The sequence below is a fragment of the Onychostoma macrolepis genome, chromosome 22 (assembly GCF_012432095.1).
Source record: "Onychostoma macrolepis isolate SWU-2019 chromosome 22, ASM1243209v1, whole genome shotgun sequence".
NCBI classification, from domain to species: Eukaryota; Metazoa; Chordata; class Actinopteri; order Cypriniformes; family Cyprinidae; genus Onychostoma; species Onychostoma macrolepis.
In genome coordinates, this window is record NC_081176.1 from 1,213,294 (window position 1) to 1,357,472 (window position 144,179).

Genomic DNA, 144,179 nt, shown 5'->3' on the forward strand with positions numbered 1-144,179 from the left:
TTCTAGTGCACAGAGATCTGTAGCGTCTGCCTGAAGGGAGAAGTGCAAACAGGTTGTGTCCGGGGTGAGAGGGGTCTTTGATGATGTTACCTGCCCGTTTCTTCACTCTGGAGTTGTACAAGTCCTGAAGGCTGGGCAGGTGCACACCAATGATCTTTTCTGCTGTCCTAACAGTCCGTTGAAGTCTTCTTAGATCTGATTTGCTGGCTGACCCAAACCAGACAGTTATGGAGGAGCACAGAACCGACTCAATAACAGCTGAATAAAACTGTTTCAGCAGCTCCTGTGGCAGGTTGAACTTTTCAGCTGACGAAGGAAGTACAACCTCTGCTGGGCCTTTTTCACGATGGAGTCAATGTGATTGTCCCACTTCAGGTCCTGAGAGATGGTGGTGCCCAGGAACCTGAATGACTCCACTGCAGCCACAGTGCTGTTCATGATGGTGAGTGGGGGGAGAGGAGGGGGGTTTCTCCTGAAGTCCACTATCATCTCCACAGTTTTGAGCGTGTTCAGCTCCAGGTTGTTGTGACTGCACCAGACAGCCAGCTGCTCAACCTCTTGTCTGTAAGCAGACTCGTCGCCGTCGTGGATGAGGCCGATGACTGTGGTGTCGTCTGCAAACTTCAGGAGTTTGACAGAGGGGTCTTTAGATGTGCAGTCATTTGTGTAGAGGGAGAAGAGTAGTGGGGAGAGAATGCAGCCCTGAGGAGCTCCAGTGCTGATGGTGCGGGTGCTGGATGTGTGTTTTCCCAGCCTCACTAGCTGCTGCCTGTCTGTCAGGAAGCTGGTGATCCACTGACAGATGGAGGTGGGTACAGAGAGCTGAGTCAGTTTGTTCTGAAAGGTGTCCGAGATGATGGTGTTGAAAGCGGAGCTGAAGTCCACAAACAAGATCCTTGCATAAGTCCCTTGCATAAGTGTAGATCTCGTGATTAATCTCCCGATTAAATCTTTTTTTTTGTTTGTTTGTTTATTCGATTATCGATTTATGCATAGCTACTCACAATTAACACTTGCCATCTGTTGCTTGGATGGGCTGAGGGAGAATCTTTAGATTCGTCTTGGAATGTGGTGATTCAAAAGTTTATTTGTGTCTGAGGCCTAGGCCGGCGCTTCGAGCCTCTTGCGGGAGCGAGGCGCCCCCCGTGTTCCAGCTGGCCCCTGATATCGTCCAGGGAGGGCCGATAAAGCGGCCCTGACACAGGCAACCCGGAGATGTGGAAAGCTGCTCGATCTCAGGAGATGGCGAGGACAGCGCCGCTCCTTTCCCCGAAGGCTCGCAGACTGACAGCGTGCGACGCACTGCCTCCTCACTCTCACCTGCGATGCCCCCTCTTTCCAGCAGCCAAGAGATTGCGGTTGGGAGACGCAATGCCTCTCCACGCATCTCTGGCCAGTCACCCCGGGGACCTGGGAAGTTCGGAGGGGATGTGTCAGAACACAACACCTTCTGTACCATCCAGCTCTGCTCCCCTCCGCTGCACCACCGCGGGTATGTCGATTGTCCCTTTGGTGCCACTTGCACGGAGTTTGGGGGCGTGGCTTGCGCTGCCCAACCCGTCCTGCTGGCTCATTCGCACAATCCGACTCGGCTATGCGATTCAGTTCGCCAGGCGACCCCCCCAAGCTCAGCGGCGCTCTCAAGACTTCGGTGGCAGTCTGAGTCGCACTTGTCTTGTGTGAGGAGATTGCTGTCCTCCTGGCAAAGGATGCAATCAAGCCGGTCCCTCCTCCGACTCTTTTGAGTTGATTCTATTCAAGGCCTTGAACAAACAAGCCTGCAAAATGGTCTGAATTGATTTGTGAATCACTTTGATTGGTTTGTTCAGTTCCCTGAAGCGGTTTCTGATTCATACCGGGAAATTTAAAGGGATCATTGGATACCCATTTTACACAAGTTGATATGATTCCTTAGGGTCTTAACAAAAAGTCTATAACATACTTTGGTTAAATTTCTCAATGCTAGTGTAAAAAACACCTTCTTTATCCTGTCAAAATCAGCTCTGTTTTCAGCACGCTGATCTAGTCCATGTGACTTTAAATGCTAGTGAGCTCTGCTGACTCCGCCCCTCTCTTCCGTGGAGTGACGAGCAGACCATAGATATGTGTAAATTCCCTATTCGACCGCTCCAGATACGTTGACGTGTCAGCTATCTCGCATTCACCATAATAATCAATGAATATTCAAAGATATACAAGCGTATAACTTGCTGTTGTAGACACACACAGTCAATGTGCTCAAAGGTTCACAGACCGTTCCAAAAATAGTGGATGGCTTACGTATCGCGGCCCATAGAAACAGTCCATAATGCATCTAGGTATATATATCTATGGAGCATACAAAACTTCAGCTGGCTAACTAACACATTATTAAGAAAGGTGATTTGCAAAGATTCATAAAAACCCTTATACTCACTTCCAGAAGACCTGCAATTTAGACCCAGATCTGTATGGACGAGTTTTATGATACTTTTATGGTGGCCTTCATCATTTTTGGAGAATGAGGGTGAAAATCAGTGTCAGCTTTGATTTAATGAAAAAGAGCATCTTTCATTAAAGACCAATAAATACAGAACTATACAAATATAGTTATATACGAATAATTTCCATATGTTGCTTCAGAATTATATTCATTGTGAAATGTGCTTTACAGATAAATCTGAATTTAATGTTTTATTTTAATGCTGTTTTATTTGTATTATTTTATTTTATTTTAATGTGGGTAGAAAATAAACTTAATATGATATAATATTTCCAGATAAAATATTGTTACATTTCTTCATATTAAATATTCTTGAATTTGCTTTGGCTTTACGGTTGCTTAAAAAAAAAAAAAAGTTAAATTATTACATAATTAAAAAAATAATAATTTATGTTTATACTCATAAGATGATGCCTAATATTTTTTTACACAACATAAGTTGGTCTTTCGATACATGTAAAAATATAGCTGATTTTATAACTTAGGAAGAGAATTATTTCTCCTGAATTATTATATTTGGGGGTATTTCTCATCAGACAGTTTGAATAAACACTGATCTGCATCGTGTTCTGTCTCTCACACACAATGAGACATTTAAACACAAGCAACTTTATCAATAAAACAGTTTTGGGAAAGCCACACATATGCGAGTAATTTCCTACTGGGAATAATTATTATTTTCATTTTTGTGTGAACTTATACTTTAACTGTTACAAACTGAATATTACAACTAATAAATGTTTAACAAATCTTAATATTGTTGCCAGTGCATTCATTTACTTACTGTCAGGACGAACAAGATCTGGGCTGTGTCTACCTGCTGCTGCTGGAGAAGAAAAATCACACACACACACATATACACAGAGAGAACAGATGGTTTAGCCGTTATAAATTATTTATAAAAGCCTATGTGATACACAGATCAACACTATATTTGATTGGTGAAATTAGCTATATTTTTCTTGTCCTCAGATCATCTACAGTGTGTCAAAATTACACTTCAACTCATAATGATCTATAGCCTACATAAAATAATATGAATAAATAGGCTATTGCCACTAATCAAAGAAGTTTGAAGAATCCCAGACTGTTTAGTTTCTTCCTGGTGTTCATATGCCACGATTAAACATAAATGAAAAAGCACAGTGAAGTATAATTTAATAAACTAAACTAAACTAAACAGAGCAAACAAATGTATACTGTTGGGTAATATTTCATAAATACTTCATAAATCATTAAGGAAACGTTGCTGCATTTATTTATATCCAATTTATTTCTTAATAAATTGGAAAAGAAAAACACTGATAGAGATCTGACCAGCGCCCGCCCGCAGAGGAGGGGAAAAAAAGATTTTATATTTACTAATTTACTAATTCCATGCGTCCATTTATTTTCCTTTTGAAACCATAAACCAAATACGGAAGATGCTCAATTCAATTCAACGATACAACGATATTTAAGATACAAATCGTTGCAAAGCAGCTTTACAGGAAATTAAGTTTCTACAATCTATTTATATATTGTAGAAACTTAATATATATAGATGTGGTTTCTTTAATTATTCTTATGAATACAATAAGCAGATACAAATTTATAAAAATTATTTTTAATATATCAGCTCCTGGGCATTAATTTAGATGAGGCAGATTCAGACGCGCTTTCGTTTCTTTGCATGTTTCAGCCAGAAGGTGGCGCTCTAACAATAGGATCTAAGTACACACAGAGAATGGTATCTTATTGTTTTCTGTCTTGTCTATAGTCTGTGGAGAAGCATTAAGGACAAATTGTCACTGTATTTTGCTCAGATACTGTGCAGATCTTAAATAAACAATGTCAAGATATGATATAGTCCATTATAAATGAAGTAGATTTAATATGATGTTCATTGTGTTATAAATAATCATACTCTTAAAAGTTATAAGCACAAATACGTAAGTATTATAATGTACTATAATTGTTGTTATAATATGTTGTATCATCTCATGAATAATCATAAGTTGTTTTTATATATACAGTATATATATATATATTGTATTATGCATTCATTATAATGCCTTAAGAATACCCTTATAATGTATTATAAACACAGGCTTCATAGAAAGTGTCACCGGAAACATTAATACAGGCCTCTACACGCCTCAGTTTCTCCAGAAGAAGACCAAGTAAACTCACATGTGTTTCAATTAGAGTTTCAAAAGAGTTATTTTGCTCAGATTCACCAAGATACCAGAATCTGTGATCAATATGATGCCTAATCACCTCATTATGAACTCAAACATTTCTCATCAACACCAAATCTTGACAGCTCACAACATTAAATACCGATATCTGATCCAACATTATGCAACATTTCATTCACGCAGAGCCAGTTCACTTTAAAATGTCAGATGAGCAAAAATGTCTTCATTTTCATGACTTCCTCTGAGAAAGGAAACTGTGTCAAGAGTCTGAATCCTGTCGAGAGAAGATTCAACAGATAAATATCAGTTCAGTCGAGAGTGCTTTCAGTCATTTTCAGCATCTCTATCGTGGGCTTTTCAGTGAACCGATGAAGAAAATGTTTCTCACATTACTTTTGTTCTGTTTGTGTTTGTGGTGTCTGGTTGGTGAGTTTGAAATGTGTTTTTAAAACTTTTAAACTTTTAGTGTATTTAAAGTTTTAATCTTGATTACCTCCATGTCCCCAGGTGTATTTCATGTGAATCAGTTCTAACAATGCCAGTGAAGAAGGGAGATTCAGTCACGCTACCTTCTGGTCTCACTGAAATGAAGGATGGTGATCAGATTCGGTGGATGTTTTGGTTTAAACGTATTTTATTAGCTGAAATCAATAAACAGTCCAACAACATGACTGTATATGATGATGTTCTTGACGGGAGATTCAGAGACAGACTGAAGCTGGACAATCAAACTGGATCTCTGACCATCACAGACACCACAACTGAACATAAAGGATTTTATAGCCTACTGACCAAACAAGACGCCATAGGTTTCATTCTCATTGTCTATGGTGAGTAAAACATTTTGTTTAATCTGTTGTATTTTTCAGTCATCAGAAATATTATTATTCAACACACCATTTTGCTTCTGCTGTTATATATTTTTATTTGAAATGTTAACTACTAACTGCTTACTGTAATAAAGTTTGAAAGTCTGTGACAAACCCTGCTTCTGTTTGTTCTCTGTGTGTTTGGTGATACAGAAGAAATATCAGTGACGGAGGGAGATTCAGTCACTCTCAACTTTAATCACACTGAAACAAGAAGACCTTATTCGCCAGTTTTTATAGCTTTCAAGCACGGTGCGTTTGTGAAATTAAGAGACACACTGAAATATCGGTACAAGCTGGACAAACAGACTGGATCTCTGACCATCACAAACATCACAACTGAACACGCTGGAGTTTATTATCTAGGTGGTATATATATAGGTTGGGAGCCATCAAAAGCATTCAGAGTTTGTGTGTACGGTGAGTAGAGATCATTTGTCCTGTGTTTCAAATATTCACTTTTGAATCATTTTAAATTTTGAGATGACAGACTGTATAAACAATCACTGAAAACAACTGAACCATCTTCAGCTCGTCTGCCGGTTCCTGTCATCATCAGTAACTCTTCAAACTGCTCTTCATCATCATCTTCATCATATTGTTCACTGGTGTGTTCGGTGGTGAATGTGAGTCATGTGACTCTCTCCTGGTTCAAAGGACACAGTTTATTGTCCAGCATCAGTGCGTCTGATCTCAGCATCAGTCTCTCTCTACCTCTGGAGGTGGAATATCAGGATAAAAACACCTACAGCTGTGTGCTCAACAATCCCATCAGCAACCAGACTCAACATCTGGACATCAGTCGACTCTGTCACACATGTTCAGGTACAGCGGCGCTGATATTAGAGCTGATATTAGTGTTTATTGACTGAGCTGATCTCAGTCTGATGTGTTTATTCCTCAGAATCTGTCCACTGCTGTGGTTCTACTGAAGCTGTGATCCGATTGGTCCTCTCTGCTCTGGTGGGCGTGGCTACTGTCCTTCTTCTGGTTTATGACATCAGATCCAGAAGAGCTGAACAAGATCAAACACTCATCAGGTACATGATTGATGATGTTCTCAAAAACATGTACAAATATTTTCTGATAATTATTTATGGCTTTATATGTTCATCTTTTTCAGAAATGATTGAAATCTAAAGCAGATGCTGAACTTTAAAGGTTCTTCAAGTGTGTGTGTGTGTGTGTGTGTGTTTGTTCTTCTAGTGTTTTTGTCACAAGTATTGATGATTATTTGAGCTTGCATCTCTTTCAGTGTCAGATTTTTTTTTTTTTTTAAGTTTGAAAGGCTTTATTGTTTATATTTCCCTCAGATTCATAACACAAATAAATAGACACACATATCTCAGTTTACTGCCGCTGTCCGTTTGCAATCTGTTTGCTTTTATCAATAAAGTTTTCTAACTTTGAGGTTCAAGAGTCTGTTTATGTTTTATTGCATTTATTATGTCCAGCGCCCTCTGGAGGAATACAAGGTTCAGCAGACCACAGCTTATACAGTTTTACATTATTTGGAAATATTTACATCATTATTAAGCGTCTTATACCAATAGAATTTTTTTTTCTTCATGTACACGTTATGTGTATGCCTACAAAATTTTAAAGAGAAGACCACATATACACTGTAAAAAATTAATCATGGGTCTTGTAATTTTCATTAAAAAAAAATGAAGGTGATAATTAAAAATAGTGTGTATATTTTATTAAATAAATTGTGATTCAGTGTTGTATAGAAAATATTGAGAACATTTCACCAATAAAACCAAGAGATATGTTTTCCTCATTTTTATTAAGGAAACTTAAGGAGTTTTGAGGCTTGAATTGAGGAACTGATTAAACAAAAAAAAAAAAGGCTACCTATTAATTTGAAGAGAATTAGCTTAATTTACAGTTTAATTAGTTCCCAGTTTGCTTTGCATATGGCTGGATATGGAGAGTAAATATTGAAATGAAGTGCTATTTTATGTGTTTTTGAGTGAAGGGAAACATCTATTAATGTTTAATATTCAGTTATGTTTGACATTTGAAAGAGTTTGTCACATTGAGTAGAGCTGATGGTTCTGGATAACTGCATGTATATCACTGTGAGGCATGAGGCTTTGCTCAATGAGCAGCATCTTCCAGTATTTATCAAGTATTGTCCTACTTCAGCTGTCTGGCTGGCGGCACACTTTTAAGTCAAATACAAACCGGCCTTCCTCAAAATGCACAGACTTTTGAGAATCAACTTAAAATAAATGAGTATATTTCACTAATTATATTAAATTCATTGCGTCATATATTAAATAATTTAGGAGATATTACACAATTTATTCAGGTAGATTCCACTGAAAAGTCAAGTGTTAAAAACTACTCAAAAATATTATGTGTAATATTGTTACCATATATATATATATATATATATATATATTTTTTTTTTTTTTTTTTCATGAAGATAGCTCATACCATTTTTTTAAGTGTACAGATAAAACATTATCTTTCATTACCTTTTTATATTAAAATACTAAATATTATGTACCTCAATAGGCTATATCATCAGAACTCAGGTATTAATTTTGTATTCTTATATGCTTTTTTTACTTGCATCTTATGAATCACAAAGGACCGGTTTCAGCCAAAAATGTTCTTTACTCTTCTACTGAAGAAAATATTTAAGTGACCTACATCTTGGATGGCCTTCATTTTTGGGTGAACTGTCCCTTTAAGATGGAAAAAAGTGGTTTTACAAATGCCAGAAATGTGGCTTTCTTAAGAAAATCTCTATCAAAGAGCAATCTCTGATAGCACGACTACACTTCGGTAGCGAATCTACACTTAAAAAAAAACAAAAACAACAATAAGTATGTTTTTATTAACGTTCTCTCATAAATTTAGTTGTGGCAACACAGGCAAACGATATTTATGTAATTCACTGGATTTTGAGACAAAATGTGTCCTTCTTTGTTTTATCTGTACAAACATCAGTGTGTCTGGTTTGATCTGTCGGTGGATAAACAGCTTCTGCTGGATGTTTGTGGTCACTGCGTGGGTCTAGTTTGTGAGTGGAACATTTCTCTCTCCTGCTAATATGAACCTCACAATCTTCTTTTTAACTCAAAACATCTTTACACTGAAATAAAGTGAATCCATCAGCAGTCACAGCTTAAATATGATTGACAGCCCAAAACACTATCTAGCACACCAGTAGATGACTAATCCAACACTCGTGCAACATTTCTTCTTTAAAATGGAAGATCAGCAGAAGCTTGTGAGCGGAAACTAACTTGAAGGAGGACTCAGCCAGATAAATATCACAGTTCAGGCCTGTTTCAGATCAAGCTGAATGTTTTTAAGGGTTGTTATTGTGGGCTTTTGAGAAAATGTTTCTCAAATTAGTTTTGTTCTGCTTGTGTTTGTGGCATGTGAGTTTGAAACGTGTTTTTATGGCTTCGGTTGCTTTTGTTCTGGTACCATATAATAAATTACTTATTAAATTAGTCCGAGCAAAACTGGTTAAAGTTGTCCTGGTTATGCTCAAATGTGGGAAATTACAGATGTGGTGATTGCAGTCATTGTGAGAATATGGTTAAGACAAATATATTTAACGCAACACATCGGTGCACAAATGTGCTGTTTTTAAATTCTAAAGCCTTGTGAATAAAGGCAGAATTTTAACTTATTTAATTTAGTATACCATTATGAAAACTATTTAACAGTGTTAAAATGTCACAATTGTTCTTCATGTGTTTGATGATCAGAGGCGGACAAAGTACACAACTCCATTACTTAAGTAAAAGTACAGAAGTATTTGCTTTTAAAAGTACTTAAGTACCAAAAGTAGATTTCCTTTTTAATGTCAATGGATAGTTTTATTATTGTTGTATTTAATACTTGCAATACCTCTGAAGCAACGTACAATACATTACACCGGGTCGGTGTTGTCTTTTCCTTTCTTTAACAGAACACAAACATTGGCCTCATGTAATGAATTGGGCAGCCTGCCAGTTTTATGAGTCATTAATCATCCTCAAGAAGTAAGGGGCTAGTTTTAAAGGGAAGGCTTTATCAAATTCACATCCAAAGCCATCTGGATCTGGTGCTCTGCCAGACGGAAAAGACCTGATGGCGTCTAAGATGCCTGCTTCAGAAAATGAGCCTTCGAGGTCCTCTTTTGCAATTTCATTAGAGAAGGTTGCATTTTGAGGAATAAAGATCAGAATAAAAATCCCTAAAAGATTCATAATTTTTTTCAGGACTGGTTACAGTTTCAGCTGTTTTTGATTTAATTTGGTGAATGGTTTGCTTTTTTTGCTCAACCCTTAATTGTCTCGCTAATAAAGTTTCTGGCTTTTCACCCAATTTAAAGTGTTTTTGTTTCAATTTAACTATTTTGCCTAGAACAGAATTATATTACATATTTTAAATCTTATTGTAATCTTGTTGTAATCCAGATTTTCTATATTCCCTCTAATGTTGTAAATACATTTTCAATTATTAAAAGCCTACTATTACTATTTTTCTTATTGGCAGTTTCATAAGCAATAATATGAGCCCTCAAGACTGCCTTAAGGATATCCCATAAAACTGAATCTGACCAATAATAGTTTTGTCGTAGCAGAATATTGTTAAACTCAAGTTAAATGGGACTATGGTCTGATATCAACATGTTATGGTACTGTGTCCCAGTTACTCTGTGTATCAGTTCAGAAGTAACCAAAAACTGTCGATCCTAGTATAAGATTTATGAACGTGTGAGTAAAATGAGTTCTCCCTATCTGCAGGGTGTTACAACCTCTGAATATCTACCATGTTCCTGTCTTCAATCAAACTATTGAGGATCTGTGCTGAGGTTATGTTAGGAGGTGACTGAAGATGATCAGTCTAAAATGGACATAAATAACAACTGAAATCAACACCTATAACAACATTTGCACCCAGATGGGTTTAAATCAAACATTTTCTTAAAAAATTGAGGGTAATAAATTAAACTAACACTTCCAACTAAAGTAAGTAAAATGAGATTGAAAATAGTATGTAAAAGAAAAATACAACTCCACAACCAAGTCTTATTCAAAAAAGAAAAGACAAAAAAAAACATAATATCCACTTACAGTTCCTACATTTATTCTTGACCCGTCCCAGCAACTTTCCTGAGATCTTTGTCTATACAGTATATAGCTTTGCGCCCGTGGGACATGTAGACATTGTTGTATTTCCATTATGGGTGAAGCAAAGCTTGGTGGGGAAGCACAGAACGTGACACACTTTAGGCTCTCTTAACATTTGCAACACCTCGCTGAAGCTCTGACGTTGTTCCATTATCTCCGGCGTATAATCTGGAAAGAACAGCACCTTACACCCCTGATATTCAATCTGTCGTCCCAGTCTAAGGCGTAGAATGCACTCTTGTCCAGGAAATAATGGATGTGTGCGATTATTGTGCATTATTTAGCTCCTCCCAGGGGCTATGGATGCAGCACTCTGTGTGTGCTCTCTGCCACGTCCATGTAACAGTCTCTGTCCGGCTCTAATGGCCACAGATTCCAATTGTGTGACAATTTTCAAGAGATTTTGAGCATGTTAAGGGCCCCAAAAGCCACAATGTTACGCCCAAGGCTATAACATAATGAGGGACAACACAACAAGGCTCGATTCATAGGGAACTTTATTTAAAATAATACGAAAATAGGAACCACGAATGGGAGGAACTAGTCAGGAGAGCAAAAGTAGAAAGGAGAACACATCTCCTCGTCTGGACGGCCACTCAAGTCCCGCCCCCAAATGCAGCTGCGTGGCTTCTTTTCAACACGCGCTGATGATCCACCGCTGTAGGTAATCTGCTCAATCACAAACATAGATAACAAGTTTCCAGCCCCCTAGCGGACAGACAAAAAATAACAAAAATACATGCACATGTAACACCCAAAAACCTTGAAAAAATAATGAGAAGAGTCTTAAGGAAATCAATAGGGCCTTTTGCCCCATGGGCTTGGGCACTAATTATAATCCTCAGGAGAACAATAGGGCCCTGCACCTTAGTGGCTTGGGCCCTAAAAACAATAGGGTGCTTCGCCCCTTGGGGCTTGGATCCTAATTAAAAACAATATATTGAATTTCAAGTAATTATGATGAATTATGAAGATCATCATAGAATAGAATATAATTCATACTGTGTATAATCTGTGTATCATTTATACTGAAGCGTCATGTGCTAATCATTTTGTTTGCATATAATGTTATTTTTATCACACATGCCTGTGTAGACTTTAACCATCATGAAAAGTGTTTAATCTCTGCAGATCATTACCTTGTGACTAAAAAACGTCTCTAATGAATAGATTTTCCTCTTCATTTCTTAAAATGTCATCAGTTTCTCCATCTGTGCCTCCATCAATGTCTCTGTGGAGAAACAATCACCACTGTTTTCCTCAACCATCTGCTCCAGTTTCTCCATCAACACAGACACTTGTGTGTTCAGGTCAATGAACTGATGTCGTCCTCCAAATCTCTGAATGACAGACTGTGTTTCTTCATTTAGTTCTGCTGTCTGATGCTCTGGATTCTGCTTTATGAGGATCATGATGTGTTTGTTGATTCTTGAGCTGAATATCTTCTGGATCTTCTCTGTTTCTGCTTTATCTTCATCAGTCAGTTGAGCATCAGGAATGATGAAGATGAAAACATGAACTCCAGGATGACAGAGAGACACACAGCGGTGAGTCTGACGCATCACTTCCTCCTCTGAGAGCTGAGTGTTGAACAGAGCTGGAAGCTCCAGCAGACTGATCAGACGTCCATCAAGCTCCACGTCTCTCCTCACACACTCTGAGCTGAGCTCTGATCTTCTCTCGCTCTGCTTCAGGATCAGGTTTGAGATGAAGGATTTTAATCCTCCGTTACTCCCACACACAACCAGATTCAGCTTCACACCTCTGGATCTGTCAAAAGAATAAACTGAAGGTAAAAAGAAAAATGCAGGAGCAAATACTGGCAGTAGAAATAAAAGACTGGGTAAAAATCTGTTGTGTAGAGTTTTCCAGTCTTCAGGGTCTTCAGTGTTAACAATTTTACTCACAAAAAAGGTGTAAAATTATATTATTGAGTCTATTTTTCCCCTATCAAATAGGTAACTTATGTATAAAATGGTATTTATTCATGCATGGTTTAGCCAGTATAGATGTACTGAACTGTAAAAAAACCTGTAAACTAACAGATTATTTTATCCTCCCGAACATTCTTTATTCAGAACAATAAATGAATCACTCACCCAGTGTCTGGATCTTCTCCTCTTTGATTTCATTGTCTCTCACTCTCAGTTTCTCCTGTAGATCATGTCTGACTCTCTTCTCTGGAGCTCTCAAATACATCTGAAGAGAATAGGGTTCAGTCTTCATGCTGTCTATAACATCTAGAATCTTTAAGATCTGTTGAGAGTTTCTCTGGTCCTTTAACCCCGTCACACTGCACCAGCTCCCATAGAGACTCACAATCCTCTGAGATTCTGTGGATTCTACAAAATCTGACACACTTTGGTCAACAGTGAGTTCAGTAATGAAAAGCACCATGAAGTGCTCTTGTGAGTTAAATATTCCTTTAATCTTCTCCATTTCTGCTCTGTCTTCATTAGTAAGTGGAGTAACAGGAGTAACGAGGATGAACTGATGAACTCCAGGATCACAGAGAGACACACAGCGGAGAGTCTCCCGCATCACTTCCTCCTCTGAGAGACGAGAGAGAGCTGGAAGCTGTATTACACTGATCTGACGACCATCTATATTCTCCTCTCTCTTCACACACTCTTTCTCCTCTCTTTCTGAGGTTTACTCGTTACCCCTATAAATATTCTAGACACTGAGTTCTTGAGTGTTGGATTATTTCCACACAGCACAATGTTCAGCTTTGGTTTCCCAGTAGTCCTCACTGAAAACATTCATTAGAATATAATTAGATTGCAGTACATTCTTTTATAAACTGAAGGTTTGGGTGAATCCACTCTCTGTGTCTGGATCTATAACAACATACAGACTGTCTGCACTCACGCTACAGCCTTAAGAGGAACATTTCACACAAAATGAACAATTATATTATCATTTACCCACTTCCAAAGTGGAAAGATGAATTCACCATCGAAGAAAAAAAAAGGAAAAAAACCCCAAATGAACCCTACAAAACTTTGTTTTTCTGTCAAATGTCTTTTCAAAAATATTTGCATTTTTGTTTTCAACCAAAGCAAAACAGATCAGTAAAAATAAATACTAGTTTAAGTCACACAGTAGTGCTCCTTATTTTTCTCCATGTCATTTTTTTTTTCTCTAAGACAACGTAACTATAAAAGAACAAAACAGTAATTTATGATCATATTCTTAGAAGTATTACCCGCAAAGAAAATATTTGACAAACCTCCTCCGTCACTTGCTGTTTTGTGCTCTCTTTGAGGCCAGAATCCTTCTCCTCTTCGTCGTCGTCTCTGACTGAAGCTCCAGATCTGCTCTGATCTTCATCCTCTGATGTTTCTTCACCTTCATCCTCAAACATGTTACAGATGAGACATTCTTTACATTCTTTCTTGAGTATCTCTTCTGTCTTTCTGAACATCTCAGAGCGCCATCCTGTGCTTACTGTATTAAACTTCAGATGTCCTCCTCCACACTCCTTTATTAAACCATGAATAGTGTTATTCCTAGAAGCTAATATTGATCTGCGTGTCTCTTCATCAGTAGTCAGCACTATAGTGTGTTTCATGGCCTGCTTACTGAAGAGGTTCAGCACATATTTCACTCTGTGTCTGTCGTTCTCATTGAAGTCCTTATTCTGCAGTACGAGTACAAACACATGAGGTCCTGGAGCAGACAGAGACACACACTCTCTCACTCCCTCTATTATCACTCCCTGTGGGAAATGTGTCTGGAGCAGATGAGGATTGAAGACTGTGATCTTTTTCTCCTCCACCTCTTCACTGATTCTGTCACTGGACTGCTGTAAATAATATGGAGCGTCACTGTCAAGCGCTGCTCTACCCAGTATAGTGTTTGCCACTCGTCTGTTTTCTGATCCATTCTTACCTATCAGCACAATCCTCAGATCACTCACTGAAAAACAGCACAAACGCACAAACAAAATGCAATAACAAACACTGCACAAGAATTTCATATTAAATATTCAACAGAACAAACAGATTTAACACGAGCACTGATGGTAAAATATCAAGTAAACCTTTCATGAGGATTTTGTCACTCTTTGCAAATCTTGATGTTTTCTTGTTTGAATAACACAAAACACAGAAACAGCTTCAACTGCAACATGCTGAGATCATGTTTTCTCTGGGCCTCTGTATTAAGAGTCCTGTATGGTGTCTGACATCACTGTTGTGACGTATAAATAAGCTCAAACGAGATCTCAGCTATTACGGACTGTAATATTTTTCAATCCATGACAATTTACGCCAATCTGTTCTTCAAAGTTGACGGATATTGCAACTTACGCCAATCTGTTCCTCAAACAAAGTTGCTGTAGTTGCTTTAAACAAAGTTCCTTGTTCAGGCCCAGATCTGTCTGGAAGAGTTTTATGGTAGTTTTATCCCAGATAGCAAAATTCCTGAGGCCCAGATCAGACCCACACCTGACTCTTTCATCTGGCCAACATACCACGTGGAATGATGTAGGGTGACCATATGTGCCATTTTTCCTGGCCAGGATTTCTATATTGCCTAAAATATCTAGGTTTTGGCTTTGTTTGCGTGTGCAGACCGATTGGTGTGACCATACCATACAGACGGTTCATTATGCTTTCAAAACGCTCTCGAGGTACTTTGATGTCAAACACTGATCGGTCTGAGCCGCGCTGCTTTTAAAGGTGGGGTATGCATTTTGTTATTGGTCAAACTACTTCTCGATCATTACCTTCAGCAAGCATGAAAACAGGAAAACAAAGCCAAAACAAATCCTGGCAAGGACATGTCTGGGAAAAATAGCACATATGGTCCCCCTAAATGATGGCACTTGGGCGGTCCGCTCCTGTTTGCCAGATTTGGGCCACAAGCAAGCCAAAGGAAGGCCCAATGTCAGCCATGAAAATAAATAAATAAATACATAAAGCAAGCAACGTACGTTGCTAACTCAGTTAGCTGGATTTGACAGTTGATGATTTCCCTTGATCTCGTGTTCTCGACTTTCCTACAACATGCATATGTGCATAAATATTTCCAGATAAAATTTAATTAGGCTTTACAGTGGCAGCATATAAGCTAATTATTTAAATACATTATAGTCATACTTACAATATGATAATAGCTTCTCACACAGTATAAGTGGGTCATTATTCATGTAAAAATATAGCTGATTTTATTTAGGAAGGTAATTGTATCTCCTGCAAGGGAATTATTATATTTGGGTTTCTTTTTTGGGTCTCTCTCACACAAAGAGACATTTAAACACACAAGACTTTATCAATTTATCAATCAACAGTTTCAGGAGTTATTCACATCCACATTTTTTATTTAACAATATAAATTGAAAATTAAATCTGGACAAAATATTTTCATTTTGGTGTGAACAAATACTTTTAACTGTTAAAAACTGAAAATTGTGTAATGATAATATTTTTCACAGACATTTTATCATTTTAGAGATTTACCCATATTGTTTCATATAAAAGCAAACACATACATGTTTGTGCTTTAATTTACTTACTGTCAGGACGATCAAATAATGGACTACGTCTACCTGCTGCTGCTAGAGAGAGAAATCACAGACAGACAGAGAGAGAGAGAGAGAGAACATTGTTTAGCAATTATAAATTATTTATAAAAGCATTTGTTATAATTAATTGAGTACAGAACAGTGTGCTGATGATAAGCAGTTCCCCTATCAAAAGCTACTCTCGATGCTGCGCTGAAAGCGCTATGGGAAAACATTCTTTGTTCGACCGGTTGTGAAGCACGTGTGTCAAACACGCCAAGAATTGGCCTAAATAACCTCGGTTGGTGACGTCATGATCACATGCACCTGCGAGGTTATAAATAGACGTGACACGGAAACATCCTCAGGTTTGTTGTGTGAGAGAAAGAAAAAAAAAAAAGGATATATAATATATAAGATATATATATTAGTAAGATGGCAGAGTCTGTTAAGAGATGCGTGCCTCCGTGTCAGAGGCTCATCTCGGAGGACGATCCTCACAGATTCTGTTTTGAGTGTTTGGGGGAAGAGCACGCTGCCCTCGGGCTCGAGGGAGAATGCGAGCACTGCGATGTTCTGCCTATCAAAGTGCTTCGCGCGCGGCTCGCTTTTTTTCAAAGACGAGCGAGCCGCCGCTCCCTCGGGAAAATCCTGGGGGTCGCGTGTTGATCTGGCTGAGGCGCGTGAGACGGGTCCCCCCCTTTCTCTCGCGCTCTCGCCGGATCACGAGGTCCTCGCGTCCGCTTCTGAAGCGCGCTTCGGCGCTTCTTCTGAACGGGCCAAGGATTCTCATCTCATGCTTCTGTGGAGATGGAGAGTGCCACCTCAGAGCGCTCCTCTCGCGATGATAAAGCGTATGAGGAGTTACTCGAGGTGGTAACTCGAGCAGTCGATCGTTTACAACTAGACTGGCCACAGGAGCACGAGACCCCCAAGCGCTCAAAATTAGATGACAGGTTTCTGTCAGGTGGTCGGGGGGAGAGGCCTCAGCGACGGTCTCTCCCTTCTTTGGCGATCTCCATGATGAGCTAGTTCGGTCATGGAGTAAGCCCTATTCGCCCGTGTTCGTGCCATCGACGTCGATTTATTCGACTATCGTGGATGCAAAGGCACGGGCTACAGCATGATGCCCCAGATGGAAGAGACGCCAGGGCTATCTCTCCTGGGACTTCATCCTCCTGAAAAGCCTATGCTCCCCACCAAGCCTTGTAGAATGACATCCTCGCTGGTGGGGAAAGCTTTTCAGGCAGCGGGTCAGGCTGGTGCTGCCCTGCACACCATGGCGGTTCTGCAGGCGTACCAGGCTGACCTGCTCAAAGACTTGAGCACAGGCGGCACCATCGATGAGGAGGCATTTTCAGAGCTTGGCGGGCCACAGATCTGTCTCTCCGTGCGACCAAGCAGACGGCCCGTGCCATCGGCCGTTCTATGGCTGCCATGGTTTCCACGGAGAGACATCTGTGGCTTAACCTCACGGGCATCAAGGAGAGGGATCGATCTTTCCTTCTTGATGCCCCCGTCTCGCCTTCCGGCCTATTTGGCGAGGCTGTCAACACGGTCGCCACTAGGTTTCGGGAGGCGAAGCGCTACGAAGAAGCGTTTGTGAGGTTCCTCCCGCCGTGCTCAGCGTCGGGACTGTCGGCCACCCAGTCCCGACCAGGTCCGGTTCTTCTGAGGCGAGAAGCCCAGAAGGAGAGTGTGGCGGTCGTGCGCCTCGTAGAGACTGGGAGCGGCTCGCCGCACTTCTCAATCTGCCTCGAAGAGACCGGACCTGCGGAGCATCATCTCCGCCAAAAAGAAGTCCTGAGGCTGGTGCGCCCAGGACCGTGGGGGTGTGTCCCCCCAGGGAGGGGCGCGTACAATTCCAACAGAGAATAGAGGCTCCTTCCTGGCACCCTCAGGGGGCCGCTGTACAATCTCCGCCGCCACTGGCGTTTGGGACCAGCGGTCTCCAGCGAAATGTTAGGTGTTCGGTTTCCTCCTGCCACATTTCAGGATGCCAGACATCTAACATCCCCCCATCAAAGCGAAGTGTCAAAACTAGTGCCCCTTTCAGAGAAGCTGGCAGCGTGGAAGCTACTGCCAAATATCTCTCCGTGGGTAGAAAGGACTGTAGAGAGAGGCTACAGGGTTCAGTTTACATATCGTCCTCCACGTTTCAACGGCGTGGTCTCCACTTCCGTGAAACCGGAACGAGCGCATTTGTTGACACAGGAGTTGCAAACTCTGCTGGACAAAGGGGCCATAGAACGTGTTCCCCTGCCAGACAGACAGTCAGGCTATTACAGCGGTATTTTCTTGTTCCCAAGAAAGATGGGGGTTGCATCCGATTTTAGATCTTTGCGGGTTGAACCGCTACCTCAGAACATACAAGTTCAAAATGCTGACAATCAAGATGATTGTTTCTCACATCAATCAGAGGATTGGTTTGTGACTATCGATCTAAAGGACGCTTATTTTCATATAGAAATATTGCCACAACACAGGAAGTTCCTGAGGTTCGCCGGGGCGAAGCCTACCAGTATCGGGTTCTTCCGCTCGGCCTAGCCTTGTCACCTCAAGACTTACACCAAATGCATGGATGCAGCTCTGGCTCCTCGACTCCAGGGCATCCGCATTTTAAACTACATAGACGACTGGCTGATTCTGGCTCAGTCTCAGGAGCTAGCGCCGACATCGGGATGTCGCCCTAGCTCATCTCGAATCTCTGGGGTTGAGACTCAACGCCAAGAAAAGCGTTCTCTCTCCTGCTCAGAGGACAACGTATTTGGGGGTCGTATGGGATTCGATCACGATGCGGGCACAGCTGTCTCCTGCACGCGTCGAATCCATTCTAAACGCCCTAAAGAACATCAAGCTAGGCCAGAAGATTACTGTTCATTACCTTCAGAGGGTTCTAGGTCTCATGGCAGCTGCATCCACGGTGATACCCTTGGGTCTCCTGCACATGAGATCGTTTCAGTTGTGGCTCAGAGCCAGGGGATTTCATCCAAGGGCCAATCCCCAGAGGCAAATAAGGGTTACGCGCCAGGGCTTCGTACCCTTTCTATGTGGTTCAGACCCGGTTTCTGACTTTGGGTCCCACTCTAGGTCCGTGCTGTCGCCGCAAGATGCTAACGACAGACGATCCCTCACGGGCTGGGAGCGGTCTTAGATGGCCGTCCAGCCCAAGGGATCTGGAGAGGTCATCTTCTCGAATGGCACATCAATTGCCTCGAAATGAAGGCTGTATTTCTGGCCCTGAAATACTTCCTCCAGCAGTTAAGAGGCTACCATGTCCTAGTGCGGGTGGACAACACGGCGGTAGTCTCACATAAATCGTCAGGGTGGACTGCGGTCGCGCCGCTTGAACGAGCTAGCGCACCAGGTTCTGCTTTGGGCACAGGACAAGTTCCTGTCCCTCAGGGCGATTTACATCCCCGGACATATGAATGTGGGAGCAGACTTGCTGTCCAGACAAGCTGTGATACACGGGGAATGGAAACTCCACCCTGAAGTAGTCAGTCAAATCTGGGAAAGATTTTACGAAGCAGAGGTGGACCTCTTTGCTTCACAGGAGACAGCACAATGTCCCCTCTACTTCTCTCTGACTCATCCAGCTCCCCTGGGTCTGGACGCGATGGCCCACGTGTGGCCCAGACTGCGTCTTTACGCATTTCCCCCGGTCGCTCTGCTCCCAGGAGTCCTGGCCAAGGTCCGTCAAGAGGGGTCTCGCCTCTTACTGATAGTGCCCCGTTGGCCGACCAGGATATGGTTCTCAGATCTAATATCTCTCCGGTGAGGAGGGACCTTCTCTCTCAGGCACAGGGGACAATATTTCATCCCCGGCCCGAGCTCTGGAACCTTCATGTCTGGCCCCTGAGGGGGACCAACTGAGACATGCTGGCCTTCCAGCCGATGTAATAGAGACTATTCTGAGCGCTAGGGCTCCCTCCACTAGAAGAACTTATGCCAGTAAATGGCGCGTTTTCGAAAGTTGGTGTACGACACACCATGCAGACCCAGCTCACTGCCAGATTGTTTCAGTACTGGAGTTTCTGCAAGAGAAACTGTCCTCAGGAACATGTCCTAATACTCTCAGAACTTACGTGGCCGCCATCTCGGCTTGCCATGCTCTGATTGATGGGGTTTCGTGGGAAACACCCTCTAGTTGCCCGCTTCATTCGAGGAGCTAAGCGGTTGAGGCCGCCCACTAGGCGACAGTTCCTTCATGGGACCTAGCTATAGTGCTTGAGGGCTTAGTGGACACCCTTCGAACCACTAGAGTCAGCGCCTGTCAGGCTTCTGACCCTAAAGATGGTTTTTCTAACAGCTATTACTTCTCTGAAGAGAATTGGGGATTTGCAGGCTCTGTCAGTCTCGTCATCCTGCCTAGATTTTGCCCCTGGGCTGGTCAAAGCTATTTTGCATCCTCACCCTAGTTATCTTCCGAAGGTTCCATTCTCGACCATAAATCCGGTCGTTCTCGAAGCCTTCTGCCCTCCGCCGTTCACGACACCGGAGCAGGAGAAACTTCACTTACTGTGTCCAGTACGTGCTCTCCAGATTTACGCCCACCGCACTAGCCAGTGGCGTAAGTCGGAGCAGCGTATGTTTTGGAGGCCGCAACCGGGGCGGCTGCCACTCGACAGACTATGTCACATTGGGTGAGGGATGCTATTGCCCCAGCCTATGAGGCGCGTGGTCAAGCTTCGCCTCTGGGTGTAAGGGCCCATTCAACCAGGGGATTGCATCTTCCATGGCTTTGGCAAGAGGTGTCCCCTTGCAGCAAGTTTGTGATGCGGCAGGTTGGTCCTCTCCGCACACATTTGTTAGATTCTATAGTTTGGATGTTCATGTTACTCCGGGCTCGCATGTCCTTGAGTCGACATCCCAGAGTCATGTCTGAGACCTCTTTCATGTTTGTGCGCACACACTACACAACGTTGGGGGTCCAGACACTTCCAGTGCGGCGGCGTGGGTATTCTCGTTCCCATAGCGCTTTCAGCGCAGCATCGAGTAGCTTTTGATAGGGGAACGTCCCGGTTACTTGACTGTAACCCTGTTCCCGAAAAGCGGAACGAGATGCTGCGCCTCAATGCCGCACTGTAGTCGTGCCTGGACGTCCTTTCAGACAAAGGTATAACCTGAGGATGTTTCCGTGTCACGTCTATTTATACCGCAGGTGCATGTGATCATGACGTCACCAACCGAGGTTATTTAGGCCAATTCTTGGCGTGTTTGACACACGTGCTTCACAACCGGTCGAACAAAGAATGTTCCCATAGCGCTTTCAGCGCAGCATCTCGCTCCCGCTGGGGAACAGGGTTACAGTCAAGTAACCCGGGACGATCAACACTAATTTAATTGGTGAAATTATAATTTTCCTTATACTCAGTGTCAACATTACACTTCAACTCATCCTTATTGACCTATAGCCTCCATAGAAATATTAATAAACAGCCTATTGCCACAAATCAACAAAGTGCAAAGAATCACAGAAGTTTAGTTTCTTCCTGGTGTTGAATGCCACGATTAAACAAATGTAAAAGCGCAGTGAAAAATTATTTAACAAACTAAATGAAGAAAGCAATTGCGAAATGTTTGCTAATATTTCATGAACACTTCATAAATCATTGAGGAAACCTTATATGTGTACATATACATGTATCCACTTTGAATCTTACCTGTCGCCATTTTAACAATAACAGCTTTAAATCTAAATCGACAGAAAAACGCCTGAAGAGTTTGCGGGAAATGGACTTAAATTAAGCGCGAGCTAGCAGTAGAGCTGTGCGACCAATCAGACTTTAGTTTCGGTTTCGAGTTGGCTTCCAACCATTATGACAATGAGACAAACATGATCAAGCGATCATTGAGCAGCATGCTGTTGCTTTCCTTCACTGGCCGCGCTTTCGACCCTCATTTAAAGTCTGAACTTAATGTCTAAACGTAATGCTTTATGAGACTGGGTTGGTATAGCAGATAGATATCAGTAAGATTATAGACATGCGGCCTCTAGTGGTTAAATATCAAATGCGACTAAAGGGAAAGACTTTCCTACAACGTGCATAACTTTGCATAAATATTTCCATATAAAATTTACTTAAATCTGCTTAGGCTTTACAGTGGCAACATATAAAATATTTAAATAATTAGCTTATATTTATACTTATAATATGATAATAGCTTCTCACACAGTACACAGTAAAATCTCCAGTGTTGAAATCCCAGTGTTAAGGACTTTTAGAGTAAAGAGTTAAAGTTGTGGTGTTGAATTTTAAAGGATTAACACTAGCTAGTGTAAACAGCACCCTCTGGCCGGTGTTAATACGGAGAATTACCCTCATTAACACTGTTGAGAGTTATTAGTGACATCCGGGACATTTTCTCGTGCGAGCCTAATCCGTCTGAAATATTTTTCACAGACGCCATTTTCTTTGTTTCGCGATGCGGAGCATATTAGGACGGAAAACGGCGATATAAAGTGTTTAATCCTACTCACAAAGTGTGTTTTGTAATATCATATCGTTTTATAATTATTTCAATGTGTTGGGTGCGCCTAAAACGTTTATCAGTGGCATTTCCTTTCACTCGCGATGCGGAACAGACGAGGACTTTTCTAAAAGGGAATATCCGAAAGTAAGTGTTTTAATCTCATTTAAAATATGTATTTTATAACATCATATTAATTTATAGCCATACTTATGTGTTGTGCTCTCCTAAATGTTTTTTAGAGAGATATTTTCTTTCTCGTGCGAGCAGACGGGGAAGTTGGTTTTAACAAGGAAAACACTGAAAAGTAAGTGTTTTACCTCATTTACTATATGTATTTTATAACATCATATTGATTTGTAGTGATATTCATCTGCTGTGCACTCTTAAACTTTTTCTCAGAGAGATATTTTCGTTCACTAGTGATGCTCCGGAGCAGATGAGGAAGTTGGTTTTAACGAGGAAAACGCCAAAAGTAAGTGTTTTAACGTTACTTCATTTACGATATGCATTTTATAAAATAATATTACTTTATGACAATATCTATAGATGTGCGCGCCTAAACGATCCGAAACGTTTCTCACAGATGACATTTGAATTTGAAGGGAAGTGTTTTACCTCATTTATGTATATTGCAACGTCATATTGTCAAATCAAACCACTGTAAACTAACGTTACCCAAATCTAAATGACAATATAAGTAATTTGTTCTTGTGTTAAGGACAATTTTTGTGATTGAAGAATGAAGATACATTTTTCTCAAGTTATTTGTAGTTTTTTTTTCTTCTATATTTTTGCTGTCACACCATAGGACACAGTCCAATTTTTATTTTATTCGAATATTTGATTAAAAGCTCAGGGTTTCATAAACACGAGCTCAATCTAGAGTTAGCCTACCTGAAAACTGCTAAGATGCTAACAGACTTTTTCGAAGACACTAAACAATTTCTATAAAATAAATATGTCGTGAACCGACTCAGGGCCGACGACTGATGAGCTGGAAAACAGAGCACTGACCGAATTATATCGGCCTACGCCTGGCCGATGTTTATTAGATGTTTCAGGTAGTGAGGCCGACGGTTCGATATTGGGCCAACGTCGGCCAGACGTACGTGTGCTGTCTGGGATACTATTTAAATACAAATAAGCCTTTATCAGTGTTTTTTTTATTATTAAATGTGACTCATTATAACATTGTGACTATACAGTAAAAAAAGCTTTTACTGTTCTAAAAACAGATTTGTGGGCAGTATTTTTTATTATTATTATTATACAAAAATTATACAAAGGTTTGTAAAAGCATACAACTCACAAGTACAAAAACAAATAAACATTCATAAGAATATGTAAAGTGAAACAATTCATGCCAGGGGTAAAATTACAACAATTTAAAGTAACAAAAAGCTTCATAGGTCTTTCTTGCTTTTTTGTTCTTAATTTTATCTAATGTAGTAACATTTGTTTAATCTCTTTTTATAAAATGTTCAAAGTTTGGCTTAGCTTTTGTGATATTTTCGTAGTAAAATAATATTTGTGAGCTGTATTGGAATTGAAGATGTTAGAAACACACGTCATTGTTGTCATGTGGTGAATTTGGCCAATCGTGAAACAGCTGTGTCGTCATCAGCGCTCCCGCAGTCGCTCTGGAGAAACTGCGGCGGCTGAGTCAGCCGGCTGCTCTCGAAACGCTCTCGCAGTACTTTGATGCCACACGTGACAGTGACGTGACGTCGGCGCCGGTTCAAGTCGGACAAATTTTCTAACCAGCATGCACTTCTTCAAGTCAGCCGCCGATCGGTTTTCATGGCGCCGCATGAAGTCCAGCACACCTTTTATCTCGATGCTGCGCGGATGCGCCTGGAAAAAATAATTCCATTATGAGCGCGCATACAGCGCATACCGCGCGTCTACATTTGAAATAATGTAGCTCCACAAGACAAGCTCCAAAAGACAAAACCAAAGTAGCGGGATCGTCAAAGTTCAAACGGCAGTTTGAATTTCCCCGCCAGACTGTTTTGGCAAATATGAGTGGCTGTAGTGATGGGTCGTTCTTGAACGATTCGTTCATTTTGAACGAATCTTTAATGTGACTCGGGAAGAACGAGTCGTCTCAGAGAGTGATTCGTTCAGTCGCGCATGCGCAGCATCCTATAGGTTCTGCACTGAATTAGTTCACCTGTTTCGAGTCTTCGGTTTTGAGTCGTTCGTTCATCACGTGACAGCCCCATACGCGTAACCTATTCAGTCTGAGGGAAAAATACTTAATAATAATAATAATAATAACCAACTCTTTAGTTCATTACCTTTGTTACCACATTCAGTGTTATGGAAAAGAACCATCATGACAGAAATTCACACATTTATAAACTAAGAAATAAAAAGCTACAATTTGAGACCAGACACGCATCATGTAACTGTAAGAGTAAATAATAATAATAATAACTATGCACCCGTTTGTAAGCAAGGTTGTAAATTAACTAATTTCTCTATCCAATGCTGTCACGTCATGTGACAAAAGAACGAACGACTCGAAAGACTCGAGATGAACTAATCAATTCTCTTTCCGGCTCTGACTGCATTGGTTAAGTTTATGGAGTTATAACGTGATGAATGAGCGACTCAAACCCGAAGACTTGTCAGATAACAGGTGAGGTGAGCTAAAGACCCACGTAAACAATTAATAAATCTTTTTCTGTTTCTTATACCATTATAGTTTTGTATTGTTTGTAGTGTGATCAACGTTTGCATAAGTAGTAGATGTGTTAGGGAAGTAGCACGTAACATTTTAATTATATTTTGCTTAAATGAACGAAATGACTCTAAAAAAAGATTTGTTCTTTTTGCTGAACGAGACTCAAAGGTCTTTTTCTTTTTTTGTATAAAAAGCACAATCGTGTTTTATTTCTCAGTCGATTTCAATGGTTTACGTGGAGTACATAAACGTTTCATTAATTAATTATAATCTGCATCATTGTTACAAGAAATTGTGAAAACTCTGGTCATGCATTGTTTTGGCTTATTTACTGGTTGACCAAAAACTGTCAATGTATTACAACCTAGATGGAAGTGCACAAATAATTATTATTATAGGTGTTGTTAACACTAAAGTCGTTAATGTTATTTTCACCTGAAGTCATAAATCTATGTTAGCCTATTAAAAACCCAAGATTACTTAAGAAAGGCTATTAAAAGGACAAGTAAAATCCACCCAAAAAATGTACCCATGCAGACTGAAACATTTGTTTCTTTGTCTTCAATCATCAAAATAATTTTGTCAACTGAATAATCATTTTTCTTTAAATACACTTTTATTACTGCCTCCTTATGATTAATTACTTTTTTTTTTATTAACAAACACATTTTCAGGATATCTTTTTTTTTTTGGACACAACTGTATGATGTATAAAATAACTGCTTAACACTAGACACATCTCACACAAGGCTGTTTTACTGAAAAGCACATTCATCTCAGAGATATTTTATTTACTCTTCAGCTAAAACCCCCAGATCTCAGCCGAATATTTCTTTTTTTCCGGCGGACCAAACTCCAGCCACGGCTCACAGCCAGACAGATACAATTTGCTTTCTGTTTCTTTTGGTTTCTCTTTGGTCAGTTCAATATAATTTAAGTCAAATGACTGGTACAACAACAATTCCATTACTTAAAATTTAAGGCAGCAGCTCGAACTTAATGTTTTAAGTGTAAGTAGGTGGAAATCAGTTGTTGCAGGTTTTTCCTTCTACAGGTAAATGGACCAAAACAGTGATTTAACTGACACTCACTGGTCAAAAAAAAAAAAAAAGGAAGTAAAAGTAAGTTAAATTAGCTAATATTAATAATAATGTGTGGTTATGACAATTAGGGTCACAATAATGTGTAGAGAAGGAAATATGCATACTGCAAAAGACTTTAAGAATCAAGGAAAAGTATAAAACACCCTTTAGTTTCCAGTGCCATCATGCAATTTCCAGAACTACAACCTGTAAATAGGAAGGTTGAAACATGACCAACACTTAATAATAATCTGGGACAAGTGTCATGACACTGATAAAGATTCTTTGAATGAAAAGGTTTTATAAACAGAGAGGTGACTCTCGAGGGACCAGCATCAGGTCAGAAAACAGAAAGGTGGCGAGAGAGTCATGTTGTGAGCTGCTGTTAAGAATGAGCTAAAGGGACCCTTCAGGAAGATGGACTCCCAAAACTACTGCCAGGTTCTTTAAGATACATTCTTTATATGTTTTATAAAAACATCCCGGTATCTAAGACCTCAATGATATCCTTATAACGCTTTCCCAATGTGGGTGAGATAATGTTCTTCATTAGTTATCATGAAGCATTGTGTCAGTGTTTTATTCAGAATATTGTATAACATGTTACTTCAAAAGCATTCCCAAAACTTCCTTGAAATGTTACAGTTAAGATATGATCTTTGTTTACATTTATCATTATAGGAACGTTATTTGAAGGGTCATTCTACAGAAACGTCCACTTTTCTGTCCCTAGACTTTACAGAAATATTACAATTGAACTACACATTAGGGTTGAACTACACATTAGTTACAATTTTTTTATATATATTTTAAAATGAAACAATATGTTATTTGAACAATTACACCTTCCTGAGCCATCAATGTGGCATTATTATTTTTTTTAAATTAATTATATAGAATTCCAAGCACCACAAAACTGCTCGTCCCCACAGCCATGTAATTTTGAGGTCAAAAACAGAATTTTCTACCATTTAAAATACAATAATGTATTCATAACTATCAAATATATGATATAAATGGCATAATAAAACAAAATATTATAAAATATATAATGAAAGTAGTGGTCCCCTGGAGTTGTGTCACTGGTGTTACCGCTTAACAAAAGTCTTTTATTTTGGAATAAAGTCACACTGATGACATCACTCGACTTCCTCCTTCCTATTTTCTAAACATCTATGAAAAAGGCCCATGTTTAGTCAAATTAGAAATTTTCTCATTTATCTCATGATTTCATATGAAGCTTTTAGTTGATGTCACTGATGTGACCTATTTATTGTTAGGGAAATGTAAAAAAAAAAACTATAACACAAATGGATTAAACTACTTAATTTAGTGAGTATACCATGATTGTCACATGTGGCTTGATATCTTGCAGCAGAAATTTTGTAAAATGCATTTTTCGTGAAAATTGTCACTGGTGTTACTGTCACTGGTGTTACATTCCTTATGGATAACACCAGTGACGATCAGTATATCAGGTCTAATGTGTGTCACTGGTGTTACCTTCCTTATGAATAACACCAGTGACGATCAGTATATCAGGTCTAATGTGTGTCACTGGTGTTACCTTCCTTATGAATAACACCAGTGACGATCAGTATCAGGTCTAATGTGTGTCACTGGTGTTACCTTCCATGGATAACACCAGTGACGATCAGTATATCAGGTCTAATGTGTGTCACTGGTGTTACTGTCACTGGTGTTACCTTCCTTATGGATAACACCAGTGACGCATCAGTATATCAGGCCCAATGTATGTCACTGGTGTTACTGTCACTGGTGTTACCTTCCTTATGGATAACACCAGTGACGATCAGCATATCAGGTCTAATGTGTGTCACTGGTGTTACTGTCACTGGTGTTACCTTCCTTATGGATAACACCAGTGACGATCAGTATATCAGGTCTAATGTGTGTCACTGGTGTTACCTTCCTTATGGATAACACCAGTGACGATCAGTATATCAGGTCTAATGTGTGTCACTGGTGTTACTGTCACTGGTGTTACCTTCCTTATGGATAACACCAGTGACCATCAGTATATCAGGTCTAATGTATGTCACTGGTGTTACTGTCACTGGTGTTACTGTACTGTTTTGTTTGTCACATTAAATAAATAAAACATAATCTTTTATTTCTTGCATTACCTTCCTTATGAATAACACCAGTGACGATCAGTATATCAGGTCTAATGTGTGTCACTGGTGTTACCTTCCTATGGATAACACCAGTGACGCATCAGTATATCAGGTCTAATGTGTGTCACTGGTGTTACGGTCACTGGTGTTACCTTCCTTATGGATAACACCAGTGACGATCAGTATATCAGGTCTAATGTATGTCACTGGTGTTACTGTCACTGGTGTTACCTTCCTTATGGATAACACCAGTGACGATCAGTATATCAGGTCTAATGTATGTCACTGGTGTTACTGTCACTGGTGTTACCTTCCTTATGGATAACACCAGTGACGATCAGTATATCAGGTCTAATGTGTGTCACTGGTGTTACTGTCACTGGTGTTACCTTCCTTATGGATAACACCAGTGACGATCAGTATATCAGGTCTAATGTATGTCACTGGTGTTACTGTCACTGGTGTTACTGTACTGTTTTTGTTTGTCACATTAAATAAATAAAACATAATCTTTTATTTCTTGCATTACCTTCCTTATGAATAACACCAGTGACGATCAGTATATCAGGTCTAATGTGTGTCACTGGTGTTACCTTCCTATGGATAACACCAGTGACGATCAGTATATCAGGTCTAATGTGTGTCACTGGTGTTACGGTCACTGGTGTTACCTTCCTTATGGATAACACCAGTGACGATCAGTATATCAGGTCTAATGTATGTCACTGGTGTTACTGTCACTGGTGTTACCTTCCTTATGGATAACACCAGTGACGATCAGTATATCAGGTCTAATGTATGTCACTGGTGTTACTGTCACTGGTGTTACCTTCCTTATGGATAACACCAGTGACGATCAGTATATCAGGCCCAATGTATGTCACTGGTGTTACTGTCACTGGTGTTACCTTCCTTATGGATAACACCAGTGACGATCAGTATATCAGGTCTAATGTGTGTCACTGGTGTTACTGTCACTGGTGTTACCTTCCTATGGATAACACCAGTGACGATCAGTATATCAGGTCTAATGTGTGTCACTGGTGTTACCTTCCTTATGGATAACACCAGTGACGATCAGCATATCAGGTCTAATGTGTGTCACTGGTGTTACTGTCACTGGTGTTACCTTCCTTATGGATAACACCAGTGACGATCAGTATATCAGGTCTAATGTGTGTCACTGGTGTTACCTTCCTTATGGATAACACCAGTGACGATCAGTATATCAGGTCTAATGTATGTCACTGGTGTTACTGTCACTGGTGTTACCTTCCTATGGATAACACCAGTGACGATCAGTATATCAGGTCTAATGTGTGTCACTGGTGTTACTGTCACTGGTGTTACCTTCCTTATGGATAACACCAGTGACGATCAGTATATCAGGTCTAATGTATGTCACTGGTGTTACTGTCACTGGTGTTACTGTACTGTTTTTGTTTGTCACATTAAATAAATAAAACATAATCTTTTTATTTCTTGCATTACCTTCCTTATGAATAACACCAGTGACGATCAGTATATCAGGTCTAATGTGTGTCACTGGTGTTACCTTCCTATGGATAACACCAGTGACGCATCAGTATATCAGGTCTAATGTGTGTCACTGGTGTTACGGTCACTGGTGTTACCTTCCTTATGGATAACACCAGTGACGATCAGTATATCAGGTCTAATGTGTGTCACTGGTGTTACTGTCACTGGTGTTACCTTCCTTATGGATAACACCAGTGACCATCAGTATATCAGGTCTAATGTGTCACTGGTGTTACTGTCACTGGTGTTACCTTCCTATGGATAACACCAGTGACGCATCAGTATATCAGGCCCAATGTATGTCACTGGTGTTACTGTCACTGGTGTTACCTTCCTTATGGATAACACCAGTGACGATCAGTATATCAGGTCTAATGTGTCACTGGTGTTACTGTCACTGGTGTTACCTTCCTTATGGATAACACCAGTGACGATCAGTATATCAGGTCTAATGTGTGTCACTGGTGTTACCTTCCTTATGGATAACACCAGTGACGATCAGTATATCAGGTCTAATGTGTGTCACTGGTGTTACTGTCACTGGTGTTACCTTCCTTATGGATAACACCAGTGACGATCAGTATATCAGGTCTAATGTGTGTCACTGGTGTTACCTTCCTTATGGATAACACCAGTGACGATCAGTATATCAGGTCTAATGTATGTCACTGGTGTTACTGTCACTGGTGTTACCTTCCTTATGGATAACACCAGTGACGCATCAGTATATCAGGTCTAATGTGTCACTGGTGTTACTGTCACTGGTGTTACCTTCCTTATGGATAACACCAGTGACGCATCAGTATATCAGGTCTAATGTATGTCACTGGTGTTACTGTCACTGGTGTTACTGTACTGTTTTTGTCTGTCACATTAAATAAATAAAACATAATCTTTTTATTTCTTGCATTTTCATTATTTTTCTGTAACTGACTACATCACTCTGAATTCAGTTTTTTTTTTTTTTAGAAATAATATTTCATAAAGAACTTTTAATATTGCTAAAGACGGTAACACCAGTAACAAAAAATGATACATGTGGTATTGAAATAATTGCACAAAAAAAGCTAAAAAAATAATAATTAAGCTGTCATTTATATGTATTCATAAAGTTTAAAGATAATCTAATAATGTGGTCTAAGTTTAAATGTTAAAAAAAATAATAATAATAAAATTTAAGACATCTTGCCATAACAAAAGTGGACGTTTCTGTAGAATGACCCTGAAATGAAAAAATATCCTTAAAACATTCTTTAAACATTACATTCAAACGTTTTATTTAAAGCATAAACTAAGCATGGACAGAATGTTAGCTAAAGTGCTGGGAACGTCCCCTGCTAGCTGGGTCTTCACATCAAAAGCTGACAAAGTTCCTAGTGTTGCCATTAGACCTATCTTTTCCCCTCACCTCTACTTCAACTTCAAATCCATCTTCTGTCATCTACATCTGCCCATTCAAACATATCCACTGATCTTCGTCACCAAAAATATGCGGCGTCGCGCTGAATGATTACAAAGACGTGCATCCACAATAAATTAACACAGCTTTCACTCACTCTACTAAAATAATGACTTCAGAAGAGATCAGAATAAATCAAATATAACAATTTATTATTAGTCAGGTAAAACTGTCTCATACCAATTACATAATGAAACAATCAGAAGCCAATTCAGAATTAAATTCAGTTCCAATTCAGATAAATACATAACATTGATTATATATCAATATATTAAGGCTCATTATGGATTAGTAGACTATGTTAATTTAATATAAACGTGCGATTAGTTGAAAGATGACTTAAATGAACGACTACTAGTATCTAGAAAAATCTTTAGTGGGGGGGGGGCAGCCCTATTAAATGTTAAATAAGTTGTATTGTGTTGTCTAATTCATTTTTTTACATTTTACGGATTCCCCAATCTCCCGCACGCCCAAACTCTGTATACGAAACCATATTATTATCAGTATTATTATTATTATTATTATTATTAATTATTTAAACATGTTTTAATTAATACAAAGGGGTGATAAAAGTGATACATTTCTTAATTCATGGACATAATTTTCGGCATGCGATGGGCTCTGTATACAGGAATAAATGTGTTAAAAAAGGTCAGATAACGAATAAGTGCGTGACTTGCTGAAATAGGCCTACATCAGCGAATTATTAAATGTAAGTTTCAAGCCTTTCATAATTTGTGACATTAATGTGACTATAGTGCCAAAATATGTGTTAGAACTAGGCCTAGCCTTAAGCCACCTTTTCAATCGTTTTATTTTTTATGGCATAATGCACATCTCCTTAAATGTAATCTAAACATTCCAAGTTAATATCCAAAATTTTGTATGATTTCTAGTTTTTCATGTCACAGCTTTAGCCTATTAATTATAATTTCTCGCAACTTATTTTGTTCAAGGTTTTTTTTTTTGTAATATTTAAATTATTATTATTATTATTATTTTTTTTGATGCTTTAAGCTGCAGCCTTCGACTATCTCACGTTTTGAAATTAACTTTCTAAAAACTAATTTTAAATTAATTTTCTAATGATTTTTAAGAATGTTATAATGTTATATTGTAAAGTTATTGTTGTTTTATTTCGTCATTTGATCTCCGTTTACAAAAAAAATATAATTCCAGTTAGTTTGCAAACTGTCCCTTTGCGCCACCTGGCGGTAGTTTCGTGAATGATTTTATGATTTGGGATGGTATTTTTACCAGTTCAAGGGCATACCCATATGTTTGGAAATCTCTATTGTTATTTAAATCGCCATCACTCCACTGCTCACAAACAACGGGACGCCAGAGTTGCACTTGCATCACATTTCAAAGGTAAAATGCATAGTCAACAAAACCTTTTTCCTAAATGCATGACAGAAGTGTTTGCACTGAACTGTGGGTTCTTAGGGGGTTCCTGTTCATAGTGTTTCCGCGGGTTTAATTGTTTAAATTTAAGGCCATGAAAACTCTTAAATGGTACGAAAAGTCTTAATTTTAAGAGGCCTTAAATTTGGGGACGGAAAGACAAGAATTGCTATGTAGATTAATATGTCGATTAAACTTCAAAAGGCTGTGATTTCACTGAATAAATATGAGCGCTGCAGTTTCAAAGTCAGGCGCTGCTGCTTTGTGTCCAGCCGTTACCGGGGAAACCGATTTGCTTTTTCAATAAGCCCATCTGCTATTTTTGCTACAGTACATATTTTTAAATGTGAACCAGTGGATCGACAAGAAGCTAATGCATTATAAAAATATAAACAATTAAGACACTAAGATATACGTAATTTAATATAATAATTGATTGATAATTTTTTTAATTAATATAATAATTCATACTTTTGACTCTTTCCTTTTCTTAAAAATTGTTTAAAGACTGAAATGTTTAGTTTAGGTCTTAAAAAGGTCTTTAAAGGTCTTAAGCAGCACTCACTAAGGATTGTTGCCAGTTGTCTTGTCAATTGTTGCAAGAGGAGTTGCTCAGAGATCACACATTTTGGGTTGAAAGTTGTCCAGTCGTCGTTGGCTATTCATTCATCGATGTGCTCTGGTCGTCAGCTGAAAACCTAGATTCAAAGATCAATTAACTCTGAATAGGAATCATCTTTGGCTCAAGTGCAGGCACTGACACGGTAGCAACTGCAGCTTGTTTATTTTTTCTTCTGCCCATGAATTCGGCTCAAAATGAGAGATTAATTAGCTGTCTTGTTTGTTCATTTATATCAAATATTTGAGCTATGTTGGTTGTAATATCATCTACACGCTCAGCTCCTCCAGACATCTATTTATGTCTGTCTGTCTTTAATCTGTAACGTTTTAATGGTTATAATGGCAATTGTTTTGGTTTTAAAGGAAACTGTAATGGTCCCTCTGGGTCTCTACTGGTAATTTCTTGCCTTATTGGTGTTAAAACCAAATCCTGATGGAGTATGGCCAGAATATATAATGGAATATATCGCAGGTCAGTTCTCGTCTATCAGTGTTTTTCTTTCGATTTTCACGAGTTGCTGTTAAAATGCCATCAAGTTCGGAAAGACACAAATATATGAAGCAACATTTGTTAGTTTTAGTTTAGTTATTTTGTGAACACATTTCTATCTAGTTTTTATATAATTTGTCATTTAAGTTTGGCACAACACTTCCAGTGTGCAGACCAAAGCAAGACATTTTAATTTAAGCTTAGTGTAAATGTAGCGACACAAACTCACTTCTCCCTGAGGATGGCATACTTTTGAAGTTCGATTCACTGGACAAAATGCGTTAATTCGGAAAAGAATATTTTTAAAAAAATGGAAAAAAAGGTTTAAAAGTACATTTTTAGGCTGGTCTGCCTCAGCATTCTAACAGCACTCATCAATGTCAAACTGATAGAGATGGCCAATCAAATCAAAGTAATTGGGGTTTGTTGTTCACAGAAGCAGAGCGTGAATTCCAGCGCTCTAAGATTGTATGTTGTTCTAAAATTGTATGATTATTCTTTTGCAGAACACAAAACATCTAAACTGATGCTTTTACTGTTGCAAAAATGGATGATTTTATGATCAAAAACAATAATAACCAATACAATAAACAATAATAAACATTTATTTAAAAAAAAAATATATATACAGAGATTTATTAATAAAACAGCATAAAACGTGTATATACAACTATGAGCTGTACACTTCAGGACTTTTGAAATAATTTCCATTAGGTTTGTGTGAGAAACAGTCCAACAAGTGAATCATATATAACAGATTTGTGTCAGAGATTTGAGAGAAAAATATTTCAGAAAATGTATATGATTATTACATGATGCATCATTTCATGTTTGCCTGCTGGGGACTTTATTTATTTGTGAGACCCTCCCACCTGCCAAATGCGGGTGAAACACAGTAGTACCGTGTAACTCCATCACTCTTATTAGCCACTGCGGCAGAAAGCACCTGAAGTAATCAAATCAAATGTGTGCACTGGAAGAAGAGTACTGTATCAAGTTGAGTGTCAAAGCAGTCTGTAAGCACTACAGATTTCCCTTTACCACTGTTCCCTCGCTCTCCGCTCACTGGTGAGTGAAACCCTGCTTCAGCTTTGCTCCACAGCAAAATGTAGGCCCAGTAACTGCTCCATTGTCTGGTTTATTCAGTATTTCTAAAAATATATAATAAACATCTTAGCACAAGATGAATTTCACAAAATCATATTAAAGACATGAAGAAATATGACATTATTACATTAATACAGGTATAACTGAAATATTCTAAAAATTGATTAAAGCAGTTTCACTGATCTTTAATGTATTTTGTAGTTTAAATATGCTGTTGTACTTTTTAATGTACACAAATAATTTATTTTTGCAATGTACACAACCACAACACGATATAGTAGAGTACATTAAATTTGTCCAGTTTTCAAAGTGTTTGTGTACATGTGTCTTTCAAACATTTTTTTTTTTTTTTTATGGTTTTGCAGTGTAATAATAGTGGCACTGACAGTTGTAGTAATACATTTTTAATGACCTGATGTGTTATTGAAAATTTTCTTGTTACACATCAATGTGAAGACAGTTAGAACATATATTCTAACTGTAGTTCAACTAGTCTAAAAGTGTTTTTTTAATTAAATGTGAAGAACAGGACTGTCATGGTATCAGATTTTTCACTACATGATTATTGTGGGCAAAATAATTTATGATAACAATAAATCGCAATATCTCTAGAAATTGTCTCCGTTACATATGGTAATCTCAGTCCCTGATGGAGGGAACAGAGACATTGTGTCAAAGTTTCCAACACTAGGAGTCATTGAGAAAAGGCCAATAAAATTGGCGTGCAAAGTTTGCAAAGCTGGCCATACCCCAAACATTTGGACATTTACTCACTTGTTCTGTTTTAAAGAGTCAAGAAACATCTCGACCCTGGCAGTTCAGAGTTGTGGTCTAAGGCACTCAACATCTCCATTCCCTCCATCAGGGACTGCTGATTACCATACAGAAACGAGACATTCCCTTGAAGTTTAAGTTGTGTCAAAGTTTCTGATACTAAAGGCCCGTTCACCCCAAGGACGGTAACTATAAAGATAACGATAAAGATCTAGTTAAAAAAATCGTTCTCAATATTAAAGAATAGCAGAGTCCACACCACAGCTATAACGATAAAGGCACAGAGAAACAATGTCTTTGGGATCACTTTCAGAACAATTTTTTCAGCTGATGAATGATACAAACATTGACACCCAATCAGAATCCATCCTGCTATAACGAGCTCAAGAATTTAAAGCAGCACACGAGCATGCACTTAGAATTAAAACACGATATCGTCTGCTGGTGTGGATGCTAATATCGTTCTCATTATAATTATCTTTATGGTTATCGTTCTTGGTGTGAATGGGTCTTAAGGGTCCCTATACAACACGCCACAGCTGCTGAACTACGTTACATAAGGAGAGCCTCCAATAAGGTGGAAGTCACCTTAGCCAGAGCCTTTTCGCATTTGGAAAAACAAAACATGAACAAGTAACAGCTGAATGTCCTGATAGTTAACGCTGGGACAGCGACCATTCCCTGAGTGGGGAAAGGACACTACAGAAGTCACATCCTACCCGAGGGGAGGTAACATGTGAAAATCAACCTATGGACTTACTGAAGGAAGTACCACATAGGGAAGATCCTGTGGTGGGCTCCGCATAAGTGAAGAGAAGTGAATTGAAGTGGCGTATGACCAAGTATGGTGACCCATACTCGGAATTTGTGTTCTGCATTTAACCCATCCAAGTACACACACACACCTGGAGCAGTGGGCAGCAATATTGCTGTGGCACCCAGGGAGCAGTTGAGGATGTCTGGGGACATCCAGAAAGCATACTTTCTCAGCATCCCACATCTCTGCCAAGTTGAGCCACAAGTGGCACTCCTGGACCAATAGCATTGACATTGCCCCTGCCCCCCAATGCCTGCGCCATGACCTTCGTAGCACAGAGGGCATAGTCAGTCGCAGAGCGCCGTTCCTGCAAAACCTCTGGGTTGTTGTCCCCTCAGGCCCCAGATGGGAGTCTTGGACGGCTCTACCAAGCGGCGGAGGAGCTGGTATATCGTGTCCTTCCTGAGAAGGGGGCTTTCCAAGATTCCGTCAGTTCCTCAAGCACATCCGGGAAGAAAGAAAATGGGGCCGGGCAGGGCTTGATGTCATGCTCAGTAGGGCTGCGACGATAAATCGAAGCATCTTGATTCGTGGATCGATTCAGCGATTTTTGGAATGCATTGTGATTTTCTCTGGAATCGATTCTGTGCTTAGTTTTTAACAGCAGATTGCGCCCTAGTCTAGTTTTTAGACGCACACTCAAATTCTCATAAAGTAGAGCCCTAAAGAGCTCTTGTGCGTTCGGCTTCAACCTTTTCAAACTTTATGAATGATTATTTGAGTTTCAAGTGGTGTGTGTGTGTTTCTAAAGCACACAGTGCCATAAGCTCAGAATCAATTTCTAAAGAATCTCGACGCATTTGGAAAATCGCAGAATCAATGCAGAATCGTTTCTCAATTCGTGATGCATCAATTTATTGTCGCAGCCCTAGCGCTCAGCACCCAGAAACCAGTCATCCAGGGATTCACCCTGCAGAACTACTCTCCCCTCACCATGCTCTTCCCCGATGCACATCACTGTGGTCTCATACCTGGAAGTAGAAGGACCAGAGCGGGAAGTAGTCGGGTGACCCGTGGTTTTTTAGAAAGGGGTGTGGCCAGCTATGAAAATTGTTCACCAGTTTCATTGGCCTTTTCTCAATGATGTCAGGGGTGTCTGGGCTTCCAAGAGCGACCCCTAGTGTTGGAAACTTCAACACAACTTTGAAGTGACCAACTGAAAGGGAATTTGTGTTTTCACCGTACTGACCATCAGGCATCACTAGAATGTGGTGTTTCGAGTGCTTCAGAACAGTGAACAGCAAAGCAAATGGTTCAATGGATTCAAAGTTTCGAAAAGGTTTGTTTCTCCCATCAGTACAGCTTCAAAGTAAAACAATTTATGAGAATAAGAGTTGTTTTACTCCAAACTTGCATTATAACATCAACAGAGTGTTTGAAATAACTTCCTTTTGTAAAGTAATGTGGTTTCTTATCACAAAAATTACACTTAATTTCTAGCGATTATCGCCGATTTGATTGCACAGATACTATTTAAACTAAACTGAGCTAGACAATGACATCTCTGAATTCAATAATGAAATGCCTTTAACTGAAAATTGAAAATTGAGTGTTTAATCTTATCATTATACATTACTGACACTCTATCCTCTAATTTGATACTGTTAAGTGCTTTGACACAATCTGTATTGTAAAAGCGCTATATAAATAAAGGTGACTTGACTTGACTTGACAAAAATGAGGCAGAAATTATATTATAGTATTCTATACAGTGATTGCACTGCATTATAATCAAACATTATCCTAATGAAAAATACCAGAGATGGCTTTAAGAATTCAGATAAACCATAAACTGTTGCAATCCTGTGTTAATTCTCTTCACGTTTTATCAGTTAAAACATTTATTTCTGTATTTTGTTGAGCTACAGTGAGCAATTGCTGGATGCCTTGGTCCATATAAGAGATTTCCTGGTAAGCTTTTTGTTTTTATTACTCCTATGAGTATCGCTTGTGGACTTTCTGTGTGAGGGCCCATTGAGGACTATGTTGCAGACTTTTGCGAGCTGTACTACCAAGTAGATTTTAATGAAACTTTCTTGAAAGACATTTTCCGTTATGGTTTAAGTAAGGACATATCATGTTTAATGCCACGCAATACCCCACACTGGTCACTGGAACAATACACTGACTCACTCCATTTGGCTGGCTCACCATTTACTATGGGAATAGTTGATGGGGAATCCTGCTATCTTCCAGTATCTGCCACACCAAAGTGTTTGCAAGTTATGTCTGGGATTATTCAAGTCACATCAGAGTCTACGGAACATGCTCACGTCATGTCTGCCAAGCCACAGCTCGCTAACGTCATGTCTGCCACACCAAGGCCTGCTAACGTCATGTCTGCTACTTCAGGACCTGCTCACATTACAGTTAAGTCAAAGTTTACTCCTGTCATGTCTACCAAGTAACTGTCTCATCATATCATGTCTGCCAATCCAGAGTCTGCTAACGTCATGTCTGCTATCCCAGGGCCTGCTCACGTCATGCTGGCTATTCAAGAGATTCTCGTCAAGAGAGTCTCAAGAGAGTCTAGTCACATGACAGTTGATCTTCCAGAGTCTTGCCACAACATGGCAGCAATTTCAGAGTCTGCTCACATCCAGAGGTGTCAAATCCAGGGTCAGAAAGTAAAAGTCCTGCCATGTGTTTATTCCACCCATGAACTCAGCAGCTGATTTCACCAGAGGAGGAACCAACTCATTCCTTTCAAGTCACAAGCAAGTTTCGAGTCAAATCCCAAGACCTCAACGAGTTGAGGTAATTAAGAGATAATTGAGAGACTAATTAAATGATGATTGTGCATTAGTGATGAACACCTGCTGTTACTGTGAATCACAGAGGATCAGATGTTGATGTTTTATTGGTTAAAATGATACCACCATCATGTAGATCAGTGTTTGCTTTAGTTGGGCTCTTGACCCTTGACTCCTGTGTTAGATCTCTCTGTAGCAATGCATGTGCTGTTGTAAAGCGGAGAGATCAGTGCTGTGCAGTGAGCAACTGTTAGTTGTTTTCATATGATGAGGTAATCATCAGGTGCTTACCTGTTTGCATCTAATATACTGTGTGTGTGTATATATATACACATACAACATTTTTCGTTTTTTTAATTTATGTTCTGCTTTTGAATAAACAACTCTGTGAAACCACAGTACGCAATGAATTTACTGCTGTAGTAGTTATAGAGAAATAATTTTAAATCTAATGCATTTAAATATTTAAACTCCAGTCCTACTCAGACACACACAGACATCAAGAACCAGCGTATGAATCTCAACAATGGTGACAATCAACAAAATGCTTCATGCTGCAATGCATGCTGGGTAACACCACAGTATGAATAATTATTGTCACCACTGTTGAGGATCGTATGATAAGTGTTCATGTCTAAAAGCCTGAGCAACATAATTCTTAATTTTTTCCAATATTTAATATTACGATGGCATTTGTTTAATAGTAAATTCCTGCAGTTCTGTAACAGCTGAACGTCAGTAAATAAACCAAAGAGAGACACCTTCATGATGTTCATTCAAGTAACATAAAAGCCAAAAGTGTAAGCTCATCTGCTTCCTCAAGCTTTTAATTCAGCAATGTGCAAATGTTTGTTGTGAAGCAATATTGCAATTGCTTAAAAGCAATCCATTCTCAGTTACTAAAAGGGTCAAGAGCCCAACTAAAGCAAACACTGATCTCCATGATGGTGGCATCATTTTAACCAATAAAACATCAACATCTGATCCTCTGTAATTCTCAATAACAGCAGGTGTTCATCACTAATGCACAATCAACATTTAATTAGTCTCTCAATTATCTCTTAATTACCTCAACTCGTTGAGGTCTTGGGATTTGACTCGAAACTTGCTTGTGACTTGAAAGGAATGAGTTGGTTCCTCCTCTGGTGAAATCAGCTGCTGAGTTCATGGGTGGAATAAACACATGGCAGGACTTTTACTTTCTGACCCTGGATTTGACACCTCTGGTCATAAATTTATCTATTACTTTTCCTACATAATTTTTTAACAGAAAAAGTGGTAAAATACCTATTTAGGAGCCTTAGACCTTTCCAACGATATATAGTTTGTCATGATTAGATTAGGATTTAATTGTAAAATAGTGAAGTAAAGGTAGGCGTCCCACAGGGTGGACGGTGACAGTTAAGAGGTTAAACTAAAGCTACTAAAATAACACATTTAAAATTCACTTAGTATAGTACATTTAAAATATGAAAATGTGCACTGAAAAAACTTAACATAACACGACTTAAGTGTATTTCTTTTTCACCTGTGCTTTCTCTTCTTCATGTTTGATCTTCTTTCTTTCTCTCTCATTTAAGTTTCTGAATCCTTCTCTCCTCTTCTTCTCTTCTTTGCCTTTCCAGTTGTTTCTGTCGCTCCCATTCCTCTCGTTCTCTTTTCATCTCTGTTTTATATCGTTCTTCTCTCTCTCTATACTCCTCTTCTCTTCTCTTTCTCAATAGATCATGATTTTGTCTTTCTTCCTCCATCATCATCTTCATTCTCTCTCTCTCTTGTTTAAGTCTCTGATTATATTCATCCCACATTTCATGTTCTCTCTTTCTCCTTCTCTCATCCTCCTCTTCTTCTCTTTGTCTTTCCTGTTGTTTCTGTTTCTCCCATTCCTCTTGTTCTCTCTTCATCTCTTCTCGTTCTCTCTTCAGCTCCTCTCGTATCTTTCTTTCTTGTTCCTCTACATCTTTTATATCTCTTTTATATCGTTCTTCTCTTTCTCTAAATTCTTCTTCTTTTCTCTTTTTCTCTTTGTCACATTCTTCCTGCATCTTTATCTTCATCTTCTTTTTCTCTTCTTTATGTTTGTTCATTAATTCCTCTCTTTCTCTGATCACTTGCTCCACTTTCTCCATCAGTATCTTCATCTGTTGTTCTTGTATGTCTCTCTCCATCTCTCTGAACATCTTACATGAGTAGTAACTCTCTCCGTTCTCTTTCACCATGTTGTCTATCTTCTGCAGTAGATCAGTCACCTGTGTTCGGTCTTCTGTCTCATTATTAAACACATGGAATCTGTTCCCACATGCTTCAATCAGTTGATTCAAAGCAGATCCAGGTTTTTCCAGAAACTGATCAATGGTTTTCTTCTTCAAAAAGTCTCCTCTGGTGAAGAGCACTATGGTGTACATTAAAGAATTTTCACCAAACGTCTCTTGGATGATCTTTACTGCTCTTTGTTCTTCTGGAGTGAATCGTCCCAATGATATCAGTAAGAGAAACACATGTGGTCCAGGCAGGATCATGGGGATGCAGTTACTGATTTCTCTCTGGATTTCTTCATTACTGAGTTCAGTAGCAAACAGTCCTGGAGTGTCGATCACAGTAATGTGTCTGCTGCTGATTTCAGCTGTCTGTCTCTGACACTGTTTAGTAACAGATGTTTCAGAAAAGTCTGATAAAAACGCTTCTCTTCCTAAGATGGTATTTCCAGTTGCACTCTTCCCAGCTCCAGTTTTTCCCAGAAGCACAATCCTCAGTTCATCTTCTCTGTCTCTGGAATCTAAAGAATGATCAAATAAAAATGAAAAGCAATATACTGAAATTCAAGTGAAAGTTATCAATTATCCAAATTATTAGAGAACATTGTGAATAATTTATACATTAAAACATAAAAGCATCATATTATGATCATTATTATCATATCATCATATCTTCTAAACTGCATATAACGTCATTGTTTAATCTCACAAACCTGTGTCATCTTTAACTATCACGAAAAGTGTTTAATCCCTGCAGATTTTCAGATCATTACCTTGTGACTGAAAGCAAGTCTCTAATGAATGGATTCTCTTTATTTCTTCTAATTCCTTCAGTTTCTCCATCTGTGCCTCCAACAATGTCTCTGTGGAGAAACAATCACCACTATTTTCCTCAACCATCTGCTCCAGTTTCTCCATCAACACAGACACTTGTGTGTTCAGGTCAATCAACTGATGTCGTCCTCCTAAACTCTGAATGACAGACTGTGTTTCTTCATTTAGTTCTGCTGTCTGACGCTCTGGATTCTGCTTTATGAGGATCATGATGTGTTTGTTGATTCTTGAGCTGAATATCCTCTGGATCTCCTCTATTTCTCCTCTGTCTTCATTATTAAGTGGAGCATCAGGAATGATGAGGATGAAAACATGAATGCCAGGATCACAGAGAGACACACAGCGGTGAGTTTGACGCATCACTTCCTCCTCTGAGAGCTGAGTGTTGAACAGAACTGGAAGCTCCAGCAGACTGATCAGACGTCCATCAAGCTCCACGTCTCTCCTCACACACTCTGAGCTGAGCTCTGATCTTCTCTCGCTCTGCTTCAGGATCAGGTTTGAGATGAAGGATTTTAATCCTCTGTTACTCCCACACACAACCAGATTCAGCTTCACACCCTCTGGAGCTGTGTCAAAGGAATAAACTAGTTTATCAATGTGTTTTGAACAAAATAATACTGCGTTCACATCATATCAGAATTACTGCAGACTTGCTACAAAAAGCATTTACAAGCTGTGATACTTGCCAAAGGGGCTGTCACTAAGTACTGACCATGCAGGATGCCCAAACTTCATTCAGGCCCTTTTCCTTTTTTGTTATTTTGCAACTGTATACTAGGGAAATTCCAGGATCGGAAATTTTGACATAGGGTGCCCAAACTTATGCACAGTAACATAATATCTGTTGCTTTGATTCAGTTGTCCAGCACGCTGAATATTGAATGTAATGCAGTTATATTCCTGATAAGTAGCAAGCCCTGTGTTTCCCATACATTAATAACGCGTTAACGCAAATTCCCCAGCCAACATGTCCATGTGGGCCCCACATGGGATTTATCTGGGCTATATGGGCATCAACTGGGCATGGGCTCAGAGTGGGCACATTGATGGGCTGAATGTGGGCCTGGATAAAGTTGTGGGCCCCAGTTAGGTTGCCCATTATTGTTTATTTGTGGGTCACATATGGGCCACATTTGGGCTATATTAGGATATATTTATAGTTACATAAATGTATTTATTTATTTATTTTTTTGCAGCTGATTTATTTTTATGCAATTACGGGTAACTAACCTTAACAATTAAATAAATTTATTGAATTTGATGCATTTCATTAGTTTTTTTAGGCTATATGGGCATCAACTGGGCATGGGCTCAGAGTGGGCACATTGATGGGCTGAATGTGGGCCTCGATAAAGTTGTGGGCCCCAGTTAGGTTGCCCATTATTGTTTATTTGTGGGTCCCATATGGGCCACATTTGGGCTATATTAGGATATATTTATAGTTACATAAATTTATTTTATTTATTTTTTTTGCAGCTGATTTATTTTTATGCAATTACGGGTAACTAACCTTAACAATTAAATAAATTTATTTAATTTGATGCATTTCATTAGTTTTTTATATCATGAAGGATTATATCATAATGTACTGTGTATAACAATCCAAGACCATTTACTTTATGAATAATCTAATTTTATTTTATTTATAACTATCTCAAAGGGCATTTTTTTCCCTTATCATCTAAAAGCACTTGTTTTATGCAGTCATTGCGTCATGCGATGATTGGCATGCATGTCTTCCCGCCCCTTCTCATTTGAAAAAAAACAAGAGCAACAGTTTGCTACTCGCCACTTCAACACGGTCGGGCACCTCTGTGTCAATGGATAAACTCTCTTATGAAGGTAACATATTTAGATTTCATTTTATATTAGCCGAATTACTGCTGCTTTTACATAATTGGATATTTTTTTAAATATTTGAAAATTCACTAATGGCAGAGTCGACACTAATGAAACTTACGAAGACTGTCGCGATTGAACTATCGTAGGTAGCTAAGTTATATAAAAATTTAAATGTTGGCAGTTTTTCTGCAGTTATTTACTGTATATCACCCAGTATAATACTGCAAATCTCCTTTACAGTAAATAACTGTAATACCCTTTGCATCATGGGAATTTTCTGTGACGTTAGACCCGACATACAGAGATTTACTGTATTTTTTTAAATTGCTGTATACTACTGTATTTGCTGTAATGGCCTCTTTGGCGCCATTCTATTGAGGTTGTTTTATTTTCCTCATTTCTTACATTTGGATTGACATGATTTGCCCTATACCGTGTCTATAACGCCGCAACAGCTTGGGACTGACTACAGATGTGTTACATGGCTTGTAATGACTGTAAAATCCGTTTGTACTTCCTGTCAGATGTTGGAGTACATCTGTACGTCAGAAATATACCAGGGCATCAGTTTACTGTCCGCATTCACTGTAGATAGTATATATAATGGGTTCTATATTGTTGTCTGTTGTCGAGTTGTGCTGTGCCACGCCACTCGCGTCTGAGGAAGACACGGAAGCAGCGGGGCAGCGACGCAGGTTTTTCCCGGGGATGAACCCGCAAGAGTGGACAAGCTCCAGAGAACATCTAAGCTCTGTGTCGATGCAACTTACGAGATAATAAGACCAGCAAGCAAGGTAAAAATATATGTACGTTTGTCTGTGTGTTTGTGTCAGATTTTTGCACACCAGTTTAACCTAGTAACATTTACCCAACATGGCGGTAACAAACTTTACTATGGTAAACTGCGCTGTCATTTCAAATGACTTTTGTCAGCTTATTGAATTACGTTACCGAATTAAAATTATTTTTAACGCTTATCTTATATCTTATCTTAGGTTAACTAATGTGAAATTTTGTTCAAGTGTTAGTAGTTAATGTTGGCCAGTAGCCTGAGAAAATAAAATCCTATGTTATCTGCCTTTTCTATTTTTAGAATTAGATTGTTATAGTTTTTAATGGAATTTAAGATTTACTGCATTTTTTTGTATTTGTGTTTTAAAGGCAACTGCAATGAAACATCAAGAAAGACATGAGACTGACAACTGATGGTAAGAGAACAACTATGGTTTTGAGAGGTTTGTGTTTCTATATGGGGTTTGCCTTTTAAAAGTGTGTCATTTCTACTTCTTGTTTTTCAGAGAAGACATTTCTGTCACTAACAAAGTGGAGGGTGAGCAAAGGTGGTGGCCACGTTTTGGAGCAGCACCTGGATTTTGCAGATGGCTATGTATTCTTTGGCTGTTTGTCTTTTTCCCCATTATATTTCTGTTGCCTAAAGATTCTTTGTGAGGATGAATCCAGAGGACACAATATAATGCACTGCAAAACGTCCTAAGAGAGGAGAAATGGTGAAGTTGCACTGTTCCAGCATTGGAAGACTGTGTTTTTAAGTGTTATACATGCAATGTTTTAAATAAACAAAATTATTTGTTTAAATAAACAAAATTTGATATTTTGTAATTATTGTGTCTGTTTTAATTGAATGCCAGTAGTACCCATGTAAAGTAAAAATAAAATGAATTCAATATAAAAATTAATCAAATCTAATGAAATCTATATTAAAATGAATGAATTACAGTAGTATACTGATGAATTGGATTTTTTTTTCAGTAATTTTCTGTAAAACAGTACAATTTGCAACTTTAAATCAAATACAGTTTGCTACTGTAAAAACCCTTTGAAATGTCTAACAGTGTAACCTTTTACAAAAAATCATGCTAAAACATGCATAAGAGCAACAGACAAAGTTCTTATTATCATACATATAGCTAAACTTATTAAGCTATTACAGTAATAAGCATTGTTGCTTGAATAATATATAAATTTATCCACACCTAACATGTAGTAAAGTCTTTTGTTGATACTTGATGTCAGACAACACAGAGAGTGTAATGAGTTGCATTTGAGGTGTTATTAGGTTTTAGGTGTTGCCAAACATCTCCCCATGCAATGGCATGGCACCATGACAGATTTATTGTGAAGATGAAAGCTCACAAGTGTGTGGTGAGTTAACTTTAATTTTCAACTTTTTTTATCTCTTTATATGTTTTATTCTGATGATGTTTACAAGATATAAAGTTACATTAATTTTTATAAGAATATGTGAGCAAACGCTCAGTTTCTGAGTCAAGCTGTGCTAACTGGCCTTTTCCTCCCGCAGCGCGGCTGTCAGACCAGGGGGAGACTCGTCGTGAAGTCCTAAGAGTATGTTCAATTGGTAGGTATACGTTAAAATACATATATACAGTTTTCTTCAGCATCATGGACGTATTATTGTAATTTTACTTGCTCACTTTCCTAGTAAACTAGTATCTTCCTCCCGCAGCGGCACTAGCAGGCCAATGGGGAGACTCGTGAAGATGAAAAGTTGTACGAGTATGTTAAATAGGTAAGTAGGTGAACTTTAAAACACTCGCAGTTGTCTCATTTGTTTTATCAATTAAGCCGTGCTAACTAGCATTTCCCTCCCGCAGTGGTGCTGGCTGACCAGCTGGACCATTGTGAGGCAGGCGGGAAGAGTCGTCGCCATAAAGAAGACCATTTTAAATGTTTTGAGATGATATATGTTCTCTGATTATTGTTGTATAGTCTTAATAATTAAGTACATTAACTCTTCAAACTTTTATTTTTATATTTACACCATTTATTTTCCACTGGCACAATGTGTTATCTGTGATTTTACTTGTAGGCTATGTGTATGTTCACTGATGAAATATGGTTAATATGCTGGTAATTCTGTGTTATTGAAGTTCAGCTGTGAAATATAAAAGATGATTCGTGAATAAAGCTGTTGGTGTGAAGCAATAACTTGTATTATTGAATATATAACAAAATAAAATAAAACAATAATAGTACACTTAAAACTACTGTACTTAGTTTCACAGTAATTTTACTGTGGTATGAAATACTGCAACTACTGGATAATTGTTGCCAGTAAGTTACTGTTAATTTGACAATAAACATTTTACGGTTATACACTCTTTTGAAATCAAACTGCGTTGCATTGTTGTGTAGGCTGTCTCGCAACAAAAATAGCTCCTAGAACATAATTACATTTCTAAACTGAATAGTGTCACTTTTAACTTGTTCATATTACCTTTAGTAGTATAACTATCCCTTTAAGTGACAGTTTTGTCACTTAGGCAGAAATATGAAGTACTGGCACGGCTTAATTATAACCATGCATGCTTTTTAATGCTTTTGTGAATGTTTTAGTAGTGTTTTAAAATAATTGCCTTTTCTGTTTTTCTTTCTTTACTGTTTTTTTTTAGGTATGAAGCTGAGAAGTCTGCACAGACCCATTTCATCCTATTCTGCTCAAGTATTTTTATCCAGTTTTTATCCTGTTTTATTTTGTTTTACCCAATAAAATAGATTCTGAGTTGAAGTAATTTTCTTAACAGTTGAAATATTTTAACATGTAATTTAAAATTTATTGAGCACCACATAAAATCAACTGATATTAGGTCAAAAAACATTGTAATTTAGAGTTTTATTGCATATTAGCACATTAATTTTATCCAGAGGAATTAATAAAGAAATATAAATGGGGCCCAGTTCTGACCCACTGTGGTCCCACAAAAACCCCATATATGGGCTTTTTGTGGATTCAGTGTGGTCACCCATTTGGGCCCCATAAGGGTTCTGTATGTGGCCCACCTTGGCCCCAATTAATAGAACCCATTTGGGACCCACGTGGGCCCATATAATGAAAATCTACATGGGCCCCACTTGGAGCCCACTATGGACCCATCATGTGCCCCTATGGGCTAACACACATGGGGCCCAAGTGGAGCCGATGGACACAAATTGTATTGGGTTGGAAATGTTGGCTGGGTCATTTTAACAGCACAAATTTTATTAACGCCCGATTAACACAGCACGTATTTTCTGTTTGACCCGTGGCATAGCCTGTAGTTGGAGAAGCGGAGATGCACAGTGTTACTTATTTTAGTTACTGAGAATCGCCGGTACTGCCGCGTGAGCGCGAGGTCTTGCTTTCCCTTGCACACCCTGCTTTAGCTGCATCAAAATACAGTATGTGGGCACAGAGATGGAAACAAATGTAATAATAAATAATAAATGTACATTTTTCATGTTCAGAAGAAGAGCTGCCCTGTCATGCAAAAATGTAAACAGGTTTGTGTCAGTAAACTGCTCCGTGCACAGAAAGAGAAGTAATGGGAACATGGTATTTTTTTTTTTTTTTCATATATCTAATAGACATGAACAAGTTGTTTGAAAAACATCTATGACCTTTGAAACATGTCTCGTCTTCATGCTCTATATTGGCTATGGTTTCAATAATAATAAACATACATTTGCATAAAGCAAATGCATAAAGCAAATTTGCATATTTGTGCATGCCCATGTTGATGAGAGTATTAAAAACTTGAAAAGTATTCATTTAAGGTACATTTATAACAAATAAAAATGTGCGATTACGTTGTGATTAATCGCGAGTTAACTCATGACGATCATGCGATTAATCACGATTACATATTTTAATCGATTGACAGCCCTAATATATACACACACACACACACACACACACACACATATATATATATATATATATATATATATATCTTTGAACGGAACTGACTGTCTTCAGGAATGATTTGATGTAAATTTCCTGATTTATTTTTCTCTCCAGGGAAGTTCCGCCACACATATATTGTAAGTCTGATACAGTATATCCATATACTGTATCAACTTGTATCAAAGTGATGGAAACAAAAAGTACATCTAAAGTTATATAGTGTTTTTCAGGTCCTGAAAGTGGGATGTTTGGGATTCCTCAAATCAGTTACCTGACATGAATCACTGACCTTATATTTTACTTTTTAAAGAAAAGATTGAAAGGCAAAAATAAAAATGCATCGGCGCCGATAGCCTTGTGGGCAGCACTGTACACCGACATACAGCGCTGTTGTTCTATGAGCGCACCAAGTTCGAATTCTGGCTCGAGGACCTTTCCTGATCCCGCCCCCTCTCTCTCCCACTTCACTCCCTGTTATTGCACTGTCCTATCTAAATGAAGGCAAAACTGCTAAAAAAAATAAAATAAAATAAAATAATACTAAAAAAATAATCTTTGAAAGAGAAAAATGCAGAGCATGCAGAGACTGGAATCCAAAGGAAAAGGACGTGACATGTGGCCAAGTATGGTGTCCCATACTTGGAATTTGTGTTCTGCATTTAACCCATCCAAGTGCACACACACAGTAGTGAGTAGTGAACAAACAAACACACACACACACACACAGTGAACACACACACCCGTAGCAGTGGGCTGCCAATGCTGCGGCACCCGGGGTGCAGTTGGGGGTTCGGAGCCTTGCTCAAGGGTCTCACCTCAGTTGTGGTATTGAAGTAGAGTGGAGAGAGCGCTGAACATTCACTCCCCCCACCGACAATCCCTGCTGGACCTGAGACTCAAACTCACAACCTTTGGGTTACAAGTCTGAAATCACGTTTGGTCTCGTCCTGTATAGCGTCCCTTGTCAGTGTCGGGCACTTGCTTGGCCATTTGTTGTGATTAACAGGAAAGTGTGTTCAGCTGAATTGGATTAGTATTTTGTTAGATGGGTATAAAAAGCGTAGTTTACCGCGGCAGTCGTCGCGTGAAGACCGAAGAGTGTAAAGACCATCGACTCTACCGTGCGACTCCACCGGGCAGAGACACCGGCAAAGGATATAAGTATCGCTTTTTATTTTTCCTCTTTCCTACTACTTGTTTCACTTCTGTTCAAGTTTTTTATAACCATTTCCTACTATGTATAAGTAAGTTGTTGCTGTTTTTTTGGCTTAGTGTTGTTTTTTTAGGATTACTGATAAACTAATGCAGTTTGATTTGTATTTGTTATCTATTTTAGTTTTAGTTACAGTTGTAGTAATGTTGTCATTTTATTAGTTTTTTTATATTATTAAGTTTTAGTTTTATTTAATTTTGAGTTATTTTAGTACTTCAACATACTGCATGGAAATAAACTAATCTATATATGGGTGTTTGACTTAGTGTTATGTTAGAATCATTATTATACTCATACCTTTTGTTGTCTTAATATTTTAAATTGTTTTTAGCTTTATTCATTTATTTTTTTTAATTTATTTAAATGTTTAGTTTTGAAATGTTGTATGCATTTGTCATTTTTATTTAATTTCTTTATTTTCTTAAATGTGTATAGTATTTATAGAGTTTTAACTTATAGTTTTAGTTACTTTTTCTTATTTGTAAGTCGCTTTGGATAAAAGAGTCTGCTAAATGACTAAAAGTAAAGTAAAGTAAAGTCTGACTCTCTAACCATTAGGCCATGACTGCCCTCACTACATGACTTTCAAAATCTGAAGAGACTTTAAAACACTAGCCACTCTACAGGATCACACACTACCAGAACAGGATCGTTCTTTCGATTCATTATGAACACAAAACACTCATGCAGAAACATGTGCCTTGCTGGTGGGAGATGTGCGACAAATGAAAACAATATGTGTTGTAGAATCTAAAGCCTGTGTCCATCATATACTACAGGATTTTATTTTAAATGTATCAACTCCAACCTGCAGACTGGCTCTGACATTCGGCAACCAGTGTCAACTTCTGCAGACTGTAAATCAGAGTAAAAATCTGGGCAAAAGTCGTGTAGTGTATTCCAGTCTTTAGGGTCTGGTGCTGCCTAGGGATTATAGTATGAAGGTAAATTAACGCCTAAAAGATTTGCATACGCAGGGTAAGAGTTGTGGAAGTGTACATGAGACTATAAGAATAAATGAAATTTGCATGCACAAGAGAAGCTTTGTAAAGGTGTAAATCGCGTTTCAAGTGTAAGAAAAAATTATTTGCAGCATTTTACTGTTACTCGTAAGTGTAATCCATGTAGTGTGAAACTGCAGCTTCATGCTATCGCAAAATAAATGTGATCTGCATTCTTCTGATTTCCATTTTTCCACGCTTACACTTTTGGCACATTGTTTTCGCTAAGATACGGTCAACAGTACTTACAAGCCTGTGAACAGTGATTTGCAAGTGAAAACAACAGTTTAAAGAACTACAAAATGGATTGACTGTGTAGAATCAATCAGCACTAATTCCACTTGGTCACTTTCACTTCACTTTAATGTACACACATATTAAAAATATTTAAATAAATAACAACTTAATTAAAACAGGATACTTTGTAAAGTGTGACTTTACATTGAAATTTCATATATCATATAATCTGCATACACCATTGAGCTGATGTTAAACATTCCAGTTAAAATTATGTTATGTGACAATGCTCAGCACTATAGAGTGCTAACCTTTTTACTATACCAATAAAGCTACATAAATCTGAATTTGTCAGTTTTTCAGACCATGTCTCTGTTTACGGTATTTAACACTCAATTGTATATTTTGAAATGTCTGTATTGATTCTGATTACTATCATGTGACTGATCAAGCTATTATATGAAGTACGTATGAGTAACAAAATGCTTTCTTTGTGGCCAGATTTGACTTACACAAAAACTTTCAAATCAACATAAAAAAAAAAAAAACAACTTTAATAAAAATATGTCTTTAATGATGTCTAAATATATATTCAAATTCAAGTAACTAATTATGTGGTAATCCAACCTTCCCAGCCACTAGGGAACACACAGCAATGTTTTTATGTTTATATACAAAGCTAAACAGCCATCTAATGGTTACTCAATGGTATTACAGATGATAAATGGTGAATAAGTTCCCAATAAGTCAGTATAAATATATATAATAATATAAATGTATAATATATATATTAAATATTTTAGTAATACTAAGTAAAATTCCTTAAATTACGACATTAAAGCAAAAATAAATAATAATAATAATAATAATAATAATTAAAAAAAAAATATATATATATATATATATATATATATATATATATCAATTATTGAACCAAATTTTAGTAAAAAAAAAATGTAATCGTCCCTGATCAGTAGACAGGTGAAATTAAACTAGTGCAGATACTAGACCATCTTTAAGTATAATCAAAATTACAATATTACAATAAATTAAATAAATAATATATCATATATAGCCTGTTGAGGAAGAGAAGGATACTACAAGTAAAGTATCATAAAGTATCATGTTTTAATTAAGTTATTTATTTATTTATTTTAAATATATGTGTACGTTAAAAGTATTATCCTGGCAGCGAGAATGATCCTGAACTAAATGAAGATTAATGTTTTGGTGTGTAATGTGTTTATTGAACCAATCAGATAAGAGTAAGAGTCTTTAAACTGTTGTTTTCACTTGCAAATCACTGTTCACAGGCTTGTTCTGTTCACATACTGTTGACCGTATCTTAGCGAAAACAACGTGTCAAAAGTGTAAGCGTGGAAATATGGAAATCAGAAGAATGCAGATCACATTTATTTTGCGATAGCATGAAGCTGCAATTTCACACTACATGAATTACACTTACGAGTAACAGTAAAATGCTGCAAATCATTTTTTTTCTTACGCTTGAAACGCGATTTACACCTTTACAAAGCTTCTCTTGTGCATGCAAATTTCATTTATGCTTACAGTCTTATGTACACTTCCACAACTCTTACCCTGCGTATGCAAATCTTTTAGGCATTAATTTACATTCATAATTATAGACTTCAGTCAGTCATTAATTGCATAAAAAAATAAAAATTAAAAATTAAACAATTGTATTTACAAAAATGTTTAAGATTATAATTTTGAGACCTTGACATTGGTAGCTTATGTATAAAAAAGTGCATAGATGTACAGTAATGTAAATAACCTGTAAGCTTGTTGTATTTTCACAAAGATGCTTTATTCAGAGAAATGAATCACTCACCCAGTGTCTTGATCTTCTGCTGTAACTCTTTGATTTCATTGTCTCTCACTCTCAGTTTCTCCTGTAGATCATGTCTGACTCTCTTCTCTGGAGCTCTCAAATACATCTGAAGAGAATAGGGTTCAGTCTTCATGCTGTCTATAACATCTAGAATCTTTAAGATCTGTTGAGAGTTTCTCTGGTCCTTTAACCCCGTCACACTGCACCAGCTCCCATAGAGACTCACAATCCTCTGAGATTCTGTGGATTCTACAAAATCTGTCACACTTTGGTCAACAGTGAGTTCAGTAATGAAAAGCACCATGAAGTGCTCTTGTGAGTTAAATATTCCTTTAATCTTCTCCATTTCTGCTCTGTCTTCATTAGTAAGTGGAGTAACAGGAGTAATGAGGATGAACTGATGAACTCCAGGATCACAGAGAGACACACAGCGGAGAGTCTCCCGCATCACTTCCTCCTCTGAGAGCCGAGAGAGAGCTGGAAGCTCTGTTACACTGATCTGACGTCCATGAATCTTGACCTCTTTAATCACACACACTTTACTTCCTTCTTTCCGAGGTTTACTCGTTACTCCTCTAAATATTTTAGACACTGAGTTCTTGAGTGTTGGATTATTTCCACACAGCACCATGTTCAGCTTTGTTTTTCCTGTAGTCGACACTGAAACATGATTTAGAGACAGTAGACTCAGATCAGATTTGGTACCAAACAAACACTTCTTTAAACATCAAAATTTTTTTTTTTTTTTGTAACATTTGATACAATATGATAGACTGCAATACATTGTTTTATCAACTGGGGGCTACCTAGCAGTACTTTACTGACTTACTGGTAAATCTACGCTCTGTGTGTAACAGAGTTAAAATAAATAGTTAAATTCATGCATAAATTGGGAGAACTCGACATTGGTCGTTGCACTGCTTGCAATCGCGTTCAGTACATTATTGAGCGGTGCTATGTAATTGCCTGCTGGTGAGTCGCATCGATGATCACTAATTAATGTCATTAATTGAGTTTAGATTGTTTTCAAATAAAAAGCTGAATGTTTATGCTACACAAAATATTATTATTTTTGTCTGTCAGCTCCTACTTCTGTTAGTAGAGTCAAATATGTGTTATTTGTGACTATAAAACAAGTAGTGTGTATTAGCCTGCTTGTAAACACTGAAACTCTGTTTATTTAATTTAAGACTGTCATGCATCATCATCAAGCTGCAATTGAACTAACCAATGGTCCTGTTTGTCCCAGGTATGTGCTTTATTCTGTTTTGTCATGTTTTGTGTGTAAATTGTTAGCCGCTAGCATTAGCACACGTGCTGCAGATTCACACGTGTTGAACTATGTGTTGCATCATCCGAGAGTTGTGTTTTCCCATTCTGTCTTTCTTTTATACTAAAATATGTAAAATATTGGCCATTTGAGTTTAGTTTCACTGCATTAATGTGATTTAATGAGAATTGAGAAGAAAAGGTGCAGTTTTATATTTTATTTTCTCTTATGTATGTTTTGTTCAGATTTATTTCCACTATATGTTCCGGTTCACTCAGAAAAAAATGTAATCTGTAGCAGAGTCTCTGTATCTCCCTGCTGACTGTCATGCATCATCATCGAGCTGCAATTTAACTAACCAATGGTCCCATTTGTCCCAGAGTGTCTGTCCGGGACAATAAAAAGAGGCTTTGAGTGACCAATGACCCGACTCACGGTGTTCATCATTCCACCATCACCAACACAGTCACATATGTACGGATCTATAACAATATACAGACTGTGTGCTTTCACACTACAGCATTTAGAACAGTGGTCTCCAAACTCAGTCCTGGAGGGCTGGTGTCCTACAGAGTTTAGCTCCAACCTGAAGCAGCTAATCAAGCTCTAGTCTCAGCCTCAGATGTCACGCCCACGGAACATTGGCTAAACGTCTGATGCATATGGCCCACTTTTCTGGAAACACTTCAGGAATGTCGAAGTCGTCATCTGATTGGTTGAAGTGTTGCGTTTATTTTCGGTCTGCCGGGAAACAAAGATGTCGTGGCGCCAAACCCCCTCACGAAAGAAGAAAGCCGTCGTGTTTACAGATGTGACGACAAAGGCTTATCAGGGTCACCTAAACGCTGGATTTTCGAAAATATGTGAAATATTTTAATTTCGTGGCATAGAATCTTTCAAATACATCCAAGAGTTTCACACACCGAGAGTTTGTTATTTTGGCGACATTTCCACGCCCCGAAACGTGACGCTGAACGAAACGAACTGTGATTGGTTGTTTGACATGTCAGTCAAACGGCCTCATGGGCGGGCCTTGGCCAATGAAAGGTCTGGCTACGCGAGACTAATCAAGCTCTTACTAGCATACTAGAAACTTCCAGGCAGGTGTGCTGAGGCAAGTTGAAGCTAAACTCTGCAGGACACCAGCCCTCCAGGACCAAGTTTGGACACTCCTGCTTTAAAGGAACAATTCACCCAAAACATCATATACGTAGGTGTTATTACGAGTACATAGGATTGTCTTTTTTCCACTGAATTTATTTGCAAACTTTTTAGAAGCTAAAAAGAGGGTAAGTCACAGAAGGTCATTACTGAAAGGTGTGGCTGTTTACAGAGTGCTGTATCAAAGCATATTAAATGCAAAGTTGACTGGAAGGAAGAATTTGGGTAGGAAAAGGTGCACAAGCAACAGGGATGACTTCAAGCTTGAGAATACTGTCAAGCAAAGCTGATTCAAACACTTGTGAGAGCTTCACAAGGAGAGAACTTAAGCTGGAGTCAGTGCATCAAGAGTCACCACGCTCAGACGTCTTCAGGAAAAGGGCTACCAAGTCACTTCTGAACCAGAGACAACGTCAGAAGCATGTTACCTGGGCTGTGGAGAAAAATAACTGACTGTTGCTCAGTGGTCCAAAGTCCTCTTTTCAGATGAAAGTAAATTTTGCATTTCATTTGGAAATCAAGGTCCCAGAGTCTGGAGGAAGAGTGGAGAGGCACAGAGTCCATGTTGCTTGAAGTCCAGTGTGAAGTTTCCACAGTCTGTGATGATTTGGGCTGCCATGTCATCTGCTGGTGTTGGTCCACTGTGTTTTCTGATGTCCACAGTCAACACAGCCATCTACCAGGAAATTTTTGAGCGCTTCATGCTTCCTTCTGTTGACAAGCTTTATGGAGATGCTGATTTCATTTTCCAGCAGGACTTGGCACCTGCCCACACTGCCAAAGGTACCAAAAGCTGGTTCAATGACCATAGTGTTACTGTGCTTGATTGGCCAGCAAACTCGCCTGACCTGAACCCCAGAGAGAATCTATGGGGTATTGTCAAGAGGAAGATGAGAGACACCAGACCCAACAATGCAGATGAGCTGAAGGCCACTATCAGAGCAACCTGGGCTCTCATAACACCTGAGCAGTGCCACAGACTGATCGACTCCATGCCACGCCGCATTGTTGCAGTAATTCAGGCAAAAGGAGCCCCAACTAAGTATTGAGTGCTGTACATGCTCATACTTTTCATTTTCATACTTTTCAGTTGGCCAAGATTTCTAAAAATCCTTTCTTTTTATTGGTCTTAAGTAATATTCTAATATTTTGAGATACTGATTTTTGACTTTCATGAGCTGTAAGCTCTAATCATCAAAATTAAAAGAAATAAACATTTGAAATATATCAGTCTGTGTGTAATGAATGAATATAATATACAAGTTTCACTTTTTGAATGGAATTAGTGAAATAAATCAACTTTTTGATGATATTCTAATTATATGACCAGCACCTGTATATAGAAAGTCTGGCAGTAGTGCACCTCGTTTTTTTATTTCTACTATACTGTAACTATTAAAGGACACAAAAGCATTTCATGATCATGTTTTTTAGAGGTATAATCTGGAAGTCTTTGACAAACCTCCTCTGTCACTTGCTGTTTTTGTGCTCTCATTGGGTTTAGAATCCTTCTTCTCTTTCTCGTAGTCTCTGACTGAAGCTCCAGATCTGCTCTGATCTCCAGCAATTGATGTTCCTTCACCTTCATCCTCAAACATGTTACAGATGAGAAATACTTCACGCTCTTTCTTGAGTATCTCATCTATCCTTCTGAACAGCTCAGAGCGCCATCCTGGGTTTACTGTATCAAACTTCAGATGTCCTCCTCCACACTCCTTTATTAAACCATGAACAGTGTTATTCCTAGAAGCTAATATTGATCTGCGTGTCTCTTCATCAGTAGTCAGCACTATAGTGTGTTTAATGGCCTGCTCACTGAAGAGATTCAGCACATATTTCACTCTGTGTCTGTCGTTCTCACTGAAGTTATTATACTGCAGTACGAGTACAAACACATGAGGTCCTGGAGCAGACAGAGACACACACTCTCTCACTGTCTGTGTGATCTGATGCTGATGATTCGTCTGGAGCAGGTGAGTGTTGATGACTGTTATCTTTCTCTCCTCCACCTCACCACTGATTCCTTCAATGTGCCGCTGTAAATAACATGGAGCTTCACAGTCAAATGTTGTTGTACCTAGTATAGTGTTTCCCACTCGTCTGTTTTCTGATCCATTCTTTCCTATCAGAACAATCCTCAGATCACTCACTGAAAAACAGCACAAACACACAAACAAAATGCAATAAAACAGCACTGCACAATCATCACTAAAGTATCTAATATTAAAAATTCTACAGAATTAGCAGATTTAACACAAGTAGTAAAGTTGAAATATCAAGTAACACCTGTAAGAAGTTTTAGGAATATCTATAAAAGGTGTAGATTTGTTTAATACTTAAAAGGTATATGCAGAGATCATTTTTGCTGTATGCTCTAGAGTACTATATCAAAAGTACTGTTTAGTGTCTGATGACTATAAATGCACTATAAATAGGTGCAAATGAGATCTCAGCTATGACAAACTGGAACATTTGAATTAATATTAAAAGCTGTATGGCCATGTTTTTTGGTACATTTATTGTGGCTTTTCATCATTTTTCGAGAATCTATTGCAAAAACAGAGGGCATGGACAAATCAAGAGTTTGGAAACCACCAGCAACCAACAAGTACCTGATCGGCTGAGAAAACAACAGTAGTTGATGACAGACGAATCATAAAAGCTGTGAAAATGAACCCTAAAAGACGTGTCTGTAAAATCACCAACAACTTCCAGAAAGCTGGGGTGATGCTCTGACAATCTACTGTCCTCAGGAGACTTTGACACAGAATTACAGATGCTACACAGCAAGATACAAACCTCTGACCAGCTCCAAAAATAGAAAGGCAAGATTAGAGTTTGCAAAAAAGCACAAAGGTGAGCCAGAAGAGTTTTGGAACTGTGTTGATGGACCGATGAGACAAAGATGAACCTTTATCTAAGTGATGGGAAAGCAAAAGTGTGGAGAAAAAAAAAGGGAACTGCAATGATCCCAAGCATACAGCCTCATCTGTAAAGCATGGTGGAGGTGGTGTCATGGCATGGGCATGCATGGCTGCCTCTAGAACAGACCCTCTCAACTTTACTGATGACTTAATGTATGATGACAGTAGCAGAATGAATTTGGACGGGTACAAAACCATCTTGCCTACAAATATTCAAGAAAATGATGCCAGATTCATTGGGAAGTGCTTCATAATGCATCAGGACAATGACTCAAAACACCTGCCAGTTCAGTCAAGAAGTTTATAAGGGCAAAGAAATGTAAAGTCTTAGATTGCTCAAGTCAATCTCCAGATTTAAATCCGATTGAGCATGAATTTCAGCAGCTGAAGAGGAGAGTAAAGGCAGAAACTCCCCAAAACAAGCAACAATTGGAATTGGCTGCATTAAAGGCTGGGAAAAGTATTTCAAAGGATGAAACCGAGAGTCTGGTGATGTCTATGGGTCACAGACTCACTGCTGTGATCTGCACAAGAGATCTGCAACTAAATAATAGCTTTTAATCTTTTATATCTGCCTTATGTTCATCTGTCCCAATACTTATGCTCACATCAATGAGTGGGATGAACTCTAAAAGTGCTGTTCTTTTTATTTGGTAAAACATGTATGTGTTGAAACGTCTAATAATAAAATGTGACATTCTGTAGTTTTGTCTCATATTCATCTTTTAATCATATTTGCAAATGTCTTGACTCCACAGCCAACAGAACAATGTTGTCTTCACTGTTCCAATACTTTTGGAGGGCACTGTATATATATATATATATATATATATATAATAAATTACTGGACTTAATGACTACAGGCCTGTGGCTCTAACGTCTGTGGCCATGAAATCATTTGAAAGACTGGTTTTGGCTTATCTGAAGCACATCACTGGACCCCCTGCAGTTTGCCTACCGAGCAAACAGATCTGTGGATGATGCAGTCAACATGGGACTGCACTTCATCCTGCAGCATCTGGACAGACCAAGGACTTATGTGAGGATCCTGTTTGTGGACTTCAGCTCCGCTTTTAATACCATCATCCCGGACACCCTTCAGAATAAACTAACAGCTCTCCGTGCCCACCTCCGTCTGTCGGTGGATTACCAGCTTCCTGACAGGAGGTTAAGGAGCTGGCTGTCTGGTGCAGTCTTAACAACCTGGAGCTTAACACGCTTAAAACAGTGGAGATGACCGTGGACTTCAGGAGAAACCCCCTGCTCCCCAACCCCTCACCATCATGAACAGCACTGTGGCTGCAGTGGAGTCATTCATGTTCCTGGGCAGCACCATCTCTCAGGACCTGAAGTGGGACACTCACATAGACTCCATTGTAAAAAAGGCCCAGCAGAGGTTGTAATTCCTTCGGTTCAACCTGCCACAGGAGCTGCTGAAACAGTTCTACTCCGCCATCATTGAATTCGTCCTCTGCATGTCAATAACTGTCTGGTTCAGCTCAGCTACCAAATCTGACCTCAGAAGACTACAGAGGGTAGTCCAGACTGCTGAGTGAATCATTGGAACAACCCTCCCTACTCTCCAAGAACTGTACTCATCTAGAGTGAGCAAAAGGGCTGGTAAAATCACTCTGGACCCTCACATCCAGCACACTCCCTCTGTGAACTGCTGCCGTCTGGTCGACGCTACAGAGCTCTGAGCACCAGAACGACCAGCACAGGAATAGTTTGTTCCCTCAGGCAATCCATATCATGAACACTTGAAAATAAACGTGGAACACACAACACTATTATACATCATTTATTCATCACACATACTTATTTATTTTTTTATTTCTTTATTTTTTTCATTTCAAATTTGCACATATCAGACCTGTACACACATAATTGTCTATATTATATATTATGTTTTTGCTATTTTGTACATTGCCTATTTGTATATTTGTATATTATTTGTTTTTGTATATTTTGTATATTTGATTTTTATTACCTGTGTCCTGTCCTGTTGCTGTCTTTCTTTTGCACTGTGGAGCTACTGTCACTATAACAAATTCCTTGTATGTGTAAACATACCTGGCCAATAAAGCTCATTCATTCATTCATATATACATATATATATATATATATATATATATATATACACAGTGCTTCCCACACATAGACTTTACCTGTATATTTACAAGTATACTTTTTGTTTTTATTACTATTAGCTACTATCCTCTTACACTGTTTTTATCTGGCCGAGATAATGAAACCATCCGCGATCGATTAACTAGTGGAAAATCTCTCCTCGCCCTACGCGTTTTTCTGTAAATCTACGTCAGTGAGACAGTGACGGAAGCTTCCGGGTAAGCGGATTCTCCGCAGCTTTGGCGCCTTCGCTCTGTGGCTATGACTCAGGATTGTAGCGCTGGTAGACGACTGATTTCATGCGCGGGGTAAGCAGGAAAAAATAGGAAACAACACCTTTGTTTTCCGTATACTTGTGTCGCTTACAGTTAAAGTCCTTCTGTGATTTTATTGTTGTTTGCAACATTACTTGGCAATATTTTATTATTATATTTATTTTATTATTTATTTTATTTAATTTTTTTATTTTTTGTATTTTGCATGGTCTGTTATTGTCAATCGGGTGGGAGTTTTAACTCCTATTCACTGGGAATAAAAAATAAATAAAAAAAAAATAAATAAAAAATTCATTCAGTTGATGCAGAGACATAGACTTAATCTTAGCACTCAGCATACCCGGGTAAAAAAAGTCACCTCTCGCCAATGATTTTATATCATTATGAACTAAATAATAAAGTGTGATACTACTATTATATTTTACAGTTTTGAAAAGCCTCACATATGCGAGTAATTCCCATTCACTTTTTTTTTTTTTTTTTGTAACTTTTTTTTTAACTATACTTTAACTGTTACAACATAATATTACAAAACATAAATGCTTGACATGTCTTAATTATCACTGCCAGTGATTCACTTGACTTACTGTTAGGACGATCAAGTTCTGGACTGCTTCTACCTGCTGCTGCTAGAGAAGAACAATCACACACACATACAGAGAGAAAGAGAGAAAACAGATGGCCATTAGCCATTATAAATTATTTTGAAAAGCATATGTGGACTGAAAAGCTGTGACTTAATGTTTGCAATTACTAATTGAACTAATCGAGCAGCGTGCCGATGATACACAGATCAGCACTAATTTGATTGCTTCTTATCTACAGAGTCAAAAAATACACTTCAACTCATACTTACTGCAATGATCTATAGCATACATAAAAAATATTAATAAACAGGTTATTGCAACAAATCAACAAAGATAAGTGGAAAGAATCACAGACTAATAAAAGAAGCCTCACGCAGTTCATTTTCTTCACGATTAAACATAAATTTAAGGGTGCAGAGAAATAGCATTCAATAAACTAAACGAAGTGAACAACTGTCTACTGTTGACTAATATTTCTTAAATACTTAATAAATCAAGGGAACGTTGCTGCATATATTTGTATCCAATTTAATTCTTACCTGACGCCATTTTCACAGAATCATAAATCGAAATAGAAAGAAAAGCACTGATAGAGAGCTAACCAGGGCCCGCATGCAGAGACGGAAAAAAGTGATTTTGTATATTTATTGAAATGAAACTAGCTGCGTCCATATATTTTCCTTCTTTAAACCGGAAAAGAAACACGGAAGATGCGGTTTCTTCTTCAGTTGTTCTCATGAATACAATAAGCAGATAAAAACGCAGAAATGATTTTTTAATACAATTTAAAATAAATGCAGTAGCAGCTCCTGGGCATTCAATTAGATGAGATTAATGCAGATTCTGGATCAAAGCCGCAGACGCGCTTCTGAAAGAGCTTCTGTGTCTTTGCGTGATTCAGACAGACGGTGGCGCTATAGTGTTGAATAATACCTAGATCCAAGTACAAACGCACAGAACGGTATAATTATATTCTGTCTTGTCTATAGTCTGTGGAGATACAGTGAATAAAAAGTATTTCATCCAAAAATTTCTAAAACTGACAGATGGTTGATTTCTGTGAGTTGTTCTGTAAAGGAATATGTCATTCAATAGGTTCTCAGATATTTTTTTCTTTATTAAAAACACTTTTGAAAATTACAAATCCCATCTTTGTCCTTGTCCTCAGCCAAAGTAGACCTACAGCTTTCATAGTTTTGTTATGCTAACAACTGTTATTTAGAAAAAAACTCTCCATCAATAACAAGTTTAAGTTGTTATCATTCACATCAATTGATTAAAAACATGAAATTAAACATAAATTCTAGAAACAAATACTATTTTACAATTGTCCCCATGTTTTCAGTCAGTCCTGTCACGTTTACATAAAACTCGACATAAAACGTGTGCAATAAGCCTTTAAGGGTATGACTCAGAGGAAGTGACATCATTTGACTGAGGTGAAGCTGACACTGATAAAGGACGAGTTTTGTATTTGATACTTTTTATTTTAAGCTTGTTTTTGTATGTTTTTTTGAGGAGGACGAGCTAAAGGGTCAGGCCCCGTCACGGTAAAACATCCCAGAAAATAATGAAAATGTTTTAAATTCAAAACATGTCTAAAAAGGTTACTGAAATTCCTTGATTGCATGTTAACAGTTTTTATGCTAGCATGCTAGCTGGCTGAGTAATAGCAGTTTAAAGTGGCCGACCGTCAGGCCCAGTCACATCAGGCCCTGTCACATCCCTCTGCGACACGGCCTTACAAATGAATGGCGTTGTTCTTTTTTATTACCTTTATTGCATATAATATGTATTTAACGCATGACATTGTAAAACATTATTTGAATAAATAGACATTACACTGTAAATTTGAAGCTTTTTATGCTCATCGACAATATTTTTCTAATTTTGTACCTCTTTTACCTAGGCCTATATAGATATATAGATATAATCGTCATCTATATTAGCTTTGAGTAATGATGACTGTAATTATTCAAATTCATACAGGTGGCAGTTAGATGTCAAGTCAAGTTGAGCTTTATTGTCATTCCGCTACATGCGGGGCATACAGTGCAACGAAATGTCGTGCCTCACAGGACCACGGTGCTACATAAATACAGGCATACAACAATGAAGTAAAACAATATAAACCTATACACAACTATCCTACTGATAGATTTTGAGGGGGGCGGGGAGATTTGAGTTCAGGGGTCTCACAGACTGGGGGAAAAAGCTGTTGAGCAGTCTGACAGAGCGGGCTCTGATGCTCCGGTACCGTCTTCCTGATGGTAGGAGCTGGAAGAGACTGTGGGAGGGGTGTGTGGAGTGCCTCACGATACTGTTGGCTTTGCTGGAGCATCGTGTGAGGAACATGTCCAGGATGGAGGGGAGAGGGGCACCGATGATCTTTGCAGCTGTGTTCACTGTCCACTGGAGGGTCTTGAAGTCTGCTGCAGTACAGTTCCCGTACCAGACAGTGATGCAGCTGGTCAGATAGATTAGTTTATTTGTCCTCAAAGAATAAATTCATTTTCACAGAAGGTGCATATGGAACACAAGGACAACTACACACACTCATCACAATACAACCACAAACAGTTATGTTCCCCCCTCAAAAAAAAAAAAAAAAAAACCTAGAGTGTAAGATGATGGTTTAAAGCTAGTATTGCTGTAGGAACAAAACTCTTATTAAAGTTAGTCCTCCTACACATAGGTAATCTGTACCTACAGCCAGATGGGAGAAGGATGAAATAACGATGGAGTGGGTGATCTGGGTAATTTAGGATTATGTGTGCTTTCCGGATCGTATAGCTGAAGTAACGCAGTCAGATAATTTAGGAGTAGGAATACCAATAATCCTACTTACCTTTAAAAGTTTGTTCCTATTAACAACTGTAAGCATATGAAAAAAATAAATGGCACCATACACAAGAACTGGCTCAATAATACTCCGATACAGGAGAAGAAGGAGATGAGGCTGAACAGACAGCTGCTTAAGTCTCTGTTGACAAGCTTTATAGATACCTAAAATATGCTGATTAAAACTGAGACGATCATCCAATGTAATACCAAGGTATCTAAAATGCTCCACTCTCTCAACCATCTCTCCATTAATATCAATACTTGGATGGATCTGTGTTTTGGAAAAGCCAAAAAAAAAACAGTTCTTTGAGTACTTTGAAATGTTAAATTATCATCAAAAATTATCATCACACCATGTGCTAAAATATGTTATGGAACGTTGATAATCCAAAAAAGAATTGTTATCACTGTTTTTGAGCAACGCAAGAATAGCTGCGTCATCTGCGTATTTAAAATAATGAATAGTAGTAAATAGACTCTGACAATCATTCGTATAGAGAATGTAAAGAAATGGACTTAATACACATCCCTGGGGGGTCCCAGTATTAAGAACAACGGTGGGTGATAATGAATTGTCCACTTTTACCACTTGAGGCCTGTTAGACAGAAAATTATAAATCCAGTGAATTAATGGTGATGTACTTTCTTAATTACCTGATGACACTGAATTGAATTAAAGGCAGAACAAAAGTCAATAAAAAGAAGTCTAGCATAATTTCCAGGGGTGTCTGAGTGTTGAAGCAAACAATGCAGAAGACAAGCCACTGCGTCATCTGCACCTCTTTTCTGCTTGTATGCAAACTGAAAAGAAACCAAAAATGGTGAAACATATGGAAAAATTATATTTTGGACCAATTTCTCAAAACATTTTATTATGATTGAGGTTAATGACACCAGCCTGTAATGATTTAGCTCTGATGGATGTGATCTTTTGGGAACAGGAATGACAACTGATGATTTCCATATGACAGGTATTTTTGAAGTGCAGAGAGAACGAAGGAAGAGAGAATGAAGAATAGGAGTTAATTCCAGGGCACAGATTTTCAAGACCCGACCAGGAATTCCATCCGGCCCAGAAGCCTTATTCGGCTTGCATTTAATGAGCTGGAAATAGACATCCTGCTAAGTTAAGAGGGACTCATAATCCAGTTCTTGTGAAGGCATGGAATCCAAAAGGCTGTCACACTCTGCTGAAAAATCAGAGGTGTCAAAACGGGCATAAAAATTATTAAGATTCTGGTCAACGGAGCTTCTCCATCACAGTCCATCACAACCTCCTTTGTCTTACTCACATTGAAGGACAGGTTGTTAGTGCCACACCATTTCGCCAGCTGTGCCACTTCCTCTCTGTAGTGCGTTTCATCGTTGTTGCTGATGAGACCTACCACTGTTGTGTCATCAGCGAACTTGATGATGTGGTTGGAGCTGGACTTGGCAGTGCAGTCGTGGGTCAGCAGCGTGAAGAGCAGCGGGCTGAGCACACAGCCTTGTGGGGCACCTGTGCTCAGTGTGGTAGTGCTCGAGGTGTTGTGGCCGACACGGACTGACTGAGGTCTTCCGGTTAGAAAGTCCAGGATCCAATTACAGAGGGAGTTGTTAAGGCCCAGCAGGTTTAGTTTGTTGATGAGCTGTTGTGGGATTATTGTGTTGAATGCTTGAATGCTGAGCTGAAGTCAATGAACAGCATTCTAACATAGGAGTCTTTATTTTCTAGGTTGGTAAGAGCCAGGTGCAGGATGGAGGAAACTGCATCGTCTGTAGAGCGATTTGGACGGTATGCAAACTGGAGCGGATCGAGTGTGTTGGGGAGGCTGGTTTTGATGTTGTGCATGACTAACCTCTCAAAGCACTTCATCATGATTGGAGTCAGTGCTATGGGACGGTAGTCATTTAGACAGGACACAGGTGATTTCTATGATTGTTGTGGATTTGAGACATGTGGGGACGACTGCCTGGCTCAGCGAGGTGTTGAAGATATCTGTTAGGACATCTGTCAGCTGTTCAGCACAGTCTTTCAGTACACGGCCAGGTATGTTGTCGGGACCCGCAGCCTTGCGTGGATTAAGTTCAGATGAGCTTTATTGTGATTCAGCTATATAAATGTACCAAAATATAATCTAAACATCGATATCCCTTTAGAAAATTAACCATGGTTTTACTAAATAAATACCATGGTATTTGCAGAAAAGCTGCCATTACAGAAATGGCAACCTGCAAAAAAAAAATAAAAAATATGGTTACCACACTTTTACTATAGTAAAACCAACTTTAATTTTCGTAAGGGATATCATAGTTTATTGTCATATTTATGTTTATATACACACCTTGTACAACATTTAAAACTAAAAGTGTGCTGTAAGGAGATATTTCATATTTCAACCAATATACCGGCAGATTTTAGTCTGACAATAGCCTGTTTGGAAAAATCCAACTAATATTATGTAGCTTTTTATATATGGCTGAGCAACATTTTAACTCATGAAGTTAAGATCAATTATAATATAATATAATTATAACAATAGAGAAATACAAGACCAGACATAAGTTACTCAGCTGTTAACTATGATAGAAGAGATGAATACATCTAATCATGGCAGATATTTCACTAATGAGATGTTTGAGGAGGCAGCGATCTCCACTGAACAGAGAATGAAAATTATTTTAAAAAATGAAAGAAAAAATCAGGCTCAAGTTGAAGAATTAGAAGCCAAATATGACAAGGAAGACAAAAGCATGAGAATGAGACTGGAGGAGAAAAAACAAAGGACAGATGAGGAAAGAGAGAGACTGAAGAAGAAGTTCAGAGAACGAGAGGAAACACTCAGGAGAGAGTTTGAGGAGAAAGAAGAATCAGATCAGAAGAAACGAGAGACGGAGGATCAGAAACAATCAGAAGAAGAGGAACAGCAAAGAGATGAATATGATCAAAGAATAGAGAAGATGAAGAGAGAGATTGAAGATCAGAGAATACAGTATGAAAAACAGCTAAAAGAAAGAGAAGAAGAAGAATATAAACAAGATCAAGAAAAGATGAAAAAATGATCATCAACACATCATGACAGAGTTCAGAAAAAACAAGAAGAGGAAATAAAAAGATTCAGAGGAACAAGAAGAGAAAGAGAGAGAAGAATGGAAGAGAAAATGAAAAGAGGCTGAAAATGACAGACTCGAGGAAATTAAACGACAGCAGAGAGAATGGGAGGAAGAGAAGAAACGACAGATGAGAGAACGAGAGAAAGAGGAAAAAGAGTAACACAAGGAACAACTGAGAGAAATGCAAGAACTAGAGAACAAGATAAAGAAATGTGAAAGAGAGAGAGAAGATGAACGACAAAACAGAGAGGAGGAGAAAGCATAAGTGGGCTACTGTTATCTGTTTTCATTTAATCAGGGTTCTTCACATCTGCTCCTGAAGGGCCAGAGTTTAGTCATAACCCTGCACATACACACCTGAATGTCTTTAAGAGATCCTGAAGACACTGATGAAGGGGTTTGATTAGAGCTGGAGCTCGACAGGAGCAGATTGAACTGAAGCAGTCAAACAAAATTATTGTTAGATACACTGTAGTGGAAGAGAAAAAAAACAACAACAGCATCCTGTGTTCAGAACAGATCAGTCACTCAATCCAGCAGTAAATCAAACTGATGTCAGATGTTCATGAACTGTAACATCTCTCATTCAGTAGATGAAACCTAGATGCTGATGCAGGATCTAAAGATTCTTAATAGCAACCTGTGTGGCTTCAAGAGATATAATATAGTCAATTGTTAATGTAATTATTCAATTTAATCATATAATCATTTATCATACATTTTAATAATTTATTCATTTATTATTTTACTTATTTTTCTAGCTTTTGTATAGTGCTTGCTATTGTTGTTTAATGTAGCTGTGATTTTTTTTAGTGTCAAAACTCCATTCAGTGCCGCTGAAAATGCTAAAACGTGTGTCTATAATAAGTGTTTATTTCAGTGCACGGCCAATATAATCATCACAAATGATGTGATTACAGCTGGATAGAGGCAAGCTTTATTTCTGAATGCCTGAAGTGAAGAAATGCTATAATCATGATGAAAGCATCCAAAGTACTACATTTAACATTTATGACAACTGCATGCAATGTGTAAACAACAAAATGTACACACTAAATCTATATTTTTAAACACTTAAGACAGACATCACTACCTGAATCTCACAGCAGCTGGCTACTACACTGTGGCATTCTTGATCACTTTAAATGCTTTCTCCCAGCCATTGTCAATCCCACAATCCACCACTCAATTCACATTGAAATGAATTGAAACCACTAGCTCTGTGCCAGTGGACACACACCATTATGATTGTGTGTTTCAAGTGATATTTGTCTTGAAGAGTAAGAGAATGTCTTTATTTCAATGTTTTAAACATTACAGGACGATGTTGTGAAGCAGTCGTTTTCCATTGCTATTGTTTTGCTGTATACAAACATTTGCTGGATTTGCTGGTCAGACGGAGTAAAGACAAAGAAGTTTGGACAAAGTCAATGAAGTCAGACTGAGCATTGAAACATGCAACTAAGCACTCCTTCTTTCTTTTGGGTATCAGACGGATATTTTCTGACAGGATCCAGCGTCTGGTGTTGGATTTAATATTTCTGACGTGGAGACTCAATCTAACACTAATCACAATGGTACTTTTAAATCATAACAGTTTTGAGTAAATAATAATGTAAGCTTTTATTTACTTTGGATGTTGTTTTCATTAAATTCATCATCTGAACATTATTCTGAAATTGTGCTGTACTTTCACATATTCTGGTGACTAACAAAAAATAATAAATAAAGTTCCCCATTCACACCACATCTTGTGATACTGTTATTTCTTCATCACTGAGATTCTGAACAGTAACCAAATAATACATTTTACAAACCATTTACCAGTATAAACAAATTTACCAGTTATAGTTCTGTGTGTAAAGAAATCATTAAAAGTGTTTCTCACAAAACAAGCTGCTCCTGCACGGTGACCACCATCACAAATGCTGCATTTAACAATATATAATCGCTTTCTACATATTAAGTAATTATACTGACCATGCAGAAAGTCATTTTTAACATGAATGGAACTCTGCTAAATCCCATAATTAAACTTTTATAAACAAGGATACCGATGGGCTACTTTACAATGAATTGAGAGTTTGACTTTAAAAACTGTCTTTTTTTCACTTACATTTACACAGACAGATGCTGCACCAGTTGGAAGAGTATTGCATGTGCTGTTCCCATTATAGGATTTGTTTGAATAAAATTCAATAAAAATAAATTGTGATGCTCCATACAGAAGCAACTTCATGTAAACTTCAAGTCAAAACACTTTAACATGTCCTAACCAGACACTATGGGATAAGATTCCAGTGTGAAGCCAATTGTCTGTCCACAACAGATGTGACATGGCTACATTGATCAAAAACCACAGCCAATCAGAACAGCGTGTGGGGGAATCATCTCTGTAAGCACACTGCACTCATGACAGAATGGATAAGTGCATAATTAATTCATAAATATTAAACCATTTTAACATTAGTAAAAAAAAAAAACATACTGAACCACTGAAACAATCTTTGTCATGGAATACACTTCGCACGACAATGCAGAAATGGAAACTGTTTCTAAAATAGAATCCACTGTCGCTCATTACATATTGCTGTCATGGAAAAGATACATTTATCGATGCTGTAGCATCACGTCTGGTTAGGACACGGTGTAAAGAAGCTCTTTCTTATTGTGTATGATCAAACACCAGTAGGCTTGTTCACATCATATTGATAATTATTTATATGAATCGAGAAGGCATTTGTATGTGATTTGCTTTTTCATTGTTTTTTTTTGTTTTTTCAACCCAAATGCTGAATTGAGACCGTTGGGTCATGTAATGGGTTATTTTTCAGTTTTGGTTCAATCTCGCTGACAGTTGAAACAAATGCACCCCTTCTTCATTCTGGACATATAAACCAGCGTTGGTTAAAGTATTGTAAGTTATTATAAAGTATATTATAAAGTAATTTATTACTAAATCCAAAGTTCTGTCATGAAACTCTAGATGGCACAGTCTGATAGGTCTAACTCAGGGATGGGCAACTAGTGGCCGTATACGGCCCGCAGTGTCTTTTAGTACGGCCCGCTGGATTATATTAGACTCGGATTATCAATTTTAAAACATTTGAAAAGTAAGTCATGTAAAGATTGCTTTCAGTTTATGATGTTAATATTATCTCCAAACAGGAGAGATCACTATTTTCAACCGCTCACCTATTAATAACAGCGCAGTAGGACATGCACTCTGACATAAACATTTACTAACATTAGCAAATACTGGCCATGAAAACAGTATTTTCCAGTCAAGATTGTAAACAGATTATATTTTTACCAAGTTCAAGGGCATACCCATATGTTTGGAAATTATTGTTATTTAAATCGCCATCACTCCACTGCTCACAAACAACGGGACGCCAGAGTTGGACTTGCATCACATTTCAAAGGTAAAATGCATAGTTAACAAAACCTTTTTGCTAAATGCATGACAGAAGTGTTTGCACTGAACTGTGGGTTCTTAGGGGGTTCCTGTTCATAGTGTTTCCGCGGGTTTAATTGTTTAAATTTAAGGCCATGAAAACTCTTAAATGGTACGAAAAGTCTTAATTTCAAGAGGTCTTAAATTTGGGGACGGAAAGACAAGAATTGCTATTTCAATAAGCCCATCTGCTATTTTTGCTACATATTTTTAAATGTGAACCAGTGGATCAACAAGAAGCTAATGCATTATAAAAATATAAACAATTAAGACACTAAGATATACGTAATTTAATATAATAATTGATTGATAATTTTTTTAATTAATATAATAATTCATACTTTTGACTCTTTCCTTTTCTTAAAAATTGTTTAAAGACTGAAATGTTTAGTTTAGGTCTTAAAAAGGTCTTTAAAGGTCTTAAGCAGCACTCACTAAGGATTGTTGCCAGTTGTCTTGTCAATTGTTGCAAGAGGAGTTGCTCAGAGATCACACATTTTGGGTTGAAAGTTGTCCAGTCGTTCGTTGGCTATTCATTCATCGATGTGCTCTGGTCGTCAGCTGAAAACCTAGATTCAAAGATCAATTAACTCTGAATAGGAATCATCTTTGGCTCAAGTGCAGGCACTGACACGGTAGCAACTGCAGCTTGTTTATTTTTCTTCTGCCCATGAATTCGGCTCAAAATGAGAGATTAATTAGCTGTCTTGTTTGTTCATTTATATCAAATATTTGAGCTATGTTGGTTGTAATATCATCTACACGCTCAGCTCCTCCAGACATCTATTTATGTCTGTCTGTCTTTAATCTGTAACGTTTTAATGGTTATAATGGCAATTGTTTTGGTTTTAAAGGAAACTGTAATGGTCCCTCTGGGTCTCTACTGGTAATTTCTTGCCTTATTGGTGTTAAAACCAAATCCTGATGGAGTATGGCCAGAATATATAATGGAATATATCGCAGGTCAGTTCTCGTCTATCAGTGTTTTTCTTTCGATTTTCACGAGTTGCTGTTAAAATGCCGTCAAGTTCGGAAAGACACAAATATATGAAGCAACATTTGTTAGTTTTAGTTTAGTTATTTTGTGAACACATTTCTATCTAGTTTTTATATAATTTGTCATTTAAGTTTGGCACAACACTTCCAGTGTGCAGACCAAAGCAAGACATTTTAATTTAAGCTTAGTGTAAATGTAGCGACACAAACTCACTTCTCCCTGAGGATGGCATACTTTTGAAGTTCGATTCACTGGACAAGATGTGTTAATTCGGAAAAGAATATTTTAAAAAAAAATGGGAAAAAAAGGTTTAAAAGTACATTTTTAGGCTGGTCTGCCTCAGCATTCTAACAGCACTCATCAATGTCAAACTGATAGAGATGGCCAATCAAATCAAAGTAATTGGGGTTTGTTGTTCACAGAAGCAGAGCGTGAATTCCAGCGCTCTAAGATTGTATGTTGTTCTAAAATTTTATGATTTTTCTTTTGCGGAACACAAAACATCCAAACTGATGCTTTTACTGTTGCAAAAATGGATGATTTTATGATCAAAAACAATAATAACCAATACAATAAACAATAATAAACATTTATTTAAAAATATATATACACAGAGATTTATTAATAAAACAGCATAAAACGCGTATATACAACTATGAGCTGTCATGTTTGCCAGCTGGGGACTTTATTTATTTGTGAGACCCTCCCACCTGCCAAATGCGGGTGAAACACAGTAGTACCGTGTAACTCCATCACTCTTATTAGCCACTTCGGCAGAAAGCACCTGAAGTAATCAAATCAAATGTGTGCACTGGAAGAAGAGTACTGTATCAAGTTGAGTGTCAAAGCAGTCTGTAAGCACTACAGATTTCCCTTTACCACTGTTCCCTCGCTCTCCGCTCACTGGTGAGTGAAACCCTGCTTCAGCTTTGCTCCACAGCAAAATGTAGGCCCAGTAACTGCTCCATTGTCTGGTTTATTCAGTATTTCTAAAAAATATATTATAAATATTTTAGCACAAGATGAATTGCACAAAATCATATTAAAGACATGAAGAAATATGACATTAATACAGGTATAACTGAAATATTCTACAAATTGATTAAAGCAGTTTCAATTATCTTTAATGTATTTTGGAGTTTAAATATGCTTTTGTACTTTTTAATATACACAAGGAATTTATTTTTGCAATATACACAACCACAACAAGATATAGTAGAGTACATTAAAGTTTTCCAGTTTTCAAAGTGTGTGTGTACATGCATCTTTCAAACATTTCTTTTTAATGGTTTTGCAATTTAATAATAGTGACACTGGCAGTTGTAGTAATTTAACTTTAGTTATTGAAAAACTTTAGTTATTGAAAATGTTCTTGTTACACATCAATGTGAAGCCTAACATATATTGTAACTGTAGTTCAACTAGTATAAAAGTGTTTATAAATGAAATGTGAAGAGCAGGACTGTCGTGGTATCAGATTTTTCACTACATGATTATTGTGGACAAAAGAATTTATGATGACGATAAATCGCGATATCTCTAGAAATAGTCTCTGTTACGTATGGTAACCTCGGTCCCTGATGGAGGGAACGGAGGCATTGTGTCAAAGTTTCCAACACTAGGATTCGTTCTTGGGAGCCCAGACACCTCTGACATCATTGAAAAAAGGCCAATGAAATTGGCGTGCAAAGTTTGCATAGCTGGCCAAACCCCAGACATCCGGACATTTACTCGCTTGTTCTGTTCTAAAGAGTCGAGAAGCATCTCAACCCATGCACTGGCAGTTCAGAGTTGTTGCCTAAGGCACACAACGTCTCCATTCCCTCCATCAGGGGTCGGGGTTACCATGCGGAACTGAGACGTTCCCTTGAAGTCGGTCACTTCGAAGTTGTGTCAAAGTTTCTGATACTAAAGGCCTGTTCGCACCAAGGACGATAACTATAAAGATAACGATAAAAATCTAGTTCTAAAAATTGTTCTCAATATTAAAGAACAGTAGAGTCCACACCACAGCTATAACGATAAGGCACAGAGAAACAATGTCTTTGGGATCACTTTCAGAACATTTTTTTTTCAGCTGATGAATGATACAAATATTGACACCCAATCAGAATCCATCCTGCTATAACGAGCTCAAGAACTTAAAGCAACACACGAGCATGCGCTTAGAATTAAAACACAATATCGTCTGCTGGTGTGTATGCTAATATCGTTCTCATTATAATTATATTTATGGTTATCGTTCTTGGTGTGAATGGGCCTTAAGGGTCCGTATACAACAGGCCACAGCTGCTGAACTACGTTACGCGTCCACGGGGGTGCAGATATTGTCATCAGAAGAGCCACCAATAACTCACCTTAGCCGGAGCCTTTTCTCATTTGGAAAAACAAAACAGTAACGGCTGAAAGTCCTGGTAGTTAATGCTGGGAAAGCGACCATTCCCTGAGTGCGGAAAGAACACTACAGAGGTCACATCCTACCCGAAGGGGAGGTAAGATGTGAAAATCAACCTATGGACTCACTGAAGGAATGGTGACCCATACTCGGAATTTGTGCTCTGCATTTAACTCATCCACGTGCACACACACACTGTGAACACACACCTGGAGCAGTGGGCAGCCATTTATGCTGCAGCGCCCAGGGAACAGTTGAGGATTCGGTGCCTTGCTCAAGGGTCTCACCTTAGTCGTCGTATTGAAGGTGGAAGAGAGCGCTGGGGACATCCAGAAAGCATACTTTCTCTGCATCACGCATCTCTGCCAGGTTGAGCCACAGGTGGCACTCCTGGACCAATAGCATTGACATTGCCCTCCCCAAAGCCTGTGCCGTGACCTTCGCAGTGCAGAGGGCATAGTCAGTCGCAGAGCGCCGTTCCTGCAAAACCTCTGGGTTGGGACCACCCTTGTGCAGTTCTTTCAACACCTAGGCCTGGCAGACCTGCAGGATGGTGTTAAGGGTAGATGCAACTTGTCTAGAGGCTTTATAAGCCTATGCCACAAGGGACGAAGAAAACCTACAGGCCCCAGATGGGAGTCTTGGACGGCCCTGCCAAGCGGTGGAGGAGCTGGTATATCTTGTCCTTCCTTTTGTCAGTTGCTCATGCACTTCCGGGAAGAAAGGAACTGGGGCCGGGCAAGGCTTGATGTCGTGCTCAGTAGGGCTGCGACGATAAATCGATGCATCTCGATTTTTAGAAAGGGGTGTGGCTGTTACGGGAAGCAGACTCAAACAGAGGATTAGTTCAACAACAGACATTTATTTACAAAACAGTGGAGAAAAGCTGACTGGATTCGGTGAGTAGATGCTTGGAAGGACCAGTTTGGAGTGCGATGAGGGATTGATTCAATATCCTTGACTTGACAGGTATACCAGGAACTATGAGCAGGACACACACCTCACACAGGCTGAATAGCAGACTTCGGGAACAGATCACTGGAGCAGACAGACTGGGTACACAGGAGATACATCGCTGGAGAGAACACTGGAAGTAAGTACACAAGGAGGTAAGTAGCAGGTAAGTCGCTGTGATAGCATAAGTCCACTCGGAGCTTGGACGACCATGGCTGAGCAGGGAGCTTGGACGACCATGGCGGAGCAGGGAACTCGGGTATATAGCCCCCCCCCCAAAATATTTTTGGTGAAATTTAGAACTTTTACCCTCTGGAAGGGCTCTGGGGGGTGCTCTGGCAGCGCGGACTCTTGGGGGCGCTCTGGCAGCGCGGACTCTTGGGGGCGCTCTGGCAGCGCGGAGTTGGACGGAACCAGCGGAGACGACGGAGAGCTGGACGGGACCAGAGGAGACGACGGAGAGCTGGACGGGACCAGAGGAGACGACGGAGAGCTGGACGGGACCAGCGGAGACTCTTGCGAGGAGCAGGCACTGGAGGGCATTGGCGGGGAGCAGGCAGTGGAGGGCACTTGTGTCCAAGACATCCCCTCATACTCCACCAATAACCCAAGGGGTACTTGTGGGATAGCCTTATTCACTGTCGGCGGGCTTGCCATATTCACAGTCGGCGGGCTTGCCACATTCACAGTCGGCGGGCTTGCCACATTCACAGTCGGCGGGCTTGCCACATTCACAGTCGGCGGGCTTGCCATACTCTCTGACGGCGGGCTTGCGTGAACCGCGGACGGCGGCCGGGATGAGGCCGCGCCAGCGGCTTGGATTGGCCGCTGGCGACGGCTGGCTTGCGTTGGCCGCGAACGGCGGGATTGGGAGAGCCGCAGACGGTGGCTGGCTTTCGTGGGTTGCAGACGGCGGCGTTAGTTTCCCCTCGAACGGCGGGCTTGGGGTGATCACGGAAGGTAGAGGGCTTAAATGAGACGGGTCTGAATGAGGAGCGGCTGATGGGCTGAGAACTGGAGCTGGTGGGTCCTCCTCTTCACCTACGAAGTATGAGGATTCGGCTATCCATAGGGCGAAGCTCAAATATTGTGCCAAACACCAACTGGGGTTACCTGATGGCATCAACATTTGGATTTCCTCATCCAGCCCGACTCTGAAACCCTCCATTAAGGTGAGGTCACTGGAGATGGCTCGTTGACTGGTATCTACAAATTCTTCCACGTACTCCTCCACACATCGTCCATTTTGGAAGAGGAATATAGTGCATCCACCTGAAAGAATGTCCTCTTCCCTGGGCCACACGTTAATGGAGGCTATTTCCAACCTCATCTTCGGTATGGGTCCGATCTTCTGTTACGGGAAGCAGACTCAAACAGAGGATTAGTTCAATGACAGATGTTTATTTACAAAATAGTGGAGAAAAGCTGACTGGATTCGGTGAGTAGATTCTTGGAAGGACCAGTTTGGAGTGCGATGAGGGATTGATTCGATATCCTTGACTTGACGGGTATACCAGGAACTATGAGCAGGACACACACCTCACACAGGCGGAATAGCAGACTTCGGGAACAGATCACTGGAGCAGACAGACTGGGTACACAGGAGATACATTGCTGGAGAGAACACTGGAGGTAAGTACACAAGGAGGTAAGTAGCAGGTAATTCGCTGTGATAGCATAAAGAGTCCACTTCGTATAAACGTTTCAAATAAACGTAGACAAACGAGATCGGACACTGTAAGTAAGGGTGGTGATGAGGTCTGAATGACGTGCAGGTGTGCTCAATCAAGGTTCAGGTGAAACCAGGTGCGGGCGGTTGTAGTGGTAGGAGGAACAGACAGGAACGTGACAGTGGCCAGCTATGCAAATTTCGCTCACCAATTTCATTGGCCTTTTCTCAATGATGTCAGAGGTGTCTGGGCTCCCAAGAGCGACCCCTAGTGTTGGAAACTTCAACACAACTTTGAAGCTACCAACTGAAAGGGAACTTGTGTTTACACCGTACTGACCATCAGGCATCACTAGAATGTGGTGTTTCGAGTGCTTCAGAACAGTGAACAGCAAAGCAAATGGTTCAATGGATTCAAAGTTTCGAAAAGGTTTGTTTCTCCCATCAGTACAGCTTCAAAGTAAAACAATTTATGAGAATAAGAGTTTTTTTACTCCAAACTTGCATTATAACATCATCAGAGTGTTTGAAATAACTTCCTTTTGTAAAGTAACGTGGTTTCTTATCACAAAAATGAGGCAGAAATTATATTATAGCGTTCTATACAGTGATAGCACTGCATTATAATCAAACATTATCCTAATGAAAAATACCAGAGATGGCTTTAAGAACTCAGATAAACCATAAACTGTTGTAATTGTAATTCTCTTCATGTTTTATCAGTTAAAACATTTCTTTCTGTATTTTGTTGAGCTACAGTGAGCAATTGCTGGTTGCCTTGGTCCATATAAGAGATTTCCTGGTAAGCATTTTGTTTTTATTACTCCTATGAGTATCGCTTGTGGACTTTCTGTGTGAGGGCGCCCTCTGGTATTGGGTATGAATGAAGCAAATCACATGTGAGAGTTTAACGCTGTATGCTTTTCATTTTTAAATATCATGGTTATCGCCAATACCGGTATATCACGACACCCCTAATAAACACAATAACAATATTTCATACTATGATCATCATCAATACTGATATATTGCGACACCCCTAGTAAAGAATTACAATTAAATTATACTAAATGTACTTGGAAGTTTTTCCATTTTAACACAGTATATTAAAATATACTGCAAACATCTTAAAGTTGATATTAAACTACAGTTACTAAAATAACACATTTAAAATTCACTTAGTACAGCACATTTAAAATATGAAAATGTGCATTGAAAAAAAAGCACAACTTAAGTGTATTTCTTTTTCACCTGGGCTTTCTCTTTTTCATGTTTGATCTGAAGATCTTCTTTCTCTCTCAGTCTTCTTTCTCTTTCTTGTTTAAGTTTCTGATAATATTCATCCCACGTCTCCTTTTCTATCTTTCTCCTTCTCTCCTCCTCTTCTTCTCTTCTTTGTCTTTCCTGTTGTTTTTGTTTCTCCCATTCCTCTCGTTCTCTTTTCATCTCTGTTTTATATCGTTCTTCTCTCTCTCTATATTCATCTTCTCTTCTCTTTCTCAATAGATCATGATTTTGTCTTTCTTCCTCCATCATCATCTTAATTCTCTCTCTCTCTTGTTTAAGTCTCTGATTATATTCATCCCACATTGCCTGTTCTCTCTTTCTCCTTCTCTCATCTTCTTCTTCTTCTCTTTGTCTTTCCTGTTGTTTCTGTTTCTCCCATTCCTCTCGTTCTCTCTTCATCTCCTCTCGTATCTTTCTCTCTTGTTCCTCTATGTCTTTAATGTCTCTTTTATATTGTTCTTCTATTTCTCTAAATTCTTCTTCTTTTCTCTTTTTCTCTTTGTCATGATTCTGTCTTTCTTCCTCCATCATTCTCTCTCTCTCTTCTTCATGTTTGGACTGAAGATCTTCTCTCTCTATCTGTCTTCTCTCTCTCTCTTGTTTAAGTTTCTGATAATATTCATCCCACATTGCTTGTTCTTTCTTTCTCCATTTCTCCTCCTCTTCATCTCTTCTTTGTCTTTCCTGTTGTTTCTGTTTCTCCCATTCCTCTCGTTCTTTCTTCAGCTCCTCTCGTATCTTTCTCTCTTGTTCCTCTCTGTCTTTGATGTCCCTTTTATATTGTTCTTCTTTCTCAATTAATTCTTCTTCTCTTCTCTTTTTCTCTTTGTCACATTCTTCCTGCATCTTTATCTTCATCTTCTTTTTCTCTTCTTTATGTTTGTTCATTAATTCTTCTTTTTCTCTGATTTCTTGCTCCACTTTATCCATCAGTATCTTCTTTTGTTGTTCTTGTATGTCTCTCTCCATCTCTCTGAACATCTTACATGAGTAGTAACTCTCTCCGTTCTCTTTCACCATGTTGTCTATCTTCTGCAGTAGATCAGTCACCTGTGTTCGGTCTCCAGACTCATTATTAAACACATGGGATCTGTTTCCACACGCTTCTATCAGCTGATTCAAAGGAGATCCAGGTTTTCCCAGAAACTGTTCAATGGTTTTCTTCTTCAGAAAGTCTCCTCTGGTGAAGAGCACTATGGTGTACTTTAAAGAGTTTTCTCCAAACGTGTCTTGGATGATCTTCACTGCTCTTTGTTCTTCTTGAGTGAATCGTCCCACTGGAATCAGTAAGAGAAACACATGTGGTCCAGGCAGGATCATGTGGATGCTGTTGCTGATTTCTCTCTGGATTTCTTCATTACTGAGTTCAGTATCAAACAGTCCTGGAGTGTCGATCACAGTAATGTGTCTGCCGTTGATTTCAGTTGTTTCTCTCTGACACATTATGGTAACAGATGTTTCAGAAAAGTCTGATATAAACACTTCTCCTCCTAAGATGGTGTTTCCAGTTGCACTCTTCCCAGCTCCAGTTTTTCCCAGCAGCACAATCCTCAGTTCATCTTCTCTTTCTCTTGAATCTAAAGATAGATTTTTTTTTTTTTAATTAAAAACCGTATACTGAATTTCAACTGAATGTTGTCAATTATCTAGTTCATCAGAGAATATTCTGTATAATTTATACATTAAAACATTAAAACATCATATTATTTCTTCTGAACTCTGCATATAATGTTATTCTCACAAATTTGTGTAGACTTAACAATCATGAAACATTTGTTTAATCCCTGCAGATTTTCAGATCATTACCTTGTGACTGAAACCACGTCTCTAATGAATGGATTCTCCTCTTCACTTCTTCTAATTCCTTCAGTTTCTCCATCTGTGCCTCCATCAATGTCTCTGTGGAGAAACAAACACCACTATTTTCCTCAACCATCTGCTCCAGTTTCTCCATCAACACAGACACTTGTGTGTTCAGGTCAATCAACTGATGTCTTCCTCCAAAACTCTGAATGACAGACTGTGTTTCTTCATTTAGTTCTGCTGTCTGATGCTCTGGATTCTGCTTTATGAGGATCATGATGTGTTTGTTGATTCTTGAGCTGAATATCCTCTGGATCTCCTCTATTTCTGCTCTGTCTTCATTATTAAGTGGAGCATCAGGAATGATGAAGATGAAAACATGAACTCCAGGATGACAGAGAGACACACAGCGGTGAGTCTGACGCATCACTTCCTCCTCTGAGAGCTGAGTGTTGAACAGAGCTGGAAGCTCCAGCAGACTGATCAGACGTCCATCAAGCTCCACGTCTCTCCTCACACACTCTGAGCTGAGCTCTGATCTTCTCTCGCTCTGCTTCAGGATCAGGTTTGAGATGAAGGATTTTAATCCTCTGTTACTGCCACACACAACCAGATTCAGCTTCACACCCTCTGGAGCTGTGTCAAAGGAATAAACTAGTTTAACAGTGTGATTTGAAATGAGATTAACACTACATTCACATCATGTCAGAATTACTGCAGTTTGGCCACAAAAAGCATTTACAAGCTGTGATACTTGCCAAAGGGGCTGTAAGTATTGACCATGCAGTGTGCCAAAACTTGCTTTAGGCACTTTTTTTGTTGTTGTTGTTGTTGCTGTTATTTTGCAACTGTAAACTATGGGAATAAAAATTTAATCTTACTTAAAATATTAAAATAATATTAAAATATTATTGCTGTTGTCTATAACTTCATACCTTTTGGAAATCAGATTATCACTTGATTCACTTAATTATTGACAGGAACAGACATTTTGAAATGGAGAGTCCAAACTTTTGCACAGTAACACAGTTTCTGTTTCTTTGATTCAGTTGTCCAGCACGCTGAATTTTGAATCTCTGTGTAATGCAGTGATATTGCTGAAAAGTAACAAACCCTGTGTTTCTGATATATTGATTTATTTGTGGTGGCCTGCCACAATATCAAAACTGACCACCACAAATAGATTTTCCAAAAGGCTTTGACTTCGTTGAATAAACATGAGCACAGCATGTTTCAAAATCAAAATGCAGCATGGGAGTTTTTATATGAATGTTACCTGACATGAATCATTGACCTTACATTTTACTTTAGACTGAAGGAAAAAGAAAAATGCTGAAGACAAAAAATGGCAGCAGAGGTAGCAGAGCATCACAACAATGAAAGTAAGTTACTTGAGACCACGGGCGGCGCCAGGGAGGGGCTAGCAGGTGCTTCAGTACCCCCATAGCACTCACAAATATTTTTTCTGGAAGCAATTTTATACAGCCTATATTGTAATAAATAAATGAATAAATAATTTAAAACAACAAATAAAATAAAAACATTTTACTCATTACGTATGCGTATCATATATGTGGCGTGACGTGTCACGTGAATTAGCTACGCTGTCGCGCTTTTATTATGTATTAGCATTTCATTTTTAAAAAAAATGGAGCGGTTCCTTCTGCCAAGTAAGCAATGTCGTAATTGTAATTTAGTTCCTAGTGAAAATGAGAACCTTTGCCCGAGGTTGAGAACGTTTCAGATGTTGATTCTGAAACAGAGGAGTCCGCTGACGCGTTTGCCGCGGATGCAGAGACGGCAGCTAGTACAACTTCAAGTTCCATTCAAATTAGCATCACAAGGTCAAGTGTTAAGGGGCCTATGGATTTAAGCCAGAAACCAGACGAAGGACCAAGACACCCTATCCGTAAATACCCAGCCCAGATGTTTGGAAACCAGCAAAGAAGCTTCCAGTCTGGATGGTTTGACCAATTTGACTGGCTGGAGTATTCTGTTGATTAGCAGCATTTTGCTTTTCATGCAGACATTTTGCAGCTGCGATTGGCCATGCTTTCTGTCTAGAGCCTTCACAATTTCTGGATTCCAGAACTGGCGTAAAGCACAGCAGAGTTTTAAAGCACACGATATTAGTGCTGCACACAAATTTTCTATGGAGGCATGGTGTGAATTTAAACAGAGAATGCAAGAATACTGAACATTATTGATAAGGGACATTCTAAAGTGGTTGAAGAAAATCGGCATTATATGAAGGCTCTGGTGGAGAGTTTGCGCTACACGGCATGTCAGGGCCTTGCTCAGCGTGGTCACAGAGAGGATGAGCAATCAGCGAACAGGGGAAACTTTGTCAAACTCCTCAATGTTCTCAGCATGTTTGACCAAACTGTTGCTAAAAAGATAGCTGACAATCCGTCAAATGCAAAATATACTCACCACGAAGTGCAAAATGAGATAATCACTATTATGGCTGATATGGTAAGGAAGCAGATTAGCGATGAAGTAAGAGATGCTGGTTATTTTGCGTTAATTGTAGATGAGAGTAAAGACATCAGTAAAAAAGGACAAATTTTGGTAGTAGTTCGCTACCTACATGCCGGGAATGTCGAGTCGAGTTGAAGAAACTTAGTGAAACACGTTGGGCATGTCAGCACTCTGCATTGTGGGCAATTAAAAAATCACTCTGCGCCATTCTGACCACTTTGCAGGATATTCAGGTACAAACGAAAGCGAGGCGAAAAACAGATGCAAGGGCAATGCAGGGGCTTATCGACCAACAGTTTGTTTTGCATCTCGTTTTATTTGAGGACATTTTCCAGGTCACCAAATTTGTATATAATAAATCAAAACAGCTAGCTATACCGTTATCAGCATATGTTGAAGTAGATTCGGATTGACACTGAGAGAATATGTGGCGTCAAATGCCGAAAGCTTTGTCATCACTCCGTTATTCTGTTTTTACTTTCACTTTCTGTAGTGAATTGACTGAGATTAAGACGTTCACCGGCATACCTCTTGCGCAAAATTTGCACGTTGCTTATGTGATATCCATTGACTCGCCTTCACGGTTTAAAACAGAAATATATCCAAATTTGCGACGTAAACATATAATATACATATAATATATAATTATATATATATAATTGCGCAGCTCCCCCTGTCAGTGATCTAGCACCTCTCAGCACCTGCCTTCAAAATTCGCTGGCGCCGCCGCTGCTTGAGACAGGAATCCACTACACGACTTTCAAAATCTGAAGAGACTTTGAAACACTAGGCACACTACAGGATCTAGAAGAACAAGATCGGGCTTTCAATTCATTATGAACACAAAAAACTCACGCACAAACATGTGCCTTGCTGCTGGGAGATGTGGGACAAATGGAAACAATATGGGTTGTAAAATCTAAATTCTGTGTCCATCATACACTACGTGATTTTCTATTAACTGTGTCAACTCCAACGTGCAGACTGACTCTGACATTCGGCAACCAGCGTCAACTTCTGCAGACTGTAAACCAGAGTAAAAATCTGGGCAAAAGTTGTGTAGTGTATTCCAGTCTTTAGGGTCTGGTGCTGCCTAGGGATTATATTTTTGAGTCCATTTTAGGTAGCTTATGTATAAAAAGTATATTTATTCATGTGTGGTTCACCTATTATAGATGCACTGTACTGTAAATAACCCATAAACTTATTACTGTATTCTCACAAAGTTGCGTTATTCAGTGAGAGAAATGAATCACTCACCCAGTGTCTTGATCTTCTTCTGTAACTCTTTGATTTCATTGTCTCTCACTCTCAGTTTCTCCTGTAGATCATGTCTGACTCTCTTCTCTGGAGCTCTCAAATACATCTGAAGAGAATAGGGTTCAGTCTTTATGCTCTCTATACAGTCAAACAGGGCTGAGATCTTTTCAGAGTTTCTCTGGTCCTTTAACCCCATCACACTGTAAAAGCTCCCATAGAGACTCACAATCCTCTGAGATTCTGTGGATTCTACAAAATCTGTCACACTTTGGTCAACAGAGAGTTCAGTAATGAAAAGCACCATGAAGTGCTCTTGTGAGTAAAATATTCCTTTAATCTTCTCCATTTCTGCTCTGTCTTCATTAGTAAGTGGAGTAACAGGAGTAACGAGGATGAACTGATGAACTCCAGGATCACAGAGACACACAGCGGAGAGTCTCCCGCATCACTTCCTCCTCTGAGAGCCGAGAGAGAGCTGGAAGCTCTGTTACACTTATCTGACGTCCATCTATATTCTCCTCTCTCTTCACACACTCTTACTTCCTTCTTTCTGAGGTTTACTCGTTATCCCTCTAAACATTCTAGACACTGAGTTCTTGAGTGTTGAGTTATTTCCACACAGCACAATGTTCAGCTTTGGTTTCCCAGTAGTCCTCACTGAAACTAAATTTAGAAACAGTAGACTCAGTTCAGTTTTGGTACCAAATGTACACTTCCTTACACATCAACAAAAATATTACATTGTAAAATATGATTAGACTGCAATACATTGTTTTATCAACTGAAGGCTACTTTGCAGTAGTTTACTGACTCACTGTTTGAGTGAATTGGATCTCTGACAATCAGGGCTTGACATTAACACCCGCCAACACGCCAAATGCGGGTGGATTTCAGCAGTGGCGGGTAACACGGTCGCTCCCACTAGCCACTTTGGTGGGTTGAATTTTACTGTATATACAGTAACGGAGCTCGACATTAATGCTTGTCCAGGACAAGTAGATTTTTTGAAGGTGCAAGTGAAAGAGAATTTTACTTGCCTGACAGGACAACAAACGTGATTAAAATATCTAACAAGGGAAGCACCAACATTTCAGCAAGAATTATTGATTTTATTGCATTTGGTGCGAACGGCAGTTGATAGTGGATAATGTACTGACAGTGACACGGTCGTGCAGTTAAGGCTCACGCAGCCTGTGTGTGTGTGTGTGAGAGAGAATCTCGTGGAGAAATCAAAACAAATTAACACAGCTGCTCACAGAACAAACATACTGCAAATTTAGTTTTTACATATATATACAGTCTATAACATGACATGACCAAAAGAGTGCAATTTACCCTGAGAACCAGTATGACTGCAAATTTGACATTGATTTTATGTAAGAGTTCAAACAAGTAGTTAATATTAAGTGACTTACATTTTAGACACAGTCAATGCTGACTGTTTTTGCTCGATTTAATGAAAATAGTTCCAAACAAACATCACAGAATTAGTTGCGCATGTCTGAGCAACACATGCGCTGTTTCATTACCGAATGATTCAGTGTATCGAACTAATCAATGATTCAATAACACATTCATAAAGACAGGCACTTGTGTCATTCTTGAATGAATCAGCCATCTGAATGAATCATTTGAATGAATGACTCAATGACTCACTTAATAAGACAGTTACTTGCTGCCACCAGCTGGCAGTTTACTTTTATATGTCTTTTATATAGGCATAAATGACCAGGAAATCAATTTAGGTCAATTTTAGTATGCAGTCATGAACTTTAATCGTATAAAATGTAATTTCCCAGCAAGAAAATGATGGCCGGTGAAAATGCTGAGTAGACCACTAGCCACAGTTAATATCAAGCCCTGCTGACAACACTACAGCCTTCAGAGGAACAGTTCACTCAAAACATCATAAAGGTGAAGTTACAAACATAGGATTGTCCTTTTTACATTGAATTTCTTTACAAACATTTTAGAAGCTTTTCAACCAAAACAAATTAGTAAAAGAATATATACTAGCTCAAGTCACACAGTAGTGCTCCTCGTCAGTTCCTGTTTCTTACGCCGTAACCATTAAAGGACACAAAAGCATTAAATGATCATATTTTTAGAGGTGAAAAAAGACTTTAACAAACCTCCTCCGTCACGTTCTGTTTCTGTGCTCTCTTTGAGATCAGAATCCTTCTCTTTCTCGTCTCCTCTGACTGAAGCTCCAGATCTGCTCTGATCTCCATCGATTGTTGACATCTCACAGATGAGGAAGTCTTTACGTTCTTTCTTCAGCATCTCTTCTGTCTTTCTGAACAACTCAGATCGCCATCCTGGGTTTACTGTATCAAACTTCAGATGTCCTCCTCCACACTCCTTTATTAAATCATGAATAGAGTAATTCCTAGAAGTGAATATAAATCCACGTGTCTCTTCATCAGTAGTCAGCACTATAGTGTGTTTAATGGCCTGCTCACTGAAGAGGTTCAGCACATATTTCACTCTGTGTCTGTCGTTCTCATTGAAGTCCTTACTCTGCAGTACGAGTACAAACACATGAGGTCCTGGAGCAGACAGAGACACACACTCTCTCACTGTCTGTGTGATCTGTTGCTGTGTGAGATTCGTCTGGAGCAGGTGAGTGTTGATGACGGTGATGTGTCTCTCCTCCACCTCCGTACTGAGTCTCACACTGTGCTGCTGTGAATAAGATGAAGCTTCTCTGTGAAATGCTTCTGTTCCCAGTATAGTGTTTGCCACTCGTCTGTTTTCTGATCCATTCTTTCCTATCAGCACAATCCTCAGATCACTCACTGAAAAACAGCACAAACTTCAATCATCATTTAATAATTTCATATTAAAAATTCTACAGAACGAGCAGATTTAACACTAGTAGTAGTGTTAAAATATTAAGTAACAGATCTGTATGAACGAGTTTTGTGGTAGTTTTATGGTGGCTTTTTGTTATTTTTGTAGAATCAGTGTCTTCCTTAATTTTATGAAAAAGAGCATCTTTCATTAAAAACAAATAAAATACAGTACACTCTAAAATTTGTTGAGGTTGTTTTTTAAGTAGTCTACTGCATGACTGCATTATAGTTCTATATATTTCGATATGTTGCTTCAGAATTATATTCATTCTGAAATGCGCATTACAGAAAAATCTGAATTGAATGTTTTATTTTAATGCTGTTTTATTTTGAATTTTATTCTAAAGTGGGTAGAACAAAAAATAACCTAATATGACAAATATTTCCAGATCAAAAAATTCTTAATTTTACTTTGGCTTTATAGTGACAATATAAATGCCAATTATTTTATTATTTATTTATTTTGTTAAATTATACATTTTCACAGATTCTGCAAGGGGTTCACAAACTTTCAAGCAGAACTCTCTCTCTCTCTCTCTATATATATTACCTAATACTTATTCTCACACAGCTTAACTTAAAATTAAATCTTGACATATTGGGACTAATTTTTATTTTTGGGTGACCTACAGTACACTTTAACTGTTACAACATAATATTACAGAACATAAATGTTTAACTCATCTTAATATTACTGCCAATGATTTAATGTACTTACTGTTAGGACGAACATGATCTGGACTGTGTCTACCTGCTGCTGCTAGAGAAGAACAATCACACACACACACACACACACACACACACACACACAGAGAGAGAGAAAACAGATGCTTTCTCCATTATAAATGACTTTAAAAGCATATGTGCACTGAAAAGCTGTGACTTCACAATGTTTGCAATTAATAATTGAACTGATTGAGTGCAGAACAGCGTGCTGATGATACACAGATCAACACTGTGTCAAAATTACACTTCAACTCCAACTTACTGCAATGATCTACAGCCTACAGAAAAATATTAAACAGGCTGTTGCCACAAATCATCAATAAATGTAAAGAATCACAGACTAATAAAAGAAACCTCACGCAGAGGTTTAGTTACTTCCTGGTGTTCAATGACACGATTAAACATAAATATAAGAGCGCAGTGAAATATCATTCAATAAACTAAACGAAGTAAATACTGTTTGCTAATACTTAACAAATCGAGGAAACGTTGCTGCATATATTTGTATCCAAGCTGATTCTTACCTGACGCCATTTTCACAGCATCGTGAATCGAAACCGAAAGTAAAGCACTGATAGAGAGCTGACCAGCGCCCGCCTGCAGAGACTGAGAAAAATGATTTTATATTTATAGAAATGAAACTTTCTGCGTCCATTTATTTTCCTTCCTTAAACCAGAAATAAAATACGGAAAACGCGGTTTCTTTAATTGTTCTGGTGAATAGAATAAGCAGATACAAACTCATAGAAATTATTATTATTATTTTTTAAAATATATAAATGCAGTAGCAGCTCCTGGTCATTAATTTGGTGAAGGTGATTTCACCAAGTACAACATGTTCCTGGATCAACATTCCATTCAACCAATCAGAATTCAGGGATAACTTTTCAGGAAATATCTGTTTTAGGCTTATGATCAGGGTTAGGTGCTTCTACACCCTTGTTAATCAGCTGTCATTTACCACTGATTTTAGGGATAAATTATGGGTAGGGTTAGGTTTAGGGGTAGGGATTGGGTTAAGTCTATAGTTTTGGACAGTAATGTTGATCCAGGATCAACAAAAGATGTCTTGCTTGGCAAAGTCACGGCGACCCACAACACATGCAGACGCACTTCTGGAAGAGGTTTTGTGTCTTTGCCTAATTCAGCCAGACGGTGGCGCTCTAATATTGCATACAGTCATGGCCGAGTAAAAGTAAAAGTACTGCTTTTGCAATTTTATATAGACTACTTAATCTAATTTTATATTAGCACATATTTTTATAATCCTACTGCTCAAAATACCTGGGATTAGGAAAATATAATTATATTTTATATTATATAACCTCCATTATTAGTCACTATTGTCTCAATAGTGTTGATTATTTTCTCCACCTGGACTCTGTTGTTCCTGTACTCATCTTGTGTGTTTCTCCAGTGTTTATTATCAATAACATGACAGCCACCTCCACACTTATCAACAAATCACTTCAGATGAACTATATTTTCCACAAAGTCCTCAATGCGTTGATCCTCATCAAGTTCATCACCACGAGTAAAGACGAACATTGAGTACTTCCAAACTTCTTCTCCAAACAAACCCAGCAGTTCCTCCACTGTCTCCTCTTCTTGTTCAGTGTAACGACCTACTCTGAGAACAATCAAGAAAGCGTGGGGTCCTGGAGCACATTCAACAATCAATCTCAGCATTTCCTTCTTCACATCTTCCTCACTACGACTGCTGTCACAAAGTCCAGGAGTGTCAGTAACAGTGATCCTGTTGTTTCTGTCTGTTCTTGACTCGCATCGGAAAGTTTCTGAATGAGGTGAACTGGAGGAGATGAAAGCATTTTCACCCAGTATTGTGTTCCCTGTGCTGCTTTTTCCATCTCCACTATTCCCCAAAAGCACGATCCTTAATGGTGTTTGCTGGTGTCCTATTAAAAGAGTAGGACAGTTAAACCTTTGGTCAGAACATGTTGACCTACTACACATTTATCATTATTATTATATTATTATTAATATAAAATGTAATTAATTCATTCAGTGAGAACCATTTTTAGGGGTGTAACGGTACACAAACATGATGGTTTGGTAAGTACCTCAAGGTTTTAACGTTACGGTTCTGGGGTGCGTTTCCCAAAAGCAACTGTGGTCGCAAGTTCCATCGTTACCAATAGAGTTCAATGGAACTAACGACAATAGTTAGCAAACGATCAAGATATGCCTTCAACGACAAAGTTTTGAGTTCTGAAACTTGCAGGATGTTTTTATAGTACAATGACCTCTTATATATATCAAAAGATCAAGGCAATTTTGGTTTCTCAGTTCATGACCCCTTTAAATTAACTTCTAAATTATAAATTTTATATTTGTTCAAGTATATTCATTTACACAGTGGCTGTCATAACTTATAACATTTATTTAAACATACATTAAATAATTTAGACATCACTAACATGTAAAGTAAAATATAAAATGTATATAGTCTAATATTTCACAAAATTCTCTTCTCTAGACTTTATTTCTTTAGTGAAGTAACGAGCTGTGGACATTGATGACTTGCCTGAGGTAAATGAAATACTACGTGACATTTTGTTTTGATGTATTTCCACAGTTGAAACACAGATTGAGCAATCACATGAGGCATGAGATGTACATTTATGTTTATTTCATGATAAAACTAGTAGTAAAGAGGAAGGGATGATCACGCTCACTCACGCTGCTGAACTGAGGCACCTACAGAGAATGGGAATCTATGTCATTGTGCACTGCATTCTGGGTAGTCGCTGCCATGTTTTAGGACGCGCTAAGTACCGTACAATGAGAACAAATACAAATCACCAGACAGAGGAAAAAACAACTGTATTTACGTTCATATTTTTTAAAGCTGCTTGCAGTTGCTTAGAATAAATGGACTAATATTTGAATCTCTTGCGTTCAGTCGAGCACTCAGTCGTGTGGCCAGGACACATACAAATGTATACTTCATTAAACAACAAAACTATTATATTGTAAAATATAATTACATTGCAGTACATTCTTTTATAAACTGAAGGTTTGGGTACATTTGCTCTAAAATTTCAATGGCACTCATAGCTTTCAGAAGAATATTTCACCCAAAACTGACAATTATATTATCATTTACCCACTTGAAAAGTGGAATGACCATTTTACTATCGGGGGGGAAAAAAACACAAAAAAAACACAAATGAATCCTACAAGACTTTGTTTTTTCTGTCAATGTCTTAATACTCTATTCAAAAATATCTTTGAATAACTTTTTTGTTTTGTTTTGTTTTTAACCAAAGCAACACAGATCAGTAGAAATAAATACTAGTTTAAGTCACACAGCAGTGCTCCTTTCTCCCTGTCATTTTTTTCTCTAAGACAATGTAACTATAAAAGAACAAAACAGTAATTCATTGATCATATTCTTAGAGGTATAACCCAGAAAGAAAAAGTTTGACAAACCTCCTCCGTCATTTGCTCGTTATTTCCACACAGCACAATGTTCAGCTTTGGTTTCCCAGTAGTCCTCACTGAAAACATTCATTAGAATATAATTAGATTGCAGTACATTCTTTTATAAACTGAAGGTTTGGGTGAATCCACTCTCTGTGTCTGGATCTATAACAACATACAGACTGTCTGCACTCACGCTACAGCCTTAAGAGGAACATTTCACACAAAATGAACAATTATATTATCATTTACCCACTTCCAAAGTGGAAAGATGAATTCACCATCAAAAAAAAAAAAAAAAAACACAAATGAACCCTACAAAACTTAGTTTTTCTGTCAAATGTCTTAATACTCTATTCAAAAATATCTGCATTTTTGTTTTCAACCAAAGCAAAACAGATCAGTAGAAATAAATACTAGTTTAAGTCACACAGTAGTGCTCCTTATTTTTCTCCCTGTCATTTTTTTCTCTAAGACAATGTAACTATAAAAGAACAAAACAGTAATTTATGATCATATTCTTAGAAGTATTACCCACAAAGAAAATATTTGACAAACCTCCTCCATAACTTGCTGTTTTTGTGCTCTCTTTGAGATCAGAATCCTTCTCCTCTTCGTCGTCGTCTCTGACTGAAGCTCCAGATCTGCTCTGATCTTCATCCTCTGATGTTTCTTCACCTTCATCCTCAAACATGTTACAGATGAGACATTCTTTACATTCTTTCTTGAGTATCTCTTCTGTCTTTCTGAACATCTCAGAGCGCCATCCTGTGCTTACTGTATTAAACTTCAGATGTCCTCCTCCACACTCCTTTATTAAACCATGAATAGAGTTATTCCTAGAAGCTAATATTGATCTGCGTGTCTCTTCATCAGTAGTCAGCACTATAGTGTGTTTCATGGCCTGCTTACTGAAGAGGTTCAGCACATATTTCACTCTGTGTCTGTCGTTCTCACTGAAGTCCTTATTCTGCAGTACAAGTACGAACACATGAGGTCCTGGAGCAGACAGAGACACACACTCTCTCACTCCCTCTATTATCACTCCCTGTGGGAAATGTGTCTGGAGCAGATGAGGATTGAAGACTGTGATCTTTTTCTCCTCCACCTCTTCACTGATTCTGTCACTGGACTGCTGTAAATAATATGGAGCGTCACGGTCAAGCGCTGCTCTACCCAGTATAGTGTTTGCCACTCGTCTGTTTTCTGATCCATTCTTACCTATCAGCACAATCCTCAGATCACTCACTGAAAAACAGCACAAACGCACAAACAAAATGCAATAACAAACACTGCACAAGAATTTCATATTAAATATTCAACAGAACAAACAGATTTAACACGAGCACTGATGGTAAAATATCAAGTAAACCTTTCATGAGGATTTTGTCACTCTTTGCAAATCTTGATGTTTTCTTGTTTGAATAACACAAAACACAGAAACAGCTTCAACTGCAACATGCTGAGATCATGTTTTCTCTGGGCCTCTGTATTAAGAGTCCTGTATGGTGTCTGACATCACTGCTGTGACGTATAAATAAGCTCCAATGAGATCTCAGCTATTACGGACTGTAATATTTTTCAATCCAAGACAACTTACGCCAATCTGTTCCTCAATAAAAAGTTATTTTATGGGTTCAGAAGACCTGGAATTCAGGCCCAGATCTGTATGGATGAGTTTTATGGTAGTTTTATCCCAGATAACAAAATTCCTGAGGCCCAGATCAGGCCCACACCTGACTCTTTCATCTGGACCACATACTGCTTGGAATGATGGCACTTGGGCGGTCTGCTCCTGTTCGCCAGATTTGGGCCACAAGTAAGTCAAAGGAAGGCCCAATGTCAGCCATGAATAAACCAAATAAAGCAGAACTGGCCCAAATCTGGGCCACATTTAGAAACCGTGACAGTAAGAGCTATCATTATAGTGCACTTCTGTTTTTATGCTGCACAGTACACACACACACACACACACATATATATATATATAAACTGCCATTAAAAGCATGTTTCAAAAAATAAATAGCTGGGTATATAGCCTTCTGAAGAGTAATATCCAGATCACCCTGCATCAGTTAACTGTGTTGCATCCTACTAAAAGTAGCCAAATTCTACAAGGCCATATTTACAAATTCAAACTCCCATTTCAATTAGTCAGCGTCACGTGCTGCATCCAGACCAGAAGTGGCCCTCATCTGTTTTATAATATATGGGGCATATTTGCCATGTCAAATGTGGGACAAGTTAGGCTTACATACTGATTAGCCAATGATGACTATGCCATATATTTGCCAGAAGTGGCCCATATTGTTATTAATTATTTGGGCAATATTTGTCATTTTATATGAGGGCCACTTTAGGATCACAGCCACATTAGCCAGTGCTTACTGTGCCATAATTTTGCCAAAACTGGCCCAGATACGTTTTAGAATAAGTGGGCCACATTTGTGGCATAATATAAGCCATTTCAAGTGTAGCCACTTCAAGGTCACATTCAGTTTACACATTGCAGTATAAAATACTTATATTAACTAATATAAAACGCTGAAAGACTAGAGCGGCGTCTGAAGAGCTCGCGGGGAAATGTACTTAAATTAAGCGCGAGCTGGCAGTAGAGCTGTGCGACCAATCAGACTTTAGTTTCGGTTTCGAGTTGGCTTTCTACCGTTATGACAATGTGACAAACATGATAAAGCGATCATTGAGCAGCATGCTGTTGCTTTCCTTCACTGGCCGCGCTTTCGACCCTCATTTAAAGTCTGAACTTAACGTCGATGCTTTATTTTAAGAGTTATTAAAAGCTCATTAAACTGCGAAAGAGAAGCTTGGGCTTTCAGGCGCGCGCCTAAACCGTCAAATAAACATTAAAATGTCAAAATGTCCGTTTTGGTGAGTATTTATTTACTTCCCCATTTGCTCAAACAGCAAAATAAAAACTCGACGGTGTTTTCACGAGTTTCAAAGAGAGGAAGAAATAGAGACAGATTAATATCAGCGGTCCGAAGAGAGAAGGATGTCAAGGGCGTCCAGAAACGCGTCGGAGGATTGATAGGTAAATGAGGCGCAGTGTAATGGAAAGTTTGCAAAGAAACTTTTGTTGAAATATGACTATCTGTACGGTGACCGGGAGGGGACATGTTCGGTTTACTTAGTTTTGTCGTGACCACGAGTTTAATGTTTAATATTATTAATATGCTGCCTACCATATATTTTGCTAATTTTGTAAACGCCTGATAATTATGGCAACAAAGATTTGACTTTATGATGCTATGTATTTAAGCCCGTGTGTGACGATCGTGTTGTGTTTTCATTTACAAACGAAAGTACACGAATGATTCATTCCTCAAGGAAGCCCTATAGTATTTCTAATTATATTCTATTAATTGGCCTAATAATATGAAATGTTCAATTAAATTTTTAAACTGCACTTGCAGTAAAAATTCCCCCAAGTCATAGCATAATCAAAGCTTTATTGGTATGATGTCTGGCATTTACAGTAGGCTATTATTTACAAAACTATTCAGAACGTTTAGTAAAGAGATCGAAATGAAGGTGGGAAATACAAAAAAATATGACCAATTATATAATATATTACTGTGGCTGCTCAGAATTCTGTGTATGGATGCAATAAATCAGCATAAAAGGAAGCACATCATTCATGACAATTAATTTTTGGGTATTATTTGATCCTATGTATGTTTGCATATTTAGCATTTTAAATGTCTGTTTAAAGTTAGGAACAGAAATTGAGTACTTGGAGTTTTGTCATGTCCCGCAGTTTTGGAATAAAATCAAGCCTTCATTATTGTGGGAGAAATAACTCTGAAGCACAACTGTTTTTTACAAGCAGTTGATACATATTTTGAATTATTGTACATTTGGATATTAACTATCCCAGAGGCCTGCTGCTGCTGTTTCTACAGCACTCAACACTCCTTCTGTTTATAATGGCATTGTCTGTACTAGCTTTCCTTTATTTAAAAAAATAAAAAATAAAAAATACTACTGTAAAGTAACCTAATGTGATAAGGAAGTAATACATTTGCAACCAATAATTTTAAGTGGTTGCAACTTTAATGGAAATTAAGCATTTTCAATTTATTTGTACACTGTACATTATTATTTACACAACAATAATACCACAATGGCTAAAGCAACATTTTGGCCAAATATTGCAACAAATTAGTTATTTTATAACCCAATTTATTTGGACACAGGACTACTACTTAAGCACACACCTCACATCAGTCCAACATCCAGTCTCATTTGTTTGACATTGTGGATACTTACCCTGTTTTCTGTGTTATGCTCCTGCAATCTGCTCGTGTGTCTGCTCTGTACTCACCTGCTCCATCCATCTGTTCAGCTCCAGTCATCCACGATCTCCTGCATCTGTAAGGAAAGCACATTTAATTATTCTTCACTTCATGTCCATATGAACTGTTACTGTCCAGTCTACTCACCAGTATCTTGCTTTGATGCTCTGTGCTGCAAAATAAATACCTGTCTCAGTATTTCTCTGTCTCTGAGTCTGCATTCCATAACAGTAGTTATATTGTGTTTTATATTGACACATGGTTAGGTTTAGGGATAGGGGTTGGGTTACATGCTCGTATATGTGTAAATACTGTAATGTAAATAACATTATTGTGACTGTATACATTGAAAAATCACACCCCAACATGCATGCAATATTCATATCAAAATCCATTATAATCACAAAGTTGGAGGGGCAACTTTGCACACTGGCACAATGGATTATAAGTGGCATTATCATGCATTATAAATGTACCAAATCCTTGTTATTGTACTAAATAAAGTGTGTTAGATTCTACATTTAAAATTAGAAACGGTTAGTATTCGATGCCAGATAGCCTATTTATTAATACTCTGGATAATTGGTTTTTAGAATAGAGATCACGGTTCTCCCAAGATTCTGAAGCAAAACATTAGACAACTACACAATATGTAGGCTAATTCACAAATTAGAATCAAACAAAAAAACAACACAAACTGATAACACTCCTGGAGACAGTCTTTCTCGTGCTGTTCTCTAATCTCTTTCCACTCGTCTCTGGTCCCAGTACAGCACTTGGAGCCTTTTCTGCCTCCTGCTTCACATCATTAATCGTAGTATTCTTCCTCAGTCCACCTGTAAAAGCATAAATTTAGATCTAAATGTCCAGCTGCATATTTGGGTTACACTTTATTTTACAGTGTCCTTGTTGCAGTGCAATTTTAAATTTAAGTACTGAGTAGGCTAATATTTATTAAGTCAAGTTGAGCTTTATTGTCATTCCGCTACATGCGGGGCATACAGTGCAACGAAATGTCGTGCCTCACAGGACCACGGTGCTACATAAATACAGGCTTACAGCAATGAAGTAAAACAATATAAACCTATACAGAACTATCCTACTGATAGATTCTGACTATAAATATACTATATATAAAAAATGTTTTACCTATACGTAAACTAAAAAAACAAGCAATACAAACTATACGAGTGCTTCAGATAAATACTGTACATGTGCGAAGAGAAACATTGTGAGTAAGCAGCTGGCTGGGGAACAGTGCAGGATGATTTGTAGTGCATGAGCATGTAAACGTACATATATTACGGTCTTTTTGTGGGATTTGTATACACACAGCAGTGTGTGTGAAAAGTGACTAGTGCGCATAGAGGAGGAGAGTGTGCTACTACAGGTGGTTTGTACAGGCCCACTCACCTGCGTGTAGCACACTTCGATTGCACAAAAAAAGTTCCATAAGTTTCAGATGGACCATGTTTCAGGAGGTAGGGGTTTGTATGGGGGTGGCGGGGTGATTTGAGTTCAGGGCTCTCACAGCCTGGGGGAAAAAGCTGTTGAGCAGTCTGGCAGAGCGGGATCTGATGCTCCGGTACCGTCTTCCTGATGGTAGGAGCTGGAAGAGACTGTGGGAGGGATGTGTGGAGTCCTTCACGATACTATTGGCTTTGCTGGAGCATCGTGTGAGGAACATGTCCAGGATGGAGGGGAGAGGGGCACCGATGATCTTTGCAGCTGTGTTCACTGTCCGCTGGAGGGTCTTGCGGTCTGCTGCAGTACAGTTCCCGTACCAGACAGTGATGCAGCTGGTCAGCACACTCTCAATGGTGCCCCTGTAGAAAGTGGTGAGGATGGGTGGAGGGAGACTTGCTCTTTTCAGCCGGCGGAGGAAGTGTAGGCGCTGTTGTGCCTTCTTGGAGAGTGACATGGTGTTGGTGGTCCAGGTGAGGTCCTCTGTGATGTGCACCCCCAAGAATTTAGTGCTGCTGACTCTCTCCACAGTCGAGCTGTCGATGGTCAGTGGGGGGTGATCAACGGAGTTTCTCCTGAAGTCCATCACAACCTCCTTTGTCTTACTCACATTGAGGGACAGGTTGTTAGTGCCACACCATTCAGCCAGCTGTGCCACTTCCTCTCTGTAGTGCGTTTCATCATTGTTGCTGATGAGACCTACCACTGTTGTGTCATCAGCAAACTTGATGATGTGGTTGGAGCTGGACTTGGCAGTGCAGTCGTGGGTCAGCGGCGTGAAGAGCAGCGGGCTGAGCACACAGCCTTGTGGGGCACCTGTGTTCAGTGTGGTAGTGCTCGAGGTGTTGTGGCCGACACGGACTGACTGAGGTCTTCCGGTTAGAAAGTCCAGAATCCAATTACAGAGGGAGTTGTTAAGGCCCAGCAGGTTTAGTTTGTTTATGAGCTGTTGTGGGATTATTGTGTTGAATGCTGAGCTGAAGTCAATGAACAGCATTCTAACATAAGAGTCTTTGTTTTCTAGGTGGGTAAGAGCCAGGTGGAGGGTGGAGGAGATTGCATCGTCTGTAGAGCAGTTTGGACGGTATGCAAACTGGAGCGGGTCGAGTGTGTTGGGGAGGCTGGTTTTGATGTTGTGCATGACTACCCTCTCAAAGCACTTCATTATGATTGGAGTCAGTGCTATGGGATGGTAGTCATTTAGACAGGACACAGGTGATTTCTTTGATACCGGTATGATTGTTGTGGATTTGAGACATGTGGGGACGACTGCCTGGCTCAGCGAGGTGTTGAAGATATCTGTTAGGACATCTGTCAGCTGTTCAGCACAGTCTTTCAGTACACGGCCAGGTATGTTGTCGGGACCCGCAGCCTTGCGTGGGTTGATCCTAGATAGGGACTTCCTTACGTCGGCTGGAGACAGACAGAGCGCCTGGTCGTTTGGAGGTGTGGGCAGTTTTTGTGCAGGTGTGTCATTCTGCATTTCAAACCGTGAATAAAAGTGGTTGAGTGTGTCTGGGAGGGATGTGTCATCATCACAGGCCTGTGGCGGGGGCTTGTAGTCTGTGATGGTCTGAATGGCTTGCCACAGACTCTGTGTGTCTCTGCTGTCTGTGAAGTGATTGTTGATTTTTTGAGCATATGACCGTTTTGCATTTTTGATGCTGCGGGACAGATTGGCTCTTGCTGTTTTGAGGGCTGCTTTATCTCCTGATCTGAAAGCTTCATCTCTGGTCCTATTAACATCACATACTTCCTATATGGTTGAAGTTTTTATTTTGTTTATTTATTTTTACTGGTTTTAGTGTTTTATATATTTATATATTAAGACATTTACAGATGTTTCATTTTTAATGATTATGGGAAACCAGTTAAAAATATTCTAGGTTCAAAAAAAGTTAACCTCAATCAGCGGCATTTATTATATCACAAAATTTCACAATGTCACATTAATTAATACCACAAATAATTTTTATGTTAGGTTTTATGCACCTTGGTAAAACCTCTCGTTATAATCATTGAAGCAGTGCACACTGTAAGTTAAGTTAAGTTAGTTAAGTTAGTGACGTATTGTCAAGTATGGTGACCCATACTCGAAATTAGTGCTCTGCATTTAACCCATCCAAGTGCACACACACAGCAGTGAGTAGTGAACAAATGCGCACACACACACACAGTGAACACACACCCAGAGCAGTGGACAGCTATTGCTCCAGCGCCCGGGGAGCAATTAGGGGTTCGGTGCCTTGGTCAAGGGCACCTTAGTCATGGTATCGAAGGTGGAGAGAGTGCTGTAAAATGAATCTCTTACTTGCATGCTGCATTGTTGTTTATTATGAAAATGCAGAATTCAGAGCGCGAAATTCAAAACTCCGGTGCGATGACTAATCTAAACGCTGATTGGCCACTACATTCATAAACTCAACATGAACAGGTGTGATTGGTTTTAAGGCTTAGCAACATAAACAGATTATGTAATGCCGCAATCAACATCACTCATTTTTAACTTTAATCGTCGACAGCCATAATAAATTTGGTGGTAACACAGCCTGAAAGCCCATATTTCAGAACTTAACTTATGTCAGAAAGCAAATTCAGAATTATGTCATTCAAAATTAGTGCTACGTTATCGGCTGAAAATTGATTTTTCCTCAGGGGAAAAAATGGCAGCTACAGCCACAAAATACAGCAGAAAAGCCTAAAATAAACAAAATTTGGTTATACGACTTGATAAATGTCAGGCAAAAACATCACGTCAGAGTCAACAAAAATGACCTCAATTTTAAACCTCAGAGACATTTACGTTATTAACTGTTACCACCCCCCCACCCCCCTCAAAAAAAAACAAACAGATAGTTTAAAGGTCATTTAAACTGTAAAAACAAAGTTTCCGATGCTTGAAAACACATATTAACAAAGACAAAGACATGTTTAGAAAATCTGCATGTACCTGCACATTTTCGCTCCTCATCCACATCCTTGATCTGCTGAAACGATTGAGGTGATTCCCGCTTCGACGGCGCCGCCGCTCCACTGCGCTTGGAGGAAACTGTATCCTTGCGCCGGGACTGGAATTCCTCTACTTTGAACATTTTAAATCTTTTACATTTTAAATGTCCGCTTATTTTCGACAAAGATCTATGATATTAGGATATTAAATTATGTGGATAAATTCGAAACTAAACGCTGAATTCATCAGGACTACTTTGACAAGCGGAAGGTGTTGTCAGAGACAAATGTTGAGCGTGTATGTGAGACCCATTTAAATTCTGGAATTTGTGAACATCCCTGCTAAAATGTGTAGGCTACAGTAAAAGAAAACAAATACATTTTGATAAATGCATAAGCGGGCTAACATTGTAATATTGATAATTCAAACAAAATGAAACATCACAATAGAAAATAATGCATTTTCATTTAAAAAGTAGTTATATTGATCAGATCCATAAAATCTATATTCTTTGTTAAAAAGTGACAATTAACCAAAAAAAAAAAAAAGTTATAAGGATGTATTTTAAGTGTGAAATAATTTTGCCCACATAGATCCCATAAAGGTCCCATATGTTCAAACCTATATGGGACCCACATTGTGAAACACACATGGGACCCACATAAATTGCCCATTTTCAGCCCATGCCCACATGGAACCCATGCTGCCCAGGTATAACCCATATGGGGCCCACATATCAATGTTGGCTGGGGAATTATTCTATTGCTTTGATCATTCCCTTTCATTTAACTCTTGTTGCAAACATGCCCCCTGGAGAGAAAAACAAACAAACAAAAAAAAAAAAAAAAATACACACACAAATTATATCCCACGTAAATGCCTCAAATGACTTCCCCAAACGAAGCATTATGGCTCCCCCTAGTGACTAGAGCACCAATATCCTGAAGCAGAGTATTAACTTAAACTAACACTTCCAACTAAACTAAGTAAAACGAGATTGAAAATAGTATGTAAAAGAAAAATACAAATCCACAACCAAGTCTTATCCAAAAAAGAAACGACAAAACAAACCAACAACATAATATCCACTTACAGTCCCTACATTTATTCTTGACCCGTCCCAGCAACTTTCCTGAGTTCTTTGTCTATACAGTATATAGCTTTGCGCCCGTGGGACATGTAAACATTGTTGTATTTCCATTATGGCTGATGCAAAGCTCGGTGGGGAAGCACAGAACATGATGCACTTTAGGCTCTCTTAACATTTGCAACACCTCGCTGAAGCTCTGACGTTGTTCCATTATCTCAGGCGTATAATCTGGAAAGAACAGCACCTTACACCCCTGATATTCAAGCTGTCGTCCCAGTCTAAGGCGTAGAATGCACTCTTTGTCCTGGAAATAATGGATGTGTGCGATTATTGTGCATGATTTAGCTCCTCCCGGGGGCTTTGGCTACAGCACACTGTGTGTGTGATCAGAGAAGTCTCTGAAAAGTTGCGTTATCCTTCCTTTTCAGCTCTTTCTGGGATGCCGACAATTCTGATGTTATTACGGTGCGATCAGCCCTCGAGATCGTTAAGCTAAGCATCTTGTTCTCTTTACTCAAGGTATCCAGGGGAGATATTTTCCAGAGAAAGGATAAGAGTCTGCCCCTCTACCATCTTGACTCTCTCAATTAACTCTCGTTGTGTTGTTTGTGTGGTTCCAAGAGTCGCTTCAAGTTTATCGAATCTCTCATCAAAGGCACTGATAATCTCACACAGCAATGAAAGAGTTACTTCTAGAACACCAGAGCGAGTGTGAAACACACATTTACACACAACGAGAACAATATATAAAATGTTGGTGACACTTTCAGTTTCAGCTGTTAGCATTCATTAACTATATTAGTTAACATGAACAATATATTGCATTTATGGATCTTAGTTTTTTTTTTATGTTCAGAATTCACTAATATGTTATTAATTAAAATTAAGTTGTATCTGTTAACATTAGTTAATACCATGAACCAACATGAACATTTTTATTTACTAATATTAACAAAGATTAATGAATATTGTAAAAATATGATGTTCATTGTTAGTTTATGTTAATGTATTAACTAATGTTAAAAACATGAGACCTTATTTGTAAAGTGTTACCAAAACATTTAATGACATACAAGCATTTTTAAATGATTTTAATGGTCTATAAGCATTTGTTAAATAATTACATACCAACACAGTACAGGTGCATCTCAATAAATTAGAATGTCATAGAAAAGTTCATTTATTTCAGTAATTAAACTCAAATTGTGAAACTCGTGTATTAAATAAATTCAATGCACACAGACTGAAGTAGTTTGTCTTTGGTTCTTTTAATTGTGATGATTTTGGCTCACATTTAACAAAAACCCACCAATTCACTATCTCAACAAATTAGAATATGGTGACATGCTAATCAGCTAATCAACTCAAAACACCTGCAAAGGTTTCCCGAGCCTTCAAAAGGGTCTCTCAGTTTGGTTCACTAGGCTACACAATCATGGGGAAGACTGCTGACCTGACAGTTGTCCAGAAGACAATCATTGACACCCTTCACAAGGAGGGTAAGCCACAAACATTCATTGCCAAAGAAGCTGGCTGTTCACAGAGTGCTGTATCTAAGCATGTTAACAGAAAGTTGAGTGGAAGGAAAAAGTGTGGAAGAAAAAGATGCACAACCAACCGGGAGAACCACAGCCTTATGAGGATTGTCAAGCAAAATCCATTCAAGAATTTGGGGGAACTTCACAAGGAATGGACTGAGGCTGGGGTCAAGGCATCAAGAGCCACCACACACAGACGTGTCGAGGAATTTGGCTACAGTTGTCGTATTCCTCATGTTAAGCCACTCCTGAACCAAAGACATCGTCAGAGGTGTCTTACCTGGGCTAAGAAGAAGAAGAACTGGACTGTTGCCCAGTGGTCCAAAGTCCTCTTTTCAGATGAGAGCAAGTTTTGTATTTCATTTGGAAACCAAGGTCCTAGAGTCTGGAGGAAGGGTGGAGAAGCTCATAGCCCAAGTTGCTTGAAGTCCAGTGTTAAGTTTCCACAGTCTGTGATGATTTGGGGTGCAATGTCATCTGCTGGTGTTGGTCCATTGTGTTTTTTGAAAACCAAAGTCACTGCACCCATTTACCAAGAAATTTTGGAGCACTTCATGCTTCCTTCTGCTGACCAGCTTTTTAAAGATGCTGATTTCATTTTCCAGCAGGATTTGGCACCTGCCCACACTGACAAAAGCACCAAAAGTTGGTTAAATGACCATGGTGTTACTGTGCTTGATTGGCCAGCAAACTCGCCAGACCTGAACCCCGTAGAGAATCTATGGGGTATTGTCAAGAAGAAGATGAGAGACACCAGACCCAACAATGCAGATGAGCTGAAGGCCACTGTCAAAGAAACCTGGGCTTCCATACCACCTCAGCAGTGCCACAAACTGATCACCTCCATGCCACACTGAATTGAGGCAGTAATTAAAGCAAAAGGAGCCCCTACCAAGTATTGAGTACATATACAGTAAATTGAGCACATATACAGACTTAAACTACTTCAGTCTGTGTGCATTGAATTTATTTAATACACAAGTTTCACAATTTGAGTTGAATTACTGAAATAAATGAACTTTTCCACGACATTCTAATTTATTGAGATGCACCTGTACATATTATATTTATTCATCAAAACTAAGTATTGCAAACAGAGAAGAAAGAGGATTAGGCTTAAAAGATTTCTTATCCTGGTGGACAACATTAGTATTACAGCCCTTATTTTTCAGCTGAAATGTCTAATAGTTTTTAGTTTTCTGTTAGCCATAGAGTATTGTAAATTCATGAAACTAAACATGTTTCCTCAGAATGTCTTGTTCTCCATATTAAAAAAAGTTTTGAAGTGTTTGGATAATGCACTTTAAGATATAAGAAAATTAAAATATAAAGATATGTTTCCTTTTTAGCTGTTAATTTAATAAATTTCCATGACAACACCATTTAAGATATCCAAAATCCATTTGCAATATATAATTACAAAGCGTTTTTAACAGAGACACTTCCTGCTGCCAATTGGTGGCGCTATAACTTTGACTCACAATAGCCACATCTATGTGATCAGCTTCACGCAATGAACGAACTGCTAAAGTTTGATCAAAATCAGACACTGTATGTGGAAGTTATAAAACACTTCCTGTATCAAATTTCTTGCCATAAATGTGTTGCCTCACCACGGCCAAAGTGTTTGAGATATCAAAAATCCCTTTGCAATTTATCATCCTCCATGTCTTGAGATCAGAAGTTTGGTGGCAATCGGAGGAAAACACTAGGACAAGTATATCAAATTCCAGAAGCATGCATTTTCACAAAACCTAGAATAGCTGACTTCCTGTTGGGTGGAGCTAATGACAAGCAGTGCAAAAGTTGTTCAGCTCGATGAGATCTATATGTGTACTGACTTTCATACAGGCAAATATGTATGATATATGGACCACAACATTCTAGGCGACGCTGTAGAGCCCCTCTGCCACGTCCATGTAACAGTCTCTGTCCGGCTCTAATGGCCACAGATTCCAAGGTGTGTGCCAATTTACAAGAGATTGTGAGCATGTTAAGGGCCCCAAAAGCCCCAAAAACTTTGAAAAAAAAAAAAAGAAGAAGAATCCTAAGAAAATCAATAGTGCACTTTGCCCCATGGGCTTGGGCACTAATTATAATCCTTAGGAGAACAATAGGGCCCTGTGCCGTCGTTTTGTTTGCATATAATGTTATTTTTTTATCGCGCATACCTGTGTAGACCTTAACCATCATGAAAAGTCTTTAATCCCTGCAGAACATTACCTTGTGACTAAAAAAACTAATAGAAAAATTATTAGATTTTCCTCATCATTTCTTAAAATTTCAGCCGTTTCTCCATCTGTGCCTCTAACCAGTATATGTGTATCTTAACCACTAATGCTTAAATTCTCTGTTCCTGCCCGGAGTCCCGCAATGCTTCCCAATGTGCATACTATCCACCCTATCTGCCCTAAATAGTATTGAAAATTACTAATATCACATAGAATTTCAGATGGATAGTATGCACATTGGGATGCAGGCCCGTACTCTAATTTTCATCACACCAGGATGCGGCTGCAGCGGACCGTGTCTGAAGATCATCGCCACACATCACCAACTTAAACTCAAAATAGAAACAAATGTAAGTAACAGATACAACGCAACTAATTCAGTAACGATGTATGTAAAGATGGGTTGTAAATTTAAACATATGAAAACCAAAAGAACTAATGAATATTGTTTGTTTCATGTGGTTATTATAAACTGAAATTTAATTAAAGACAGAAAGAGCCACAAATAAGCAACAACTGAAGTCAGCTGCAGTAAAGGCCTGGCAAAACATCAGAAAGGAGAAACCCAGTCTCTGCTGATGTCCTTGAGTTATAGACTTAAGACAGTCTGCAAAGGATTCTCAAAAAATATTAAAAATGAACATTTTATTTATGATTATATTTATTTGTCCAATTATATTTGAGCCCCTGAAAATGGGTGGACTGTGTATAAAAATGGTGGTAATTCCTAAGCATTTTATGTTATATTTCTTGTTCAACCCTTTGAATTAAAGCTTAAAGTCTGCTCTTCAATTTCATTTTGAAATATACAGGGGTTGGACAATGAAACTGAAACACCTGGTTTTAGACCACAATTAGTATGGTGTTGGGCCTTCTTTTGCGGCCAATACAGCATCATTTCATCTGATGACAAATACAAGTCCTGCACAGTAGCCAGAGAGATTTTAAGCCATTCCTCTTGCAGAGCAGTGGCCAGGTCACTACGTGATGCTGGTGTAGAGCCATGGGAGATGTTCAACTTCACTTTCAGGGAACAATGTTTGAACCATTGGGTGCACATAGTCAACCTTCACACTCGGCTCTTACTGGTGGACTGTGCAATCAGTGAAGATTGGCCACCAGGCTGCACAAATATAGCCATGAAACCTCCAACACTGGGGCAAGTTTAAGCATGTTTAGTTTGCAAAAGTTTAATAGTAAATAAGACACAACTAGACAATAATAATAAGAAATATTTATTTGCAGCAGCAGCAGCAGCAGCAGCAGCAACAGCGCAAAGCATGCACACACAGTATCGCTAGGTTTCGTAGGTTTGAGCTGTAAGACTAATTTGCAGTGGGATCCCTTCGAATTTTCCTATGGGGTTTTATAATTGGCCTTTTTTAATTTATGAGTTAAAAAGGTACACACAACCGTGGTAAACACAACTTGATGATACTTGAAAGTTTTCCTCAACATCGTACAGATACAGTAGCTCACTTATGTTATAGTGAATGAGAAGTACAGAAAACCCTTCACACGCACAGTAAAAGACCAGTGCCAGTTATCTGGCTCATCAATAAGGTTTAGAAATGTTTCACAGGACATGACATGACCGTTTACCATCTAGTTCCTTTCTTAAACCTTTCACTTCATTCAGTTGTTTTTGAATCTCATCAAGTCTCTCCTTGAGCTCCTGAACATGTTGCTCTTCTTCTAAAACCATTCAGTTCTTCTTGTTTTCTGGCTTCATCTTGATGTTTCTCCTCTATCTCTTCTTCATGTTTCTGTTTCATTTCATCTCATCACACTCTCTTTCTTCTCTGTCTATTCTTTCTCTCTCCTCTCTTTCTCTTCTTCTGATCTCCTCCTCTTGCTCTCGTTTAATATCTTCCATCATTTTCTCCCATCTCTTTCTCTTCTCCTCTCGTCTCTCTTCATCCTCTCGTTTTCTTCTCCTCCACTCTTCTTTTCTCTCTCACTCCAGCTGCTCATAACTTCTCTCCATTTCAAAATTTAGACCATTCTAAATAACAGATATGACAACTTCAGCAAAAAATGCATGAACACAGAATATAGATAATCTTATTCTGAAATATAGTCTAACCTTAGACATCGGTTTCATCCTCCTTTACAGCTGATTCCGAGGTCAATCGTGTCATTGAAGGTCTTGGGAGAAGCCAGGAACTTGGCTTCTTGGGAAAAAAAATAAATAATGACAATATCTCTCTCAGGAACCATTCTGCTAAGTTGACTGTGTAGACGTCACACAGTGGCTCTGTTCTTGGGAGATGCACAAGTGAACAAACACAAGACACATATGGTCACATTCTTTTATTACAGGGTTAGTTCAAAAATGAAAACTTCACCATTTACTCAACCGAGACTTTCGTCATCTTTGAAACACAACTGAAGATATTTTAATAGAATATAAGATTTCTGTCCCTTGATTGATGGTCCACACAACTACTTAGATAATTCATAAACTTCATAAAGAGATCTAATCCATACATATCATGTGGTTTAGTACAAATTTTCTGTTGTTCTGTTTATATTCCCTGATCAATGTTTAAATGTGAAAAAAAAATAATAATAATTCAATCTGTTCACTGTATAAAGCGATCGAGTCTCTTCAGAAAGGTTTGACTAAACCGCTCAATTCATTTGGATTACTTTTATGATCCCTTTATGAACTTCTTGAAGCATCAAAGTGGTAGTTGTGTAGACTGTCGATGGAAGGACAGAAAATCTCTCAGGTTTCATTTAAAATATCTTCATTTGTGTTTTGAAAATGAATGAAAGTCTTGCAGGTTTGGAATGACAGAGAGTGAGAAATGACGATGAAGTTTTCATTTTTGGGCTTTATGTGTTCTGATATCTTAAATTAATAATTAGTAAATTCCAGGTGTGAACATAAGCAGATATTGTGTGGCTGCCTGGTTAAATTATAATTTTTCATATTCGTTTGTGTGTTTTAAATTTTTACGGTACACAGACTCAGAAATCTGGCTTCATCTTCATCATTCTGCTCCCTCCATCACTCACACTCAGTGTCATCAGACTCCCGGTCAGCAATCTTATGAGAGGAGCTTCCTTCACTTGACACTGCTGAAGTCTGGGCCAATTCTATTGAAAAAGAATAATAAAAATAAAAAACACTTATTTCAGTAATTTAATTTACATTAGGACTGTAAATATGGTAAAATAATGATTATGCTGAGAGCTGTCTATAATACGGGTGCCAAATCATCAACTTATTTTTATTTACATCCTTCATTCTAGGGTCAATTAAACGACTGTTAAAGTTAATACAAAACCTTGTGCTATATTCACATGGAGGCATTCCTGAAACAATTTAAGTATTTATTTAATCTGATTATTAAATACATTTATATAATTTTAATGAGTAACATGAGTAATAAGGCATATTAAAATGAACAGTGTACTACAATAGAATAAATTAACATGTTTACTATTAATTTATTATTTATAATGTGAAAAGAAAATACAGATAGATTCAGACATAGCTTTCTCCATTAAAACTTGACTTTGTACATCTGGAAATATTTAGGACATTATTTACCCAAAATAGCATGCCATGTGAATTGATAAAGACTGGTTTCAAGGTAAAGTAACTGCATGCTCTGCCAGTGGGCACAGTTTAATGTACTTTTAACTCACTTTCATGATGCTTGCATAAACGTAATTGTCATAAGAAAAACTTGATGGTAGTGCGTTTGTTTCTTGCCGCAGATATGACGACAGGACAGACATGATATTCAGCGCTGAGAACAAGCATCGTACAGATTATGCAATTCACACTCAAGCCTAGGCCGAACGAAGTTTTTAAACGTGCTCTAATTTCACAGTTTTGCATTAGATAACGTCAATTAAATGACTGGTAAATGTTCCGCGTTACACCGCTCCGTCTGCAGAAACACTTCAACATGGTGTTGTGTGTCACAAAAATGAAATTGTTAGCGTATAAATGTTTAACAGTCCCACTATTACTGTTTCAAAGCACTCAATGCTTTCAAAAACAAATATAAATTTACCATTTAATGAATTATCTCATCTGAGTAGAAAACCGCCCAAGTGTGGCTGCTTCAGACTCGTAGTAAAACCAGGCCTCGGCGGGAATGAAGGAGAGAGGATCTGTCAACGAACCAAAATGAAAGAAGCTAAAAGTATATATATAACATAAATTGTAAACTGTACACATAAAATCACCTTATTTCAGGAAATCGAACCCGCATTAGAAACGTTGCATCTCTACACCTCACGAACTTAACACTGTAAACGTGACAAAAACACTCGCAGTTAGTAATTTCTAAATGTGTTCACCACCAATCATATTTTGAGTAAAATTATCAACAAAAAGTATTTCTTCTGTGTAATTTTATAAAGAGAAAAGCAATCCAACTTACCCACTCGGTCGCATGAAGATAAAATGGCGTCGTCGCTTTGAGGCATCGGTCCTTGAGGGGCGGAGTCAGATCAATTCGGCGGGGGGGGGGGGTTTACACTTCCAGCGTAAAAGTGAAAGTACATAAATATCAGACCATGTAACAACACTGAACACAAGTACTGTTTAACACTGTAGATTGTTAATTCAACTCTCTGGGAATTAATAACTTTTAACACTGCAAATATTACACTGCTGATTTTACTGTGAAACCAATTAAATATTAGCTCAACAAAATATCAACCACATAAACTTGAAAAGCAAAGTATAGTGAAATAAAAGCATTGTTTATATCCAAATACTAAATTTTTGGCAAATTTTCAAAATTAGTTAGTTATTGTTTTGACTTACTTTGTGTGTCTAGACCATCAGGGGTTCTGCGTCTTTCTTTCTCCTCTTCTTCTCTTTGTCTTTCTTGTTGTTTCTGTTTCTTCCATTCCTCTCGTTCTCTCTTGTTCCTCTGTCTTTAATGTCCCTTTAATATTGTTCTTCTCTTTTTAGATATTCCTCTTCTCTTCTCTTCTCTTTCTCTGTTTGTCACGGTTCTGTCTTTCATCATCCATCATTATCTTCATTCGTTCTCTCTCGTGTTTAAGATTCTGATCATGTTTATCATGTTTCCTGTTTTTTCTTTCTCCATTTCTTCTTCTCTTCTTTGTAGGGATGCACAATATTTATTGGACCGATAAATTATTGACCGATATGGGTGAAATGACGTCGTTTTTATCGCTCCTATAAATAAATGAAATCCGATAAAGTACGCTTGCTGGTAAATCAATCAATCATCCGAGTCATCTGCTTTCCGAGGGCAAGTGATTGCAGCTTTAACCTGCAGTGACTTTCAGCTTGTGTCGCGCTCATTATGTCATCATCTGTGAACATGTCTTCGCCGGTCTGGAAGTTTGTCTCGGTGGCAGAGGAGGACAATATCATTGCTAACAGCTTACTTCCGGTCAACATAGCTGTTCCAGTCGCAGCTGTTGCTTAAAGTCCCTATTTAACTTCCTCATCCTCATGCACTAAAAAGGTTGAATAGATGCATTTCTTTATGCATGAAATATTTGAATATAAATTTGTTGTTAATGAGTTGTTAATTGCAGATAAACCATAGTTCTGTCATAGTTCTGTTAAACCATTTCGGTTACTAAGTATCGTGGTGTATTAAAGGAAAATGCCTCTGTTTTTCTATATTGTAATATGTTAACTTAGACGAGTTGATACGTCCCTCTCCCGTCTCAGTGCGTGCACTCAATCGCTCTAACACCACTATGCTAGCATTTAGCTTAGCACCATTCATTCCTTAGGATCCAAACAGGGATAAATTCAGAAGCCACCAAACACTTCCATGTTTTCCCTATTTAACTCTTTCAACACCATTGATGAGATATCTCGTCAATTAAGAGACAACGCTTCCCCGCCATTGACGAGTTTTTACGGCAATCCGTGTTCTAGGTGTATTACGGTAAGTAAAGCCCTAACGCATGTCCTGAATGAGTTACGGGACTTCCGGGTCTTTAGGGTGCGAATAGAAGACGATCGGCATAAATGGAAGGATCAGAGAAAATGTAGATCATATATAGATCATAGCCTATGTAGATCATGCTTTGACCATTTTGAATCTGATCGGGACGATGTAGTCAGTGAGAGAGAGAGAGACACAGAAACATCTGTAGTTATAACCGATCTGTCGATCTGAATAGGGGTGTGTGTGTGTGTGTGTGTGTGTGTGCGCGCATGTGTGTGTGCGTGCATGTACAGTATATGTATGCATATGTATATATGTAGCCTGTGTGTGTGTGTGTGTGTATAATCATATGTATGTTTTTGTGTGTGTGTGTGTGTGCACGTGTGTGTGTGTGTGTGCGTGCATGTATGTATGTAGCCTGTGTGTGTGTGTGTATAATCATATGTATGTATATGTTTGTGTGTGTGTGTACTGGTTTTTGTGGTTTACGGGGACAAAATTTGTATAATAACATGGGTATGACAGAGGTATTACAACGTGAAGGTGGTTTATGAGGACACTGCCTATGTCCCCGTAACTCAAAAGGCTTAAAAACATACTAAATAGTGTTTTTTTTTTATCTAAAAATGCAGACAGTCTCCTGTAAGGGGTAGATTTAGGTGTAGGACAATAGCACATACAGTTTGTACAGTATAAAAACCATTACGCCTATGGAGAGTCCCCGTAAACCACTAAAACAAACGTGTGTGTGTGTGTGTGTGTGTGTGTGTGTGTGCGCGTGCATGTACAGTATATGTATGCATATGTATGTATGTAGCCTGTGTGTGTGTGTATAACCATATGTATGTATATGCTTGTGTGTGTGTGTGTGTGTGTGTGTGTGTGTGTGTGTGTGTGGACGTGTGTGTGTGTGGATGTACAGTATATGTATGCATATGTATGTATGTATGTATGTAGCCTGTGTGTGTGTGTGTATAATCATATGTATGTGTGTGTGTGTCTGTTTGTTCTGTTTATTGAATGCAATTTAAATTATTCATATAATTATTTACAGGTGAAAGAATATGACATCTGAATGTATTTTGCTTGAAAATGCACTACTCTGATAAAAATGTTGTATTTTGTCCAAAATGTTGTATTTTTAATGGTACCCACCTGCATTCAAATGGTCATAAAACATGAACACGTGAAGATAGAATAAAATAGTTTTTTTTTGTTTAAAATCGGAGACTTGGTTCTTTATTTTGATATATAACATGTTCTTATATTCATAGCAGAAAATATTCTGAGGGCCGTCAAATTTAGGTGAAAATCATCAAAAATGCTGGCGGTGGCTGGCAACTTTTTTTTAAAACGCTGGCGGTGAAAGAGTTAAAGACGGTTAAGTATGGTGACACAAAATAAAACGTGGCGATTTTCTAAGCGGCTAAACAATTATAATTATAATGTATGTCGGAAGAGCACTTCGGGGCACTTCGACCTCGGCGCAGTAATATCATCACTCCCGAAGTGCTGCGAAGTGCTCTTCCGACATACATTATAATTATAATTAGAAAATCGCCACGTTTTATTTTGTGTCACCATACTTACTCGTGTAACTACTCATATAACCATCTTTAAATAGGGAAAACATGGAAGTGTTTGGTGGCTTCTAAATTCATCCCTGTTTGGATCCTAAGGAATGAATGTGGCTAAGCATAGTGGCGCCGGGCACTAGAGCGATTGAGTGCACGCACTGAGACGGGAGAGGGACGTATCAACTCGTCTAAGTTGAGGGAAGAACATATTAGAATATGGAAAACGGTGGCATTTTCCTTTAGGTATTGTATCTCGTATCTTTCTCTCTTGTTCTTCTCTGTCTTCAATGTCTCTTTTATATTGTTCTTCTCTCTCTCTAAATTCTTCTTCTCTTTTCTTTCTCTCTTTCTCATGATTCTGTCTTTCTTCCTCCATCTTCATCTTCTTTTTCTCTTCTTCATGTTTGTTCATCAGTTCTTCTCTTTCTCTGATCACTTGCTCCACTTTCTCCGTCAGGATCGTCTTTTGTTGTTCTTGTATGTCTCTCTCCATCTCTCTGAACATCTTACATGAGTATGAACTCTACTCCGTTCTCTTTCACCATGTTGTCTATCTTCTGCAGTAGATCAGTCACCTGTGTTCGGTCTCCAGTCTCATTATTATTGAACACATGGAATCTGTTTCCACACGATTCAATCAGCTGATTCAGAGCAGATCCAGATTCTCCCAGAAACTGTTCAATGGTTTTGTTCTTCAGATCATCTCCTCTGGTGAAGAGCACCATGATGTACTTTAACGAGTTTTCTCCAAACGTGTCTTGGATGATCTTCACTGCTCTTTGTTCTTCTTCAGTGAATCGTCCCAGTGGTATCAGTAAGAGAAACACATGTGGTCCAGGCAGGATCATGGAGATGCAGTTGCTGATTTCTCTCTGGATCTCCTCATTACTGAGTTCAGTATCAAACAGTCCTGGAGTGTCGATCACAGTAATGTGTCTGCTGTTGATTTCAGCTGTTTCTTTCTGACACTCTTTAGTAACAGATTCTTCAGAAATGTCTGATATAAACACTTCTCCTCCTAAGACGGTGTTTCCAGTTGAACTCTTTCCAGCTCCAGTTTTTCCCAGCAGCACAATCCTCAGTTCATCTTCTCTTTCTCTTGAATCTAAAGAGAGATTAAAAAAAATGAATAAATAAACATTATTGAATTTCAAGTTAATATTGCCAGTTATCCAGGGAACAATATTATGTATGAATTATACATCAAAACATTCAAGCATCATGTGCTAATCATATAATGTTATTGTTTTGTCTCACAAATCTGTGTAGACTTTAGCGTTAATAAGCATATTTTCTAATCATTACCTTGTGACTGAAACCATGTCTCTAATGAATGGATTCTCATCTTCATTTCTTCAAATTCCTTCAGTTTCTCCATCTGTGCCTCCATCAATGTCTCTGTGGAGAAACAATCACCACTATTTTCCTCAACCATCTGCTCCAGTTTCTCCATCAACACAGACACTTGTGTGTTCAGGTCAATGAACTGATGTCGTCCTCCTAAACTCTGAATGACAGACTGTGTTTCTTCATTTAGTTCTGCTGTCTGATGCTCTGGATCCTGCTTTATGAGGATCATGATGTGTTTGTTGATTCTTGAGCTGAATATCCTCTGGATCTCCTCTATTTCTGCTCTGTCTTCATTATTAAGTGGAGCATCAGGAATGATGAAGATGAAAACATGAACTCCAGGATGACAGAGAGACACACAGCGGTGAGTCTGACGCATCACTTCCTCCTCTGAGAGCTGAGTGTTGAACAGAGCTGGAAGCTCCAGCAGACTGATCAGACGTCCATCAAGCTCCACGTCTCTCCTCACACACTCTGAGCTGAGCTCTGATCTTCTCTCGCTCTGCTTCAGGATCAGGTTTGAGATGAAGGATTTTAGTCCTCTGTTACTCCCACACACAACCAGACTCAGCTTCACACCCTCTGGAGCTGTGACAAAGGAATAAACTATTTTAACAGTGTGGTTTGAACTTAAAGTGTTAGATTAATGCTGCATTCGTATGTCAGAATTACTGCAATCTGGCATTTACAAGCTGTGATACTTGCCAAATAGGCTGTTGCTAAGTACTGACTATCTTCAGGCCCTTTTCCAATTTTTATTTATTTATTTATTTATTTATTTTTATATTTTGAAACTAAATATGGAAATAAAAAAATAATCTTGCATAAAATGTTAAAGAAATGTTAAAGAGAAATCTGTAGCTTTTTGGAGTCAGATTACCTTTTACTTAGCTATTTACAGGAACAGATATTTTGACATGGGGTGCTCAAACTTTTGCATGCCACTGTAAGTATTTCCATAGTAACAATTTCTATTGTTTTGATTCAGTCGTCTAGCACACTGAATTTTGAATCTCAGTGCAATGTAATGATATTGCTGGTATATACAGTAGCAACCCATATACTCTATCAATGTGTATCAAAGTGATGGAAAACAACAAGTACAGCTTAAGTAACAGAGCTTTTCAGGTGCTCAGTGTGGGATGATTGGGACTAACCAAATCAGTTACCTGACATGAATCACACAGACCTTACTCTTTATTATCTGAAGACTGAAGGTAAAAAGATGAATGCAGAAGCTAAAACTGACAATAGAAGCATCATAACAAGAGAACTAAGTTACTTAAGGCTGGAATACACTACATGACTTTTAAAATCAGAACAGACTTTAAAACACTGGGTAACAATCTGGGCAAAAGTCATGTAGCGTAATTCAGTCTTTTGGGTCTGATGCTGTCTATAGATTACAGACTTTAGCCAGTCATTAACTGCAAAAGATTCAACAATTTTACTCACAAAAAAGGTTTATATATTTATATTATATTTATATTATATAGGGTGACCAAACGTCCTCTTTTCCCTGGACATGTCCTCTATTTGGACCTACAAAAATGCGGGATTTATTAATCGCCCAAAATGTCCGGGATTTGGCTGTTTTCTTAAATATGAAATCTTAAGTGAAAAACATCGCCGAGCAGAGAGGACACAGACAACGAGCTGACAGACAAGACAGTGCAGGTCAACCAGGAGACCAAGTCTCAGCATTCAAATTCTGTTAGCTTTATCAAGAATTTCAAACGATAAATACAGTTTTGGAGCTTTTTAGTGGCGTGACGGATCATGCGCGCTCAGTTCAAGCGAAGCAGGAGTGCATTCTTATTAGCATGAAGTAAATATTGAATGCACATCTGATCCATGTTGAAAGATACACTACAACTTAATGTATAGTGTCTCATGTAATCGTTCAATGAGTGTTTCAAACACAGAAAGACAGCAACTAGAAAACATTAACAGCAGAAAATCCATTCAGTGTCCATAAACTAGTGAGAAAAATGTATGAGAATTTTTTTTTGCAAAAATTACATTGATATATTTACTCATAATTGCTCTTTTTTTATTATAATTAATAAAAATGAATGGATATAACATTATAAAAAAAATTGTCTAATATGAACTTGTATACAAAACAATTGGTACTTTTAACCCTATCAATAAGGTTCCCTGTAAAGTTTAGTTTAGAACAATTAAGAAAAAAATTAAGTACATTACCAGTCAAAAACAGTAAGATTTGAGAATTCTCTTCTGCTCATCAAGCCTACGTTTATTTGATCCAAAATACAGCAGTAATATTGTGAAATATTTTTACTGTTTAAAATAATTGCTTTTTATTTGAATATATTTTAAAATGTGATTTCACACCTGAATTTTCAGCATCATTCAGTGTCACATGATCCTTCGGAAATCATTCTAATATGCTGATTTGCTGCTCAAGAAACATTTTATTATTATTATTATTATTATTATTATAAATATAACAGTTGAGTAATTTTTTTTCAGGATTAATTTAATGAATATAAAGATCCAAAGATCAGCATTTATCTGAAATAAAAAGCTTTTGTAACACTATACCATTCAAAAGCTTGGGGGAAGAAATTATAGAAATTAATACTTTTATTTAGCAAGGATGCTTTAAATTGATCAAAAGTGATAAATACATGTATAATGTTACAAAGGATTTCTATTTCAGATAGATGCTGTTCATCTGAACTTTCTATTCAACAAAGAAACCTGAAAAAAAATTCTACTCAGCTGTTTTCAACATAATAATAATAGTAATAAAAATAATACATGTTTTTTGAGCAGCAAATCAGAATATTAGAATGATTTCTGAAGGATCATGAGACTGTAGGCTAATAATGCTAAAAATTCAGCTTTGAAATCACAGGAATAAATTACATTTTAAAATATATTCAAATAGAAAGCAGCTATTTTAAACAGTTAAAATAGGCCTATTTCACAATATTACTGCTTTTGCTGTATTTTGGATCAAATAAATGCAGGCTTTGTGAGCAGAAGAGGCTTCTGTAAAAAAACATTAAAAATCTTACTGTTCAAAAACTTTTGACTGGTAGTTTACTTAATCGCAGACTTATTAATTATTCCTGAATGATTCTCAATCCAGGCTGAACTAAAAAGCTTGCATCCCCGTTTGAAGTAAGTTGAAGTTTTAGGTTCCCTGAACAACATTTACAAAATTCACTGTAGCCTACAAGTTAATGTTAGATCTTTTGCTCCAATCACTGGTTAATGAGGTGATAGAAGTAAGATAAATAAGTTTCATTATACTAACATTTGAAGTTATGGTAGGAATGAATATCTATGGGGTAATGTGATGTAATCAGCAATCGTAGGATTTATTCATGCTAGGGTAGGGTTATATTCGAATTTAAAAGGTATAATTTCAGTTAAGGGGAAAAAAGCTTTTGGCTTCTCCTGAGCCCACAAGAGAGCGCATCGAGCAAAATATTACTAATGCACATTTATTCAAAGCAATAAAATAATGTTTATAATGAAGTGCATAATGTTTAACCCTAAAAGGGGCGACGTATCCTGGAGGATACAAACATTTGAGAGGCTGTGGGGAGAGGCAGGGAAAGTGTAGGTCTCATTTCTTGGTTTCATGTTGAAAGGGTGTTTGTTGTGAATATTTAGATATATTGACTTTGTTAATACATTCTTTGTTTAGCTCACGGGCAGCATTTAAACCTGCGTGGCCGCCCGTAGTGGGAAATCTACTTACCCTCCGATAAAAGTTGATTTAGTTCATATTTGCACATGTTGGAGGGGACTTGCCTGTTTAAAAATTGTTGTTCAGCATTCGCTTATTAGGTTTACATTGAAAATGTATTAATTAAATGCATACATTTTTTGTAATCTGTCTCTAAATGTTTGTATCTCAGGAGATACGTTGCCCTTTTAGGGGTATAAATCATGATATAAAAACATACATATAGACTGTGATTTTGTGGCTTGTGTTTTAGAAAATCATATATTTTTGTAATCTTGACAAAACACATATCGTTGGAAAGGTTCCATATTTGGTGACTGTTTTGTAACAGAAGTGATATTGTGACAAATGATTGATTTGTGACAGAAAACTGTATCAGATAAATTCAATAGAGTTTAAGTGTAACTTATTATTTCTGGTATAGCGCCCAAACTAAATCTCACAGGAACCACAATTTTTGTGATGTCAACTTCAAATTTAGAACATAACTTGGTGAGTGTTAAAAAGGCCATTATAGCTTTAAGAATAATGAATCTTCTGATCAGATCTTTCTCTTTTTTTACCGAGACTGATTGACACACAGGCAGCCAATCAGCATTCGCTGATCCACGTGCAGGCAAACATCCCGCCCACAGCGCTCAGTGTGAAGTAGAGAGCGAGTCCATCGGAGCGCTGATGCGGACGCAAAACTTTGCCGTTGTATGTCACATATAGTTCTACTCATTTTTACGGGTGTTGTGCGTCTATGGAAAGTAAGTGTAATATCCGATCTTTGTAACGGTCGCGTATGTGATATGCTTGACCTAGCTGTCTATTATATTTCGCTGTCTGATGCGTTTCAATTGTTATGGCTAATGCTAAGATATTAACATGTCCTTAGCACGATGTCGCGCTGTATATATATTTTACCTTTATTCATAGTTGTTTATATTAATATTATCTAGGTCTATTTCTTTTGTATTTCAGTGTAATTTACTCACGAAGTGCTCATTCTCGAGATATTTTAAAGTTGTAAACATCTTAATGCGCATGTGCACAGAACATGTTCAGACAGAGCACCGCTGATACGATACGCACCAGATAAAGCTGTGCACTGTTTAATTCTATGTATATGGCACGCTGAGTTTGTTTTCTTTAATTTATTAATCCGTTCAATTGTTTGTTTTACTGAATATTCATCATGTATATTCATATTTACTCTTCATTTTCTGTTTTATAGAAAAACCACATAACCCTTGTAATTCTCTGAGTTGTTGTGGTGACAAATAAATGGGTTACTCCCATATTTCAACCATCTTTGACTAAGTCTCTTACCGGACACCCTGTGGCGGGTTTCAAACCTAACCAGCAATTTAATAAATGAGAATTTGCTAAAATGCTAACTCATTTTTACATGGTCCTTCGAGCCGGATGAGACTTGCCGCAGGCTTATGAGATGTCAACACACGCAGATGATGAGCCAACTGGGCACGTCAGAAGGAAGAATGCCCTTCCCGCCCGATATGAAGATTATGATCTTACCGGCTTCGTCCTGCCTTCGTTGCATCCAGAACCCGTGTCACCACACACTCAGATACCCTCCAACCTATCAGACGAGGAATACGAAGAGGAGGGTGCGACGGCATTCAGTCTTACGCAGATTCCAGGTGAAGAGCATCAAAGTTCAGAAGAGTGGTCTGACGCAGACCCAGGCAGATCTGAGAATGCTTTGCTTAAGCAACGAAATAGGAATCTACGTCATGCAAATGAGAACATACTTCAAACTGTACAGGAGATGCAGAGGGAAAGGGATGCATTGCAGCAGACGAATCAACAGTATGCTCAAGAGCTCTCACAACTTAAGTGGCAGATGCAGCAGCTTCAGATTCAGGTCAGTCAACAGCTACCTGTGGCCCGACCTCAACCTAGCAAACCCATTCCTGCACCACGCCAAGGAAAAAACATACAGGCAGCTGGGGGAAGTCTTAAGCCTGTGCCTGCACCACGGTTCAGAGGAGACAGCTTCTCAGGTCAGGAACAATCTCCAGCTTCGGCAGCAGTTCCAAGAGACAAAATTTGCTCTCCCTACGATATTCAAAGTGCTCAGCCATTCAGTCAGTGGATCTCAAAGGAGCATGCAGCCTCTACTCCTTATGATTCGGCCTGGCACCACCAAATGCCCTATAGCTCATCGAGACAAATGCCTCAATTCGAACCAGAGACAGTGTACAAAGGCCCTACTCCCACCATACCAGACTTTGTACATCCAAACCCAAGAGAGTTTTCACGTTTGAAGATTGCCTTAGAGAATACACTCCCTGCTAATGCTACAGAAAGGTTTAAGTTTCAGATTCTCACAGACCATCTCAAGCTAGAAGAGGCATTACTCATCGCTGATTCGTACAGCCATTCACAAAACCCTTCACAAGAACGATGGCGCTTTGGATCAGCAGTACGGTCAGCCACATCAGCTTGCATTACAGTGAATAGCAGAACTTATGGATGGCCCAAGCATCAGCAGTGGTGACATAAAAGCCTTCAGACTGTTTGCACTTAAAGTTCGTTCTCTCGTTGGCATGCTGGGTCAACTTGGGCAGAAAGGCACCTTGGAATTGCAGTGTGGCTCCCATGTTTCCAGACTGTTGGGGAAATTACCACATGATCTCAGATCAAGTTTTCGCAGGTTTGCACATCCATACCATGTTCCGATTCCAACCCTTGTGGACCTCTCTGACTGGTTGGAGTACGAAATTCAAGTACAGGAGGACACATCTATGTTTGTAATCAGCCAGCGTAGAGGGCCTACTGCACGGACCAGAGAGGTAATCAAAGAATTCAAGCCCTTTAATAAGAATGCAAATATTCTGCTGAACACTGAGAAGGCAACTCTCGACACGCATAGCTCAGCTCCTACCACGAAAACTTTTCCAAAACCTTACTGCCCCTACTGCGATCACACTAAGCACTCCTTAAATAACTGTTTAAATTTCAAGCAACTCACTACAGAACAGAGGCGTCAGTGGATTAGGGAGAACAACCGGTGTTGGCGCTGCGGCAGGAGCCATCAAGCAACAGAATGCAGTCTGAAAATGCGCTGCAAGCAGTGTAACAATCGACATCTGCTAGTTCTCCACGACACTACCATGAAAAGTGCTGAGAGTTCACAGACTGTGCTAATTGAAGCTGCTCCTGCTCGAGACACTAACTCCTGTCTCCTAAATACCATGAACGAGATTCTACTCATTCGAAAGCCTCCTGCCAGCCGAAAAGTCCTGCTCAAGATAAGTAAAGTAATACTGGAATGGAGAACATCAGATGGCTGCCTCACGCCATCCAGGATGACGGGTCAGAAAGAACCATCCTTTTACACAGTGCTGTTCAGCAGCTTGGCCTCAAAGGTAAACCAGAAGACCTACCGCTCCGCACAGTCAGGCAAGAGCTCCAAGTCCTCAGTGGTGCAGCGGTATCATTCTCTATCTCTCCACTGTCGCAGCCCAAGAAGGTGTTCCACATTAGAGGTGTGTTTACGGCCCAGCAACTAAGCCTGGCTGAACATACCCATCCAGTTAAAGCTCTGAAGGAGAAATATCGGCACCTGAGAGGTCTTCCACTGCGACATCTAGAGACTGTCCGTCCCGTACTGCTCATTGGTTCTGACTACCCCCATCTCATCACTCCAGTGGAGCCAGTCCGTCTTGGACCACCAGGGGGACCTGCCGCCGTTAGGACCCGGCTTGGCTGGACATTGCAGGGGCCTGTGCAACATCTTCAGTGGGAAACCAATGAACAACACTGTTTCTTTACTTCAATTTCATCTCCTGAGGCAGATCTCTTTAAGCACGTTCAAAAGTTATGGCAGATGGATGTGCTACCCTGGCGCAGTGATAAGACCAGCACAAGATCCAAACAAGACCATGAGGCAATTGAGCTCCTTGACTCCAAGACAGTCAGAGTTGAAGTAGATGGTGTAAAGAGATATGCCACTCCTCTACTGCGAGTCAAAAACTTGCCACAGCTGAAAGCTCCTAAAGAGGCCGTGATCTCACAGTTGAGAGCTACTGAGAAGCGACTTGGTAAGAATCCAGAACAAGCAGCTGCTTACACAGCAGAAATCCACAAACTGGAACAAGCAAGTTATGCTGTTAAGCTGGATCAGCATGCTGAAGAGGACTCTGCCCACTCGTGGTACATCCCACACCATATGGTCCACCACAATGGAAAAAACCGAGTAGTTTTTAATTGCTCCTTCCATTATCAGGGCCAAAATCTGAACAATCTGTTGCTCCCGGGACCAGTTCTGGGACCTTCTCTACTTGCGGTTCTGCTCTGATTCCGGGAACACTCCATTGCAGTCAGCAGTGACATACGTGGGATGTTCCACCAGGTCCGGTTGCTCCCAGAGGACAGACCATTGCTGCGTTTTCTCTGGCGAGAACTCAAAATACAAGAACAACCCAGTGTTTTTGAGTGGCAAGTCCTTCCCTTTGGGACCACATGCAGTCCCTGTTGCGCAGTGTATGCCCTTCAAAAGCATGTCTTAGATCACAGTGAACCTGGAGAAGATGTCAGACATTCTGTCATGAAGTCCTTTTATGTCGATAACTGTCTGCAAAGCTTCACTACAACAGAAGAAGCCAAAAATTTGTTGACAAAATCCAGGCCCTATTGGCAGATGGTGGTTTTGAATTGAGACAGTGGTCTAGTAACCAGCCATTAACCATAAGTCACCTGCCCACAGAGCTGAAATCAGCCAGTGCTGAGCTCTGGATCTCTCATGGCAAAACAGATACGCAAGAATTAGCCCTGGGACTGATTTGGAATCACCAAACAGACACTATTTCTTACAGATATCGCCCCACAGAGAGTGCTGAGATCACTATGCGTAACATCTACCGAACCCTGGCTAGTCAGTATGATCCCCTGGGTTACCTGATTCCATACACCACCAGGGCTAAGCTAATAGTCCAACGCTTGTGGGACAAAAAAAGGGACTGGGATGATCCAAACCTTCCCCAAACAGCCACTGGTACCAGGGACCATCATTCTTAAAAGATTCCCCGAGTTTGTGGCCCGAAACACCACCTCCTGTGGAGGGAAATGGAGATGAGCTGCGCAAGACAAGTTTAAACACACTTGCATGCTTCACTACCAGCACCTCAGTCTCTAACCTAGATCAGTATAAAACATTCCAAGAGCTGATAGAGTCCACAGCTTCCCACGGGGTGGCCACGGGCAGCCTGACAGCTAATGCTTACAAAGATGCTGAAGTCACTCTCCTACAACAATCACAACAGGAATCTTTCCCTTCAGACCTTGAACAGTTAAGGGCTGGTAAACCTCTCGCTCATAACAGTCGCTTAAAAGCGCTGGCACCTGAAATTGACAGTGAGACTCAGCTAATTCGAGTTGGAGGTCGCCTACGACACAGTACCCACCTTGAGCGAGATACTGTACACCCCATTGTTCTTGATGCTAAGCATCAAATTACACAGCTCATCATACAAAGTTATGATGCCAAACTCCACCACCCAGGGTATGAGAGAGTGTTTGCTGAACTTCGACGCAAGTACTGGATTCTCCGCGGTAGGGAAGCAGTTAAGCGGTTTCAACGGAGCTGTGTAGAGTGCCAAAAATGGAGAAAGAATCCAGATATTCCAAAAATGGCAGACCTACCTCCAGCCAGACTACGTTTTTTCCGGCCTGTGTTCTACTCCACAGGTATGGACTGTTTCGGCCCTTATGCTGTCAAGGTTGGTAGGAGGACTGAAAAGAAATGGGGTATCATTTTTAAATGCTTAACAACTCGAGCAGTGTATATTGATGTCCTACATAACCTTGATGCTGACTCTTTCCTCATGGCCCTCAGACGTTTCACTGCCAGACGTGGAACCCCCTTTGAACTCATATCAGATCAAGGTACCAATTTCAAGGGAGGAGAAAGGGAACTCAGGGAGGCCTTTGCAGCTCTCGCCCCTGAACTTCAGGCACAGCTAGCCAGACAAAAGGTTGAATTCCGTTTCAACCCCCCAAATGCTCCTCACTTTGGAGGTTGCTGGGAACGAGAAATTCGTTCTCTCAAGCAAGCACTGACAGCCACCATTGGAGCTCAATCAGTAACCTTCGAAGTGCTACAAACAGTGTTAGTTGAGATTGAAGGAATTCTAAACTTGAAACCCTTGGGTTATACTTCCTCTGATATTGCAGACCCAGACCCTATCACTCCAAACTCCCTCTTGATGGGGCGGCCAGATTCCTCCCTACCTCCAGTGGTATACCCAGAGTCAGAGATCATAAGCAGGCGGCGGTGGCGTCACAGCCAAGTCCTCGCCGACCACTTCTGGAAGCACTTCTTGAAGTTCTACCTTCCTGGCCTTCAAACTCGTCAGAAGTGGCAAGATGACACGTCAGACAGTCAAGTTGGCACCAGAGTGATGATCGTCGACCCACAGTTACCCCGAGCGCTTTGGCCAGTGGGCCGAGTGTCAGAAATCTTCCCTGGGGCTGATGGCAGAGTGAGGACAGCTAATATTAAGGTTGGCGGAAAGACATACACACGCCCAGTAGCCCGTATTATACAATTACCTAGCATTCCTGAGTAATGTAACACGGCACACCATTTGTAACTTAAAGGGCCTTTCATAATTGTACAGATTCTGTCCCCAAGAATCTGGGGGCGGCTGTTAAAAAGGCCATTATAGCTTTAAGAATAATGAATCTTCTGATCAGATCTTTCTCTTTTTTTACCGAGACTGATATGCTTGACCTAGCTGTCTATTATATTTCGCTGTCTGATGCGTTTCAATTGTTATGGCTAATGCTAAGATATTAACATGTCCTTAGCACGATGTCGCTGTATATATATTTTACCTTTATTCATAGTTGTTTATATTAATATTATCTAGGTCTATTTCTTTTGTATTTCAGTGTAATTTACTCACGAAGTGCTCATTCTCGAGATATTTTAAAGTTGTAAACATCTTAATGCGCATGTGCACAGAACATGTTCAGACAGTGCACCGCTGATACGATACGCACCAGATAAAGCTGTGCACTGTTTAATTCGATGTATATGGCACGCTGAGTTTGTTTTCTTTCATTTATTAATCCGTTCAATTGTTTGTTTTACTGAATATTCATCATGTATATTCATATTTACTCTTCATTTTCTGTTTTATAGAAAAACCACATAACCCTTGTAATTCTCTGAGTTGTTGTGGTGACAAATAAATGGGTTACTCCCATATTTCAACCATCTTTGACTAAGTCTCTTACCGGACACCCTGTGGCGGGTTTCAAACCTAACCAGCAATTTAATAAATGAGAATTTGCTATTAATGCTAACTCATTTTTACAGTGAGAAATATATGGCTTTGATTTTATAGCAATTTTAGAGTGCAACATTTTATAAAATATTTATTTTATATAAAGTTATAAAAAAAAATTGTATACTACATTATCTTTACTGCAAACTTAAACTTCTATAACTTTTTATACTTTCTTTTTTTTAAATGCTTTCACTTCAGCAATAATCTGCTGTGTGTCTTCTTTAAAATAGACCAGCCTTAGGTCTGTACTCCAAAGTGTTCAGGAATTACATCCATGTTGTAACAAGCACTGATAAACAAGTGTCTGTTTTCAGTGAATTTATACCCCAAAGGAGCGACGTATACTGATGGATACAAACATTAAAATCACAAATAAGAGTCAAGTTTTTAAAAAAATCATGAAATTGTATTATTTGAGTCCCTATAAGATGGAAAATAGCAATAAATTTATTTTCTGATGTGTCTTTATGGTTCTGCCCTTTTTAGGGTTAAAATAATATTTAGAAACCACATATTATTAAGTTGCTTAAACAATTAGAAACAAAACAGTATCATGTATTATCCTAAACATTAGATCACTCACACCCAAAGCAGTTATTGTAAATGAAATGATCACAGATAATAGTTTTGATGTACTCTGTTTGACTGAAACCTGGCTTAAGCCAAATGGATATATTGGTCTAAATGAGTCTACTCTACCAAGCTACTGTTAAAAGCATGAGCCCCATCAGACTGGTCGTGGTGGCGGTGTCACAACAATATATAGTGATATTCTCAATGTTACTCACAAAACAGGATACAGGCTTAACTCATTTGAAATACTTTTGCTTAATGTAACACTGTCAGATATGCAAAAGAAATCTCTTCTATCTCTTGCTCTGGCTACTGTGTATAGACCGCCAGGGCCATATACAGATTTCTTAAAAGAATTTGCAGATTTCCTCTCAGACTTATTGATTAATGTTGATAAAGTGCTAATTGTCGGAGATTTTCACTTGGATAATACAAATGATGCGTTAGGACTTGCGTTTAGTCAAGTCAAGTCACCTTTATTTATATAGCGCTTTTAACAATACAGATTGTGTCAAAGCACTTAACAGTATCAAATTGGAGGATAGAGTGTCAGTAATGTATAATGATAAGATTAAACACTCAATTTTTAGTTAAAGGCATTTCATTATTGAATTCAGAGATGTCATTGTCTAGCTCAGTTTAGTTTAAATAGTATCTGTGCAATCAAATCGGCGATAATCGCTAGAAATTAAGTGTCCCCAACTGAGCAAGCCAAAGGCGACAGCGGCAAGGAACCAAAACTCCCTCTGTGACAGAATGGAGAAAAAAACCTTGGGAGAAACCAGGCTCAGTCGGGGGGCCAGTTCTCCTCTGACCAGACGAAACCCGCAGTTCAATTCCAACCGCAGCCATGTCAGATTGTGTAAAGGGCTTATCTGATTCCCGTGGTCTTGTCCCAATGGAGCATTTCAATTTATAATTTAATGTATTTGTTATATTTGTGTCTCATTCATATTAGGTTTACTGACCTAATAAACTCTTTTGGAATCAAGCAAAATGTCACTCATTGTTTTAATCAAACACTAGATTTAATTATATCGCATGGAATTGATCTTACTGATATAGATATCGTACCTCAAAGTGATGATGTTACTGACCATTTCCTTGTATCGTGCATGCTGCGTATTACTGATATTAACTATATCGTCCGGGCAGAACTATTGTTCCAGCCACTAAAGACAGATTCACAGATAACCTGCCTGATTTATCTCAACATCTTCTCTAATAATAATAATAATAATTTTTATTTATATAGCGCCTTTCTAGCATTCAAGGTCACTTTACAAATCAGGCTTAAGGAACAGAGACAATAGACATCAATACCAAAAAAACATAAACTAAAAGCTAAGAGTAATATACAGAAACCACATACAAGATTAGATTAGATACAGAAAGAATGAAGATAAACATCCATAACGGTACAGTTCACAGTCTATGACTTGAGTAATGGTCAGGAAAAAAGGGTTTTTAAGAGGTTTTTTTAATTATTTGTCCAATTGGTAGCATATAAATGGTGAAGAGGAGAGGGCCCAAAACAGAACCCTGAGGTACACCAGAGCTGATAAATTTGGTAGATGATCTGTGATTCTGGTATATAACAAATTGTTGCCTTCCAGTCAAACAAGAGGAAAACCAATCAAGGGCTGTGCCAGTAATTCCATTTGCTGAAAGTCGTGAAAGGAGCATCTCATGACAAACAGTGTCAAAAGCTGAGCTGAGGTCTAAAAGAAGGAGAGTGCTAAGAGCACCAGAATCAGAAGCTAAAAGAAGATCACTGAGAACCTTAAACAGGGCTGTTTCCGTACTGTGTAATGGGCGAAAACCAGACTGGAAGGGCTCATAGAGGTTGTGTGCAGTTAAGAAGGTCTGTAACTGGGAGGCAACAACTTTTTCTAATATCTTAGAGAGAAAGGATAAGTTTGAGATAGGCCTATAGCTACTTAGGGAAGATGGTTCGAGACCATGCTTTTTAAGAACTGGAGTGACAGCAGCAATCTTAAGCTTAGAAGGTACAGTTCTGGATGACATTGACGTATTAATGAAATGAGTGATGGGTATTGACAGGGCAGGCAAGCAATTCTTCAGTAAGAGGGTAGGTAGGACCAAGAAGACTAGTAGAGGAGTTAGACAGCCTGATCATCTCATCAACCACTGTGGGGGTAACAGAGTCAAAACTAGGGAGACTATGAGCGTGGCTTGAAGAGAGAAGTTCAGTAGTGTGAGCAGAAGTAGGGTGCAGACAGGTATAAGATGATTTACTCTGAAAAAAGTTCAGGAAAGCGTCACACATTTGATCAGAGCTCTCTAGAGACCGTGCAGGAGGCTGAATTCACTTTTTAATTGAAGTAAATAATAGCCTCTTTCGCACCGCTTTAGTTCCAGAACTAAAAGTACAGTACTAAAGTACTGGGACGATTTTGCGCGAACTATTTCCCAGTACCATTTAAAGGGTTGCATTGGCACCGACAGTGGGTCCTAAGAAGTGACGTAAGCCGGTCGACAGCGACGTCATTTGTGCGCGGCGTTCAATAACGAAAACAAAGAAGAACAACGATAACAACAGGAGGATGGAGGACGCTGTGATCAGAGTTGTGTTGTTGTTGTTTCTTGCGGGGTTCACAATAATGGACATGGAATGTCGACGTAACTTATACGTCAAGCGATTGAAAGATCGGAAAGGTGTTCAAAATGTTCAAAAGTGCCTGCACTTCAGCGTCCGTCCATCTATCACTGTTCTCCATTCTTGCGAAATATAAGTTGATGCAATGTTTACACAGTATGTGTTTACACAGCGTTTTAAATCATGGCGGGTGAGGGCGTTTTCGTACGCGTTTAGCCAATCAGCGTACACTTACGTCACGATAGTTCCTATGGAACTGTTTTAGACCCTACTCTGAAGTAGGAGCTAATTAGTTCCTCCAAACGGAGTTCCAGGAACTAAAACAGTTCCTAGTTCCCGCGGTGCGAACACGCCAAAAAGTGGGTAGTTCCACAATTAGTTCGGGTACTATGAAAAGGTTCCTGCGCTGCGAAAGGGCCTAAATTCTAAAGCCTTTAGAATTGCGTGGAAAAAACAGTATGTCCAGCTATAGACAGGCTCTAAAAGCTGCCAGGACAGAGCATATCCGCAAACTCATAGATAATAAACAAAACAATCTAAGGTTTTTATTTAGCACAGTGGCTAGATTAACAAATAACCAGACGCCACCCGATCTAAATATTCCCTCACAGTTTAATAGTAATGACTTTATGAATTTCTTCACTGATAAAATAGATAACATCAGAAATACAATAACAAATGTAGGTTCTACTGCGTCTAGTACTTCAGCTTCATTCATTGCACCCAAAGAAAATCTGCAGTGCTTTACAACTATATAGGACAGAAGATCTAAATAAACTTATCACTGCATCTAAACCAATAGCATGTCTATTAGATCCTGTACCCACTAAACTACTGAAAGAGTTGATACCTGTAGCAGAAGAACCGCTTCTCAATATTATTAACTCATCGTTATCTTTAGGTCACATCCCAAAACCATTAAAGCTGGCGGTTATTAAGCCTCTTATTAAGAAACCACAACTAGATCCTAGTGAACTGGCAAATTACAGACCCATTTCAAATCTTCCGTTTATGTCTACAATTTTGGAAAAAGTTGTGCCTGCTCAATTGTGCTCCTTCTTGCAAAAAAATTATCTCTATAAAGAATTTCAGTCAGGTTTCAGGCCTCACCATAGCACAGAAACTGCACTTGTCAAAATTACAAATGACCAAGGCTGCATCTCATTGCTAGTTTTACTTAATCTTAGTGCTGCGTTCGACACTATAGATCATGACATACTCATAGATCGATTACAAAACTATACAGGTATTCAAGGGCTTTTAGATCCTACCTGTCCGATCGCTACCATTTTGTTTATTTAAATGGGGAGTCATCTCAGTTATCACCAGTAAAGTATGGAATACCACAAGGATCTGTCCTAGGTCCTCTGCTATTTTCAATATACATGTTGCCCCTTGGTGATATTATTAGAAAATACGGGATTAGTTTCCATTGTTATGCTGATGATACTCAACTATATATCTCAACAAGACCAGATGAAACTTCTAAATTATCTAAATTATCGATGTCACGATTACATCACAGCACTAGCTGGAGGCAAAACAAAGGGAAAACTGGAGGCAGCCCATTCAAACCAGCGCAGATTCGACTACATAAGGAGCTTAAAATATCATCTTGTTGTGATGCTGGGTGCCAGAATCGATGTAGTAGAGGCTCCAATTTGAAATTTTAACGCATACCTGCTGCCACTGCCAGACAAAAAACCGACGACTGCTGTGGTTAAACAAGATAAAACGAGTGGACTGGACAGAAACAACAGTCAAAAAGCCTCGTGTTTGCAGCACACACTTCTTATCAGGAAAGGTTCAATAAAGTATTATATTTTTTTGTTATGGGCTCGTCTAAAGATTTCTTATGCATCTCACTACTATCTCGTGTTTGAAATAATGTATGGATGCGTGTGTAAAACAACAAACTGACGATTTATATGCTTAATCATTTGTAATTGTATATACATTGTTGTGATTAATTGTGGCTGGAATAATAATGTAGCTGTAAAAACAGTTGCCTGCTGAAATTGAAATTGAAATTTCTCCAGTTATTGTTAAAAAAACAAGCTAACAGACTTCATAGCTAGCGTTAGTAAAGCGGTCAGTGGAATCTTTTTGCCTCCACCTAAGCTCCGCCCACAGAAAAACGTCACTATGTTTGCTAACAGAAAAAGGGTCTATTAGACAGCAACTTGTCCTTGGAAAATCATATTTCCCATGTTACAAAAACAGCATTCTTCCATCTTAGAAACTTGCCAAGCTTCGAAAAATGCTACCTTTTTCTGATGCAGAAAAGCTAGTTCATGCATTCATGACCTCTAGACTGGACTATTGTAATGCACTGCTAGCTGGTTATCCTGCATCTTCAATAAACAAGCTACAGGTAGTCCAAAATACAGCAGCTAGAGTCCTTACCAGGTCAAGAAAATATGATCATATTACCCCAATTTTACAGTCTCTGCACTGGCTCCCTATTAAGTTCCATATTACTTGCCTATAAGTCCCTTAATGGTTTAGCTCCTGCGTACCTAACTTGTATTCTATCAGGCTACAATCCAACCCACTCCCTAAGGTCGCAAAACTCTGGACTTTTGGTAGTACCCAGGATAGCAAAGTCTACTAAAGGAGGTTGAGCTTTTTCACATTTGGCTCCCAAACTCTGGAATAGCTTTCCTGATAACGTCTGGGGTTCAGACACACTCTCTCTGTTTAAATCTAGATTAAAGACACATCTCTTTAGCCAAGCATTCACATAATGCATCTTATAATTTTGTACTGCAGTCATATATGATCAAATGTAAATTATTATTCTTTAGCTTGGGTTGAACGAATCATTTTTGCTTGGATGGAACAGCAGCTACACTAATTATGTCTCTGTTTGTTTCTGTTTCTGCCACGGGATTAACATCCAGAGGTAACTAGGAATTACACAAGCTTCAGTCTGGATCCGACCCTTAAAAGATCTGAGATGACCGAACACCTGAGAAGAGATGATGCCAACTTCTCAGAGGATGCCAACCCTCAGACAACATACAGAATTACCAAATTTGTCATAAGTTAAATATTAAGTTTCTACAATATATAAATATATTGCAGAAGCTTAATTTCCTGTAAAGCTGCTTCGCAACGATTGTATCGTAAAAAGTGCTATACAAATAAACTTGAATTGAATTGAATGTATAGTTTAATACAAAGGGCTGAAACCAACCAGAAAGACTACTTTTTTTTTCCATTTAAAAACATGAGATGCTGTGGGATGGGGGAAAAAACGCATAAAGTCTCGAGACATGTTTTTAAATATTGAACTTACATTAATTTTACATGCTTTCTAAACATGCGGCTGATAGATGTCCCTCTAGAAAATATGATAAATATGCGTTGTGTGTGAATGGCTTGGTTTCAGTTTTGACATCAACAAGATCTTCTCCGCATTGATGTTATCTTTTTCTGCAATATTTTGAATGAACAACCTAGCAGCGCTGCATCTAGTGGGTTTAACTGGACAGACTAACAAAAGCATTCAAATGCAACGACACCTACATCGTCATCGCATTTCGTGTGCCACTGATAAGGCAGCCTGACACACACCTAACATTTGAATGCAACTTTTTTGCATTAGAATGTGGATTTTTATTTTAAATTCGACGAATATTTGAAATTCAAATTTTTATTTGACGGCCCTAACACACACATACACACACACACACACACACACACACAAAGAACCCTAAAAGGATACTTTGTTTTTCTGTCAATTTCTAAATACTCTATTAAAAAATATCTCCATTTTTGTTAGAAGCGTTTTAACCAAAACAAATGGATCAGTAAAAAGAAATTCTAGTTCAAGTCACACAGCAGTGCTCCTCATTCTCTCCATGTCATTCCCTGTCTCTAAGACACTGTAACTATACGAGGACAATTCAGTACTTCATAATCACATTCTTAGAGGTATTATCCTCAAAAAAGACTTTAACAAACCTCCTCCATATCTTGCTGTTTTTGTGCTCTCATTGAGACCAGAATCCTCCTCCTCTTCATCCTCATACTTGTTGCAGATGAGAAATTCTTCACTTTCTTTCTTGAGTATCTCTTCTGTCCTTCTGAACAACTCAGAGCGCCATCCTGGGTTTACTGTGTCAAACTGTAGATGTCCTCCTCCACACTCCTTTATTAAACCATGAATAGAGTTATTCTTAAAAGTGAATATGTATCCACGTGTCTCTTCATCAGTAGTCAGCACTATAGTGTGTTTCATGGCCTGCTCACTGAAGAGGTTCAGCACATATTTCACTCTCTGTCTGTCGTTCTCATTGAAGTTATTATACAGCAGTACGAGTACAAACACATGAGGTCCTGGAGCAGACAGAGACACACACTCTCTCACTCTCTGTGTGATCTGATGCTGTGTGAGATTCAGCTGGAGCAGGTGAGGAGTGTTGATGACTGAGACGTGTCTCTTCTCCATCTCTCCACTGAGTCTCACACTGTGCTGCTGTGAATAAGATGCAGCTTCTCTGTGAAATGCTTCTGTTCCCAGTAAAATGTTTCCCACTCTGTTGTTTTCTGATTCATTCTTTCCTATCAGAACAATCCTCAGATCACTCACTGAAAAAGAGCACAAACACACACAGTGCAATAAAACAGCGCTGCACAATCATCACTGAAGAATCTCATATTAAAAAGCCTACAGATTTAGCAGATTTTACCCGAGATACTAGTAGAAATGTTAAAATATCAAGTAACACCTGTAAGAAGCTTTAAGAACGTCTATGAAATATGCACGTTTAATACTCAAAAGTTATCATACATTTTATTGACTTATTATTGAAATAATTACTTGAACACTTTTGTTTACAAAAAATAAAAGAACTGCAGCTGCATAGAGCCCCGTGAGCAGCAGGGAGCTGCTAACACTGGTTCAGTACAGTAACAGTACAGTAAACTTGAGGAGTTTGCTCATGCATTTGGAGAGAAAGTATTTTGAAAACATAATCCATCTGTATTTGGAATCGCTTGTTTGCAATCACATGATTCCGATGACGTGCGAAATTCAGATGGAGGGCAGGAAGTGAAAAGCAGAATGGATGAGATGGAGGAAAGTCCGTACTGTACTGGTATTGACACTATTACAAGAGAAAGGTATAAACAGAAAATCACAACATGATGCTTATGTTATGAAGAGGAGCGATTTTTCAACTAAATTGAAATACTTGAATGCCATCGAGCAACTAACCATGATTTCAAACAAGCTATTTTGAAGTGAATCCCGTATTTATATGAGATGTGTGATATATGTCACTCCTGAAACTTTGCTGCATGTACAGGGTTTGTGGCCGTGGTTCTGTTAGCAGCATGAAAAACAAAACTTATTCAAATTCTGAATTGATTATTGCCTAGAAAGCGAGCAAATACCACTTCCATATAATCACTAAAAAGTTCTCGCAATGTTCCGTTATAATCAATGAAGCTCTCTAATCTGCAAATATAATATCTCAATTACATTGTGTACGTGCGGCATTTAGCATTGAGTGAATTCTGACTGTCTCACGCTTCATGTTCACGCAGTATCTATTATATATTTCTTTATTAATATCTTAATTAATGCTGTCAAACGATTAATAATGATTAAAATAAAGGTTTTTGTTTACATAATATGTGTGTGTACTGTGTATATTTATTATGTACATATAAATACACACACACATGCATGTATATATTTCAGAAAAATGTTTTTTTATTTTTATATATTAAATATATTTATTTATAATATAAATTCTATGAATATAAATATAGACATGTAAATACATGTAAATATTTTCCTTGTGGAAAAGCTCCTTGTGGTTTCTAGGTTTTACCGATTTAAACATCATAAACAACGCAAAACATCCGCATTTTGAGTTTCTGCTAGTGATTCCCATACAGAAAAATCACTTCCTGCCCTCCAGCTGCATTTAGCGCCACAGCAATAACGTCATGTGCAAACAACCTATTACATGGATGTAGCATGTTAATTAGCATTAAAATACTTCATTGGAATTTATTAGTCTGTTGTAGTATCGAGGTGATGTGGGTCAGTGAGGTTGTATGTTATGCTCAGTGTATGTGTTGGGGGTGGTGATTAGATGTTTAGGTGTCCAACCATATTGTGGGCCCAGATAGAGAAGATGAAACAAGGTCATCTTTGATTATTTCACCATCCAACCTTACCCCTGAATCATTTCAGCATTTATACATTTCAGCATTTAGCAGACGCTTTTATCCAAAGCAGTTTACATTGCATTCAAGTTACAGTTTTTATATTTTTATCACCTCTTGCTTTCCCCGGGAATCGAATATATATACAGTGGGTACGGAAAGTATTCAGACCCCCTTAAATTTTTCACTCTTTGTTATATTGCAGCCATTTGCTAAAATCATTTAAGTTCATTTTTTTCCCTCATTAATGTACACACAGCATCCCATATTGACAGAAAAACAAAGAATTGTTGACATTTTTGCAGATTTATTAAAAAAGACAAACTGAAATATCACATGGTCCTAAGTATTCAGACCCTTTGCTCAGTATTTAGTAGAAGCACCCTTTTGATCTAATACAGCCATGAGTCTTTTTGGGAAAGATGCAACAAGTTTTTCACACCTGGATTTGGGGATCCTCTGCCATTCCTCCTTGCAGATCCTCTCCAGTTCTGTCAGGTTGGATGGTAAACGTTGGTGGACAGCCATTTTTAGGTCTCTCCAGAGATGCTCAATTGGGTTTAAGTCAGGGCTCTGGCTGGGCCATTCAAGAACAGTCACAGAGTTGTTGTGAAGCCACTCCTTCGTTATTTTAGCTGTGTGCTTAGGGTCATTGTCTTGTTGGAAGGTAAACCTTCGGCCCAGTCTGAGGTCCTGAGCACTCTGGAGAAGGTTTTCGTCCAGGATATCCCTGTACTTGGCCGGGGATATCATCTTTACTTCATCTTTCCCTCGATTGCAACCAGTCGTCCTGTCCCTGCAGCTGAAAAACACCCCCACAGCATGATGCTGCCACCACCATGCTTCACTGTTGGGACTGTATTGGACAGGTGATGAGCAGTGCCTGGTTTTCTCCACACATACCGCTTAGAATTAAGGCCAAAAAGTTCTATCTTGGTCTCATCAGACCAGAGAATCTTATTCAGGTGTTTTTTAGCAAACTCCATGCGGGCTTTCATGTGTCTTGCACTGAGGAGAGGCTTCCGTCGGGTCACTCTGCCATAAAGCCCCAACTGGTGGAGGGCTGCAGTGATGGTTGACTTTCTACAACTTTCTCCCATCTCCCGACTGCATCTCTGGAGCTCAGCCACAGTGATCTTTGGGTTCTTCTTTACCTCTCTCACCAAGGCTCTTCTCCCCCGATAGCTCAGTTTGGCCGGATGGCCAGCTCTAGGAAGGGTTCTGGTCGTCCCAAACGTCTTCCATTTAAGGATTATGGAGGCCACTGTGCTCTTAGGAACCTTAAGTGCAGCAGAAGTGTTTTTGTAACCTTGGCCAGATCTGTGCCTTGCCACAATTCTGTCTCTGAGCTCTTCAGGCAGTTCCTTTGACCTCATGATTCTCATTTGCTCTGACATGCACTGTGAGCTGTAAGGTCTTATATAGACAGGTGTGTGGCTTTCCTAATCAAGTCCAATCAGTATAATCAAACACAGCTGGACTCAAATGAAGGTGTAGACCCATCTCAAGGATGATCAGAAGAAATGGACAGCACCTGAGTTAAATATATGAGTGTCACAGCAAAGGGTCTGAATACTTAGGACCATGTGATATTTCAGTTTGTCTTTTTTAATAAATCTGCAAAAATGTCAACAATTCTTTGTTTTTCTGTCAATATGGGGTGCTGTGTGTACATTAATGAGGAAAAAAAATGAATTTAAATGATTTTAGCAAATGGCTGCAATATAACAAAGAGTGAAAAATTTAAGGGGGTCTGAATACTTTCCGTACCCACTGTATATATGTATATATATATATATATCACACACATTGAGACATTTAAGCGCAAGAGACTTTATCGATTAAACAGTTTTGGGAAAGTCGCACATATGCGAGTAATTCACATTCACATTTTTTTATTTAACAATATAAATTTAAAATTAAATCTCAACATATTGGGACTAATCATTATTTTCATTTTTGGGTGACCTATACTTATACTATATACTGTTACATCACAATACAACATATAAATGTTTGACATCTTAATATCACTGCCAGTGCTTTAATTTACTCACTGTTTGGACGATCAAATTGTGGACTGTGTCTATGTCTACGTGCTGCAAGAGAGAGAAAAAAAATCACACACACACATAGACGGAAAAAAACAGATGGTTTATCCATTAGCTATATAAACACATGTGCACTATAAAGCTGTGACTTCATAATGTTTGCCATTCCTAACTGAGTACAGAACAGTGTGCTGATGATACACAGATCGACACTAATTTAATTGGTGAAATTATTATTTTTCTTATCCTCAGAACATCTACAGTGTCAAAATTGCGCTTCAACTCATACTTAATGATATATAGCCTTTATAAAATTATTTATAAATGGGCTATTGTCACAATCAACAAAGATAAGTGTCATGGTCAGCACCTCTCGCCGACTCATTTCTGCTATGTCAGGTGGTTTGTTTTCATCCTGTCATCTACGGCTGCACGTGGGGGAGCAATCAGCACTAACTCACAGCGCTGTGCGCTCCATTAGCCCCGCACCTGTTACTCATTTCCCCTTTCCTATTTATTCCCATCTATGCCTTCTCTCTATGTTGGTATGTCTCCTTGTGTTACGTCTTACCTTTTATATGTAGAGACCTCTTCTCTTCTATTTGTTGTACTGTGTTCAGGATTCTCAGGCGAGGATTAATTGATCCACTGGACAGCGTGTCCGGATTGGGAGCGTGAGACTGAACCCTTTTCGGCCTGTTCCTCCCAGCCATCCGTCAAGTTGGTGTGGGCACTGGGAGCCCAGTTTTTGCTCTCGAACTTTGTGTTTCTGTTTTTAGATGTGATCATCCGAAGTTTCTAATAAACTTCATTCGTCTGTTTTTGCACAGCACTCGAGTCTTCCTGTCTTTTAGACACAGCGTTGTGTGACAGATAAGTGTAAAGAATCGCAGACTAATAAAAGAAACCGCGCTTAGTTTCAAGTGAACGCTCAAAATACATTATTTGGGTAACACTTTACAATAATTAATTAACACTTTAATACATTAACTAATGGAACCTTATTGTAAAATGTTACAATTATTTGTTATTAACGCATTACATTCACAAAAACACTTAAATTAAAGAGAAAAGCAAGCAGGTGCATGATTTGACTTGGCAGCCAATACAAATAATAACCGTTTCCTTACCTAAATCCTGTGTTTGGACCAGGCTCGGTTGCAGAATCATATCACTCTGTGCTTCTGAAATTATTATCTTCATCTATATAGTGTAGTAGTTAGCTATCTCTTTCTCGCGCGTGGCCGCTTGTCAAGCATGAAAAATACACCTTTTATTTAAATTCTGAATATATTATTATATACACCATGCAAAGAGCGGCCCCTTTAATAAAGTTTTTAATTTATTAAAAACTGTAACTCATTCATCACGATCTTACAAAGTTCCGTTTTAACCAATGAATGTGACCACACAATGATTTTTTTTTTTTTTTTTTTTTAAGTTAGGAGCATGATAGAGCCATAGACTGTATGGATAGACCTCAGAGCTGGACAAAAAAATGGTGAGTGCATGGATTCCAACCTAAACACCTCTGATTGGCCATTGCATTGTAGATTGCATTCCACTGCGTTCCATGGAGGCCCCTCCGGCGCCGGGCCTGCATGGAAGCGATCAGCCTGTGGCTCTGCTGAGGCACTATTGAGCCTTCAGCTCATCTGGATTGTTGGATCAACTGTTTCTCATCTTTCTTTTGAAAATATCTCATAGATTCCATATGGGGTTCAGGTCAGGCATGTTGGCTGGCCAATCAAGCACAGTAATATCATGGTCAGCAAACCACTTGAAAGTGGTTTTGGCTCTGTGTGCAGGTGCTAAACTCCTGCTGGAAAAGGAAATCAGCATCTCCATAAAGCTTGTCAGCAGATGGAAGCATGAAGTGCTCCAAAATCTCCTGGTAGACGGCTGCATTGACTTTAGACTTGATGAAACACAATGGACCAACACCAGCAGACATCACGGAACTAATCTTAATATATTATTACCAGTAATCTTATATTAACCATTTGCACACACGAGCATTATCTGACTCAGCTCCTGACCGCAGACACAGGTTTACAAGCCACTTTTTCCTGCATTTTTCAGTATATTTCTTGCCTTTTCCCCCTTATTAACAACACGATAACAGCTCCTTGTGGTTTCTCGGTTTGACCGATTTAAACATCCATAAACAACGCAAAACATCCGCATTTTGAGTTTCTGCTAGCGATTCCCATACAGAAAAATCACTTCCTGCCCTCCAGCTGCATTTAGCGCCACAGCAATAACGTCATGTGCAAACAACCTATTACATGGGAATCAAATATATATACTGACTCCAGCTTCAGTCCACTCCTTGTGAAGCTCTCACAAGTGTTTCAATCAGCTTTGCTTGACTGTATTCTCAAGCTTGCAGTCATCCCTGTTGCTTGTGCACCTTTTCCTACCCAGTGTCTTCCTTCCATTCAACTTTGCATTTTATATGCTTTGATACAGCACTCTGTGAACAGCCAGCCCTTTCAGTAATGACCTTCTGTGACTTACTCTCTTTGTGGAGGGTGTCAATGATTGTCTTCTGGACCGTTGCCAAGTCAGCAGTCTTCTCCATTATTGTGGTTTCAAAGAACAAGAGATACCCGGAATTTATATTCTATAGATGGTCATATTATTTTTGACTTTCATGAGCTGTAAGCTCTAATCATCCAAATTAAAACATAAAAAAAAAAACTTTTGAAATGTTTTATTTTACATGTAATTAATCTAAAATATATGAAAGTTTCACTTTTTGAAATAAGTTACAAAAATAAATGAACTTTTTCATGATATTACATTTTTTTAAGATGCACCTGTATATATCCATCCGAACACGTTTACGTTTTAAAAAGTTCATAAAAACATGGCAAAAGTAATCCATATGGATGGTTGTTTCATCCAAATCCTCTGAAGAGACACGATCGCTCTATGTGATTCAACAGTTTTAATTTTGATTTTCAATTAAATTAATTAACCCACATACACTGAGCACATCAAAACCGGTAAACGGAAACTCAGACGAGCATGCTTGATGCTCTAATCAGGTCTAGTCACGCGTGTGACGCAAGCACGCCTAAGCCAGAGCCGTTTTATTTTCCTTTTAAGCATATCTTTGGAAAACTGATTTATGTTATATTTAAAACATAAAATATAACATAAATCAATGTTATTTCTGTAAGGTTTATGTGATGGTGAAATGCTTGTGGAAAATACCGCTGGTGTTCTACCACTGCAACAGTATTTATATACAGTGGGGCAAAAAAGTATTTAGTCAGCCACCAATTGTGCAAGTTCTCCCACTTAAAAAGATGAGAGAGGCCTGTAATTTTCATCATAGGTATACCTCAACTATGAGAGACAAAATGAGGGAAAAAATCCAGCAAATCACATTGTAGGATTTTTAAAGAATTTATTTGCAAATTATGGTGGAAAATAAGTATTTGGTCAATAACAAAATTTCATCTCAATAATTTGTTATATACCCTTTGTTGGCAATGACAGAGGTCAAACGTTTTCTGTAAGTCTTCACAAGGTCTTCACACACTGTTGCTGGTATTTTGGCCCATTCCTCCATGCAGATCTCCTCTAGAGCAGTAATGTTTTGGGGCTGTCGCTGGGCAACACGGACTTTCAACTCCCTCCAAAGATTTTCGATGGGGTTGAGATCTGGAGACTGGCTAGGCCAGTGTGTTTGGGATCATTGTCATGCTGAAGGACCCAGCCACGTTTCATCTTCAATGCCCTTGCTGATGGAAGGAGGTTTTCACTCAAAATCTCACGATACATGGCCCCATTCATTCTTTCGTTTACACGGATCAGTTGTCCTGGTCCCTTTGCAGAAAAACAGCCCCAAAGCATGATGTTTCTGCCCCCATGCTTCACAGTAAGTATGGTGTTCTTTGGATGCAACTCAGCATTCTTTCTCCTCCAAACACAAGTTGAGTTTTTACCAAAAAGTTCCATTTTGGTTTCATCTGACCATATGACATTCTCCCAATCCTCTTCTGGATCATCCAAATGCTCTCTAGCAAACTTCAGACGGGCCGGACATGTACTGCTTAAGCAGGGGGACACGTCTGGCACTGCAGGATTTGAGTCCCTGGCGGTGCAGTGTGTTACTGATGGTAGCCTTTGTTACTTTGGTCCCAGCTCTCTGCAGGTCATTCACTAGGTCCCCCCGTGTGGTTCTGGGATTTTTGCTCACAGTTCTTGTGATCATTTTGACCCCACGGGGTGAGATCTTGCGTGGAGCCCCAGATCGAGGGAGATTACCAGTGGTCTTGTATGTCTTCCATTTTCTAATAATTGCTCCCACAGTTGATTTCTATATATATATACATGTAAAAATAAAAACATGCTTATTCTGACCTGTACTTATTTATATATGCAAAAGAATAGGTGATCATACTAAAAAAAATGTATTACATTTTAAATTATTAAAAACGTCTTGCTGACAAATGGGTAAAACCTAGTGGTTAGAAGAATGGTAACAAAGATTGGTAAATATTTAAAATGACAATTATTTTGTAGGGGCTGCATGCTAATCCTTTAACAGAGTCTTTTAATGTCATCTAATGATTCTTGTTCTTCCTGATAAGATTTTTTGGTAATATCAACTAAATCTGTCTCTTCTGTCCACTTTCAACCACTTCTGACCAGATTACCCCCCGTGGTGCTGATTACGTCAAGAGGAGGGTAAATGGGCAGATCCCTCTGTCAGCGTCAAAATAATATAATAAGCGGAGAGTAGGTGGTCTTTTGTGGCTGCTCGAACACATTTGACCACATCAGCGTCTACACCACGAAAGCAATCCGGTCTAATGCGTTTTCAACTACATCTGGAAGTGGTCAAAAGTAGACAAGCTCAAAACTTTTCACACCTGTATTTAGCGTTGTCCACTTGTGATCCGATCGACCAAAATGCATCTTAATAGGCAAGTGTAAGTGCCTTAGAAGGCAAGTGTAAACAGAGCCTAAGAGCCATTCAGGAGGAGGTGGGTTTGCCAATGCACAACATCATCCAGGCCGTCCCAACTCGCTGGAACTCAACACTTCATATGCCTCAACGAATGTATAAACAGAGACGAGCACTGAATGTATACACAGGTGAACACGGCCACATCAGCTGCTTATCTGCCACACAGTGGAGCACGACTCAGAGTCTTCAGCAGCATGCATTATCCCCAGTGTGTCTGTTCTGAAGCTGATGCTGCAGGAAGAGCAACAATCCTGGATCCCAGATACAAGGCCCGTGCCTTTGCGTCTGAAGAAACACTTGAGAAAGGAAAAAATGGCTAAAAGAGGAAGCTGAAGAGCTTGTCATGCTCAAAGAAGAAGATCCATGCCCTCCACTAGAAGGACCTGAGCAGGATGAGGGTTTGGATCCAGAGACAAAGCAGCAGAAAATCCATCAGCCCACTCTGTATGCCAGGGTCCTTGGAGCCACAGCTGTGTCTCACGGGATGTACAGCTTTGAGACTGAGCTTGAGTGATATTTGTCAGAGCCTGTCATTGAAAGAAGTGACATGCTTCTGCAGTGGTGGCAGAAAAATGAAACAAGATTTAAAACACTTGCACATCTGGCAAAGAAATTCATGTATTCAGGGCATTCAGTGAAGGGGCATGCTTTATGAAGCCAGGAGGAGCTGACTCACTGGACACCATGCACACCAGCTCTGCTTTCTCCATTATAATTTGAGGCTTCTTAAATTTGAATATTCAAATAGAACTAGAAATGGATCATTTTACACTTGAGTCTCTTGCAGTTCTTTAACAGGACTAGTTATGTTTCTCCTGTTTCACAAGGTCAGATTGGTTGTAACTGGTGGTGTCAAGTGGATGTAACTGTTTGCAGTGTTACTTTTTGTTTCAGCATGAATGCATTTACCTCAATATTTATTAATATAATTAATATATTCATATTTATTTCATATAGCACATTTTCATGATTCAGTATTGTTTTTTTGTTTGTTTGTTTGTTTGTTTTTGTAATAAAGTTCAGTACTATTTTACATGGAGTGTTATGTTTTTATTTATTTTTATTTTTATCCAGTATCCATTTTAAAAACTATCGGTTAATTAATCGGTTATCGGCAAAGACAGACCAACCTAGCAATGGGTATCGGTAAAATCCAATATCGGTCGACCTCTAGTTTGAATGACACAAAACACAGAAACAGCTTCCAATGAAATATGCAAAGATCAATTTTTGCTTTAAGCTCTAGGCTACTGAATCAAAAGTACTGTATGATGTCACTGATGTGACATATGAATAAACACAAATGATTTATGCCAATCTGTTCCTCAAACAAAGTTATTGTACAGGTTCAGAAGACTTTAAATTTAGGCCCAGATCTGTTTGGACGAGTTTTATGGTAGTTTTATGGTGGCTTTTATCATTTTTGGAGAATGAGGGTGAAAATCATTGTCTACCTTCATTTTATGAAAAAGAGCATCTTTCATTAAAAACAAATAAATACAGTGCACTCTAAAATTTGTTGAGGTTATTTTTAAGAAGTCTACTGCGTGTCTGAAGTAGTCCCAGGTGTGTTTAATGCATTATAGACAATAATTTCAATATGTTGCTTCAGAATTATATTCATTGTGAAATGTGCTTCACAGATAAATCTAAACTTTATGTTTTATTTTAATGCTGTTTTATTTATTTTTTTAGTTTAAAGTGGGTAGAATAAAATAACCTAATATGACATAAATATTTTAAATATCTGGGGCCCAACGAGTAACTACAGCCATAAAGATCAGCACAAACACCCTTCAGAAGCTCTGCATGTAGAGTTCTGCAGAAGCACAGAAACACACCTAATAACGCCGTCTCCCCCTGAATCTAATCATTAAAACAAGAGTTTTAAACTTCTGGATCCACTTAAACTCTAGTTCTGAAGATTCTCTTCATTTTAAAGCACTAAAAACACAAAAAAATGAGTGCTCAAAAAAGTCATCTTTGTCTAATGGTGTCAGATCTGACTAACAAAGCACTCAATATCACCAACCCTGAAAAACATAGAAGAATCAAAGAAATTATGAACGAAGAGAAGGAGACATACATACAGCATTGGACAGAACAAACCAAAGACCAAAGTCGTCTCCAATGTTATCTGAAACTCAACAGAGAGTACAGTCTGGCTGACCATCTGGTCTCAGTCAGGAATATAACTCACAGACATTTACTGATGAAGTACAGACTGAGTGACCACCAGCTGGCCGCAGAAAGAGGATGACATAAAAAGACGTGGTCACCTAAAGAAGAGCGAATCTGTAACTAATGTAGATCAGGATCAGTGAACACATCTGCATTAGTAGTACCATAAATGTTTATATAAATATATATGGATGTATTTTGTTTTGTTTATTTATGGATGTATATTTGTTTTTATTCTGTTATGTACAATGCTTTGGCAATATGTATCCAAGTATGTCATGCCAATAAAGCAATATGAATTGAATTGAATTGAGAGAGAGAGAGAAAACAGTTTTCCTACCCAGAGATACCCAAAAGATAATTTTTATTTTATTTTAGAAAACATGAAAAATGTTCATAGTTCATGTTTTATGTGACGCGTGGCAAATTAGGTCATGCACATACTGAATATATTTGTGGCAGGTGTGAAGTCAGTCTACAAAACACAGCACAGAGATGTACACACATCCAGAGAGACTGGACATTCACTCTTCAGGTGACAAACTCCTTTTTGATTCAATTTCTTCTTGTTAACGTTAAAAAAGTATTGTTAAAAACGACTGAGCTGTTTTTGTTTTATTGAACAAAAGTAACAATTAAAAAAAAAAACTTACTCTTGGAAAATATTATACAAAATTTGATTTTGCATGAATGTAGTCTATAACAGGAAATATTACTGAATTTATGAAACCATATTTTGAAACCATTTAATTATGATGTGCTCTGGCTATGTGATTGCAAATATGACATTTTGTAGATATACCAGAAGGATTGTATAAATTGTGTGTATAAAAATGTATTCATTCAAATTATTAATGTTGGGTTGATTGACCTCATTTACACTTCTGTAAATCACAGTTATGGTATATGTTTGTGAGTTGCTGAACCGAGAAGACAAACACAGAGGAGATGAATAACTCATACAGTGAACTTCACCACATTTGAAACACCAGGAGAGAGAGAGAGAGAGAGAGAGAGAGAATGAATATCACATG

At 38.6% G+C, this 144,179-nt stretch overlaps 4 protein-coding genes and 1 pseudogene across 13 annotated transcripts; 1 reads left to right on the plus strand and 4 right to left on the minus strand.

Moving 5' to 3' along the window:
* The first annotated feature begins 5,197 nt into the window (after nt 1–5,197).
* Nucleotides 5,198–12,915, plus strand: LOC131530100 (SLAM family member 5-like). Its single transcript, XM_058760221.1, has 4 exons — nt 5,198–5,492; nt 6,063–6,356; nt 6,436–6,552; nt 12,881–12,915. Exons 1-4 carry the CDS (start codon nt 5,198–5,200, stop codon nt 12,913–12,915), a joined length of 741 nt encoding a protein of 246 aa, XP_058616204.1.
* Nucleotides 12,780–15,190, minus strand: LOC131530101 (GTPase IMAP family member 7-like). Its single transcript, XM_058760222.1, has 3 exons — nt 15,130–15,190; nt 13,911–14,599; nt 12,780–13,430 (listed from the first exon to the last, which is right to left on the minus strand). The coding sequence occupies exons 1-3, from the start codon at nt 15,188–15,190 to the stop codon at nt 13,428–13,430; spliced, it is 753 nt and encodes a 250-aa protein (XP_058616205.1). The 3' UTR covers nt 12,780–13,427.
* A 19,566-nt stretch (nt 15,191–34,756) lies between these two features.
* Nucleotides 34,757–62,505, minus strand: LOC131531234 (GTPase IMAP family member 8-like). 4 transcript variants are annotated; one of them, XM_058761880.1, is made up of 7 exons: nt 62,366–62,505; nt 61,827–61,868; nt 57,373–58,059; nt 53,480–54,139; nt 42,569–43,198; nt 41,069–42,316; nt 34,757–35,240 (listed from the first exon to the last, which is right to left on the minus strand). In XM_058761880.1, the coding sequence occupies exons 1-6, from the start codon at nt 62,373–62,375 to the stop codon at nt 41,112–41,114; spliced, it is 3,234 nt and encodes a 1,077-aa protein (XP_058617863.1). In that variant the 5' UTR covers nt 62,376–62,505; the 3' UTR covers nt 34,757–35,240; nt 41,069–41,111. The 4 variants fall into 4 exon arrangements, with proteins under 4 accessions (XP_058617863.1, XP_058617866.1, XP_058617862.1 ...); XM_058761883.1 differs by lacking the exon at nt 57,373–58,059; XM_058761879.1 differs by lacking the exon at nt 62,366–62,505 and having other exon boundaries at nt 61,827–62,250.
* A 10,287-nt stretch (nt 62,506–72,792) lies between these two features.
* Nucleotides 72,793–99,903, minus strand: LOC131531237 (GTPase IMAP family member 8-like). Of its 7 annotated transcripts, XM_058761892.1 has the most exons (9): nt 99,822–99,903; nt 96,106–96,243; nt 95,555–95,579; nt 95,437–95,483; nt 86,199–86,864; nt 84,067–84,729; nt 80,329–80,961; nt 78,487–80,099; nt 72,793–73,206 (listed from the first exon to the last, which is right to left on the minus strand). In XM_058761892.1, the coding sequence occupies exons 6-9, from the start codon at nt 84,410–84,412 to the stop codon at nt 73,198–73,200; spliced, it is 2,601 nt and encodes an 866-aa protein (XP_058617875.1). In that variant the 5' UTR covers nt 84,413–84,729; nt 86,199–86,864; nt 95,437–95,483; nt 95,555–95,579; nt 96,106–96,243; nt 99,822–99,903; the 3' UTR covers nt 72,793–73,197. The 7 variants fall into 7 exon arrangements, with proteins under 7 accessions (XP_058617875.1, XP_058617870.1, XP_058617874.1 ...); XM_058761887.1 differs by lacking the exons at nt 84,067–84,729; nt 86,199–86,864 and adding an exon at nt 91,650–92,339 and having other exon boundaries at nt 80,329–80,955; XM_058761891.1 differs by lacking the exons at nt 95,437–95,483; nt 95,555–95,579; nt 96,106–96,243; nt 99,822–99,903 and adding exons at nt 87,640–87,678; nt 88,172–88,253; nt 89,022–89,529.
* A 5,996-nt stretch (nt 99,904–105,899) lies between these two features.
* On the minus strand, nt 105,900–136,902 carry LOC131531241 (GTPase IMAP family member 8-like; annotated as a pseudogene).
* Between the last annotated feature and the right edge of the window lie 7,277 nt (nt 136,903–144,179).

Bases quoted from the DNA above. Each gene is read 5' to 3' on its own strand.
- LOC131531234 (XM_058761879.1), bottom strand. From the start codon at position 61,932: ATGGCTAATGGCCATCTGTTTTCTCTCTTTCTCTCTGTATGTGTGTGT. The intron at 58,060-61,826 runs GTAAGTCAAGTG...GCTGTTTTTCAG, and splicing joins AGAACTTGATCGTCCTAACA to TGAGTGATCTGAGGATTGTT. The intron at 43,199-53,479 runs GTGAGTGATTCA...CCTTTGACACAG, and splicing joins GCAGAAGATCAAGACACTGG to CTCCAGAGGGTGTGAAGCTG.
- LOC131530101 (XM_058760222.1), bottom strand. From the start codon at position 15,190: ATGGCACATATGGTCACCCTACATCATTCCACGTGGTATGTTGGCCAG. The intron at 14,600-15,129 runs GTGTGGGTCTGA...GCTGTTTTTCAG, and splicing joins TGGCCAGATGAAAGAGTCAG to TGAGTGATCTGAGGATTGTG.
- LOC131531237 (XM_058761886.1), bottom strand. From the start codon at position 95,500: ATGTGCTTTCCTTACAGATGCAGGAGATCGTGGATGACTGGAGCTGAA. The intron at 92,340-95,436 runs GTGAGTACAGAG...GCTGTTTTTCAG, and splicing joins TGAACAGATGGATGGAGCAG to TGAGTGATCTGAGGATTGTG. The intron at 80,100-80,328 runs GTAATGATCTGA...ATCTATCTTTAG, and splicing joins GACGTGGTTTCAGTCACAAG to ATTCAAGAGAAAGAGAAGAT.
- LOC131530100 (XM_058760221.1), top strand. From the start codon at position 5,198: ATGCCAGTGAAGAAGGGAGATTCAGTCACGCTACCTTCTGGTCTCACT. The intron at 5,493-6,062 runs GTGAGTAAAACA...AACCATCTTCAG, and splicing joins TTTCATTCTCATTGTCTATG to CTCGTCTGCCGGTTCCTGTC. The intron at 6,357-6,435 runs GTACAGCGGCGC...TTTATTCCTCAG, and splicing joins ACTCTGTCACACATGTTCAG to AATCTGTCCACTGCTGTGGT.